Here is a 101,517-nt window from a genome sequence, read left to right as displayed (position 1 = left end):
GATATTCTTACTCTCTGCAGACCTGGAAAACTGGCAGAGCCATTCCAAGATGAAACATCTGTAGAGTCATAGGCCTTGTTAGTCTCATCTCCACGGGGACACATGTCCACACATCATCTTCATACTGTAAATACACAGGCGCTCCTCCAGACCTGTGGGATTTACAGGTGTTTATTAAACCAACTATAAATCAAAAATATTCAGAGAAAATATACAAAGTTTCAAAAGCAAAACTATGTTGAATGGACACAAATGGAGCAGTATGTATGCTGTGTCAGGAATTATAAATAATCTGGAGATGATTTCATGTATACATGAGGGGGTGTGCATGGGTTATATGCAATTGCTATGCCGTTTTTTTTTTTGTTTTGTTTTGTTTGTTTGTTCATTTTTCGGAGTCTCACTCTCTCACCCAGGCTGGAGTGCAGTGGTGCAATCTCAGCTCACTGCAACTTCCACCCCCCAGGTTCAAGTGATTCTCTTGCCTCAGCCTCCCTGGTAGCTAGGATTACAGGAACGTGCCACCATGCGCAGATAAATTTTTTTTCTTTGTATTTTTAGTAGAGACTGGGTTTCACTATGTTGAGCAAGCTGTTCTCGAACTCCTGACCGCATGATCCACCCAACTCAGCCTCCCAAAGTGTTGGGATTACAGGCGCAAGACACCGCGCCCAGCTTCACTGTGCCATTTCATGCAAGAGGCTTGAGCATCTGCAGATTTTGGCATCTGAATGGGGATCCTGGAACCAATCACCCAGGAATAGTGAAGGACGACTGTATATAATTTTTATTTGCCAATTTTAAAAATAAAGCATAAAAGACTGGATGTGGTGGCTCAAGCCTGTAATCCCAGCACTTTGGGAGGCCGAGACGGGCGGATCACAAGGTGAGGAGATCGAGACCATCCTGGCTAACATGGTGAAACCCCATCTCTACTAAAAAGAATTACAAAAAACTAGCTGGGTGTGGTGATGGGCGCCTGTAGTCTCAGCTACTCGGGAGGCTGAGGCAGGAGAATGGAGTAAACCCGGGAGGCGGAGCTTGCAGTGAGCTGAGATCCGGCCACTGCACTCCAGCCTGGGCAACAGAGCGAGACTCCGTCTCAAAAATAAATAAATAAATAAATAAAGCATAAAAAATGTATAACAAGATAAAAAATAAGAAGTGTTTTTATAATGTGAGGATAAGTTCAGATTTCTTTTTTCCTACTTGTAACCCTGTGGTCCTGTGTTATTTGTTGAGAAAATATTCTATTCCACCTTAAACCACATGGTAGCCTGTGTCAACTATAAATTTAGGAGCTGTATATCCACGGATGTATTTTAGACACAGTTTTCTGCCCAGTGGTTCTCTGTATCCCCTCTCATGAGGATGCTGTACTTTATATAACCTTAGAGAACCCCTTAAAATGTGGTAACCTGAGTCCTCTGTTTGTTGTTATAGGTTATTTAGTTTCCTTTTTTTTTTTTTTTTTTCCTTTCTTGAGACAGACTCTTCCTCTGTCACCCAAGTTGGATTTCAGTGGTACGAGCTCAGCTCACTGCAACCTCCACCTCCCAGATTCAAGCACTTCTCGTGCCACTGGTTTAGTACAAGAAACTCAAGTAGGAAAATTAGAATGACTTTTTGTCACAATTATTCTGATAATGTTAATAATACTTGTTAGATATTTTGCACATTACACATGAAGAAGAGTTTGAATCTCAGATAAAAACAACAAAAGTACATCAAAAGTCTTTAATATAACCCAGAATTCAATCATCTTGTGTTGGAAAGATTGGATCTGAGACGTGTTTTGAGCTGGTCATAGTGAATGAAGCAAAGTGGCAATTGTAGTCACAACAGTTTCCAGGAAGCCATTTTCTGCTCTTGGCTGGAGGCCCGCTGGGCACCATGCAAGGTAGAAAGAGCCTGCATACGTCACCCTCCCATGATGTGGTCAGCATGTCAACTGCATGGGCAGGGCGCCACATAACATGACAGATGGAGGCACCTGCAACAGGGGTTATGGGCACGGAAAAGAACACAGAGACACAGAGAGGGAGGAGAGAGACAGACCCGGGGAGGGGAAGCCTCACTGATTCCAGGTCCCATGGATGGGATGAAAAAGAGAGACGCCTTCTAAACTCACAACCTCTCTTTCTAGGAGTCCACAGAAAACCTTCCCTCCTGGCCCTCCCAGGTCCCCTGGTGAAATCAGGAGAGACGGTCGTCCTGTAATGTTGGTCAGATATCATGTTTGAGCACTTCCTTCTGCACAGAGAGGGGATCTCTGAGGACCTCTTATGCCTCATTGGAGAGCTCCATGATGGGGGCTCCAAGGCCAACATCTCCACAGGTCCCATGACGCCTGCCCTTGCAGTGACCTACCAATGCTATGGTTCTTTTACTCACTCCCCATATGAATGGTCAGCCCCCAGTGACCCCCTGGACATCGTGATCACAGGTGAGAGTGTTCGGACATTCTTCTCATTGTCACTGGGACACAGAGTGAATGATCCAGGACTTGGAAGCCCCAGGTGGTCATCAGGAAGATGAGTGTGGGATTCTTATGGAGAGAGACTGACTTGGTGAGGTCTGTACCAACAGAGACAGAGAAACAGGAGACACAAGTACAGACCAGGTGTCATAACAGAGGACAGACACAGGGGCCACACAGGGAATTAGAAAAGAGAGAAAGAAGTAAAGGAGACACTCAGACAGACATGTCCCAGACAGAGGTGCCCTTCTGTGCTGACTTTGTTCAGAGACCTGGCACAAGTAAGAAGCTTCATCTCTGTGTTACCTCCACAAAGTGATCTCTACCAGGAGAACCCAAGGACACCCTTATTTCTCACCTTAGCTGGGCTCTGGGACCTCAGGCCTTGTGGCACCTACAGATGCCGTGTTCATTCTGACACCTCTGCCTCGTGTTCAGGGGAGCCGTAACCTTCTCACGATATCATGGCCCCAGAACAACAACCCCTGTGTGCTGTGTACTTGGGGTCTCCAGACTGAATTCTGAGGCTCATATTCCAAACAACCGCACATATTATAGGATTACCGACAGACACAGAGAGAAATCAGGGACATTAAAAAGCAAAGGCATAAACACACACAGAATGAGCCAGAGGAAGGAAAGTGGCAAGCTCACAGCCACATAAAGACAGAGAAATGAGGATGATGGTTTCCAGCTTCATCCACGTCCCTGCAAAGGACGTGAACTCATCCTTCTTATGGCCGTATAGTATTCCATGGTGTATATGTGCCACATTTTCTTAATCCAGTCTCTCATTGATGAACATTTGGGTTGGTTCCAAGTCTTTGCTATTTTGAATAGTGCCGACATAAACATATGTGTGCATATGTCTTTATTGTAGAATGATTTATAATCCTTTAGGTATATCAGAAAACCAAACACCGCATGTTCTCACTCGTAGGTGGGACTTGAAGAATGAGAACACATGGACACAGGGAGGGGAACATCACATACCAGGGCCTGTCGGGGGGTGAGGGGCTAGGGGATGGATAACAGTAGGAGAAATACATAATGTAGGTGACGGTGACGGGTTGTTGGGTGAAGCAAACCACCAGTGCACGTGTATACCTATGTAACAAAACTGCACATTCTGCACATGTAACCCAGAACTTAAAGTATAATTTTTAAAAGGAGAGAGAGAGAAAAGAGGGCAGAGAGGTGGACAGAATGATGGAAAGGAGCTGAGAAAAGCCCTAAAATCAGAGTCCTGAGGGAGAGGCACAAGGAGAGAGAAAGATGGAGATGTGGGGGATGAATTGTATATATTCCAAAGACAACGAGACAGACCGAGAGGCAGAGAAAGACAAGGAGATGGAGACAGAGAGATGCGGATGGATAGATAGATGATAAATACGTAGATGATAGATAATAGATAGATTATAGATACATAGATGATGATTGATTGGCAGATGATACATAGAGATGATAATGATGATGATAGACAGACAGATAAAGAGATAGATACATGATAGATAGAGATATAGAGGCAGACAGATAGGTAATAGAGAGATAGATGATACACAGATATAGATAATAGGTGATTGATGGATACATAGATAGTCAATTGATAGAGAGAGAGATTATACGTAGATACAGATGATAGATAGATTATTAGTAGATACATACCGAACAGTTAAATAGATAGATAGATAGATAGACAGACAGATAGATAGATAGATAGATAGATAGATAATAGAAATATCCAGAAAATTTTGAACAAGACAGAAAGTGAGAGACTCAGAATTAAAGAAAAAGGAAGATTAAGTCAACCAATCTAAGGAGGGTCAGAGAGAATAAAATGGTACAAAGAAAAAAAACATAGCTAGGGATGGGGAAGTGAGGTCAGAGACCTAGAGACACGGAGAAAGTGGAAGGAGGAAATAAACATTAAGGGAGATGGGGTGAAGGGTGAGAGATAGAGAGAGTACTAGGTCATAGAGCAGGGGAGTGAGCTCTCAGCTCAGGTGTGAGGGGAACTGTGACAAGGAAGAACCTCCCTGAGGAAACTGTCTCTTCTCCTTCCAGGTCTATACAGGAAACCTTCTCTCTCAGTCCAGCCGGGCCCCACTGTTCACGCAGGAGAGAACTTGACCTTGTCCTGCAGCTCCCAGAGCTCCTTTGACATGTACCATCTATCCAGGGAAGGGGAGGCCCATGAACTGAGGCTCCCTGCAGTGCCGAGGGTCCATGGAACATTCCAGACCGACTTCCCTCTGGGGCCTGCCATCCACGGAGGGACGTACAGATGCTTCGGCTCTTTCCGTGACTCTCCCTACGAGTGGTCAGACCTGAGTGACCCACTGCCCATTTCTGTCACAAGTGAGGAAACCAATCTCTTCCCCAAACAGTGGGACTCAGACGGACGACAATGGCCACATTCAGGGGAGCCTCAGATGGCCATGGGGGTGTCAGCCAGAGATACTGGATAGAAAAGACACAGAGCAAACATACAGAAAGAGACAGACAGACAGAGCGAGGCAGACAGATCACATCAGGACTTGGGGTGGTAACTGCAACCCTACATGAATCAGCTTGCAGACAGAGCACAGGCCACAAAAAACACTTCCCAGTCTTTGTACAGAGGCCTACATGGGACACATCTAAGCAGCATCAGTGCTGACTCAGCAGCATGAAAGGCCAGGCTCAGATTGGAAAGACAAGAGGTGGCATTGGCCGCCCACCATTCCCCATTTCCAGAAGCCCCCACATCTCACCAAAGAGTGATTTCCACGTGGGGGGCACAGATGTGACCATCGTTGGGGGAACCTCCATGTCTCTTGATGGGAGGCATTTTCCACCCTGGATGTCTCCTGCTCCCTCCACACCTTGGAGCCTCAGTGGGGGAGTCTTCTCTGAGGACTCGGGGAGGGCCTCCTGGGACTCCCAGGATTTCCAAGCTAGATGACAACATGGCAGGTGGAAAGAGGTCCATTCCTCCATCCGGGGAGCCAAGCTCCATCCCAGGAGATGAGAAGAGGCTCTTCTCTTTGGTCAGTGGATCCCTGAGGGGACAGAGGCTCAGCACTGAAGACTGAGAAAGATGTGTCACTTCTCCACTCAGTGGCCTCAAGCCAGACATCTTCCCTGCAGACTTCCAGTGATTCTCCATCAGCTTTTAGGGCTGTGGCCACCAACCTGGGTGTTGGTCTGTAGGAACTTTTCATTTCTGACCTTCTCTTCCTAAATGTGGAATGCCTTGTACTCCATATTATTCTCTCCCCAGAACGAATGTGTGGCTTGTCTGCTCTCCAGCCCTGTCATGGAGATTGATAATCTTTAGGGAGCAAGAGGAGAAGGAAAGAACAAAGTATGGAACGATCTAGGTGCTGCTGGCTGAGGTTCCATTTGCCAGTGAAGGGACTGCACTCAGCCAAGGCGGCAACTCAGGGAAGTCAGCCGAGGGAGGGCATTAGATTAGACAGAACTGAGCTCACCCAGTAAATGACCTCTTCATTAACTCATTCATCTAATATTTATTTCACACCTACCATCAGTTATCTCTGTTGCATGGCCAGGAGTAAACAGTGTGGCCAAGTTGCTTGGTTCATGATGCTCACATTGCTGTGGGGTGGGAGAGAGAGGCAGAACATGAATGAATGAATGAGCAAATGAATGAATGAGTGAATGGATGAATGAGTAAATAAATGAATGAGTGAGTGAATAAATGAATGCGTGAATGGATGAATGAGTGAGTGAATGGATGAATGAGTGAGTGAATGGATAAATGAGTGAATGGATGAATGAGTGATAGATGAATGAATGAATGAGTTAATGGATGAATGAGCGAATGAACTTGTAGAATGGATGCATGAGTGAATGAATGAGTGAATCCTCAGCACTTGGTGAAAATGCCGTGCACAGAATGAAATGAAGGAACATGGAACGTCATCATTTGGAGTGTACAGGAGGGAACATCTCACTGAGAACTCACCAGGGAGATCACATTTAAACTCTGATCTTAGAGACAAGAGGGAATAGGCCCTGGGGAGTGTGTTGAAAGGAAGTTTCATGTACTTAGGACACTGGGGATGACCCTAATGTGAGAATGGGCTTGGTGTGCTCCAAGAAGTCCATGGACCTGCCGTATGGTAAGGGCTGCTCAGAATCCAGTGAGATTTCTAAGTGTCCTTGGGCTTGTAAGGAGTGTGAGTCCTGTGGTTGCAAGTGAACTTGTACCTGAAGTCAAGTCCAGCAATTCTCTTTCCAAATCCTCTCTAACTGCCTGAACCACTTCTATCAACAACTGAGAGAAGAGTGTTAAACACCCCACTGTGGCCGTGGATGTGCCTACCTCTCCATTTACTTCAGCGACACTTCCTCCATGTATATTTGCAGGAATATTACTGGGAGTGATTAAGTGTAAATTGATTATATATTCCTGGTAAATTAAAAATACTATAAATTTACCTGTTTTTTTCCTAAATTTTATGCTTAATGTTTTCCACTGATTTTTCCCAAAGGCTTATTTTGTCTAATTTTATTATAACTACACCACATTTCCAACAGTTAGTGATTGCTTGGTATATTTCTACATTGTTTAATTTCAAACCCTGTGAATTGTTAACACTGACTTGTGTCCTTTGTAAATTTCAACAACACACCTTAGAAAACAAGATTTGCTGACAATCTTTTGTTCATGTTTGAGCAGTTCTTCCAATCATATTTGTGTTATTATTATGTTGTGTTTTCCTGATTCCCTTTTTCCCATGGACTTCTTTGGTGGTTTTCTATTTCAAACATTCTATTTTTGATCTATGTCATTTAGGAATACATATATGGTGTACTCATCCTGAAGTTGTTACGTATTTTTAAAACTGAAATTCATCATTTCAGAGATTAAACTGCAAATATAAAAACATATTTCCACTCTTCCTGTGTAAGAACAGGATTTTAGAGTATATTTATTATATATGTTTGTATTTACTTGCATGATGTTTTGTGGTATATATAATTCCATCTTTTCCAGAAATTACACAGGGGCATGTTTTCATACACTACTGTATGGTCCGTATTCATTTTTGGCATAGCCATATTTTAAGTTCTTTTTCTGCTCTTAGTTATTGTCAGAATCTTTAACACCCCATCTGGTTTCACTTTCCTTCTCTTTGAGGCACAGTCATCAGAATTTCCTTTAGGGTCAGTGAGAAAAGCTTTCTTTGCCCTTTTATCTTTCAGTGCTGTTTCTTTCCCGTGTTGATCTCGGACAGTACTATGTAAGGAATTGTTGGTGGCTGGTGATGGTATCTTAGCTGGGTAAAGATGCTGTTCTACTGGCTTATGTTTTCCTTTTTTTCTGTGGGGAAGACAATGCTTGGCTCCCTATGAATCCTTACCAGCTGATCCTTTTCCTCCGGCTAAGTTTAAGGGTTGGTTCTGCTTTTATGCAGTTTTTCTGTAACGTTGAACGTGAGGTGTGTTTAATTCATTCTGCCTGGCATTCACTGCATTTCTCGAACCCATGGATTGATGGATGTGTCTATGTCCATCAAATAATCAACAATGGCCTCTTTAAAGATTGCTTCTGACCTGTTTTCTCATTCTTTCCTTTTGGAACTCAAGTTAGGAGCATTCTAAAACTGTTGTCAGTTTTTACCCTGTCACAAAACTGCTCTTTCTTTTTCAGTTATTTTCTTTTTCTGTGCCTTAATATTGACAGTTTCCTGTGGTGTAGATGATAAATACTCTCTTCACTGTTGTGTACACAATATTTTAACTAATTATTCTGCTTTAAATTTAATGTTGACTATATCTAGATATCACAATTGATTACTGTGTACAGACTTTCTTTTCTATTTGTATACATTTATGGGGTACACGTGTAACTTTGTGACATGAATATATTGCAGAGTGGTGAAGTCAGGACTTTGACTATATCCATCACCCAAATGCTGTACATTGTACTCGTTAAGCAATTTCTCATCACGCATCCAGGTCCCACCGCCCTCCAGCCTTCCAAGCCTCCACCGTCCGTCATTCCACACTCTACATCCAGGTGTGTGCACTACTCGCCTCCCGCATAGAGTGAGAAGATGTGGTGTTTGTCTTTCTGAGTTGTTTCACGTAAAATAATGGCCTCCAGTTCCATCCATGTTACTCCAAATGACAGGATTTTATATTTTATGGCCAAATACTATTTCATTGTTGATACACACCACACTTTATTAATCCAATCGTTCTCTCACAGTCACTTAGATTGATTCCATGTCTTTGCTGTTGTTGCAAACAGTGCTGCAATAAACATACAGGTGCAGGTATTTGTTTGACATAAGTGCTGCTTCTCCTTTGGGTAGACACCCCACAGTGGGAGCGCTAGGTCGAATGGTGTTTCTATTCTTGGTTCTCTGACAGATCTCCTCATGCTGTCTTCCACAGAGGCTATACTAATTTACATTCTGACCCACAGTGTATAAGAGTTTCCTTTTCTCTGCTTCCTTGCCAACATCTCTTACATTGGTTCGCATTTTCAGTAATAGCCATTCTGACTACTGTAAGATGATATCTCGTTGTGGTTTCAATTTGCATTTCTCTGATGAGTCGCGATGCTGAACACTTGTTCATATGCTGTTTGGCCATTCGTATGTCTTCTTTTGAAAAATCTGTGTAAACATCCCTTTGCCCACTTTTTAATGCTATTATCTGAGAGCTGTGATTAGTTGTTTGAGTTGCCTAGAAATTGTGGATGTTAGTCCCCTGTCGGATGCACAGTTTGCAAACATTTTCGTTCATTCTGCAGGTCGTCGGTTCACTCTGCTATTATTTCCTTTGCTGTTCAGAAGTTTTTTCGTTTACTAAGTCCCATTTGTCTAGTTTTATTTTTGTTGCCTGTGGTTTTGAGGTTTTACTGATGAATTCTTTGCCTAGACCAATGTCCAGGAGAGTTTCTCTTTGCATTTCCACCTGTGATTTTATAGTTCTGGGTTTACATTTAAGCCGTTAATTATCTTACATTAATTTTTGTGTATAATGACAGGTATGAGTCCAGTTTTATTCTTCTGCCTATGACTATTTAGATTTCTCAGCACTATTTATGGAAAAGCATATCTTTCCCCAGTGTATGTTTTGTTGACTTTGTCCATGATCATTCACTGTAGATACGAGGCTGTATTTTTGGGCTCTCTATTCTGGTCTATTGATCTCTGTTTCTGGGTCTATACCAGCACCGAGCTGTTTAAGTTACTATATCCTTAGAGCATAATTTGAAGTCAGAGAGCCTGATGACTCCAAGTTTCTACATTTGCCTAGAATTGCTTTGTCTATTAGGCTCTTTTTAGGTTTTGTATGGATTTTAGGATTGCTTTTTCTAATTCTGTGAGACCTGGTGTTACTATTTTCATTTAAGAATTGCACTGAATCTGTAGATTGCTTTAGGCAATATGATCATTTTAACAATATTAATTCCTATGATCCATGAGCATGGAATTTTTTTTCTTTTCTTGTATCATCTATAATTGCTTTCATGGGTGTCTTACACTCTTCCTGGTAGAGATCTTTCACTACCTTGGTTAAATGTATTCCTCAGTGTTTTACTTTTGTGTATCTATTGTAAATGGGTTGCCTTCTTGATTTGGTTCTCAGTTAAATCATTATTGGTGTAGAGAAATGCTACTGGGTTTTACACACTGATTTTGTATTCTGAAACTTCACTGAGTTCATATTTCAATCATAAGAATTTTTTCAGAGTCTTTAGGATTTTCTAGATTTAAGATCATAGCATCAGCAATAGAAATAATTGCACTTCCTCTTTTCTAACTTAGATATGTTTTATATCTTCCTGTGGCCTGATAGCTTTGACAGGGCTTCCAGTACTGTGTTGATAGGGAGTGGTGGATATCTGTGTCCTTGTCTTGTGCCAGTTCTCAGAGGAGTCAGTCATTTTAACTTTTCCCTACTCAGTATGATGTTGACTCTAGGTATGTCATCTACGGCTTTTATTACTTTGAGGTATATTCTTTCTATGCCTAATTTATTGAGGGTTTTCATCAGGTAAGGACGTTGAATTTTTTTAAAGATGCTTTCCTTTTTGTCTATTGAGATGATCACATGTTTTTGGTTCTGGATTCGGCTTATTCTTCCAGGTGGATGAGATATGCCAAAAAAGCATTTAGTCAGCCATCTTGGAAACAAGCATCTCAGATGTTTTCTTTCTCTACAGCTCATTCTTCCTTACCAGAGTTTTCAATTTTGTACTTAATTTTATAAAGAGAGTAAATAATATAATTTCCACGTATGTTTCCTCTGCCAAATCTGACTCACTGTGCTTTCTTTCCTTGTATGCATAACCTGCCCAGCAATACACACAAACATTTATTGCTTTGGAGAATGTTTGGGAACTATTTTGAAATGTAAAAAACAAAATGTGTATCTTCAAAAGAAATTTCTGTTTGTGGCAAAAGGCTTCTGTAGGTGCTCAGGATGATATAGGGAGAAGAGGGGTTCCGGACAGGAAGAATTTTGTGAAGGTGAGATGGGGAAATAGCTCCATTTCAGAGCTCCTGGGGAGGGAGGGGCCTAGCCCACATGGAAAAGTCTCTGATCTTACCCCCACCCTCCAGCCCCTATTCTCCAGGACTGTACTGTGGAGAATTCCATCAGAATGGCTGTGGCTGGTCTGGTCTTGCAGGCTCTTTTGGCAATGCTGGCTAAGACCTGGTTCAGCCATGCGGGGACACAGGTGGAAATGGAAGAAACGTGACTGAAGCTGGCTGGAGTGAACGGCGGACTCCTACTGAACGGATTCTGGTTGCAACCCCCACTGCAACCATTGCCAGCGTGGATCTGAGATGCATGGAGACCCAAGTCTTTGTGGGAGCTTTGCAAAATATACAAGGAATACCTTTCTTAAACATTCAGGGAACACTTTCTGAAGGTCAAAGAGGATAGGTGAAGGACACAAGGGAACTCTCAATGACACACTTGGACCCACTCACAGACAACCCACGTAAAATTCTTTCCAGGTCTCTGTGGGATCTTGGACTGTGTATCTTCTCCATTCTCATTATTACATCTCATGTTCCACCCTGTGTGTGGGGGTTTTTTTTCTGTTGTTGTTGTTGTTCTTATTCATGTTCCCTTGTCCTCCTCCTTCTTCTTTTTTATTCCTCTTCATTCTCCCCTTCTTCTCTTTCTTCCTCCTCTTCTCTTTCTTCTTCTCCTCTAACTTTTGACTTGTTTTCTCAGCTTCTTCTCTTGAACTGTTGGCTTTTCTTCCCACAGTTTGCCTTATGTTAATCTTTGTGATCTCATTTCTATATATATATGAACCCAAATGTCTAAAATAACCCAAATTTAAAATGTTACTTTCTGTAGCAATGACACGTATCACCACAGAGACAACCACAAAGTTAAAATATTTCAAGAAGTGTCAAAATTCTGTGTTACACGTTAAATCTTTTGAAACTCATATGTCCTTTAATGCACATATTCCAAATTTAGAAGAAATAATTTTGAAACACTATGAAATTAATAGATTATTATTTTTATTAATGAGTTGTTTAAATGCCATGTTATTGCAAACACAGCTTTGTTCTGAGGCCATGATTAAAATAGTGACTTTTGCCTTCTTGGTAGTCTCAAGGCTTCTTATTATACATTGACCTGTCACATCTCCAAACTACTCCAGTATAAATTACACTCTTGGTTGTTAATTTTAAATTTTGAACATAGTTTTGGAGTCTTAATACATTAAGAGAAAGAACTCAATTTTTGCCCCTGGAGAAAAGTTCAAATCAAATGTCAACAGCCAGAATGTTCATATGTTGGTCTTTTCCAAGTCTTTGGAATTCAAGTAGTGTAGGTACCTTCTTAGCCCATCTGCACAAAAATACTTTGTAGCCAGTACTGATTCACAGAAAACTAGGTAGTCAAATCTTCGAGATGTTTTACGCTGCAAATAATCTGACATAAAAATACTTGTAAATTAATGCATCAGAACAATTTCACCTGTTGTAAATAAGGTAATTACAACTCAGAAATGGCTGCAAAACTACATTAAGCAAGTCTCCTAAGAAACAATTTTCATAAAAGTGAAGAAACCTAGACATTCTGTCTGTGGGAGATTGGCCAGATGGGTTTCCAGTGTGTTGTATCAGCTGTGACTTTTTTTCATGTCCTTGCTACCACAATATCCACTAGTCCATCCCGAATAATTGTGAGGAAACTCTGTCCTTGGGAAAATATTAATTTGCTAAAGACAGAGATGATACCTCAAAGTCCCACTATATACATCAAGGGGATCTACAAAAGTCCATTCAGTAAAATGTAGTCGGCATTTTAAGGTAGGTTGATTTCACCTCTAAAAAAGTAGGTACAACATCGGGTTGATTCTTCCAAAGAAAAACGGTGATTGGCCATCTTTAATCTCAATGTAAACGGTAATACTGATGAATGTGGAAAAGGCAGGGAAGAGGATTGACAGTAAGTGACACTCATTGTTTTCATCTGAGCTTTGAGACTGAAAGAGGAACACAGGAGTGAGGTGTGTGGGAACAAATCCCTTCTTTTTCCACCTAAACAGAGTGGAAATTGGACACTGAGGTTTGGTGTGTAGCAAAACCCTAAGCCCATAGTTGGGTTAAACACGGTCATGTTGTACATCCTGGTTTCACAGCTGACACTGGAGGAAAACAGCCGGTATTCATAAGAGGCTGTCCCTTGGGTCATTGCCCAGAATATCCGGAGTTGGTGCTCACAGCGTTGGGAACTGTCCTGGACCAGACAGGCTCTGAATATGGGGGCACCAAACTCCCCAGGGCGACGCCTCCATGCACTCTTCTCACCTCAATTCTTGACCGTTTCCCAAACCTCTGACCTCACCTTCATTCTTCCATGGTGAACACACTAAATAAAGCTGGCCTTCAAAGCTTGAGACAGAGGAGAATTGGGCTTCATCTCTGGTAACTACAAGTAGGGAATGGAGACTCAGTTCTGGCCTGAGAGGAGGGAGAAGACCCTGGATCCCAGTGTGGATGGGAAGAAGTATGTGTTTGTTTTTTGTGCTTGGATTCTGTGTCCAAGCATGTCTGAGATATGATAAAGATGAATCTTCCTTTCCTTGTCCATTTTCTCATGCCAGAGAATTGGAATCTTATATTCCACTAACTCCTTTATTCTGTTCACCTAGACTCTGTGAAGGAGAAAGGAAAAGATATGATACTCTAATTTTGCTCCATTTGTCTAAAATGGGTAGGCTGCAGCTCCTCATGAAAAGATACCTTTTCTAGCTCTTATTGGAGGTGTCTCAGGACTCACTACTTCACGGGACCTGCAACTGTGTCAGTCTGGGGAAACTGCAAATATTCTTGTCTTACACTTGTCCCCAGTCAATTGTGATGGACGCTGGTGACCTGCAATAGATGTCATTGCAGGTAAAATGTACCTGAGTCATGCTGCAGTTCTCCTGGACTATAAACCCTTGGCCATGTTCCTGAGGCGATTCTGTTCGTCTCAATACGAATAATAATAACACACTAAAAATGGCAAGCCATTCTTAATTCCTGGAGTCTCACTTGTAAATTAGTAAATATCTCTTATTTTATGGAGTTTACATTATATGTAGACAGATAATAAACACACATACACACACACACACACACACACAGAAGAATGGATGGGTTCACCTAGAAACGTAAATAATTCAAGATGAGGAAATGAAATGTCACTGCATCTACTATTCCATTTTAGATGAAGAGTCTATGAAAAGGTTTGATTTCATTTTCACACAAACTATGTAAGTGAGGGAGTCGATTTGAAAGGGAGAAGAGCAAGTTCAAACACATTCAGGTGAGGTCATTCTTTAAACGTTTTAATTGAAATGATCCGTCTTGAGATTAGAACAATAACTGAGCTGGTGCCAGGAAAGTTAAAAAGTTTTTGCTAGTCCTAAATATTGACACCTAAAATTATTAAACTCTTAGAAGAAAACACAGGGGAAAAGCTTCACAAGACTGGATTTGGCAGTGATTCTTTGGATGTGACAACAATGGCACAGGCAACTACAGAAAAATTACACAAATTAGACTTTATGAAAATTTTGAAAAATTGTGCCTCAAAAGACATCATCAGTTACTTCATATGCCAAGGGAAAAAAAAAACATTTAAGACAATATTATCAAAGTAAAAAGACAACCCACAGAATGGGAGAAAATGTTTTCAAATCATATCACCTGTAAGGGATTAACACCCACAATATACACAGAACTCCTAAAACTTGACCACAATAAACTCAATTCAAAAATGGGCAAAGAACTTAAATAGACATTTCTCCAAAGAATATACACATGAAAAGATACTCGACATCATGAATCATTAGGAAAACACAAACCAAAGTTACACCAGATGCCACTTCATACCCCTTAGGATGGGTATCATCAAAAACAACAACAACAACAACAACAACAGAGTTTCCACACACTAACAACAAACTATCCAAAAAATTTCCCAAGAAAATAAGCCCATTTACAATAATTACAGAAAACAAAACATGCAGGAATAAATTCATCCACAGAGTACAAAGATCTGTATATAAAAAATTATAAAACATTGATGAAAAAACTCAAGAAAAAACAAATAAATCGAAAGATATTCCATGTTCACAGATTGGAAGAATTAATGCTGTTAAAATGTCCATTCTATCCAAAGTGATTCAATGCAACCATTATCAAAAATCCAATGACCTTTTTTTTACAGAAGTAGAAAAAACAATCCTAAAATTCATGTGGAACCAAAAAAACCCTCAAATAACCAAAGCCATCTAGAGGGAAAGGAACAAAGTTGGAAGCATCACATTACCTAAACACAAACTACAATACAAAGTTACAGTAATTAAAACAACATAGTACTTGCATAAAAACAGACACATAGACCAATGGAAGTGATTCATAGCACAGGAAAAAAAATGCATGCATTTAGGGTCAAACAATTTTGGGGATGTTGTCAAGAATACACAATGGCGAAGGAACAGCCTCTTTAATAAATAGGGTTAGGAGACTTCGTGTCCACATGAAGAAGAATGGAAGCAGATACTTTTCTCACAAAACATACAAAGTCAACTCAACATAGATTAATGACTTAAATGTAAGATGAAAGACCATAATCCCAGCAATTTGGGAGGCCAAGGTGGGTGGATCACCTAAGGTCAGGATTCCAAGACCAGCCCAGCCAACATGGTGAAATCCCGTCTCTACTAAAAATACAAAAAGTAGCTGGGTGTGGTTGTGGGTGCCTGTAATCTCAGCAACTCAGGAGGCTGAGACACGAGAATCACTTGAACCAAGGAGTTAGAGGTTTCAGTGAGCCGAGATCACACCACTGCACTCCAGCCTGGGCAACAGAGTAAGATTCCATCTAAAAAACAAAAAACTACTAAAAGAAATCAAGAGAAAACTCCACTAGCTTGGACAAAACCTATTTGGATATTATCCCAAAGGCCCAGGCAACACAAGCAAAAGTAGACAAATGAAATTATATCAAATTGAAAGTTTCTGCAAAGGAAAAAAAAAAAAACTCAACAAGTGAAAAGACAACCTATGGAATGTGAGAATATATTTGCATGCATACGTCTAATAAGGAATTAATATCCAAAATATATAAGAAACTCAAACAACTCAATGATAAGAAATCAAATAACCCAATTAAAAAATAGGCAAAGTATCTGAATAGACATTTCTAAGAATAAGACAAATCACCAAAAGCTATACAAAAAAATGATTAGCATCAGCTAAATAAAAATTAAAACTAGAATGAGATATCACCTCACACCTCTTAGAATGACCATTAATGGTCTGGGCACAGTGGCTCATGCCTGTAATTCAGGCACTTTGGGAGGCCGAGGCAGGGAGATTACCTGAGGTCAGCAGTTCGAAACCAGCCTGGCCAATATGACGAAATCCCATCTCTACTAAAAATACAAAAGTTAGCAGGGTTTGGTGGTGCACACCTGTAGTCACAGCTACTCTGGAGACTGAGGCAGGGGAATCCCTAGAACCCAGGAGGCAAAAGTTGCAGTGGGCCAAGATTCTGCCACTGCACTCCAGCCTGGGTGACAGAGTAAGACTGTGTCAAAAAAAAAAAAAGTCCGATATCAGAAACATAAAAAATAACAAGGGTTAATGAGGATGTGGAGAAAAGAGAACATTTGTATGCAGTTGATGGGAATGTAAATTAGTACAACCATTATGGAAAACAGTCTGGAAGTTCCTGAAAAAATTAAACATAGAATTCCCATGTTTCTGCAATCCCACTACCATCCATGTATCCAAAGGAAGTGGGATCAGTATATTGAAGAGATATCTGCATTCCCATGTTTACAGCGGCATTATTCATAACAGTCAAGATGTGGGATCAACCTTAATGTCCATCTATGGGGGCATGGACAAAGAAAATGTGGCATACAATAAGAGTGTAATGAAGTACTATACAACCTTTACAACAAAGAAGGAAGTCCTGCCATTTGTGACAATGTGAATAAACTTAGAGGACATTATGTCAAGGGAAACAAACCACACACAGAAAGACAAACGTCCCAAGATCTCATATGTGGAGGGCAAGAAGTGGAACCCAGAGAAACAGTAAAATGGTCGTCGAAAGAACCTGGGGAGGAGTTGGTCAAAGGATGCAAAATTTCAGTTAGAAGAAATCGGGTCAAGAGATCTATTGTATGTCTTGAGGACTCCAGTTAATCACAACATGTGGTGTATTGAACATTACTAAGAGATTAGATTTTAAGTGTTCTCACCACACACACAAAACATACAATAAGTATGTGAAAAAATAAATATGATAAAGAGGTTGTTTCATCCGTTCCACAATGTGTACCTATATAAAAACATCACGATGTACACCACAAATACCTTTCTCCTCACAGATCAAAATTTTTTTTTTTTTGAGATGGAGTTTCACTCTTATCGCCCAAGCTGGAGTGCAGTGGTGCAATCTCAGCTCACTGCAATCTCCTCCTTCCAGGTTCGAGCGGTTCTCCTGACTCAACCTCCCAAGTAGCTGGGACTACAGGTGCATGCCACCATGCCAAGCTAATTTTGGTATTTTTATTAGAGATGGGGTTTCTCCATGTTAGCCAGGCTGGTCTCGAACTCCTGATCTCAGGTGCTCCAACCTCTTCAGCCTCCCAAAGTGCTGGGATTATGTGGGGAAAAGAAAGAAAGATCAGACTGTTACTGTGTCTATATAGAAAGACGTAGACATAAGAGACTCCATTTTGTTCTGTATTTGAGATGCTGTTAATCTGTGACCCTACCCCCAACCTTGTCCTTGCAAGAGACATGTGCTGTGGTGACTCAAGGTTTAAAGGATTTTGGGCTGTGCAGGATGTACTTTGTTAAACAAGTGCCTGAAGGCAGCTTGCTGGTTAAAAGTCATCACCATTCTCTTAATCTCAAGTACCCAGGGACCCGCATACTGCCAAAGGTCGCAGGGACCTCTGCCTAGGAAAGCTAGGTATTGTCCAAGGTTTCTCCCCATGTGATAGTCAGAAATATGGCCTCGTGGGAAGGGAAAGACCTGATTGTCCCCCAGCCTGACACCCGTGAAGGGTCTGTGCTGAGGAGGACTAGTACAAGAGGAAAGAAGGCCTCTTGGCGGTTGTTGGCAGTTGAGATAGAGAAAAGCATCTGTCTCCTACCTGTCCCCGGCAATAGAACCTCTCGGTGTAAAACCCGATTGTATGTTCTGTTTACTAAGAAAGGAGAAAACCGCCTTAGGGCGAAAGGTGGACTTGCTAGGGCAATGCTGCTCTTTATGCACTAAAAAGGTTTATGGAGATGTTTACATATGCATATCAAGGCACAGCACTTTTCCTTAAACTTATTCATGTCACAGAGTTCTTTATTCATATGTCTTACTGCTGACCTTCTCCCTGCGATGATCCTATTATCCTGCCACTTCCCTTTTTTCTAAGATGGTGAGGATAATTATCAATAAATACTAAGGGAACTCAGAGACCGGTGCCGGCGCGGGTCCTCTGTATGCTGAGCGCCGGTCCCCTGGGCCCACTTTTTCTTTCTCTATACTTTGCCTCTGTGTCTCATCTGTTTTCTCAAGTCTCTCGTTCCACCTAACGAGAAACGCCCGCAGGTGTGGAGGGGCAGGCCACCCCTTCGGGATTACAGGCGTGAGCACCAGGCCTGTACACTGACTTTCTACCCTTAAACTGTGCTGAAGTTTGTTTCTCAGATGCAGGAGCCTTTGGCCACAGACTATGGGGTTTCTAGGTATAGAAATTATATCATCTTCAAACAGAGATAATTTGACTACCTCTCTCTACTACTGTCGTCTGACTTGGATGCCTTATTATTCTTTCTTTTTCCTCATTGCTCTGTCTAGGACTTCAAGTACTATGTTGAATAGGATGGTGACAGTGGGCATTCTTGTCTTGTTTCACTTATGAAGGGAACTCCTTCCAGCTTTTACTCATTCCGTGTGATGTTGGATGTGGGTTCGTCATAGGTGGCACATATTATATTGAAGTATGTTTCTTCAATGCTTAGCTTGTTCACGGCTTTCAACACGAAGAAATGCTGAATAAAAAGCATGCTCTACATGTATTGAGAAAATCATGTGGTTTTTGTCTTTAGTTTTGTTTAGGTGATGAGTCACATGTATTGATTTGTGTATGTTCAACCAACCTTGCATCCTAAGAATCAAGTCGACTTGATCATGGTGGATTAGCTTTCTGATGTGCTGCTAATTGCTGCAGGATTCAGTTTGTTCGTATTTTCTGCAGATTTTTGCACCTGCGTTCATCAGGAATATTGACCTGTAGTTTTCTTTTTTTAATGTTCTTTTCTGTCGTTAGTATCAGGATGATGTCAGCCTTACAAAATGAGTAAAGGCCACCCTGGGCAAAACAGAGAGGCCCATCGTTTTTTAAAAATTTGGAGTTTTACAAATTTAAAATACATAGTGAAAAAGTTCTCACAAAGTCCAGAAAGGCAGCTGTAAGTAAGAGATATTTGTAAGAATGACAGCACAGTAAATGAGTAGATTTGAACCTTCAGTTACTGCAGTGTTCCAGTATGAAGTTGGAGGATGTTATCACTCTGGTATTTTTTCTTCAAGTCAGAGAGAGAAAGAAAGACACACAAGCAATATAGAGAGCAGAAAAGCACAAAGCCAAAGAGAGAGAGAAAGAGAGACAGGAAACCGTGAGTTTAAAGTCTTGGGTCATAAAACAAACTCGAGATAAAACAACAAGATCCTCAATCGACATGCTGTGTTTTTGCTAATGAGATGGAAGTCTATGATGCTAAATAACTGCACAGTGTTTCTACTGAGATTTAAATCATTTTTTCTGTTTCTGGTTTAATAGTAGAAATACCAGCATGGAAAATTATGATGATTTATTTAATACAATTGCTCAATAATGATCATAAGACCTATTAGGTATTTTGCATATTGCACATGAAGGAGAGTTTCAATCGCAGAGAAACACAAACAAACAGAAAAAGATTACAACGAAAGTTCTTCATGTGAGTGCACAGTTCAATCGTCCTGGGCTGGGGTAAGTGGCTCTGAGATGTGTTTTGAGTCTGGCCGTCATGCATGACGGGAAGTGACAAGTCTAGTCTGCAGTTTTCAGAAAGCCACATTCCTCCCTTGACCGGACTCCCACTAGAACCTCATATGACGTAAAAGAAGCCTACCTGTGTCCCCTTCACATGTTGCGGTCGATGTGTCAACTTCATGATCCAGGCTCCTCACCACATCCTCTGCACTGGTCAGTCGAGTGGAGTCACTGCGTCCTGGCAGCAGAAGCTGCACCAAGTCCATGTCGCCCACGGTCGTCATCCTGGCCTGTCTTGGTGAGTCCTGGAAGGGAAGGAGCACCAGGGTTACACTGCGGGCCTGCAGATTCGGGGTCTCCCAGCAGAGAGCCGTGTTCTGGAGCAAGCAGGTGGTGAGGCTGAGTGAACGTTCAGCCCAGCGAGGCGCCCAATGGCTGGGAGGAAAGGGCAGGTTGGTGCAGACATGAATAGTTCATCATGTTCTTTCTTTGCAGGGTTCTTCTTGGACCACAGGGTGCGGGCACACGTGGGTGAGTCCTTCCCAAATGATGGGTTGCCATCTCCACCAATACAAGTGAATTTTCCTGAGAAGGGAGGCAGGCAGCACAGAGGGCGGCTGATGGACTGACCATGGGAAAGTCTGTGGGGAAATCTCTCGTGAACTAGGAAGAGGAGACCCTGGGATGCTCGGCCCTGAGTTCTGTCTTATCCCTCCCCAGCCATTCTTCCCCGTGGCTGAGTCTAGCTCTGTGTGGCCCAGGGGGAGACTCGGGCGCTCAAAGCTGGGGTGTGGGGGGAGGGGATATGGTGTCACTGGCAGAGGAGGGAAGGGAAGCAGCGCTAGGAACAGCAGGTCCTCTGAGGACAAGAGGGTAAATCACTCCCTCCAGTGTTTCCATGATGGTCGGGGCTGCAGTGTGGCTGCTGTCATTCTACCAGAAGAGGTGGGGGAACCACAGTCATGACCCTGACATTCTAATCCCTCTGATGGGGCTCAGTTGTTTATTATGGTTCAGGCATTAGCTGATATTCCATTCACAAAGGTCGTACCCTCTGCCGCGTGTCTACTTTGTGTTGTTTGGTGTAACCAATCTTGCAGTATTAAAATCTAGTAAGCGTTCCGTACTCAACACCTGCTCAGAGTTTTCAGCCCATACTTTTGTTGTAGGGAGACGCCATGTCCATGCTGGATAGGTTCTTCCTGTAGCCCTGGACACCCAGGTGTGGTAGGAGCCTTAGAAACATGGAAAGGGGAAGAATCTTCTGAGCACACGGAGGGAGGGGCGACTCCACATCCTCCTCTCTAAGGCGGCACCTCCTTCTCCCCCAGGTGGTCAGGACAAGCCCTTCTGCTCTGCCTGGCCCAGCCCTGTGGTGCCTCAGGGAGGACACGTGACTCTTTGGTGTCACTATCATCCTGGGTTTAACATCTTCACGCTGTACAAGGAAGACGGGGTGCCTGTCCCTGAGCTCTACAAAAGAATATTCTGGAACAGTTTCCTCATTAGCCCCGTGACTGCAGCACACGCAGGGACCTACAGATGTCGAGTTTTTCATCCGCACTCCCCCACTGAGTGGTCGGCACCCAGCAACCCCCTGGTGATCATGGTCACAGGTCAGAGGGCTCCTGTCTGGGCTTCTCCTTGTCCCACCTCCTGAATCCCAGAGCTTCTGCTGGGGGTGTCCGTCAGGGTCCCATCATCCAGGCCCTGACTGTATTTGGGGTAAAGGGGGATTTAATACAGGGGAATGGGTGCTGTGGTGGGAAGAATAACTGTCCCCACTGATGGCCACATTGTAATCCGTGGACCCTGTGACTCTTTATGTTATAGGGCAGGGGACTGAAGGGGAAGATAGAGCTCAGGTTGTTGATGAGTTGACCTTGAGATGGGGAGACGGCCTGGACTGTCCCGCTGGGCTCAGTGGAATCACAAGGGTCCTCATGACAGGAAGAGGAAGAGGGGAGTGGCGATTACAGCAGCGTCATGGGAGACTCCATCAGCCACTGTGGGCTTTTAAGGTGGAGGAAGGTCACGAGTCACAAAGGCAGGAGGCGTATAGGGGCTGGAGAAGTCAATGGAACTGATTCTCCCCTGAGTCTCCAGGGGGAACACAGCCCTGTAGATACCTTGATTTTAGCCCAGGAAGAACTGGATCCAATTTCTGTTCTCCAGAAGTGGAAGGGGTCAGTGTGTTCTCTCCTGCTGCCATGTTTGTGATAATTTTCTATAGCAGCAACAGGAAACCAACACAGGAACCCAGGTCAAGGACAAGTTTAAAAATCAAACAAGAGGGTTGGCTACCCTGAGATCAGCAAAGGTGCATTGCTGATGCCACCACCAGGCTGGAGCCACATAGGGAGGGAAGGACAGGGAGAGTCGGGGGTGGAGGGTGAGAGAGAGAGAGAGAGAGAGCATTAGGTCATAGAGCAGGGGAGTGAGTTCTCAGCTCAGATGTGAGGGGAGCTGTGACAAGGAAGAACCTCCCTGAGGAAACTGCCTCTTCTCCTTCCAGGTCTATATGAGAAACCTTCTCTCTCAGCCCAGCCGGGCCCCACGGTTCCCGCAGGAGAGAACATGACCTTGTCCTGCAGTTCCTGGCGCTCCTTTGACATGTACCATCTATCCAGGGAGGGGGAGGCCCATGAACTTAGGCTCCCTGCAGTGCCGAGCATCAATGGAACATTCCAGGCTGACTTCCCTCTGGGCCCTGCCACCCACGGAGGGAACTACAGATGCTTCGGCTCTCTCCATGACTCTCCCTATGAGTGGTCAGACCCGAGTGACCCACTGCCCGTTTCTGTCACAGGTGAGGAAACCCCATGTCTGTCCCATGTCTTATGATCCCAGAGCCATAGCTGGGGAGCTTCCTGCTGATGATGGAGAGAGGGATGGACAGATGCAGAGAGAAGACGAAGCCTCGGTGTGAGGTTGGGGTCAGGGCATAGGAGGACAGACACAGCACATCAAACCCTCCTGCATGGCCAGCGTGGTGGTCCGCAGTCAGGGCTCCAGGCACCCAGGCAGATGGAGAAACTGGTCAGGACAGACCCAGAGGAGGGAGACTGGGCTCAGTTTGGGGAGATCAGAGGTTCCCTCAGCCCCTCAACCTTACCCATTTCCCAGAAGCCCATCCTGGCCTCTCACCCACAGAGAGATGTCATCACCAGCAACCCTTACACCCTTTTCTTTTCATTTGAAAAAATGCTGATTGAGGTTACCTGTATAATTTACCAACGTTACCATTTTTAAGTGTAAAATCTAGGGGTCATAAATACCTATATAGGCCGGGTGCAGTGGCTCATGCTTGTAATCTCAGCAATTTGAGAGGCCAAGGCAGGTAGATCATTCAAAATCAGGGGCTGGAGACAAGCCTGGCCAACATGGGGGAAACCCATCTTTACTAAAAAGATGAAAAAAAATTAACCAGGCATAGTGCCACGTGCCTGTAATCCCAGCTACTTGGGAGGCTGAGGCAGCAGAACCGCTTAAGCCCAGGAGGCAGAGGTTGCAGTGAGCCGAGATCATGCCTCTGCACTGCAACCTGGTGACACACAGAGACTCTGTCTCTAAATAGATAAATAAATAAATTTGTATTCTTTTTTTTGTTACCCTCCATCCTTTCCTTCCTAACCTCTGGCATCCACCATTCTACTCTCTACCTTCATGAGCTTCACCTTTTATATCCTGCAGGTTAGTGAGAAATGGCAATCCTTGTAATGACCTCCAGTTCCACCCATGTGGTTGCAAATGTCAGGATGTTACTGTCTCTATGGATGAGTAGTCTCCACTGTGTGTATGTACTACATTCTCTCTATCCATTCACCCACTGATGGACAGGTAGGTTGACTCCACATCTTGGCTACTGTGAATGGTGCTAGAATAGTCATGGGAGTGCAGATGTCACTTTGATACATGAAGTCCTTTCCTTTGCATTTACACCCACTAGTGGAATTGCTAGATCCTCTGGAAGTTCATTTTTTAGGTTTTGGTTTATGCTTTTTGTTTTTTTGACATGAAGTTTCACTCTTGTTGCCCAGGCTGGGGTGTAATGGCACCATCTGGGCTCACTGCAACCTCTACCTCCAGGATTCAAGTGATTCTCCTGCCTCAGCCTCCTGAGTAGCTGGATTACTGGCACCTGCCACCACACCTGGCTAATTTTTCTATTTTTAGTAGATATGGATTTTCACCATGTTGGCCAGGCTGGTCTCGAACTCCTGGCCTCCAGTGATCTGCCCACTTCAGCCTCCCAAGGTGCTGGGATTACAAGGGTGAGCTGCAGCACCCAGCCTCTTTTTATTTTTTGAGGAACTTCCATATTCTTCTCCTCTGTGAAAGTTGTACTAATTTATATTCCTGTCAACAGTGTATCGGGGTTCTCGTTTCTTCACCACTTGTCAGCATTTGTTTTGTCTGTCTTTGAGATAAAAGCCATTGTAATGGGGTGCGATGATAGCTCATTGTGATTTCATTTGCATTTCTCTGATGATTAGTGATACTGAGCACTTTTCTTATACGCAATGTTCATTTGTATGTTTTGTTCATTGAGAAATGTCTGTTCAGGTCTTTTACTAATTTTATAATTAAATTATTAATTTTGTTGAGGTGTTTGAGCTTCTTTTATATTCTAGTTCTTAATCCCCTCTCAGATGCATAGTTTGCAAATATTTGCTCCCATTCCATGGGTTGTCTCTTCTTCACTTTGTTGGTTGGCTCCTTTGCAGTGCAGAAGCTGCTTAGTTTGATATAATCCCAATGGCCTAATTTTTTTGTGTTCTGATTACTTGTGTTTTTGAGGTTTAAACAAAATGTCTTCCCTCAGACAAATGTCCTGGAGCATTTCCCCAGTGTTTCCTTTTAGATGTTTAATGGGTTCAGGCCTTAAGTCGTTAATCCATTTTCATTTGATTTTTGTATATGGTGAGAGGTAGAGGTGCAGTTTCATCCCTCTGCATGTAGCTATCCAGTTTTCCCTGCATCATTTATTGAAACCACTGTTCTTTCCAGATTGTAGATTCTTGGAACCTTTCTCAAAGTCCATTGGATGTAAATAGGTGGATTACATCTGTGTTCTTCATTCTTCTCCATTGTTTTATGTGCTTTTCTTTATGCCAATGTCATACTGTTTTGTTTACTACAGCTCTGTAACATATTTTTAAGTCAGGTAGTGTGATACTCCTGTTTCCTCCTTATACCTTAAAGTCTCAAGATAGTGGGCATCACGTACAATGATTATGGAGAAGGGGATGCCAGGACTCCCAGGGCCCAATATTAGATAACAGAATGTTGGCCAGGAACCAACCTCAGAGATGTCCTTTGAGTAGAACACAGGCATCCTTATTTCCACACCTCTCTCCTGTCCCATGTTCTAGGAAACCCTTCAAGTAGTTGGCCTTCACCCACTGAACCAAGCTTCAAAACTGGTTAAGTGAAGGATCCCTCTTATCTCTGCTTTTGAAAACCCAGGGAGGTGGAAGCCTTGGATTCAAGCGTTGGCTCAGCACCTCCCAGCTCTGTGATTGTGGATCTGTCTTCCGCTGTCTCTGAACCCCAGACACTCCAACAGTGAAAGGGATCTGAGCCCAGCACAGGGCTCAGTGAAATCTCTTAACCTCTGATTTTCTGCTGCTGAGACCTCAGGGTAGAAGGATGAGTGCAAATCAGACGTTCTTCTCGGGATAAATGTGGTGTTTGTTCTGCCTGCATTCCTAACTGAAGGACAAATGCCTGGGGACTTGAGAGGGGGAAGGAAGGGGAACATTTTTCAGGGTGGGGTGTTTGTAAAGAAGTTCTGCTTGCCAAGGAATGAGCTCCTATCTGTCATGATCCAACCCTGGTTGACTTAGCAGAGCAAGAGCCCTGCAGTAAGAGGCAACGGAGTTCATCCACGCACATGACACTTCCACTTACTGGCTCAGCCACTGCTCCATGCTCAGGCTGTGCAGTGTGGACCCTTTTCCTATGTTGCCATAACAAATTTCCACAGGCTTCGTGGATGGAAGCCACATTTTAAAAAAATATCTCACGGTGCTGTAGCTCAGAATTATGAAATGCGTCATCTCACTGGGCTAAAATCAAGGTGACGTCAAGGCTGACTTCCCTCTGAAGGTTCCAGGCAAGAATCTGCTTCCTCACTTTTCCAAGCTCCTAGAGGCTCCCACATTCCTTGGCTTCTGGTCCCCATCTTCCTTCCTCGAAGCCCACAAAGGCTGGTCACATCTCTCATATAACATCAGTCAGATCCTTCTTCCTTACCACACCTCTTTCTCTGAATGTTGCTCTGCCTTCTTCCTCATCTTTTAAAGGCCTTGGGATTCTATTGGAATCTATGTTCATGGCATAAAACTTGCCCCCTCACCCAAATCCCCCACCTCACCTCTACTTCCTATCATATTAAGAGACACAGATAGACCATGGGAAGGTAAAAACTAATATTCTTTGGAGTTCAGACCTTGGACTCAGAGACCAGTGCCAGCACCATCTCCTGGTCACCTTTTATACGAATTCACAGAAGGACAGGTTGTACCGAAGCAATAGATGATGGAGGGGGTTGTCCTTCCTCTGGACTCTCAGGTAGAACGGCAGCCTAATATTGACTCCCGAGATCACAAAAAGGAGCACGTTCTTCACGAGCTTCATCATTATTTCCTGGCTGTTTGATATATGACAGTTCTACTTCACTGTTTTGATCTTGATTTCACGTTATTCCTTTTCTTGCCGAATGTAATGCGTTTGAGTCAAGTGGGTTGTGGCCGTAGAAATTGAAAAGCACATTCACTGTGTATCGATCCCAGTCCAGTCTTCCCAGAGAAGACTCTAAACACCTCCTGTACTGCACCTGGGGCTATGCCAGTTTCTATCCCTCACCGTCACTCCAGGGAGACAGAACACACAGAGAATACATTACATAGACAGGTTCACTACTAACAGATAACCAGCAAGTGACTACAGAAGCCTACATTTCAGTGTGAGCCAGTGCCCCAAGGCTCAGAAAAGCTGCCCGAGACATACGGAGTCACCGCATTTGCACTGCAGCTGAGGGAACCCAGAAAGCAACCCAGCCTGGGTTTTGTACCCTGGAGCTACAGGAAGCACTGAGCTAAAGCACTGCATGGTGTCCTCCTCTGGGAAGAACAGGAAGACAGCCCAGCTGTTCTGGGACTTTCCTCCTGATCTCAGGATGTTGCTGTCTTAGTCCATTTTTGAGGTTGTAAAAGAACACTTGAGCCTGGGTAACTTCTACAGAAAAGAGAATTGGTTGACTTACAGTTCTGCAAGCTGTACAAGAGGCAGGACACCAGCATCTATTTCTGGCTGCGGCCTCAGGCTGCTCCTACTCTGGTAGAAGAGAAGGGGGGCCTACATGTGCAGTGACCACCGAGATCACATGGCAAGACAGGGAGAAAGGGAGTGTGATGGAGCTTCCAAGCTCTTTTTAAGAACCAACTCTCCAGAGTACTAATAGAGGGAGAACGTGCTAACCCCGTCATGTGGGGCAGCATGATGGATCCACCCCCATCACCCAAATACCTCCTGATAAGACCAACTTCCCACACTCAGGGTTAAATTTCAAAGTGAAGTTTCTGGGGGTCAAATATCCATACGATAGCAGGTGTCTCAGCACATTCCGTGGTTATTATGAAAACTATAACTGAGAAAGCAGGAGAAAGCTGGGCCTCCCACCACGTGGGTGCTTGTCCTAAAGAGATGTTTTATGGGGTTGCCTGGCAACCAAGAAATGAGAGACAATCCACAAAGAGGAACTGCTATGGTGAGCTTCTCATTGGATTCCCATATTCCCCCAGGTATCACCAGACACCTGCCTGCTGTGATTAGGTACTCGGTGGCCACCGTCTTCCTCATCATCCTCCTCTTCTTTCTCCTTCATTGCTGGTGCTCCAACAAAAAGAGTAAGTCTCACAAAGCAGAGGTCAGAGACCTCAGAGCCGTGTGGGGAAGCGGGATGGGAGCACGCAGGTGTGTGTTCCTCACCGGCAGGATGGCCTCTGGCCCAAGGCAGGAGCCACAGAGGCAGAGCTTTCTAGAGAGAGCACCAGACACCCTGTCCCTGCCTTCAGCTCACAGACCATTGTCTGATTCTGAACTGTATCCTCACGTCCCCTGCAGCCACTGACATCCAGGAGAAGGTTCCATGACAGGCAGAAAGTGGGAGGCAGAATCAATGGGATGCAAATTGAGAGCTATTCATGGGATGGGTCCCTGAACTCAGAGAGACAGAATGTCTGAGCCTGGCTGTTGGCAGCTGAGGGACCTCAGGCACCTACAGTCTCCCGCTGTGTGTTGGTATCTCCTCATGAAATGAGGACCCAGAAGTGCCCTCCCAGCTGTTTTGATGACTTCCGTCTCCTACAGATGCTGCTGTAATGGACCAAGAGCCTGTGGGGGACAGAACAGTGAACAGGGAGGTAGGTCCTCCTAAGGCCAGCCTCATGGATATAGTCTTATTCCCTACTAGTCCTGAAGAATGTGAGCCCCTCCCTCACTCAACATTTCCCTCTCTCCAGGACTCTGATGAACCAGACCCTCAGGAGGTGACATACGCACAGTTGGATCACTGCGTTCTCACACAGGGAAAAATCACTCGCCCTTCTCAGAGGCCCAAGACACCCCCAACAGATACCAGCGTATACACAGAGCTTCCAAATACTGAGCCCAGATCGTTGTCTCCTGCCCACGAGCACCACAGACAGGCCTGGACGGGGTCTTCTAGGGAGACCACAGCCCTGTCTCAAAACCGGCTTGACAGCTCCAATGTACCAGCAGCTGGAATCTGAAATCTCGACTCTGCATCTTAGAGCATTGCTCTTCCTCACACCACAAATCTGCTGGCTCTGTCTTGCTTACCAATGTCTGTGGTTCCCACTGCCTGTTGGAGAGAAAACGCACTCCTTTGCTTAGCCCACAATTGTCCACTTCACTTGACCCCTGCCCACCTCTCCAACCTAACTCACTTGCTTCCTAGTCCTACTTGAGGCTGCAGTCACACTGAGGAACTCGCATTTCCAAACATACAAGAGGCTCCCTCTTAACACAGCACTTAGACGCGTGTTGTTCCACCTTCCCTCATGCTGTTCCACTTCCTCTCAGACTATTTTTCAGTCTTCTGTCATCAGTAAACCTTATAAAAATTTGTTGTGATTTCTATTTAGTTCTCTCCTCTTCAAATAAATATGTCTGCCCTCATTCTTTGGGTGACTCTTTTTTTGCTGAAAGTTTCCGGTGTTATCGTTACTATGTCCATATAACCCCATCTGTTCTCCACTGGGCTCTCACCCCTGGCATCTGAGCTTCTGGAAGCAGGTGGAGCCTGATTTGTCTCTGGGACTCCAATTTCCGTCCAAAGATGCAGCTCATGGGAGGATCCAAGGATCGTGAATCACATGAACAAGTGATATTCTTACTCACTGCAGACCTGGAAAGCTGGCAGAGTCATTCCAAGATGAAACATTTGTAGAGTCATAGGCCTTGTTAGTCTCCTCTCCACGGGGACACATGTCCACACATCATCTTCATACCATAAATACACAGTCGCTCCTCCGGATCTGTGGGGTTTACAGGTGTTTATTGAGCCAAATATAAATCAAAAATATTCAGAGAAAAAATCCGCAAAGTTTCAAAAAGCAAAACTGTGTTGAATGGACACAAATGGAATGGTGTGTAGGCTGTGCCAGGAATTATAAGTAATCTAGAGATGATTTCATGTAGACAGGAGGATGAGCTTGGATTATATGCAAACGCTGTAGCATTTTACGTAAAAGGCTTAAGCATCTGCAGATTGTGGCATCTGAGCCGAGATCCTGAAACCAATCACCCACGAATAGTGAAGCACGACTGTATCTAACTTTTATTTCTCAATTTTAAATATGAATCATAAAAAATTTACAACAACAAGATAAAAAAGAAGTGTTTTATAGTGTGAGAATACGTTTAGATTTATTTTTTTCTATGTGTAACCCTTGGGCCCATGTTATCTATGGAGAAGACATTCTATTCCTCCTTAAACCACACGGCAGCCTTTGTCAACTCTAACGGGACTGTGTGTACACGGATGTATTTTAGACACTGTTTTCCGATAAGGGGCTCTCTGTGTTCACTCTCTTGAGGATGCTGCACATTATGTAGGCTTACAGAACCCCTTAAAATTTGGTAGCTGGAGTCCTCTAGTTTCTTTTTTTTGTTTTTTGTTTTTTTTGAGACGGAGTCTGGCTCTGTCGCCCAGGCTGGAGTGCAGTGGCTGGATCTCAGCTCACTGCAAGCTCCGCCTCCCGGGTTTACGCCATTCTCCTGCCTCAGCCTCCGGAGTAGCTGGGACTACAGGCGCCTGCCAGCTCCCCCGGCTAGTTTTTTGTATTTTTTAGTAGAGATGGGTTTTCGCCGTGTTAGCCAGGATGGTCTTGATCTCCTGACCTCATGATCCACCCGTCTCGGCCTCCCAAAGTGCTGGGATTACAGGCTTGAGCCACCGCGCCCGGCCTCTAGTTTCTTATTATAGGCTATTTGCTACGCCTTTTTTATATTTCTTCAGGCAGAGTCTCACTCTGTCACCCAGGCTGGACTGCAGTGGCACAATCTCGGCTCACTGCAACTTCCGCCTCCCAGGTTCAAGCGATTCTCCTGCCTCAGCCTCTTGAGTAGCTGGCATTACAGGTGCCTGCCACCAGGCACAGCTAATTTTTGTATGTTTAGCAGAGACATGGTTTCACTAAGTTGGCCAGGGTGGTCTCGAACTCCCGACCTCAATTGATCCGCCCACCTCAGCTTCCCAAAGTACTGGGGGACACTTGATTTCCTATAGCATTGTGTTACTGGATATTTCCATAGAATTTAAAATGAGGGAGGCAGAGAGACAGAGAGAGTGAACCATGAGGTGGGACTCTGGACTCAAGGGACATGAGACAAATTGTAGATAAAACGACAAAAATCCAGAATTGACATGTTGTGGGTTTTGCTGATGAAGAACAGTTCTAAGATTGTAAATAATGGCATAATCCTTCCCTGGGTATTTAAATCATTTAAACTGGTTCTGCTGTCATACTAGAAATACAAGCATAAAACATCCTAATGGTTTATTCATCACAATTGCTCTGACAACGTTCATAATACCTATTAGATATTTTGCATATTACACACAAAGAAGAGTTTGAAACACAGATAAAAACAACAAAAATACATGAAAAGTCTTTCACGTCAGCACAGATTTTAGTCACCTCGTGTCCGGGAGGTTGGATTTGAGACGTGTTTTGAGCTGGTCATAGTGAAGGACACAAGGTGTCAGTTCTAGTGAGAACCATTTCTAGGAAGCCATTTTCCACTCTTGAGTGAGCACCCGCTGCACCTCATGCAAGGTAGGAAGAGCCTGCGTACGTCACCCTCCCATGATGTGGTCAGCACGTCAACTGCATGGGCAGGGCGCCAGATAACATCCTGTGCGCTGCTGAGCTGAGCTGGGGCGCAGCCGCCTGTCTGCACCGGCAGCACCATGTCGCTCATGGTCGTCAGCGTGGCATGTGTTGGTGAGTCCTGCAAGGGAATCGGCGGAGGAAGCACTGGGGTGGAGATCTGGGCCTGGAGGGGAGATCTGGACCTGGAGGTTGAGTTATGGGCCTGGAGTGGAGATCTGGGCCTGGAGTGGAGATATGATCCTGGAGTGGAGATCTGGGCCTGGAGTGGAGATCTGGGCCTGGAGTGGAGATCTGGGCCTGGAGTGGAGATATGATCCTGGAGTGGAGATATGGGCCTGGATGGAGATATGGGCCTGGAGGGGAGATATTGGTTTGGAGGGGAGATCTGGGCCTGGAGTAGAGATATCAGCATGGAGTGGACATATAGGCCTGTTGTGTAGATCTAGGCCTGGGGTGCAGATCTGGATCAGGAGGCTGGGTCTCTGCACAGCTGACATCCCTCCTGCGGGGGCAGGTGCGCAGCCAGGGTGAGTTTACCTTCAGCCCAGCAAGGGCCCGGCTGCCCAGACGCACAGCCCCGTGGGGGCCGCAGGGGAGGCCCTGTTTGCCTGCAGATGGATCATCCATCATGATCTTTCTTTCCAGGGTTCTTCTTGGTCCAGAGGGCCTGTCCATACACGGGTGAGTCTTCCCCAAACCTTAGGGTGTCATCTCCCCACCTAAGAGGATTTTCCTGAAACAGGAGGGAAGTCCTGTGGGAGAGTCTCTCATAAACTACGAAGGGGGGACCCTGGGGTGCTCGGCTCACACTTCTGACCTCGTCCTCTCTGGCCTTTCTTACCCTTGGCTGAGTCAAGCTCTGTGAAGACCGGGGTGAGCTTGGGGTGCTCCAAGCTGAGGAGTGCAGGGAAGAAGTGGTGTCAGTGACTGAGGAAGGGAGGGAAGCAGTGCTAGGAACAGCAGGTCCTCTGAAGACAAAGGTGTAACTCACACCCTCCAGTGTTTCCATGACGGTCAGGGCTGCAGTGTGGCTGCTGTCATTCTACCAGAAGAGGTGGGGAAACCACAGCCATGACCCTGACATTCCAAATCTTCTGATAGGGGCTCAGTTCATGCGCTGGCTGATATTCCATTCACAAAGGACATGCCCTCCATGCCATGTCTACTTTGTGTTGTTTTATGTGAGTCATCATGAAGTGTTAAAATGTAGTAAGAGTCCCTTATTCAGCACTTGTTCAAAGTTCTCAGCTGACATCTTTGTTGTAGGGAGACGCCATGTCCATGCTGGATAGGTTCTTCCTGTAGCCCTGGTCACCCAGGTGTGGTAGGAGCCTTAGAAACATGGAAAGGGGAAGAATCTTCTGAGCAAAGGGAGGGAGGGGCGGCTCCACATCCTCCTCTCTAAGGCGCCACCTCCTTCTCCCCCAGGTGGTCAGGACAAGACCTTCCTGTCTGCCCAGCCCAGCGATCTGGTGCCCCAGGGAGGACACGTGACTCTTCGGTGTCACTATCGTCGTGGGTTTAACAACTTTACCAACTTCACTCTGTACAAAGACAACAGAAGCCACGTTCCCATCTTCCACAGCACAATATTCCAGCAGAGCTTCCTCATGGGCCCTGTGACCCCGGCACACGCAGGGACCTACAGATGTCGGGGTTCATACCCGCACTCCCCCACTGAGTGGTCGGCACTCAGCGACCCCCTGGCGATCAGGGTCACAGGTCAGAGGGCTCCTGTCTGGGCTTCTCCTTGTCCCACCTCCTGAATCCCAGAGCTTCTGCTGGGAGTGTCCGTCAGGGTCCCATCACCCAGGACCTGACTGTCTCTGGGGTAAAGGGGGATTGAATACAGGGAAATGGGTGCTGTGATGGGAAGAATAACTGTCCCCAATATGGTTACATTCTAATCCCTGGAGCCTGTGACTCTTTATGCTATAGGGCAGGGGACTGAAGGGGAAGAGGGAGCTCAGGTTGTTGATGAGTTGACCTTGAGATGGGGAGACGGCCTGAACTGTCCCACTGGGCTCAGTGGAATCACAAGGCACCAAACGAGAGGAGGAGGAGGAGGACAGTGGGGATTAGAGCAGCGTCGTGGGAGAGTCCATCAGCCACTGTGGGCTTTGAAGGTGGAGGAAGGCCACGAGCCACAATGGCAGGTGGCCTCTACGGGCTGGAGAAGTCAAGAGAACCGCTCCGCTGAGTCTCCAGAGGGAACACAGTTCTGTAGACGCCTTGATTTTAGCCCAGGGAGAACTGGATCCAATTTCTGCCTCTAAAAGTGGAAGGGGTCACTGTATTCTCTCCTGTCACCATGTTTCTGATAATTTTCTGCAACAGCAACAGGAAAACAACACAGGAACCAGGTCAAGGACAAGTTAAGAAACCAAACGATAGCCGGGCGTGGTGGTGGGCGTGAGTAAACCAACGACTGGACTCAATCGCTTGAATCCAGGAGGCAGAAGTTGCAGTGAGCCAAGACCACACCACTACACTCCAGCCTGGGTGGAAAAGTGACACTCTGTCTCAAAAATCAATTAATTAATCAATTAATTAAAGAAACCAAACAAGGAGAAAGTTGGCAACTCCGAGATCAGGAAGGGCGGGACGCTGATGCCACCACCAGGCTCCATCCACATAGGGAGGGGTCGATGCTCCTCGAACCAGCACCAGGAACCACCCTGTGGACGCTGAGGCCATGGAGAAGGCACAGGCATGGCAGGAGAGGCTCCCAATCCCCACCAGGAACAGGGAGTGTGGACACTGGTGCCTGCCTTACTGATCAGTTCATACCTCCTGCCAGGGACTCCAGTTTGTCCAAAAGAGATTGAACCAGGCTGCTGAGAGCCTGGACATGCAGCCTGCCATGGTTCCTCTTCCACCCCCACATAGACAGCAGGAAACAGATTAGTAGGAAACAGATACAACAGCCTAAGGGATGAGGCTGAGCCCAGTACGAAGGGCGTCCGGAGCTACTAGAGACAGACGGACAGAGAAGAGGGAGGGACACCAATGGAGGGACCTGCACCAGGGGATAAAAGACAGGGAGACACAGAGAGGGAGGAGAGAGACAGACAGCCAGGAGGGGAACCCTCACTCATTCCAGGTGCTGTGGATATGATGACAAAGGGAGACGTCTTCTAACCTCACAACCTCTCTTTCTAGGAGTCCACAGAAAACCTTCCCTCCTGGCCCTCCCAGGTCCCCTGGTGAAATCAGGAGAGACGGTCATCCTACAATGTTCCTCAGATATCGTGTTTGGGCACTTCTTTCTGCACAGTGAGGTGACCTTTGAGGAGCCCTTGCACCTTGTTGCAGAGCTCCATGGTAGGGGTTCCCAGGTCAACTACTCCATCAATTCCACGACGTCTGACCTTGAAGAGACCTTCAGATGCTACGGTTCTCTCACTCACTCCCCCTATGTGTTTTCAGCTCCCAGTGACCCCCTGAACATCGTGATCACAGGTGAGAGTGTCCGGACATTCTTCTCATTGTCACTGGGACACAGAGTGAATGATCCAGGACTTGGAAGCCCCGGGTGGTCATGAGGAAGATGAGTGTGGGATTCTTATGGAAAGACACTCACTTGGGGAGATCTGTACCAACAGAGACAGAGAAACAGGAGACACAAGTACAGACCTGGTGTCATAACAGAGGACAGACACAGGGGCCATACAGGGAGGTAGAAAACAGAGAAAGAGTTAAAGGGGACACTCAGACAGACAGACATGTCCCAGAGAGAGGCGTTCTTCCATGCTGACTTTGCTCAGAGACTTCGCACAGGTTAGAAGCTTCATTTCTGTGTTACCTCCACAAAGCGTTTCTACCAGGAGAACCCAAGGACACGCATATTTCTGTCCTGAGTCAGCCCCTGTGGCCTCAGGCCTTGTGGCACCTACAGATTCCGTGTTTGTTCTAACACCTCTGCCTTCTGTGCAGTGAAGAGTCATCGTCCCAGGATATCATGGACCCAGAACGCCAACCCCTGTATGCTGTGTGTACTTGGGGTCCCCGCACTGGATTCTGAGGCTCATATTCCACATAACCCCACATATGATAGGATTCCTGAGAGACACAGACAGAAATCAGGAACATCAAAAAGCAAAGACATAAACACACAGAGAATGAGCCAGAGGAAGGAGATTGAGAGACTCACAGACACATAAAGAGAGAGGAAAGAGGGCAGAGGAGTGGAGAGAATGATGGAAGGGAGCAGAGAAAAGCTCCAAAATCAGAACCCTGAGGGAGGGGTACAAAGACATAGATAGATAAAGATGTGGGGATGGATTGCAGAGATTCCAAATAGAAGTACAAAGACTTAGAGGCAGAGAAAGACAAGGAGATGGAGAGAGACAGATGGTAGACGGATAGATAGATATAGATAGATGATAAATAGGTAGATGATAGATAGTGGATGGGTTATAGATACATAGATGGCGACTGATAGATAGATGATACATAGACATGATGATGATAGATAGATAGATAGACAGATAGATAGATAGATAGACACATAGATAGACACATAGATAGATACATAGATACGTAGATGATACATGGAGACAGAGAGGCAGACAGATAGAGAGGGAACAGACAGATGATACATAGATATAGATAATAGATAGATGGTGAATAGATAGAGAGACAGACAATTGATAGAGAGATAGATAAATGATACATAGATATAGATTACAGATAGATAATTGATAGATTGACAGGTAGTAGATAGATAGATCAATCGATAGATAATAGATAGAAATGTGCAGAAGGTTATCAACAAGACAGAAAGTGAGAAACTCCGAATTAAAGAAAAAGGAAGATCAAGTCAACAATCCAAGGAGGGTCAGAGAGAAGAAAACAATACAAAAAGGGAAAACACACCTCGGACTGGGGAAGTGAGGTCAGAGACCTAGAGAGACAGAGAAGGTGGAAGGAGGAAACAGACATGAAGAGAGATGGGGTGGAGAGTGAGAGACAGAGAGAGCATTAGGTCATAGATAAGAGGAGTGTGTTCTCAGCTCAGATGTGGGGGGAGCTGTGACAGGGAAGAACCTCCCTGAAGAAACTGCCTCTTCTCCTTCCAGGTCTATATGAGAAACCTTCTCTCTCAGCCCAGCCAGGCCCCACGGTTCAGGCAGGCGAGAACCTGACCTTGTCCTGCAGCTCCCAGACCTCCTTTGACATGTACCATCTATCCAGGGAGGGGGAGGCCCGTGAACTTAGTCTCTCTGCAGTGCCAAGCGTCAATGGAACATTCCAGGCCAACTTCCCTCTGGGCCCTGCCACCCACGGAGGAACCTACAGATGCTTCGGTTCTTTCCGTACCGCACCCTACAAGTGGTCAGACCCGAGTGACCCACTGCCCGTTTCTGTCACAGGTGAGGAAACCCCATGCCTGCTCCATGTCTTTTGATCCCAGAGCCATAGCTGAGGAGCTTCCTGCTGATGATGGAGAGAAGCATGGACAGGTTCAGAGAGAAGACCAAGCTTCGGTGTGAGGGTGGGATCAGGATGCAGGATGGCAGAGAGGGCACCTCCAAACCCTCCTGCATGGCCTGCGTGGTGGTCCGCGGTCAGGGCTCCAGGCACCCAGGCAGATGGAGAAACTGGTCAGGGCAGACCCAGAGGAGGGAGACGGGGCTCAATTTGGGGAGATCAGAGGTTCCCTCAGCCCCTCAACCTTACTCATTTCCCAGAAGCCCATCCCGGCCTCTCACCCACACAGACATATCACCAGGAACCCTTACACCCTTTCCTTTTCATTTGAAAAAATAATTGTTGAGGTTAAAAATACCTATAAAATTGACCACCTTTATTACCATTTTTAAGTGTAAAGTCTAGTGGTCATAAATACATTTATATTCTGTTCTGGTTTTTGTTTGTGTTGTTTTGACCCTCCACCGTTCCCTTCCTGGCCTCTGGTAGCCACCATTCTACTCTCTACCTTCTCGAGATCCACTTTCGAGCTCTTGCATAAGGGTAAGAATTGGGAATCTTTATAATGAGCTCCAGTTCCATCCATGTGCTGCAAATGTCAGGATGTTACTATCTCTATGGATGAGTAGTCTCCACTGTGTGTATGTACTACATTCTCTCTATCCGTTCACCCACTGATGGGCAGGTAGGTTGACTCCATATCTTGGCTACTGTGAACTGTGCTGGAACAGTCATGGGAGTGCAGATAGAACTTCCATACACTGAAGTCCTTTCCTTTGGATGTAAACCCAGTAGTGAATTTGTGAATACTATGAAAATTCTCTTTTTAGTCTTTTGTTTGGTTTTTGTTTTCTTTTTGTTTTTGAGGCAGAGCTTTCCTCTGTAGCCCAGGCTGGAGTGCAACTGACACAATCTAGACTCATTGCAACCTCCTGGGAGGCAGTGGCCTCCTGAAATCAAATGAATCTTTGCCTCAGCCTCCCTGGGAGCTGGGATTACAGGTGTACGCCACAATGCCTAGCTATGTTTCGTATTTTTTAGTACAGACAGGGTTTCCCCATGTTGATCAGGCTGCTCTCAAACTCCTGACCTCAAACGAGGTGCCCGCCTCGCTCTCCGAAACTGCTGGAATTACAGACATGAGCCACCATGCCCAGCCTCTTTTTAGTGTCTTAAAGGACTTCCATACTTTTCTGCATAATGGCTGTACTAATTTACTTTCCTACCAACAGGGTACCAGGGTTCTCCTTTCTCTACCATCTTGCCAGCATTTGTTTTGCCTGTCTTATGGATAAAAACCATTTTAATGGGGTGAGATGAAAATTCATTGTGATTTTTCATTTGTATTTCTCTGATGATGAGTGATACTGAACACTTTCATATACATCATGGCCATTTATATGTTTTGTTTGTGGAGAAATATCTGTTCATGTCTTTTGCTCATTTTTTAGTTAAATTCTTTGTTTTATTGAGTTATGTGAGCTTCTTATATTTCTAGTTATAAATCCCGTCTCAGATGCATAGTTTGCAATTATTGGCTCCCATTCTGTGGGTTGTCTCTTCACTTTGTTGGTTATTTGTTTTGCAGTGCAGAAGCTGCTTAGTTTGATATAATCCCTGTGGTCTGTTTTTTGCTTTGATTACTTGTGTTTTTGAAGTATTAAACAAAATGTCTTTTCTCAGACAAATGTCCTGAAGCATTTCCCTAATATTTCCTTCTACAAATTTCATAGGTTCAGGACTTAGACTCATGTATTTAATCCATTTGGATTTGACTTTTCTGAATGGTAAGAGGTAGAGGTGCAGTTTCATTCCCTGCAAGGAGATAACCCGTTTTCCCCGCATCGTTTATTGAAAAGACTGTCCTTTCCTGATTGTAGGTTCTTGACACTTTAGTCAAAATGCATTGGATTGGCTGGGCATGGTGGCTCACACCTGCAATCCCAGCACTTTCAGAGGCCAAGGTGGGTGGATCACCTGAGACCAGGAGTTCGAGGCCCGCCTGGCCAACATAGTAAAACCCTGTCTCCACTAAAAATGCAAAAATTAGCTGAGCATGGTGGTCAGCGCCTGTCATACCACTACTCGAGAGTGTGAAGCAAGAGAATTGCTTGAATTCAGGAGACAGAGGTTGCTGTGAGCTGAGATTGCACCTCTACACTCCAGCATGGGGGACAGAGCAAGATTCCATCTCAAAAAAAAGAAAAGCCATTGGATGTAGACGCATAGATTATATCTGTGTTCTTCATTTTACTCCGTTGTTCTATGCACTTTTCTTTATGCCAACGTCATGCTGTTTTGTTTACTACAGCTCTGCAACATATTTTTAAGTCAGGTAATGTGATGTTCCTGTTTTCTCTCTATATCTTAAAGTCTCGAGACATTGGGTAACACATACAAAAATTATGGAGAAGAGGATCCCAGGACTCCCAGAGCCAGTGTTGGATAACAGAGTGTTGTGCATGAACCAACCTCAAAGATTTCCCTTGAGTAGAGGACAGGCACCCTCATTTCCTCACCTCTCTCCTGTCTCTATTCTAGGAAACCCTTCACGTAGTTGGCCTTCACCCACTGAACCAAGCTCCAAAACCAGTGAGTAAAGAATCCCTCTTATCTCTGCTTTTGGAAACCTGGGGAGGTGGAAGCCTTGGAGTCAAGCCTTGGCTCAGCACCTCCCAGCGCTGGTTGTGGGCCTGTCTTCCACCATCTCTCTGAACTCCAGACACTCAACAGCAAAAGGGATCTTGGCCCAGCACAGGGCTCAGTGAAGTCTCTTAATCTCTAATTTTCTGTAGCTGAGACCTCCTACAAGCTGAAAGAATGATTGCAAATCTGACATCCTTCTCAGGAAAAATGCAGTGCTCTCCCTGCATTCCTAACTGGAGGATCAATTCCTGGGGGCTTGAAAGAGGGAAGGGAAGGGAACATCTAATGAGGGTGAGGTGTTTTACAAAAGTTCCACTTGCCAAGGAATGAACTCCTGTGGGTCATGAGGCAACCCTGGCTGACTCAGCAGAGCAAGAGCCTTGAGTAACAGAGAACAGAGCTCATGCACGCACACTCCGACTCACTGACTCATTCAGCCATGGCCCCATGCTCAGGCTGTGCAGATAGAATCCTTTTCTATTGTTGCCATAACAAATTTCCACAAAATTGGTGGATGAAAACAAAACGGCTTTTTAATTATCTTACAGTGCTGTAGCTCAAAGGATGAAATGCACCTCACTGGGCTAAAATCAAGGTGATAGCAAGGCTGCCTTCCCTCCGAAGGTTTCAGGCGAGAATCTGCTCTTCACATGTCCCAGTTTCTAGAGGCTCCCACGTTCCTTGGCTCCTGGTCCCCTTCCTCCTTCCTCAAAACAGAGCAGGAGGAAGCTGGGTCTCCCGCCATCAGGCCGCTTGTCCTAAGGAGACATTCCACATGGTTACCTGTCAATCAAGAAACGAGAGACAATCCATAAAAAGGAACTGCTATGATTAGCTTCTTATTGGAGTCTCTTCTTCCTCCAGGTAACTCCAGACACCTGCATGTTCTGATTGGGACCTCAGTGGTCATGATCCTCTTCACCATCTTCTTCTTTCTCCTGCATCGCGGGTGCTCCAACAAAAAGAGTAAGTCTCACGAAGCACAGGCCACAGACCTCAGGGTCGTGTGGGGAAGCGGATGGGAGCACGCAGGTGTGTGTTCCTCACCAGCAGGATGGTCTCTGGCCCAAGGCAGGAGCCACAGAGGCAGGGCTTTCTAGAGAGAGCACCAGACACCCTGTCCCTGCCTTCAGCTCACAGACAATTGCCTGATTCTGAACTGTATCCTCAAGTCCCTGCAGCCACTGACATCCAGGAGAAGGTTCCATGACAGGCAGAAAGTGGGAGGCAGAATCACTGGGATGGGAACTGACAGCTCTTCATGGGATGGGTCCTTCAGCTCAGAGAGACAGAATGTCTGAGTCTGGCTGTTGACAACTGAGGGACCTCAGGCACCTACGGCCTCCCCTGTGTGTTGGACTCTGCACATGAAATGAGGACCCAGACGTGACCTCCCAGCTCTTTTGATGACTTTTGTCTCCTACAGATGCTGCTGTAATGGACCAAGAGCCTGCAGGGGACAGAACAGTGAACAGGGAGGTAGGTCCTCCTCGGCACAGTCCCGTGGATACTGCCTTATTCCCTAATAGTCCTGAAGAATGTGAGCCCCTCCCTCACTCAACATTTCCCTCTCTCCAGGACCCGGATGAACAAGACCCTCAGGAGGTGACATACGCACAATTGAATCACTGTGTTCTCACACAGGGAAAAATCACTCGCCCTTCTCAGAGGCCCAAGACACGCCCAACAGATACCAGCGTATACACGGAACTTCCAAATGCTGAGCCCAGATCGAAAGTTGTCTTCTACCCATGAGCACCACCGTCAGGCCTTGAAGGGGTCTTCTAGGGAGACAACAGCCCTGTCTCAAAACTGGCTTGACAGCTCCAATGTACCAGCCGCAGGAATCTGAAGGTGTGAGTCTGCATCTTAGGGCATCGCTCTTCCTCACACCACGAATCTGAACGTGCCTCTCTCTCGCTTACAAATGTCTAAGGTCCCCACTGCCTGCTGCAGAGAAAACGCACTCCTTTGCTTAGCCCACAATTCTCCATTTCACTTGACCCCTGCCCACCTCTCCAACCTACTGGCTTACTTCCTAGTCCTACTGGAGGCTGCAGTCACACTGAGGAACTCACAATTCCAAACATACAAGAGGCTCCCTCTTAACACAGCACTTAGACATGTGCTGTTCCACCTTCCCTCACGCTGTTCCACCTCCCCTCAGACTACCTTTCAGCCTTCTGTCAGCAGTGAAACTTAAAAATTTTTTTTATCATTTCAATGTAGCTCTCTCCTCTTCAAATAAACACCTCTGCCCTCATCCTTTAGGTAATGTGACTCTTTATTCGCCGAAAGTTTCTGGTGTTATCGTTACTATGTCCATATAGCCCCGTATGTTCTCCACTGGGTTCTCACCCCTGGACTCTGAGCTTCTGGAAGCAGGTGGAGTCTGATTTCTGTCTGGAACTCCAATTTCCATCCGACGATGCAGCGCATAGGAGGTTGCAAGGATCATGAATCAGATGAACAAGTGATATTCTTACTCTCTGCAGACCTGGAAAGCTGGCAGAGCCATTCCAACATGAAACATCTGTAGAGTCATAGGCCTTGTTAGTCTCATCTCCACGGGGACACATGTCCACACATCATCTTCATACTATAAATACACAGTCGCTCCTCCAGACCTGTGGGGTTTACAGGTGTTTATTGAGCCAACTATAAATCAAAAATATTCAGAGAAAAATTCCACAAAATTTCAAAAAGCAAAACTATGTTGAATGGACACAAATGGAATGGTGTGTAGGCTGTGTCAGGAATTATCAGTAATCTAGAGATGATTTCATGTATACAGGAGGGTGAACCTGGGTTATATGCAAACGCTGTGCCATTTTATGTAAGAGGCTTGAGCACCTGCAGATTGTGGTATCTGAGTGGAGATCCTGAAACCAATCACCCACGAATAGTGAAGCACGACTGTATCTAACTTTTATTTCTCAATTTTAAATATGAATCATAAAAAATTTACAACAAGAAGATAAAAAACAAGAAGTGGTTTATAGTGTGAGAATACGTATAGATTTATTTTTTTCTATGCGTAACGCTTGGGCCCATGTTATCTATGGAGAAGACATTCTATTCCTCCTTAAACCACACGGCAGTCTTTGTCAACTCTAACGGGACTGTGTGTGCACGGATGTATTTTAGACACTGTTTTCTGATAAGGGGCTCTCTGTGTTCGCTCTTTTGAGGATGCTGCACATTATGTAGGCTTATACAAAGCCTTAAAATTTGGTAGCTGGAGTCCTTTAGTTTCTTATTATAGGCTATTTGCTACGCTTTTTTTATATTTCTTCAGGCAGAGTCTCGCTCTGTTACCCAGGCTGGACTGCAGTGGCACAATCTCGGCTCACTGCAACTTCCGCCTCCCAGGTTCAAGCGATTCTCCTGCCTCAGCCTCTTGAGTAGCTGGCATGACAGGTGCCCACTGCCAGGCATGGCTAATTTTTGTATGTTTAGCAGAGACATGGTTTCTCTAAGTTGGCCAGGGAGGTCTCGAACTCCCGACCTCCGTTGATCCACCCACCTCGGCTTCCCAAAGTGCTGGGGGACACTTGATTTCCTACAGTATTATGTTACTGGATATTTCCACACAATTTAAAATGAGGGAGGCAGAGAGACAGAGAGAGAGCGAACCATGTGCTGGGACTCTGGAATCTCAGGTCATGAGACAAATTGTAGATAAAATGACAAAAATCCAGAATTGACATGTTGTGGGTTTTGCTGATAAAGAACAGTTCTAAGACTGTAAATAATTGCATAATCCTTCCCTGGGTATTTAAATCATTTAAACTGGTTCTGCTGTCATACTAGAAATACAAGCATGAAACATCCTAATGGTTTATTCGTCACAATTTCTCTGACAACATTCATAATACCTATTAGATATTTTGCATATTACACACGAAGAAGAGTTTGAAACACAGATAAAAACAACAAAAATACATGAAAAGTCTTTCACGTCAGCACAGATTTTAGTCACCTCGTGTCCAGGAGGTTGGATCTGAGACGTGTTTTGAGCTGGTCATAGTGAAGGACACAAGGTGTCAGTTCTAGTGAGAACAATTTCCAGGAAGCCATTTTCCACTCTTGAGTGAGCACCCGCTGCACCTCATGCAAGGTAGGAAGAGTCAGCATACGTTACCCTCCCATGATGTGGTCAGCACGTCAACTGCATGGGCAGGGCGCCAGATAACATCCTGTGCGCTGCTGAGCTGAGCTGGGGCGCGGCCGCCTGTCTGCACCGGCAGCACCATGTCGCTCATGGTCGTCAGCGTGGCGTGTGTTGGTGAGTCCAGGAAGGGAATCGGCGGAGGAAGCGCTGGGGTGGAGATCTGGGCCTGGAGGGGAGATCTGGACCTGGAGGTTGAGTTATGGGCCTGGAGTGGAGATATGATCCTGGAGTGGAGATATGATCCTGGAGTGGAGATCTGGGCCTGGAGTGGAGATATGGGCCTGGAGTGGAGATCTGGGCCTGGAGTGGAGATATGGGCCTGGAGTGGAGATATGGACCTGGAATAGAGATAGGATCCTGGAGTAGAGACATGAGCATGGAGTGGAGATATGGGCCTGAAGTAAAGATATGGGTCTAGAGTGGAGATATGAGCCTGGAGTGGAGATATGGGCCTGGGCTGGAGATAGGAGCCTGGAGTGGAGATAGGAGCCTGGAGGGGAGATATGAGTCTGGAGGGGAGATATGAGGCTGGGGTGGAGATAGGATCCTGCAGTGGAGATATGAGCATGGAGTGGAGATATGGGCCTGGAGTGGAGATGTGGGCCTGGAGTGGAGATAGGAGCCTGGAGTGGAGATATGAGCCTGGAGGGGAGATATGGGCCTGGGGTGGAGATATGGGCCTGGAGTGGAGATGTGGGCCTGGAGTGGAGATAGGAGCCTGGAGGGGAGATATGGGCCTGGAGTGGAGATATGGGCCTGGGGTGGAGATAAGGGCCTGGAGGGGAGATATGAATCTGGAGGGGAGATATGGGTTTGGAGCGGAGATATGGGTCTGGAGTGGAGATACGGACCTGGAAGGGAGATATGGGCCTGGAGGGGAGATATGGGCCTGGAGGGGAGATATGGGATTGGAGCGGAGATATGGGCCTAGAGTAGAGATATCAGCATGGAGTGGACATGTGGGCCTGTTGTGTAGATCTAGGCCTGGGTGCAGATCTGGATCCGGAGACTGGGTCTCTGCGCAGCTGACTTCCCTGCTGAGGGGACAGGTGGGCAGCCAGGGTGAGTTTACCTTCAGCACAGCAAGGGCCCGGCTGCCCAGACGCACAGCCCTGTCGGGGCAGCAGGGGAGGCCCTGGTTTGCCTGCAGATGGATCAACCATCATGATCTTTCTTTCCAGGGTTCTTCTTGGTCCAGAGGGCCTGTCCACACACGGGTGAGTCCTTCCCCAAACCTTAGGGGTCATCTCCTCACCTAAGAGGATTTTCCTGAAACAGGAGGGAAGTCCTGTCAGACAGTGTCTCATAAACTAAGAAGGGGGGACCCTGGGGTGCTCGGCTCACACTTCTGACCTCGTCCTCTCTGGCATTTCTTACCCTTGGCTGAGTCAAGCTCTGTGAAGACCAGGGTGAGCTTGGGGTGCTCCAAGCTGAGGTGTGCAGGGAGGAAGTGGTGTCAGCGACTGAGGAAGGGAGGGAAGCAGTGCTAGGAACAGCAGGTCCTCTGAGGACAAAGGTGTAACTCACACCCTCCAGTGTTTCCATGACGGTCAGGGCTGCAGTGTGGCTGCTGTCATTCTACCAGAAGAGGTGGGGAAACCACAGCCATGACCCTGACATTCCAAATCTTCTGATGGGGGCTCAGTTGATGCACTGGCTGATATTCCATTCACAAAGGACATGCCCTCCATGCCATGTCTACTTTGTGTTGTTTTATGTGAGTCATCTTGAAGTGTTAAAATCTAGTAAGAGTCCCTTATTCAGCACTTGTTGAAAGTTCTCAGCTGACACTTTTGATGTAGGGAGGCGCAATGTCTATGTGGGATGGGTTCTTCCTGTAGCCCTGGACACCCAGGTGTGGTAGGAGCCTTAGAAACATGGAAAGGGGAAGAATCTTCTGAGCACACGGAGGGAGGGGCGGCTCCACATCCTCCTCTCTAAGGTGGCACCTCCTTCTCCCCCAGGTGGTCAGGACAAGACCTTCCTGTCTGCCCAGCCCAGTGCTCTGGTGCCTCAGGGAGGACACGTGACTCTTCGGTGTCACTATCGTCGTGGGTTTAACAACTTTACCAACTTCACTCTGTACAAAGATGACAGAAGCCACGTTCCCATCTTCCCCGGCAGAATATTCCAGCAGAGCTTCGTCATGGGCCCTGTGACCCCGGCACACGCAGGGACCTACAGATGTCGGGGTTCACACCCGCACTCCCCCACTGAGTGGTCGGCACTCAGTGAACCCCTGGCGATCATGGTCACAGGTCAGAGGGCTCCTGTCTGGGCTTCTCCTTGTCCCACCTCCTGAATCCCAGAGCTGCTGCTGGGGGTGTCCACGAGGGTCCCATCATCCAGGCCCTGACTGTCTTTGGGGTAAAGGGGGATTGAATACAGGGAAATGGGTGCTGTGATGGGAAGAATAACTGTCCCCAATATGGTTACATTCTAATCCCTGGAGCCTGTGACTCTTTATGCTATAGGGCAGGGGACTGAAGGGGAAGATGGAGCTCAGGTTGTTGATGAGTTGACCTTGAGATGGGGAGACGGCCTGGACTGTCCCACTGGGCTCAGTGGAATCACAAGGCACCAAACGAGAAGAGGAGGAGGAGGAGAGTGGGGATTAGAGCAGCGTTGTGGGAGAGTCCATCAGCCACTGTGGGCTTTGAAGGTGGAGGAAGGCCACGAGCCACAATGGCAGGTGGCCTCTACGGGCTGGAGAAGTCAAGAGAACCGCTCTGTTGAGTCTCCAGAGGGAACACAGTTCTGTAGATGACTTGATTTTAGCCCAGGAAGAACTGGATCCAATTTCTGTCTCCAGAAGTGGAAGGGGTCAGTGTGTTCTCTCCTGCTGCCATGTTTGTGATAATTTTCTGCCGCAGCAACAGGAAACCAACACAGGAATCAGGTCAAGGACAAGTTAAGAAACCAAACGATAGCCGGGCATGGTGGTGGGCGTGAGTAAACCAACGACTGGATTCAATCGCTTGAATCCGGGAGGCAGAAGTTGCAGTGAGCCAAGACCACACCACTATACTCCTGCCTGGGTGAAAAAGTGACACTCTGTCTCAAAAATCAATTAATTAATCAATTAATTAAAGAAATCAAACAAGGAGAAGGTTGGCAACTCCGAGATCAGGAAGGGCGGGACGCTGATGCCACCACCAGGCTCCATCCACATAGGGAGGGGTCGATGCTCCTAGAACCAGCACCAGGAGCCACCCTATGGAAGCTGAGGCCATGGAGAAGGCACAGGCATGGCAGGAGTGGCTCCCAATCCCCACCAGGAACAGGGAGTGTGGACACTGGTGCCTGCCTTACTGATCAGTTCATACCTCCTGCCAGGGACTCCAGTTTGTCCAAAAGAGATTGAACCAGGCTGCTAAGAGCCTGGACATGCAGCCTGCTGTGGTTCCTCTTCCACCCCCACACAGACAGCAGGAAAGAGATTAGTGGGAAACAGATACAACAGCCTAAGAGATGAGGCTGAGCCCAGTGGGAAGGGCGTCCGAGGCTACTAGAGACAGATGGACAGGGAAGAGGGAGGGACACAGATGAAGGGACCTGCACCAGGGGATAAAAAACAGGGAGACACAGAGAGGGAGGAGAGAGACAGACAGCTGGGAGGGGAAGCCTCACTCCTTCCAGGCGCCATGGATATGATGACAAAGGGAGACGCCTTCTAAACTCACAACCTCTCTTTCTAGGAGTCCACAGAAAACCTTCCCTCCTGGCCCTCCCAGGTCCCCTGGTGAAATCAGGAGAGACGGTCACCCTACAATGTTGGTCAGATATCGTGTTTGAGCACTTCTTTCTGCACAGTGAGGTGACCTTTGAGAAGCTCTTGCACCGCGTTGGAGAGTTCCATGGTGGGGGTTCCCAGGCCAACTATTCCATCCGTCCCACGACGTCTGGCCTTACAGGGACCTACAGATGCTACGGTTCTGTCACTCACTCCCCCTATGTGTTGTCAGCTCCCAGTGACCCCCTGGACATCGTGATCACAGGTGAGAGTGTCCGGACATTCTTCTCATTGTCACTGGGACACAGAGTGAATGATCCAGGACTTGGAAGCCCCGGGGTGTCATGAGGAAGATGAGTGTGGGATTCTTATGGAGAGAGACTGACTTGGCGAGGTCTGTACCAACAGAGACAGAGAAACAGGAGACACAAGCACAGACCAGGGGTCATAACAGAGGACAGACACAGGAGCCATACATGGAGGTAGAAAAGAGAGAAAGAGTTAAAGGGGACACTCAGACACAGACATGTCCCAGAGAGAGTGGTCCTTCGGTGCTGACATTGCTCAGATACCTGGCACAGGTTAGAAGCTTCATTTCTCTTTTACCTCCACAAAGGGTTTCTACCAAGAGAACCCAAGGACACCCATATTTCTGTCCTGAGTCAGCCCCTGTGGCCTCAGACCTTGTGGCACCTACAGATGCCGTGTTTGTTCTGACACCTCTGCCTTCCATGCAGTGGAGAGTCATTGTCCCAGGATATCGTGGCCCCAGAACACCAACCCCTGTATGCTGTGTGTACTTGGGGTCCCCACACTGGATTCTGAGGCTCATATTCCACATAACCCCACATATGATAGGATTCCTGAGAGACACAGAGAGAAATCAGGAACATCAGAAAGCAAAGACATAAACACACAGAGAATGAGCCAGAGGAAGGAGATTGAGAGACTCACAGACACATAAAGAGACAGAAAAGAGGGCAGAGGATTGGAGAGAATGATGGAAGGGAGCAGAGAAAAGCTCCAAAATCAGAACCCTGAGGGAGGGGCACAAAGACAGAGATAGATAAAGATGTGGGGATGGATTGCAGAGATTCCAAATAGAACTAGAAAAACTGAGAGGCAGAGAAAGACAAGGAAATGGAGAGAGACATATGATAGATGAATGGATAGATGTAGATAGATGATAAATAGGTAGATGATAGATAATGGATGGGTTATAGATACATAGATGATGATTGATAGATATATAGATACGTAGATGATACATAGAGACAGAGAGGCAGACAGATAGAGAGGGAACAGACAGATGATACACAGATATAGATAATAGATAGATGGTGGATAGATAGAGAGACAGAAAATTGATACAGAGATAGATACATGCAACATAGATACAGATTACAGATAGATAATTGATAGATTGATAGGTAGTAGATAGATAGATCGATCGATAGATAATAGATAGAAATGTGCAGAAGGTTATGAAGAAGACAGAAAGTTAGAAACTCAGAATTAAAGAAAAAGGAAGATCAAGTCAACAATCCAAGGAGGATCAGAGAGAAGAAAACAATACAAAAAGCGAAAACACACCTCGGGCTGGGGAAGTGAGGTCAGAGACCTAGAGAGACAGAGAAAGTGGAAGGAGGAAACAGACATGAAGAGAGATGGGGTGGAGGGTGACAGAGAGCATTAGGTCATAGAGCAGGGGAGTGAGTTCTCAGCTCAGGTGTGAAGGGACTGTGACAAGGAAGAACCTCCCTGAAGAAACTGCCTCTTCTCCTTCCAGGTCTATATGACAAACCTTCTCTCTCAGCCCAGCCAGGCCCCACAGTTCAGGCAGGAGAGAACGTGACCTTGTCCTGCAGCTCCCAGACCTTGTTTGACATGTACCATCTATCCAGGGAGGGGGAGGCCCGTGACCTTAGGCTCCCTGCAGTGCCAAACATCAATGGAACATTCCAGGCCGACTTCTCTCTGGGCCCTGCCACCAACGGAGGAACCTACAGATGCTTTGGTTCTTTCCATATCGCACCCTACGAGTGGTCAGACCCGAGTGACCCACTGCCCGTTTCTGTCACAGGTGAGGAAACGCCATGCCTGTCCCATGTCTTATGATCCCAGAGCCATAGTGAGGAACTTGCTGCTGATGATGGAGAGAAGCATGGACAGGTTCAGAGAGAAGACCAAGCCTCAGTGTGAGGGCAGGATCAGGACGCAGGATGGCAGAGAGGGCACCTCCAAACCCTCCTGCATGGCCTGTGTGGTGGTCCGCGGTCAGGGCTCCAGGCCCCCAGGCAGATGGAGAAACTGGTCAGGACAGACCCAGAGGAGGGAGACTGGGCTCAGTTTGGGGAGATCAGAGGTTCCCTCAGCCCCTCAACCTTACCCATTTCCCTGAAGCCCATCCTGGCCTCTCACCCACACAGACATATCATCACCAGCAACCCTTGCACCTTTTTCTTTTCATTTGAAAAAATATTTGTTGAGGTTAAATATACCTATAAAATTGAACACCTTTACTGTTTTTAAGTGTGAAGTCTAGTGATCATAAATACATTTATATTCAGTTTTGTTTTGTTTTGTTTTTACCCTCCACTGTTCCCTTCCTGGCCTCTGGTAGCCACCATTCTACTCTCTACCTTCTTGAGATCCACTTTAGATCTCCTGCATAAGGGTGAGAAATGGGAATCTTTGTAATGAGCTCCAGTTCCATCCATGTGGCTGAAAATGTCAGGATGTTACTATCTCTATGGATGAGTAGTCTCCACTGTGTGTATGTACTACATTCTCTCTATCCATTTACCCACTGAGGGGCAGGTAGGTTGACTACACATCTTTGCTACCGTGAACTGTGCTGGAACAGTCATGGGAGTATAGTTAGAACTTCAATATACTGAAGTCCTTTCCTTTGGATGTAAACCCAGTTTATTTAATCCATTTTGATTTGACTTTTGTGAATGGTGAGAGGTAGAGGTGCAATTTCATTCCCTGCATGTAGATAACCAGTTTTCCCCGCATCATTTTTTGAAAAGACTGTCCTTTCCTGATTGTAGGTTCTTGGCACCTTTGTCAAAATGCATTGGATTGGCTGGGCATGGTGGCTCACACCTGCAATCCCAGCACTGTCAGAGGCCAAGGTGGGTGGATCACCTGAGACCAGGAGTTCGAGGCCCGCCTGGCCAACATAGTAAAACCCTGTCTCCACTAAAAGTACAAAAATTAGCTGAGCATGGTGGTCAACTCCTGTAATACCACTACTCAAGAGTCTGAGGCAAGAGAATTGCTTGAATTCAGGAGACGGAGGTTGCTGTGAGTCAAGAATGTACCTCTGCACTCCAGCCTGGGTGACAGAGCAAGATTCCATCTCAAAAAAAAAAGCCGTTGAATGTAGACGAATAGATTATATCTGTGTTCTTCATTTTTCTCCATTGTTCTATGCACTTTTCTTTATGCCAACGTCATGCTGTTTTGTTTACTACAGCTCTGTAACATATTTTTAAGTCAGGTAATGTGATGTTCCTGTTTTCCCTCTATATCTTAAAGTCTTGAGACAATGGATAACACATACAAAAATTATGGAGAAGAGGATCCCAGGACTCCCAGAGCCCATCGTTGGATAGCACAGTGTTGGCCATGAACCAACCTTAAAGATTTCCCTTGAGTAGAGGACAGGCACCCTCATTTCCTCACCTCTGTCCTGTCTCTATTCTAGGAAACCCTTCACGTAGTTGGCCTTCGCCCACTGAACCAAACTCCAAAACCGGTGAGTAAAGAATCCCTCTTATCTCTGCTTTTGGAAACCTGGGGAGGTGGAAGCCTTGGATTCAAGCCTTGGCTCAGCACCTCCCAGCTCTGATTGTGGGCCTGTCTTCCACCATCTCTCTGAACTCCAGACACTCCAAAAGCAAAAGGGATCTTGGCCCAGCACAGGGCTCAGTGAAGTCTCTTAATCTCTAATTTTCTGCAGCTGAGACCTCCTACAAGCTGGAAGAATGATTGCAGATCTGACATCCTTCTCAGGAAAAATGCAGTGTTTGTTCTCCCTGCATTCCTAACGGGAGCATAAATTCCTGGGGCTTGAAAGAGGGAAGGGAAGGGAACATCTAATGAGGGTGAGGTGTTTTAAAGAAGTTTCACTTGCCAAGGAATGAACTCCTGTTGGTCATGAGGCAACCCTGGCTGACTCAGCAGAGCAAGAGCCTTGCAGTAAAGAGCCTTGAACACACACTTCGGCTCACTGACTCATTCAGCCATGGCCCCATGCTCAGGTTGGGCAGTTAGAATCCTTTCCTATTGTTGCCATAACAAATTTCCACAAAATTGGTGGATGAAAACAAAACGGCTTTTTAAGTATCTTACAGTGCTGTAGCTCAAAGGATGAAATGCATCTCACAGGGCTAAATCAAGGTGACAGCAAGGCTGCCTTCCCTCCGAAGGTTCCAGGCAAGAATCTGCTTTCCACATATCCCAGTTTCTAGAGATTCCCACGTTCCTTGGCTCCTGGTCCCCTTCCTCCTTCTTCAAAACCCACAAAGACTGGTCACGTCACACATGGCATCACTCAGACCCTTCTTCCTTGTCCACGCCTCTTTCTCTGAACGTTCCTCTGCCTTCTTCCTCATCTTTTAAGGACTTTGGGATTATATTGCGTTCAGCAAGATAATCCATCATCATCTCCCTAATATCATCCAGGATACCCTCCTTTTCAGTTCAGCTGATTAGCAACCATAATTCCATCTGCAATCTTCATTCCTCTTTTCCATGTAAAAATCACATATTCACAAGGTGTGAAGGCTAGGACAGGGACATTTTTGGGGTGGGGTGGATTCTCCTGCCTTCCACAAATAGTAAACAGGATGCATTTGGCCTGTGCTCTTGGGACACTGACGTTGCAGATGGGTAAACGAGAGGAAAGAAAACGAATGCACAAGTGGACCTATAAATGGCTGATCTATTGGGAAATATCTGTGCATAAAATCTATTTATTTGTTTATTTATTTATTTATTTATTTATTTTAATTAAGACAGAGTCTTACTCTATCCCCTACACTGGAGTGCAGTGTCACGATCTTGGTTCACTGCAACCTCCGCCTCCTGGGTTCAAGTGATTCTCCTGCCTCAGCCTCTTGAGTAGCTTGGATTACAGGCACCCGCCACCACACCTGGCTAATTCTTTTTGTAGATTTTTGGTAGAGATGATGTTTCACCATGTTGCCCAGTCTATCTCCAACTCCCAGTCTAAAGTAATCCGACCGCCTCAGCCTCCCAAAGTGCTGGGATTATAGGCATGAGCCACGGCACCCAGTCAGAATTTAAAATAAATAATAGATAATGTTGAGTGTATGATTTCAGGTGACAGAGAAGTTCTCACTAATCACATATTTGTGATGTTATTGAAAAAAATGGAAGACTGGCGGAAAGATTTTCCAAACACAGCTATCAGCCGTGAAGGCACGAAGGTGAAAACAATCTTATGTGGAAGGAAGAGGCTCTGCCTGAAATGCTGGGAATGAGATGGGGAGAATTACAAGACCACTGGAGAGAGAGAAGAGCACACTGGGCACACAGGAAACTAAGGAGGACAAGGAGTGTGTGTTTTATACTCACAGCCCTTGGATTCACCTCGGGCTAACTAGGAATCCCTACATGATTAATAGTGACTGACATGAACATAAGGGAGGCCCAGGTGTGTAACTGGAATCTAGGAGACCATGGAAAAGGCGATTCCCGCCCCACTGGTGAAACGTGGTGCTGATTTAGACACTGAGTGGATGAAGTGGATGGATACAGGATATGTTTGTGAGGTAGAATCATTTGCAGGGAGGGCTTGCTGGGTTTGATTTTCCTAGTTGTTTTTTCCTTGCTTCATTAATTTCTTTCTGAGATTTATTTCTCCTACATGTAAATCAATACCTGGTAGAGGAGTGATAGAAAGACGAGGCATGGTGCAAATGAAGGGACCTATTACAGCATAATATACAAGGCTGTGAATGGTGGTTCATGCCTCTAACCCAGCATTTTGGGAGGCTGATGTGGACACATCACTTGAGATCAGGAGTTTGAGACCAGCCTGGCCAACACGGTGAAACCCTGTCTCTACTAAAAATGCAGAAATTAGTCTGGCATGGTGGTGCATGCCTGTAATCGCAGCTACTCTGAAGGCTGAACCAGGAGAATGACTTCAACCCCGGAGGCAGAAGCAGTGAGCCGAGATCACCCACTGCATTCCAGCCTGAGTGACACAGGGAGACTCCATCTCAAAAAATAAAAACACAAAAATATAATACAACATACATGAATGACAAAGGTACCTCAATTCCAATCACCATTTTTCTAGATCTCTGGAATTACTTCCTTGATCCTTTATCTTATCCATTAGAAAATCAGCCTAGGCTGGGCGCGGTGGCTCAAGCCTGTAATCCCAGCGCTTTGGGAGGCTGAGACGGGCGGATCACGAGGTCAGGAGATCAAGACCATCCTGGCTAACCCGGTGAAACCCCGTCTCTAGTAAAAAATACAAAAAAATAGCTGGGCGAGGTGGCGAGCGTCTGTAGTCCCAGCTACTCGGGAGTCTCGAGGCAGGAGAATGGCGTGAACCCGGGAGGCGGAGCTTGCAGTGAGCTGAGATCCGGCCACTGCACTCCAGCCTGGGCGACAGAGCGAGACTCCATCTCAAAAAAAAAAAAAAAAAAGAAAATCAGCCTAAAACCTCTTCCCTATTTGACTTTCTGTGAACATGAGATCATACAGAAAATATGAAAGCCCCTGAATTCACCAGCACAGGTCCAGGAATAGAGAACGTGTGCTCTGTTCATTGCAAAACACTTTCCCCCTCACGCAAATCCCCCACCTCACCCCAACTTCCAATCACCTGTGGAGATTCAGATAGACCATGAGGAGGTAAACACTAGTACTCCTTAGAGTGAGTTCAGATCTTGGAATCAGAGATCAGCACCAGCACTAGCTCCTGCCCCTCCTTTCCTACTAATACACAGAAGGGCAACAGATGGTGGAGGTGAAGCAACAGATGGTGGAGGACCTTGTCCTTCCCCCAGACTCTCCGGCAGAACAGCAGCCTTATATGTGTCTCCCGAGATCACAAAGAGTAGCACATTTCACACGCGCTTCATCATTATTTCCTGGCTGTTTGACATAAGAGAATTTGCTTTTTTGATCTTGATTTCACTTTTGTTTCCTTTTGTTGGAGAATATTTGTTGCTTGAGTCAAGAATGTTGTGAATGTAGAAACTGTAAGGCACATTCACTGTGTATCAATCCCAGTCCAGTCTTCCCAGAGAAGACTCTAAACACCTCCTGTACTGCACCTGGGGCTATGCCAGTTTCTGTCACTCACCATCACTCCAGGGAGACAGAACACACAGAGAATACATGACATAGGCAGGTTCATTCCTAACAGATAACCAGCAAGTGACTACAGAAACCTACATTTCTATGTGAGCCAGTCCTTCCAGGAAGAACAGGAAGAGAGCCCAGCCCGTTCGGGCACGTTCCTCCTGCTCTCAGGATGTTGCTGTCTTAGTCCATTTTTGTGGCTCTGAAAGAACACTTGAGCCTGGGTAACTTCTAAAGAAAAGAGATTTGTTTGGCTCACAGTTCTGCACACTGTACTGGAAGCATGGAACCAGCATCTATTTCCTGTGACGGCCTAAGGCTGCTCCCACTCTGGCAGAAGGGAAGGAGGGTCTGTACGTGCAGAGAACACCGAGATCACACGGCAAGGGAGGGAGCAAGGGGTAGGGGGAGAGATGGAGCTTCCAACCTCTTTTTAATAATCAGCTCTCCAGAATCTAATAGAGGGACAACTTGCTAACCCCATCATGTGGGGACAGCATTGATCTATTCATGATGGATCCACCTCCATGACCCAAACACCTCCCAAGAGGCCCAACCTCCCACACTGGGGGTTAAATTTCAATGTGAGGTTTCAAGGGGTCAAACATCTAAACTAAAGCAGTTGTATATTCAGCACGTTCCATGGTGACCGTGAGAGCTGTAACCGAGAGAGCAGGAGAAAGCTGGGTCTCCCGCCGTCGGGCCGCTTGTCCTAAGCAGACATTCCACATGGTTACCTGTCAATCAAGAAATGCGAGACAATCCATAAGAAGGAACTGCTATGATTAGCTTCTTATTGGAGTCTCTTCTTCCTCCAGGTAACCCCAGACACCTGCATGTTCTGATTGGGACCTCAGTGGTCATGATCCTCTTCACCATCTTCTTCATTCTCCTGCATCGCTGGTGCTCCAACAAAAAGAGTAAGTCTCACGAAGCAGAGGCCACAGACCTAAGGGTCGTGTGGGGAGGAAGGATGAGGAGGATGGGAGCACGCAGGTGTGTGTTCCTCACCGGCAGCATGGTTCCCGGCCCAAGACAGGAGCCACAGAGGCAGGGCTTTCTAGAGAGAGCACCAGACACCCTGTCCCTGCCTTCAGCTCACAGACCATTGCCCGATTCTCAACTGTATCCTCATGTCCCTGCAGCCACTGACATCCAGGAGAAGGTTCCATGACAGGCAGAAAGTGGGAGGCAGAATCACTGGGATGCCAATTGAGAGCCATTCATGGGAAGGGGTCTTGAACTCAGAGAGACAGAATGTCTGAGTCTGGCTGTTGGCAGCTGAGGGACCTCAGGCAGCTACGGCCTCCCCTGTGTGTTGGACTCTGCACATGAAATGAGGACCCAGACGTGCCCTCCCAGCTCTTTTGATGACTTTTGTCTCCTACAGATGCTGCTGTAATGGACCAAGAGCCTGCTGGGGACAGAACAGTGAACAGGGAGGTAGGTCCTCCTCCGCCCAACCTTGTGGATACTGCCTTATTCCCTAATAGTCCTGAAGAATGTGAGCCCCTCCCTCACTCAACATTTCCCTCTCTCCAGGACCCTGATGAACACGACCCTCAGGAGGTGACATACGCACAGTTGGATCACTGCGTTCTCACACAGGGAAAAATCACTCGCCCTTCTCAGAGGCCCAAGACACCCCCAACAGATACCAGCGTGTACACGGAACTTCCAAATGCAGAATCCAGATCGAAAATTGTCTTCTACCCATGAGCACCACCATCAGGCCTTGCAGGGGTCTTCTAGGGAGACAACAGCCCTGTCTCAAAACCGGCTTGACAGCTCCAATGTACCAGCAGCAGGAATCCGAAGGTGTGAGTCTGCATCTTAGGGCATCGCTCTTCCTCACACCACAAATCTGAACGTGCCTCTCTCTTGCTTACAAATGTCTAAGATCCCCACTGCCTGCTGCAGAGAAAACGCACTCCTTTGCTTAGCCCACAATTCTCCACTTCACTTGACCCCTGCCCACCTCTCCAACCTACTGGCTTACTTCCTAGTCCTACTGGAGGCTGTGATCACACAGAGGAACTCACAATTCCAAACATACAAGAGGCTCCCTCTTAACACAGCACTTAGACATGTGCTGTTCCACCTTCCCTCATGTTGTTCCACCTCCCCTCAGATTATCTTTCAGCCTTCTGTCAACAGTGAAACTTATAAATTTTTTTAACATTTCAACGTAGCTCTCTCCTCTTCAAATAAACACATCTGCCCTCATCCTTTAGGTAATGTGACTCTTTATTCACCAAAAGTTTCCGGTGTTATCATTACTATGTCCATATAACCCCATATGTTCTCCAATGGGTTCTCACTCCTGGACTCTGAGCTTCTGGAAGCAGGTGGAGCCTGGTTTCTGTCTGGAACTCCAATTTCCATCCAACGATGCAGCGCATAGGAGGTTGCAAGGATCGTGAATCAGATGAACAAGTGATATTCTTACTCTCTGCAGACCTGGAAAGCTGGCAGAGCCATTCCAAGATGAAACATTTGTAGAGTCATAGGCCTTGTTAGTCTCAACTCCACGGGGACACATGTCCACACGTCATCTTCATACCATAAATACACAGTCGCTCCTCCAGACCTGTGGGGTTTACAGGTGTTTATTGAACCAACTATAAATCAAAAATATTCAGGGAAAAAATCCACAAAGTTCCAAAAAGCAAAACTGTGTTGAATGGACACAAATGGAATGGTGTGTAGGCTGAGTCAGGAATTATAAGTAATCTAGAGATGATTTCATGTACACAGAAGGATGAGCATGGATTATATGCCAACGCTCTGCCATTTTATGTAAGAGGCTTGAGCACCTGCAGATTGTGGTATCTGAGCCGAGATCCTGAAACCAATCATTCATGAATAGTGAAGGTCGACTGTATCTAACTTTTATTTCTCAATTTTAAATATGAATCATAAAAAATTTACAATAACAAGATTAAAAACAAGAAGTGCTTTATAGTGTGAGAATATGTTTAGATTTATTTTTTTTCTATGTGTACCCCTTGGGCCCATGTTATCTATTGAGAAGACATTCTATTCTTCCTTAAACCAACCAGCAGCCTTTGTCAACTCTAACGGGACTGTGTGTGCACGGATGTATTTTAGACACTGTTTTCTGATAAGGGGCTCTCTGTACTCACACTCTTGAGGATGCTGCACATTATGTAGGCATACACAACCCCTTAAAATTTGGTAGCTGGAGTCCTCTACTTTTTTATTATAGGCTATTTGCTAGGCTTTTAAAAATATTTCTTGAGGCGGAGTCTCACTCTGTCGCCCAGGCTGGACTGCAATGGCACGATCTTAGCTCACTGCAACTTCCGCCTCCCAGTTTCAAGAGATTCTCCTGCCTCAGCCTCTTGAGTAGCTGACATTAGCTCACCACCAGGCACAGCTAATTTTTGTATTTTTAGCAGAGACATGGCTTCACTAAGTTGGCCAGGGAGGTCTCGAACTCCCGACCTCCGTTGATCCACAAACTTCGGCTTCCCAAAGTCTTGGGGGACACTTGATTTTCTATAGCATTATGTTACTGGATATTTCCATACAATTTAAATGAGGGAGGCAGAGAGACAGAGAGAGAGCGAACCATGAGTTGGGGCTGTGGACTCTTGGGTTATGAGACAAATTGTAGATAAAATGACCAAAATCCAGAATTGACATGTTGTGGGTTTTGCTGATAAAGAACAGTTCTAAGATTGTAAATAATTGCATAATCCTTCCCTGGGTATTTAAATCATTTAAACTGGTTCTGCTGTCATACTAGAAATACAAGCATGAAACATCCTAATGGTTTATTCGTCACAATTGCTCTGACAACGTTCATAATACCTATTAGATATTTTGCATATTACACACAGAGAAGAGTTTGAAACACAGATAAAAACAATAAAAATACGTAAAAAGTCTTTCACGTCAGCACAGATTTTAGTCACCTCGTGTCCGGGAGGTTGGATTTGAGACGTGTTTTGAGCTGGTCAGAGTGAAGGACGCAAGGTGTCAGTTCTAGTGAGAACCATTTCCAGGAAGCCATTTTCCCCTCTTGAGTGAGCACCCGCTGCGCCTCATGCAAGGTAGGAAGAGCCTGCGTACGTCACCCTCCCATGATGTGGTCAGCACGTCTACTGCATGGGCAGGGCGCCAGATAACATCCTGTGCGCTGCTGAGCTGAGCTGGGGCGCGGCCGCCTGTCTGCACCGGCAGCACCATGTCGCTCATGGTCGTCAGCATGGCGTGTGTTGGTGAGTCCTGGAAGGGAATCGACAGAGGAAGCGCTGGGGTGGAGATCTGGGCCTGGGTGGAGATCTGGGCCTGGAGGGGAGATATGGGCCTGGGGTGGAGATCTGGGCCTGGCATAGAAATTTTGGCTTGGAGGTGAGATTTGGGCCTAGAGTAGAGATACGAACTTGAAATAGAGATAGGATCCTGGAGTAGAGACATGAGCGTGGAGTGGAGATACGGGTCTAGAGTGGAGATATGGGCCTGGAGTGGAGATATGGGTTTGGTGTGGAGATATGGGCCTAGGGTTGAGATATGGGCCTGGAGTGGAGATATTAGCCTGGATTGGAGATAAGGGTTTGGAGTGGAGATATGAGCCTGGAGTACAGATATGAGCCTGGAGTGGAGATATCAGCATGGAGCGGACATGTGGGCCTGTTGTGTAGATCTAGGCCTCGGTGCAGATCTGGATCCGGAGGCTGGGTCTCTGCACAGCTGACATCCCTGCTGCGGGGGCAGGTAGGCAGCCAGGGTGAGTTTACTTTCAGCCCAAAAAGGGCCTGGCTGCCCAGACGCACAGCCCCGTGGGGGCAGCAGGGGAGGCCCTGGTTTGCCTGCAGATGGATCATCCATCATGATCTTTCTTTCCAGGGTTCTTCTTGGTCCAGAGGATCTGTCCACACACGGGTGAGTCCTTCCCCAAACCTTAGGGGGTCATCTCCCCACCTAAGAGGATTTTCCTGAAACAGGAGGGAAGTCCTGTCAGAGAGTCTCTCATACAATAAGAAGGGGGGACCCTGGGGTGCTCGGCTCACACTTCCGACCTCGTCCTCTCTGGCCTTTCTTACCCTTGGCTGAGTCAAGCTCTGTGAAGACCGGGGTGAGCTTGGGGTGCTCCAAGCTGAGGTGTGCAGGGAGGAAGTGGTGTCAGCGACTGAGGAAGGGAGGGAAGCAGTGCTAGGAACAGCAGGTCCTCTGAGGACAAAGGTGTAACTCACACCCTCCAGTGTTTGCATGACGGTCAGGGCTGCAATGTGGCTGCTGTCATTCTACCAGAAGAGGTGGGGAAACCACAGCCATGACCCTGACATTCCAAATCTTCTGATGGGGGCTCAGTTCATGCACTGGCTGATATTCCATTCACAAAGGACATGCCCTCCATGCCGTGTCTACTTTGTGGTGTTTTACGTGAGTCATCCTGCAGTATTAAAATCTAGTAAGAGTCCCTTATTCAGCACTTGTTCAAAGTTCTCAGCTGACACCTTTGTTGTAGGAAGATGCGGTGTCTATGTGGGATGGGTCCCTCCTGTAGCCCCGGACACCCAGGTGTGGTAGGAGCCTTAGAAACATGGAAAGGGGAAGAATCTTCTGAGCACATGGAGGGAGGGGCGGCTCCACATCCTCCTCTCTAAGGCGGCACCTCCTTCTCCCCCAGGTGATCAGGACAAGCCCTTCCTGTCTGCCCAGCCCAGCGCTGTGGTGCCTCAGGGAGGACACGTGACTCTTCGGTGTCACTATCGTCGTGGGTTTAACAACTTTACCAACTTCACTCTGTACAAAGATGACAGAAGCCACGTTCCCATCTTCCACAGCAGAATATTCCAGAAGAGCTTCCTCATGGGCCCTGTGACCCCAGCACACGCAGGGACCTACAGATGTCGGGGTTCACACCCGCACTCCCCGACTGAGTGGTCGGCACTCAGTGACCCCCTGGCGATAAGGGTCACAGGTCAGAGGGCTCCTGTCAGGACTTCTCCTTGTCCCACCTCCTGAATCCCAGAGCTTCTGCTGAGGGTGTCCACAAGGGTCCCATCACCCAGGACCTGACTGTCTTTGGGGTAAAGGGGGATTGAATACAGGGAAATGGGTGCTGTGATGGGAGGAATAACTGTCCCCAGTTATGGCTACATTCTAATCCCTGGAGCCTGTGACTCTTTATGCTATAGGGCAGGGGACTGAAGGGGAAGACGGAGCTCAGGTTGTTGATGAGTTGACCTTGAGATGGGGAGACAGCCTGGACTGTCCCACTGGGCTCAGTGGAATCACAAGGCACCAAACGAGAGGAGGAGGAGGAGGACAGTGGGGATTAGAGCAGCGTCCTGGGAGACTCCATCAGCCACTGTGAGCTTTGAAGGTGGAGGAAGGCCATGAGCCACAATGGCAGGTGGACTCTACGGGATGGAGAAGTCAAGAGAATTGCTCCGCTGAGTCTCCAGAGGGAACACAGTTCTGTAGACGACTTGATTTTAGCCCAGGAAGAACTGGATCCAATTTCTGCCTCTAAAAGTGGAAGGGGTCAGTGTATTCTCTCCTGCCACCATGTTAGGGATAATTTTCTGCCTCAGAAACAGGAAACCAACACAGGAACCAGGTCAAGGACAAGTTAAGAAACCAAACAAGGATAGCCGGGCATGGTGGTGGGCATGAGTAAACCAACGACTGGATTCAATCGCTTGAATCCGGGAGGCAGAAGTTGCAGTGAGCCAAGACGACACCACTACACTCCAGCCTGGGTGAAAAAGTGACACTCTGTCTCAAAAATCAATTAATTAATCAATTAATTAAAGAAACCAAACAAGGAGAAGGTTGGCAACCCCGAGATCAGGAAGGGCGGGATGCTGATGCCACCACCAGGCTCCATCCACATAGGGAGGGGTCGATGCTCCTGGAACCAGCACCAGGAGCCACCCTGTGGAAGCTGAGGCCATGGAGAAGGCACAGGCGTGGCAGGAGAGGCTCCCAGGAACAGGGAGTGTGGACACTGGTGCCTGCCTTACTGATCAGTTCATACCTCCTGCCAGGGACTCCAGTTTGTCCAAAAGAGATTGAACCAGGCTGCTAAGAGCCTGGATATGCAGCCTGCCTGGATCCTCTTCCACCCCCACATAGATAGCGGGAAAGAGATTAGTGGGAAACAGATACAACAGCCTAAGAGATGAGGCTGAACCCAGTGGGAAAGGCGTCTGAGGATACTAGAGACAGACGGACAGAGAAGAGGGAGGGACACAGATGGAGGGACCTGCACCAGGGGATAAAAGACAGGGAGACACAGAGAGGAAGGAGAGAGACAGACAGCCGGGAGGGGAACCCTCACTCGTTCCAGGTGCCATGGATATGATGACAAAGGGAGACGCCTTCTAAACTCACAACCTCTCTTTCTAGGAGTCCACAGAAAACCTTCCCTCCTGGCCCTCCCAGGTCCCCTGGTGAAATCAGGAGAGACAGTCATCCTACAATGTTCGTCAGATACCGTGTTTGGGCACTTCTTTCTGCAAAGTGAGGTGACCTTTGAGGAGCCCTTGCACCTTGTTGGAGAGCTCCGTGGTGGGGGTTCCCAGGCCAACTATTCCATCCGTCCCACGATGTCTGCCCTTCCAGGGACCTACAGATGCTACGGTTCTGTCACTCACTCCCCCTATGTGTTGTCAGCTCCCAGTGACCCCCTGGACATCATGATCACAGGTGAGAGTGTCCGGACATTCTTCTCATTGTCACTGGGACACAGAGTGAATGATCCAGAACTTGGAAGCCCCAGGTGGTCATGAGGAAGATGAGTGTGGGATTCTTATGGAGACAGACTGACTTGGCGAGGTCTGTACCAACAGAGACAGAGAAACAGGAGACACAAGTACAGACCAGGTGTCATAACAGAGGACAGACACAGGGGCCAGACAGGGAGGTAGAAAAGAGAGAAAGAGTTAAAGGGGACACTCAGACAGACAGACATATCCCAGAGAGAGGCGTCCTTCCATGCTGACCTTGCTCAGAGACTTGGCACAGGTTAGAAATTTCATTTCTGTTTTACCTCCACAAAGTGTTTCTACCAAGAGAACCCAAGGACGCACATATTTCTGTCCTGAGTCAGCCCCTGTGGCCTCAGGCCTTGTGGTACCTACAGATGCCGTGTTTGTTCTGACACCTCTGCCTTCCGTGCAGTGGAGAGTCATCGTCCCAGGATATCGTGGCTCCAGAACACCAACCCCTGTATGCTGCGTGTACTTGGGGTCCCCAGATTGGATTCTGAGGTTCATATTCCACATAACCCCACATATGATAGGATTCCTGAGAGACACAGAGAGAAATCAGGAACATCAAAAAGCAAAGACATAAACACAAAGAGAATGAGCCAGAGGAAGGGGACTGAGAGACTCACAGACACATAAAGAGAGAGGAAAGTGGGCAGAGGAGTGGAGAGAATGATGGAAGGGAGCAGAGAAAAGCTCCAAAATCAGAACCCTGAGGGAGGGGCACAAAGACAGAGATAGATAAAGATGTGGGGATGGATTGCAGAGATTCCAAATAGAAGTAGAGAGACTGAGAGGCAGAGAAAGACAAGGAAATGGAGAGAGACAGATGATAGATGGATAGATAGATATAGATAGATGATAAATAGGTAGGTGATAGATAATGGATGGGTTATAGCTACATAGATGATGATTTATAGATAGATAGATATGTAGATGATACATAGAGACAGAGAGGCAGACAGAGAGAGAGGGAATAGACAGAGGATACATAGATATAGATAATAGATAGATTGTGGATATATAGAGAGACAGACAATTGATACCGAGATAGATACATGATACATAGATACAGATTACAGATAGATAATTGATAGATTGACAGGTAGTAGATAGATTGATCAATTGATAGATAATAGATAGAAATGTGCAGAAGGTTATGAAGAAGACAGAAAGTGAGAAACTCAGAATTAAAGAAAAAGGAAGATCAAGTCAACAATCCAAGAGGGTCAGAGAGAAGAAAACAATACAAAAAGGGAAAACACACCTCGGGCTGGGGAAGTGAGGTCAGAGACCTAGAGAGACAGAGAAAGTGGAAGGAGGAAACAGACATGAAGAGAGACAGGGTGGAGGGTGAGAGAGCATTAGGTCATAGAGCAGGGGAGTGAGTTCTCAGCTCAGATGTGAAGGGAGCTGTGACAGGGAAGAACCTCCCTGAAGAAACTGCCTCTTCTCCTTTCAGGTCTATATGACAAACCTTCTCTCTCAGCCCAGCCAGGCCCCACGGTTCAGGCAGGAGAGAACGTGACCTTGTCCTGCAGCTCCCAGAACTCGTTTGACGTGTACCATCTATCCAGAGAGGGGGAGGCCCGTGAACTTAGGCTTCCTGCAGTGCCAAGCGTCAATAGAACATTCCAGGCCGACTTCCCTCTGGGCCCTTCCACCCACGGAGGAACCTACAGATGCTTCGGTTCTTTCCATATCGCACCCTACGAGTGGTCAGACCCGAGTGACCCACTGTCCGTTTCTGTCACAGGTGAGGAAACTCCATGCCTGTCCCATGTCTTATGATCCCAGAGCCATAGCTGAGGAACTTGCTGCTGATGATGGAGAGAAGCACGGACAGGTTCAGAGAGAAGACCAAGCCTCGGTGTGAGGGCGGGATCAGGATGCAGGATGGCAGAGAGGGCACCTCCAAACCCTCCTGCATGGCCTGCATGGTGGTCCGCGGTCAGGGCTCCAGGCACCCAGGCAGATGGAGAAACTGGTCAGGACAGACCCAGAGGAGGGAGACTGGGCTCACTTTAGGGTGATCAGAGGTTCCCTCAGCCCCTCAACCTTACCCATTTCCCTGAAGCCCATCCTGGCCTCTCACCCACACAGACATATCATCACCAGCAACCCTTGCACCTTTTTCTTTTCATTTGAAAAAATATTTGTTGAGGTTAAATATACCTATAAAATTGACCATCTTTACCGTTCTTAAGTGTAAAGTCTAGTGGTCATAAATACATTTATGTTCTGTTTTGTTTTGTTTTGTTTTTACCCTCCACCATTCCCTTCCTGGCCTCTGGTTGCCACCATTCTACTCTCTACCTTCTTGAGATCCACTTTAGAGCTCCTGCATAAAGGTGAGAAATGGGAATCTTTGTAACGAGCTCCAGTTCCATCCATGTGGCTGCAAATGTCAGGATGTTACTGTCTCTATGGATGACTAGTCTCCACTGTGTGTATGTACTACATTCTCTCTATCCATTCACCCACTGAGGGGCAGGTAGGTTGACTCCACATCTTAGCTACCGTGAACTGTGCTGGAACAGTCATGGGAGTGCAGATAGAACTTCAATACACTGAAGTCCTTTCCTTTGGATGTAAACCCATTTTATTTAATCCATTTTGATTTCACTTTTTGTGAATGGTGAGAGGTAGAGGTGCAATTTCATTCCCTGCATGTAGGTAACCAGTTTTCCCCACATCGTTTATTGAAAAGTCTGTCCTTTCCTGATTGTACGTTCTTGGCACCTTTGTCAAAATGCATTGGATTGGCTGGGCATGGTGGCTCACACCTGCAATCCCAGCACATTCAGAGGCCAAGGTGGGTAGATCACCTGAGACCAGGAGTTCGAGGCCCGCCTGGCCAACATAGTAAAACCCTGTCTCCACTAAAAGTACAAAAATTAGCTGAGCATGGTGGTCAGCTCCTGTAATATCACTACTCAAGAGTCTGAGGCAAGAGAATTGCTTGAATTCAGGAGGCGGAGGTTGCAGTGAGTCAAGAATGCACCTCTGCACTCCAGTCTGGGTGACAGAGCAAGATTCCATCTCAAAACAAAACAAAAAAAAAAAAGCCGTTGAATGTAGACGAATAGATTATATCTGTGTTCTTCATTTTTCTCCGTTGTTCTGTGCACTTTTCTTTATGCCAATGTCATGCTGTTTTGTTTACTACACCTCTGTAACATATTTTTAAGTCAGGTAATGTGATGTTGCTGTTTTCCCTCTATATCTTAAAGTCTCGAGACAATGGGTAACACATACAAAAATTATGGAGAAGAGGATCCCAGGACTCCCAGATCCCAGTGTTGGATAACAGAGTGTTGGCCGTGAACCAACCTCAAAGATTTCCCTTGAGTAGAGGACAGGCACCCTCATTTCCTCACCTCTGTCCTGCCTCTATTCTAGGAAACCCTTCAAGTACTTGGCCTTCACCCTCTGAACCAAGCTGCAAAACTGGTGAGTAAAGAATCCCTCTTATCTCTGCTTTTGGAAACCTGGGGAGGTGGAAGCCTTGGATTCAAGCCTTGGCTCAGCACCTCCCAGCTCTGACTGTGAGCCTGTCTTCCAACATCTCTCTGAACTCCAGACACTCCAACAGCAAAAGGAATCTGAGCCCGGCACACAGCTCAGTGAAGTCTCTTAATCTCTAATCTTCTGCAGCTGAGACCTCCTACAAGCTGGAAGAATGATTGCAAATCTGACATCCTTCTCAGGAAAAAGCAGTGTTTGTTCTCCCTGCATTCCTTACTGGAGGATAAATTCCTGGGGGCTTGAAAGAGGGAAGGGAAGGGAACATCTAATGAGGGTGAGGTGTTTCAGAGAATTTCCACTTGCCAAGGAATGAGCTCCTGTTGGTCATGAGGCAACCCTGGCTGACTCACCAGAGTAAGAGCCTTGCAGTAACAGAGAACAGAGCTCATGCACGCACACTTTGACTCACTGACTCATTCAGCCATGGCCCCTTGCTCAGGCTGTGCAGTTAGAATCCTTTTCTATTGTTGCCATAACAAATTTCCACAAAATTGGTGGATGAAAACAAAACAGCTTTTTAATTACCTTACAGTGCTGTAGCTCAAAGGATGAAATGCATCTCACAGAGCTAAAATCAAGGTGACAGCAAGGCTGCCTTCCCTCTGAAGGTTCCAGGCGAGAATCTGCTTTCTACATGTCCCAGTTTCTAGAGGCTCCCACGTTCCTTGGCTCCTGGTCCCCTTCCTCCTTCCACAAAACCCACAAAGACTGGTCACGTCTCACATGGCATCACTCAGACCCTTCTTCCTTGTCCACACCTCTTTCTCTGAATGTTCCTCTGCTTTCTTCCTCATTTCTTAAGGGCTTTGGGATTTTATTGGGTTCACCAAGATAATCTATCATCATCTCCCTAAAATCATCCAGGATACCCTCCTTTCCAGTTCAGCTGATTAGTAACCGTAATTCCATCTGCAATCTTCGTTCTTCCTCTCCACGTAAAATCACATATTCACAAGGTGTGAAGGCTAGGACAGGGACATTTTGGGGGTGGGGTGGATTCTCCTGCCTTCCACAAATAGTAAACAGGATGCATTTGGCCTGTGCTCTTGGGACACTGACGTTGCAGATGGGTAAACGGGAGGAAAGAAAATGAATGCACAAGTGGACCTATAAATGGTTGATCCACTGGGAAACATCGGTGCATGAAATTGATTTATTTATGTATGTATTAATTATGTATTTATTAAGATGGAGTCTCGCTCTATCCCCTAGGCTGCAGTGCAGTGTCACGATCTTGGCTCACTGTAACCTCCGCCTCCTGGGTTCAAGTGATTCTTCTGCCTCAGCCTCTCAAGCAGCTTGGATACAGGCACCCGCCACCACACCTGGCTAATTCTTTTTGTAGATTGTTGTTAGAGACCATGTTTCACCATGTGGCCCAGTCTATCTCCAACTCCCTATCTAAAGTAATCCGACCGCCTCAGCCTCCCAAAGTGCTCGGATTATAGGCGTGAACCCCGGCACCCAGCCAGAATTTAAAATAAATAACAGATAATACTGAGTGTATGATTTCAGGTCACAGAGAAGTTCTCACTGATCAAATAATACTTGTGATCTTAATGAAAAAAATAGATCAACCCCTGGAAGACTGGCGGAAGGATTTTCCACACACAGCAGTCAGCTGTGAAGGCACAAAGGTGACAACAATCTTATGTGGAAGGAAGAGGCTCTGCCTGAAACACTGGGAATGAGATGGGGAGAATTACAAGACCACTGGAGAGAGAGAAGAGCACACTGGGCACACAGGAAACTAAGGAGGACAAGGAGTGTGTGTTTTATACTCACAGCCCTTGGATTCACCTCGGGCTAACTAGGAATCCCTACGTGATTTATAGTGACTGACATGAAAATAAGGGAGGCCCAGGTGCGTAACTGGAATCTAGGAGACTGTGGAAAAGGCAATTCCCACCTCACTGGTGAAATATGTTGCGTATTTAAACACTAAATGAATGAAGTGGATGGATACAAGATGTGTATGTGAGGTAGAATAATTCACAGGGAGGGCTTGCCTGGTTTGATTTTTCCTAATTGTTCAATCTTCACTTCATTAATTTCTTTCTGAGATTTATTTTTCCTACATGTAAATCAATACCTGGCAGAGGACTGATTGATACATGAGGCGTGGTGCAAAGGAAGAGACTTATTATAATATAACACGCAAGGTTGTGAACGGTGGCTCACACCTGTAACCCAACATTTTGGGAGGCTGAGGCGGATGGATCCATTGAGGTCAGGAGTTCAAGAATAGCCTGGACACTATGCTCAAACCCAAGTCTACTAAATAAACAAAAACTAGCTGGGTGTGGTGGCGCATGCCTGTAATACCAGCTATTCGGGAGGCTGAAGCAGGAGAATGGCTTCCACCCGCGAGGCAGAGGTTTCAGTGAGCCGAGATCGCTCATTGGACTACACCCTGGGTGACAGAGTGAGACTCTATCTCAAAAAATAAAAATACAAAACACATAAATCTAATATAGCATACAGGAATGACAAAGGCACTTCAATCCCAATTATCATTTTTCTGTTTCTCTATAACGACTTCTTTGATCCTTTATCTTATTCATTAGAAAATCAGCCAAAAACGTCTTCCCTATTTGCTTTCTGTGAGCCTGAGATCATATGGGAAATATGAAAGGCCCCTGAACCCACCAGCACAGGCCCTGGAATAGAGAAAGTTCTCTGTTCATGGCATAAAACTTGCCCCCTCAGCCAAATCCCCCACCTCACGCCTACTTCCTATCACATTAAGAGACACAGATAGACCGTGGGAAGATAAAAACTAACATTCTTTGGAGGTCAGACCTTGGACTCAGAGACCAGTGCCAGCACCATCTCCTGGTCACCTTTTGTACGAATTCACAGAAGGACAGGTTGTACCGAAGCAATAGATGATGGAGGGGGTTGTCCTTGCCCCCGGACTCTCAGGTAGAACAGCAGCCTAATATATGACTCCCGAGATCACAAAAGTAGCACGTTCTTCACAAGCTTCATCATTATTTCCTGGCTGTTTGATATATGACAGTTCTACTTCACTGTTTTGATCTTGATTTCACGTTATTCCTTTTCTTGCTGAATGTAATGCGTTTGAGTCAAGTGGGTTGTGGCTGTAGAAATTGTAAGGCACATTCACTGTGTATCAATCCCAGTCCAGTCTTCCCAGAGAAGACTCTAAACACCTCCTGTACTGCACCTGGGGCTATGCCAGCTTCTATCCCTCACCGTCACTCCAGGGAGACAGAACACACAGAGAATACATCACGTAAGGTGGGTTCGTTACTAACAGATAACCAGTAAGTGACAACAGAAGCCTGCATTTCAGTGTGAGCCAGTCCCCCAAGGCTCAGAAAAGCTGCTCGGGACATATGGAGTCACTCCATTTGCACTGCAGCTGAGGGAACCCAGAAAGCAGCCCAGCCTGGGTTTTGTACCCTGGAGCCACAGGAAGCACTGAGCTAAAGCACTGCATGACGTCCTCCTCTGGGACGAACAGGAAGACAGCCCAGCTGTTCTGGGACTTTCCTCCTGATCTCAGGATGTTGCTGTCTTAGTCCATTTTTGTGGCTGTAAAAGAACACTTGAGCCTGGGTAACTTCTACAGAAAAGAGAATTGGTCGACTCACGGTTCTGCAAGCTGTACTAGAGGCAGGACATCAGCATCTATTTCTGGCTGCGGCCTCAGGCTGCTCCTACTCTGGTAGAAGAGAAGGGGGCCTACATGTGCAGAGACCACCGAGATCACACGGCAAGACAGGGAGAAACGGGGTGTGATGGAGCTTCCAAGCTCTTTTTAAGAACCAACTCTCCAGAGTACTAATAGAGGGAGAACGTGCTAACCCTGTCGTGTGGGGCAGCATTAATCTATTCATGATGGATCCACCCCCATCACCCAAATACCTCCTGATAAGACCAACTTCCCACACTCAGGGTTAAATTTCAAAGTGAAACTTCGGGGGGTCAAATATCCATACGATAGCAGGTGTCTCATCGGCACATTCTGTGGTTATTATGAAAACTATAACTGAGAAACCAGGAGAAAGCTGGGTCTCCCACCACGTGGGTGCTTGTCCTAAAGAGATGTTTTATGGGGTTGCCTGGCAACCAAGAAATGAGAGACAATCCACAAAGAGGAACTGCTATGGTGAGCTTCTCATTGGATTTCCATCTTCCTCCAGGTATCACCAGACACCTGCCTATTGTGATTAGGTACACGGTGGCCACCATCATCTTCACCATCCTCCTCTTCTTTCTCCTTCATCGCTGGTGCTCCAACAAAAAGAGTAAGTCTCACGAAGCAGAGGCCAGAGACCTCAGAGCTGTGTGGGGAGGACGGATGAGGAGGGATGGGAGCACGCAGGTGTGTGTTTCTCACTGGCAGGATGGTCCCTGGCCCAAGGCAGGAGCCACAGAGACAGAGCTTTCTACAGAGATCACCAGACACCCTGTCCCTGCCTTCAGCTCACAGACCATTGCTTGATTCTGAACTGTATCCTCATGTCCCTGCAGCCACTGACATCCAGGAGAAGGTTCCATGACAGGCAGAAAGTGGGAAGCAGAATCACTGGGATGGGAACTGACAGCTCTTCATGGGATGGGCCTTGCACTCAGACAGACAGAATGTCTGAGTCTGGCTGTTGGCAGCTGAGGGACCTCAGGCACCTACAGTCTCCCCCTGTGTGTTGGTATCTGCACATGAAATGAGGACCCAGAAGTGCCCTCCCAGCTCTTTTGATGACTTCCGTCTCCTACAGATGCTGCTGTAATGGACCAAGAGCCTGCGGGGGACAGAACAGTGAACAGGGAGATAGGTCCTCCTGAGGCCAGCCTCATGGATATAGCCTTATTCCCTACTAGTCCTGAAGAATGTGAGCCCCTCCCTCACTCAACATTTCCCTCTCTGCAGGACTCTGATGAACAAGACCCCCAGGAGGTGACATACGCACAGTTGGATCACTGCGTTTTTACACATGGAAAAATCACTCGCCCTTTTCAGAGGCCCAAGGCACCCCCAACAGATACCAGCGTGTACATAGAGCTTCCAGATGCTGAGCCCAGATCACTGTCTCTTGCCCACGACCACCACAGACAGGCCTGGAGGGGGTCTTCTAGGGAGACAACAGCCCTGTCTCAAAACCAGATTACCAGCTCCAATGTACCAGCAGCTGGAATCTGAAATCTCGACTCTGCATCTTAGAGCATTGCTCTTCCTCACACCACGAATCTGAACATGCCTCTTTCTTGCTTACCAATGTCTGTGGTTCCCACTGCCTGCTGGAGAGAAAACGCACTCCTTTGCTTAGCCCACAATTCTCCACTTCACTTCACCCCTGCCCACCTCTCCAATCTAACTGGCTTACTTCCTAGTCCTACTGGAGGCTGCAGTCACACTGAGGAACCCACAATTCCAAACATACAAGAGGCTCCCTCTTAACACAACACTTAGACATGTGCCGTTCCACCTTCCCTCATGCTGTTCCACCTCCCCTCGGATGATTTTTCAGTCTTCTGATCAGTAAACCATGTAAAAATTTGTTGTGATTTCTATGTAGCGCTGTCGTCTTCAAATAAACGTGACTGCCCTCATTCTCTAGGTGACTCTTTTTTTGCTGAAAGTTTCCGGTGTTATATTACTATGTCCATATAACCCCATCTGTTCTCCGCTGGGTTCTCATCCCTGGCATCTGAGCTTCTGGTAGCAGGGTGGAGCCTGATTTGTCTCTGCGACTCTAATTTCCGTCCAAAGATGCAGCTCATGGGAGGATCCAAGGATCGTGAATCAGATGAACAGGCGATATTCTTACTCTCTGCAGACCCGGAAAGCTGGCAGAGCCATTCCAAGATGAAACATTTGTAGAGTCATCGGACTTGTTAGTCTCATCTCCACGGGGACACATGTCCACACGTCATCTTCATACCATAAATACACAGTCGCTCCTCCGTATCTGTGGGGTTTACAGGTGTTTATTGAAAAACTATAAATCAAAAATATTCAGAGAAAAAATCTGCAAAGTTTCAAAAAGCAAAACTATGTTGAATGGACACAAATGAAATGGTATGTAGGTTGTGTCGGGAATTATAAGTAATCTAGAGATGATTTCATGTATACAGGAGGATAAGCATGGATTATATGCAAACGCTCTGCCATTTTATGTAAGAGGCTTGAACATCTGCAAATTGTGGTACCTGAGAGGAGATCCTGAAACCAATCACCCACGAATAGTGAAGCACGACTGTATCTAACTTTTATTTCTCAATTTTAAATATAAATCATAAAAAATTTACAATAACAAGATAAAAAACAAGAAGTGTTTTATAGTGTGAGAATAGGTTTAGATTTATTTTTTTCTATGCGTAACCGTTGGGCCCATGTTATCTATGGAGAAGACATTCTATTCCTCCTTAAACCACACGGCAGCCTTTGTCAACTCTAACGGGACTGTGTGTGCACGGATGTATTTTAGACACTGTTTTCCGATAAGGGGCTCTCTGTGTTCACTCTCTTGAGGATGCTGCACATTATGTAGGCTTACACAACCCCTTAAAATTTGGTAGCTGGAGTCCTCTAGTTTCTTATTATAGGCTATTTGCTATGCTTTTTCTATATTTCTTCAGGCAGAGTCTCGCTCTGTCACCCAGGCTGGACTGCAGTGGCACAACATCGGCTCACTGCAACTTCCGCCTCCCAGATTCAAGCGATTCTCCTGCCTCAGCCTTTTGAGTAGCTGGCATTACAGGTGCCTGCCACAAGGCACAGCTAATTTTTGTACTTTTAGCAGAGACATGGTTTCACTAAGTTGGCCAGGGTGGTCTCGAACTCCCGATCTCAGTTGATCTGCCCACATCGGCTTCCCAAAGTGCTGGGGGACACTTGATTTCCTATAGCATTATGTTACTGGATATTTCCACACAATTTAAAATGAGGGAGGCAGAGAGACAGAGAGAGAGCGAACCAGGAGTTGGGACTCTGGACTCTCAGGTCATGAGACAAATTGTAGATAAAACGACAAAAATCCAGAATTGACATGTTGTGGGTTTTGCTGATAAAGAACAGTTCTAAGATTGTAAATAATTGCATAATCCTTCCCTGGGTATTTAAATCATTTAAACTGGTTCTGCTGTCATACTAGAAATACAAGCATGAAACATCCTAATGGTTTATTCGTCACAATTGCTCTGACAACTTTCATAATACCTATTAGATATTTTACATATTACACACTAAGAAGAGTTTGAAACACAGATAAAAACAACAAAAATACGTGAAAAGTCTTTCTCGTCAGCACAGATTTTAGTCACCTCGTGTCTGGGAGGTTGGATCTGAGACGTGTTTTGAGCTGGTCATAGTGAAGGACGCAAGGTGTCAGTTCTAGTGAGAACAATTTCCAGGAAGCCATTTTCCCCTCTTGAGTGAGCACCCGCTGCACCTCATGCAAGGTAGGAAGAGCCTGCGTACGTCACCCTCCCATGATGTGGTCAGCACGTCAACTGCATGGGCAGGGCGCCAGATAACATCCTGTGCACTGCTGAGCTGAGCTGGGGCGCGGCCACCTGTCTGCACCGGCAGCACCATGTCGCTCATGGTCGTCAGCGTGGCGTGTGTTGGTGAGTCCCGGAAGGGAATCGGCGGAGGAATCGCTGGGGTGGAGATCTGAGCCTGGAGGGGAGATCTGGACCTGGAGGTTGAGTTATGGGCCTGGAGTGGAGATCTGGGCCTGGAGGGGAGATATGGTCCTGGGGTGGAGATATGGGCTTGGAGTGGAGATATGGGCCTAGAGTGTAGATATGGGCCTGGAACTGTAGATATGGGCCTGGAGTGAAGATATGAGCCTGGAACTGTAGATATGGGCCTAGAGTGGAGATATGGGCCTGGGGTGGAGATATGGGCCTGGAGGTAGAGATATGGGCCTGGAGGTGGAGATATGGGCCTAGAGTATAGATACGGGACTGGAGTGGAGATATGGGTCTGGAGTGGAGATCTGGGCCTGGGGTGGAGATATGGGCCTGGAGTGGAGATATGGGCCTGGGGTGGAGATATGGGCCTGGGGTGGAGATATGGGCCTGGAACTGTAGATATGGGCCTGGAGTGAAGATATGAGCCTGGAACTGTAGATATGGGCCTGGAGTGGAGATATGGGTGTGGAGGTGGAGATATGGGCCTAGAGTGTAGATATGGGCCTGGAACTGTAGATATGGGCCTGGAGTGAAGATATGAGCCTGGAGGTGGAGATATGGGCTTGAGTGTAGATATGGGCCTGGAACTGTAGATATGGGCCTGCGGTGAAGATATGAGCCTGGAACTGTAGATATGGGCCTGGAACTGTAGATATGGGCCTGGGGTGAAGATATGAGCCTGAAACTGTAGATATGGGCCTGGGGTGGAGATATGGGCCTGGAGGTGGAGATATGGGCCTGGAGGTGGAGATATGGGCCTAGAGTATAGATATGGGACTGGAGTGGAGATACGGGTCTGGAGTGGATATCTGGGCCTGGGGTGGAGATATGGGCCTGGGGTCGAGATATGGGCCTGGAACTGTAGATATGGGCCTGGAGTGAAGATATGGGCCTGGAACTGTAGATATGGGCCTCGAGTGAAGATATGAGCCTGGAACTGTAGATATGGGCCTGGAGTGGAGATATGGGTGTGGAGGTGGAGATATGGGCCTAGAGTGTAGATATGGGCCTGGAACTGTAGATATGGGCCTGGAGTGAAGATATGAGCCTGGAGGTGGAGATATGGGCCTAGAGTTTAGATATGGGCCTGGAACTGTAGATATGGGCCTGGGGTGAAGATATGAGCCTGGAACTGTAGATATGGGCCTGGAGTGGAGATATGGGTCTGGAGTGTAGATATAGGCCTGGAACTGTAGATATGGGCCTGGGGTGAAGATATGAGCCTGGAACTGTAGATATGGGTCTGGAGTGGAGATATGGGCCTGGAGGTGATGTACAGATGGATCATCCATCATGATCTTTCTTTCTAGGGTTCTTCTTGCTGCAGAGGGCCTGGCCACATGTGGGTGAGTCCTTCCCCAAACCTTAGGTTGTCATCTCCCCACATAAGATGATTTTCTTGAAACACGAGGCAGGCAGCACAAGGGGTTGACTGATGGGATGACGATGGGAAGCCATGTGGGAATCTCTCATGAACTAGGAAAAGGAAGCCATGGGAAGTTTGGCCCACAGTTCTGTCCTAGCCCTCCCTGTTCTTTCTTTCCCTTGGCTGAGTCTGTGGGGACCCTGGGGGAGACTGGAGTGCTCAAAGCAGCGGTGTGCGGGGAAGAAGTGGTGTCACCGGCAGAGGAAGGGAGGGAAGCAGTGCAAGAACAGCAGGCCTCTGAGGACAAGAGCGTAACTCACACCCTCCAGCGTTTCCATGATGGTCGGGGCTGCAGTGTTGCCGCTGTCATTCTACCAGAAGCGGGGTGGGGAACCACAGTCATGACCCTGACATTTCAGATCTTCTAATGAGGGCTCAGTTGTTTATTATGGTTCGTGCATTAGCTGATATTCCATTCACAAAGGTCATGCCCTCCATCCTGTGTCTACTTTGTGTTGTTTTATGTGAGTAATCTTGCAGTATTAAAATCTAGTAAGAGTGGCTTATTTAGCACTTGCTCAAAGTTCTCAGCTGACACTTTTCTTATAGGGAGACGCCATGTCTATGTGGGATGGGTTCTTCCTGTAGCCCTGGGCACCCAGGTGTGGTAGGAGCCTTAGAAATGTGGAAAGTGGGGAGAATCTTCTGAGCACAGGGAAGGAGGGGTTGCTCCACATCCTCCTCTCTAAAGGCGGTGACTCCTTCTCCCCCAGATGGTCAGGACAAGCCCTTCCTCTCTGCCTGGCCCAGCGCTGTGGTGCCTCAAGGAGAACACGTGAGTCTTCAATGTCACTCTCATCTTGGGTTTACCATCTTCAGTCTGTACAAGGAAGATGGGGTGCCTGCCCCTGAGCTCTACAACAGAAGATTCTGGAAGGACATCCTCCTGGGCCCTGTGACCCCGGCACACGCAGGGACCTACAGATGTCGGGGTTCACACCTGAACTCCCCCACTGAGTGGTCGGCTCCCAGCAACCCCCTGGTGATCACGGTCACAGGTCAGAGGGCTCCTGTCTGGGCTTCTCCTTGTCCCATCTCCTGAATCCCAGAGCTTCTGCTGGGGGTGTCCACCAGGGTCCCATCACCCAGGACCTGACTGTATTTGGGGTAAAGGGGGATTCAGTACAGAGAAATAGGTACTGTGGCGGGAAGAATAATTGTCCCCCGTTATGGCTACATGGTAATCCGTGGACCCTGTGACTCTTTATGTTATAGGGCAGGGGACTGAAGGGGAAGATGGAGCTCAGGTTGTTGATGAGTTGACCTTCAGATGAGGAGACGGCCTGGACTGTTCCACTGGGCTCAGTGTAATCACAAGGGACCACATGAGAGGAGGAGGATGAGGAAAGTGGGGATTAGAGCAGCACAGTGGGAGGGAGACTCACTACAGGCTTTGAAGGTGAAGGAAGGCCACGAGCCATGAAAGCAGGTGGCCTCTAAGGGCTAGATAATTCAAGGGGACTGATTCTCCCTGAGTCTCCAGTAGAAGCACAGCCCTGCAGATGCCTTGATTTTAGCCCAGAGAGAACTGGGTCAGATTTCTGTTCTCCATTAGTGGAAGGGGTTATTGTATTCTCTCCTGCCACCATGTTTGTGATAATTTTCTACAGCAGCAACAGGAAACCAACACAGGAACTCAGGTCAAGGGCAAGTTAAGAAACCAAACAAGGAGAAGGTTGGCTACACTGATTTCAGCACAGGCAGAATACTGATGCTACCACCAGGCTCGATCCACACAGGGAGGGGTTGATTCTCCTGGAACCAGCACCAGGGGCCACCCTATGGCAGCTGGGACCATGGAAAAGGCACAGACATGGCAGGAGAGGATCCCAACCCCCATCAGGAACAGGGACATTGATGCCTGCCTTACTGATGAGTTCACACCTCCCGCCAGCCATTCCAATTTGTCCAAAAGAGATTGAGTCAGGCTGCTGAGAGCCTGGACGTGCAGCCTGTCATGATTCCTCTTCCAGCCCCACATAAACACCAGCAAACAGATTAGTGGGAAACAGATACCACAGCCTAAGAGATGACACTGAGCCCAGTGGGAAGGGAATCAGGGATCCTAGAGACAGAGAGACAGGGAAGAGGGAGGGAGACAGACGGAGGGACCTGCACCAGGGGTTATGGGCACAGAAAAGAACACGGAGACACAGACAGGGAGGAGAGAGATAGACACCATGGAGGGGAAGCCTCACTTATTCCAGGTCCCATGAATGGGATAAGAAAGGGAGACGCCATCTGAACTCACAACCTCTCTTCTTAGGAGTCTACAGAAAGCCTTCCCTCCTGGCCCACCCAGGTCCCCTGGTGAAATCAGGAGAGACGGTCGTCCTGCAATGTTGGTCAGATATGAGGTTTGAGCGTTTCCTTCTGCACAGAGAGGGGATCACTGAGCACCCCTTGCACCTCGTTGGACAGCTCCATGATGGGGTTTCCCAGGCCAACTATTCCGTGGGTCCCATGATGCCTGCCCTTGCAGGGACCTACAGATGTTTCGGTTCTGTTGCTCACTCCCCCTATGAATGGTCGGCTCCCAGTGACCCTCTGGACATCGTGATCATAGGTGAGAGAATCCAGACCTGCCTCTCACCTTGCAGGGACAGGGAGTGAATGATCTAGGACTGGAAGCCCCAGGTGGTCATGAGGAAGATGAGTGTGAGATTCTCATGAAGAGAAAGTGACTTCATGAGGTCTGTACCAACAGAGGTAGAGAAACAGGAGACACAGGTACAGACTGCACGTCATAACATAGAAGGCAGACACAGGGACCATACAGCGTGTTAGGGAAAGAGATAAAGAGGTAAAGAAGACACACAGAGAGACAGACATGTCCCAGAGAGAGATGTCCTTCCATGCTGACTTTGTTCAGAGACCAGGCACAGGTTAGAAGGTTCCATTCTGTTTTACTTCCACAAAGTGTTCTCTACCAGAAGAACCCAAAGAGACACGTCTATCTGGCCTGAGTTGGGCCCTGTGGCCCCAGGCTTGTGGCACCTACAGATGCCGTGTTTATTCCTAAACCTCTGCCTTCCATGCAGTGGAGCTGTCATCGTCCCAGGACACCATGGCCCCAGGTGAGGGAGCGGAACACCAACCCCTGTACGCTGTGAGTTCCTGGAGTCCCCAGACTGGATTCTGAGGCTCATATTCAAATAACACCACACGTGATAGGATTACTGAGAACAAAAGCCCCCAGAGAGACACGGAGTGAAATCAGGGAAACCAAAAAGCAAAAACATGAACACACACACAGAATGAGCCAGAAGAAGGGAACTGAGAGACTCACAGACATATAAAGAGATAGAAAAAGAGGGCAGAGCAGTGAGCATATGACGGAAGGGAGCAGAGAAATGCCCTAAAATCAGACCCCTGAGGGAGAGGCACGAAAACAGGGAAAGAGAAAGATGTGGGGATGGATTGCAGAGATCCCGAAAGAGAACTAGAGAGACTGAGAGGCAGAGAAAAGGAGATGGAGAAAGACAGATGATAGATAGATATAAACAGATGAAAGATAAGAGATAGAAGATAGATAACAGAGAGATAGGTGATAGATAAATAGATGATGAATGACTGATAGATGATATAGATAGAGAAGTAGATAGATAGACAGATGATACATAAATAGACATAGACAGAAAGACAGACAGACAAGTGATGATAGATAGATGGATAGATACATACATTGATTGATAGATGAGAGGTAACAGAGAGATAGGTCATAGATACACAGATGACGATAGATGATAGATACATACATACATAGATAATTGATAGATCGATCAATAGATAATGAGAGACTCAGAATTAAAGAAAGAGGAAGATCAAATCAACCAATCCAAGGAGAGTCAGAGATAATAAAATGGTACAAAAAAGAAAACAGATCTCGGGCTGAGGAAGTGCGGTCAGAGACCTAGAGACACAGAGAAGGTGGAAGGAGAAAATAGACATGAAGAGAGACGGGATGGAAGATGAGAGAGAGAGAGAGCATTAGGTCATAGAGCAGGTGCAGGGAGTTCTCAGCTCAGGTGTGAGGGGAGCTGTGACAAGGCAGAACCTCTCTAAGGAAACTCCCTCTTCTCCTTCCAGGTCCATATGAGAAACCTTCTCTCTCAGCGCAGCCGGGCCCCACAGTTCAGGCAGGAGAGAACGTGACCTTGTCCTGCAGCTCCCAGACCTCGTTTGACATGTACCATCTGTCCAGGGAGGGGGAGGCCCATGAACTTAGTCTCTCTGCAGTGCCAAGCATCAAAGGAACATTCCAGGCTGGCTTCTCTCTGGGCCCTGCCACCCATGGAGGGACCTACAGATGCTTCGGTTCTTTCCGTATCACACCCTACAAGTGGTCACACCCGAGTGACCCACTGTCCGTTTCTGTCACAGGTGAGGAAAACCCATGCCTGTCCCATGTCTTATGATCCCAGAGCCATAGCTGAGGAGCGTCCTGCTGATGATGGAGAGAAGCATGGACAGGTTCAGAGAGAAGACCAAGCTTCGGTGTGAGGACGGGATCAGGACGCAGGATGGCAGAGAGGGCACCTCCAAACCCTCCTGCATGGCCTGTGTGGTGGTCCGCGGTCATGGCTTCAGGCACCCAGAGAAAGCTGTCAGGACAGACCCAGAGGAGGGGAGACTGGGCTCACTTTGGGGAGATCACAGGTTCCCTCAGCCCCTCAACCTTATCCATTTCCCAGAAGCCCATCCTGGCCTCTCACCCACACAGACATATCATCACCAGCAACCCTTACACCCTTTTCTTTTCATTTGAAAAAATATTTGTTGAGGTTAGATATACCTATAAAATTGACCACCTTTACCGTTCTTAAGTGTAAAGTCTAGTGGTCATAAACATATTTATATTCTGTTTTGTTTTGTTTTTTGTTTTGTTTTGTTTTGTTTTTACCCTCCACCGTTCCCTTCCCGGCCTCTGGTAGCCACCATTCTACTCTCTACCTTCTTGAGATCCACTTTAGAGCTCCTGCATAAGGGTGAGAAATGGGAATCTTTGTAATGAGCTCCAGTTCCATCCATGTGGCTGCAAATGTCAAGATGTTACTGTCTCTATGGATGAGTAGTCTCCACTGTGTGTATGTACTACATTCTCTCTATCCGTTTACCCACTGATGGGCAGGTAGGTTGACTCCACATCTTAGCTACTGTGAACTGTGCTGGAACAGTCATGGGAGTGCAGATAGAACTTCGATACACTGATGTCCTTTCCTTTGGATGTAAACCCAATAGTGAATTTGTGAATACTATGAAAATTCTCTTTTTAGTCTTTTGTTTGGTTTTTGTTTTCTTTTTGTTTTTGAGGCAGAGCTTTCCTCTGTAGCCTAGGCAGGAGTGCAAGTGACACAATCCAGGCTCATTGCAACCTCCTGGGAGGCAGTGGCCTCCTGGAATCAAATGATTCTTCTGCCTCAGCCTCCCTGGGAGCTGGGATTACAGGTGTACGCCACAACGCCTGGCTACGTTTTGTATTTTTTAGTACAGACAGGGTTTCCCCATGTTGATCAGGCTGCTCTCAAACTCCTGACCACAAGTGAGGTACCCGCCTTGGTATCCCAAAGTGCTGGGATTACAGGCATGAGCCACCATGCCCAGCCTCTTTTTAGTTTCTTAAAGAACTTCCATACTTTTCTGCATAATGGCTGTACTAATTTACCTTCCTACCAACAGGGTTGATAGGGTTCTCCTTTCTCTACCATCTTGCCAGCATTTGTTTTGCCTGTCTTATGGATAAAAACCATTTTAATGGGGTGAGATGAAAACTCATTGTGATTTTTCATTTGTATTTCTCTGATGATGAGTGATACTGAACACTTTCATACACATCATGGTCATTTATATGTTTTGTTTGTGGAGAAATATCTGTTCATGTCTTTTGCTCATTTTTTAGTTAAATTCTTTGTTTTATTGAGTTATGTGAGCTTCTTATATTTCTAGTTATAAATCCCGTCTCAGATGCATAGTTTGCAATTATTGGCTCCCATTCCGTGGGTTGTCTCTTCACTTTGTTGGTTATTTGTTTTGCAATGCAGAAGCTGCTTAGTTTGATATAATCCCTGTGGTCTGTTTTCTGCTTTGACTACTTGTGTTTTTGAGGTTTTAAACAAAATGTCTTTTCTCAGACAAATGTCGTGAAGCATTTCCCTAATATTTCCTTCTACATGTTTCATAGGTTCAGGACTTAGACTCATGTATTTAATCCATTTGGATTTGACTTTTCTGAATGGTGAGAGGTAGAGGTGCAGTTTCATTCCCTGCATGGAGATAACCCGTTTTCCCCACGTCGTTTATTGAAAAGACTGTCCTTTCCTGATTGTAGGTTCTTGGTACCTTTGTCAAAATGCATTGCATTGGCTGGGCATGGTGGCTCACACCTGCAATCCCAGCACTGTCAGAGGCCAAGGTGGGTGGATCACCTGAGACCAGGAGTTCGAGGCCCGCCTGGCCAACATAGTAAAACCCTGTCTCCACTAAAAGTACAAAAATTAGCTGAGCATGGTGGTCAGCTCCTGTCATACCACTACTCAAGAGTCTGAGGCAAGAGAATTGCTTGAATTCAGGAGACGGAGGTTGCTGTGAGCCGAGATTGCACCTCTACACTCCAGCCTGGGTGACAGAGCAAGATTCCATCTCAAAAAAAAAAAAAAAAAAAAAAAGCCGTTGAATGTAGACGCATAGATTATATCTGTGTCCTTCATTTTACTCCATTGTTCTATGCACTTTTCTTTATGCCAACATCATGCTGTTTTGTTTACTGCAACTCTGTAACATATTTTTAAGTCAGGTAATGTGATGTTCCTGTTTTCTCTCTATATCTTAAAGTCTCGAGACAATGGGTAACACATACAAAAATTATGGAGAAGAGTATCCCAGGACTCCCAGAGCCCAGTGTTGGATAACAGAGTGTTGGCCGTGAACCAACCTCAGAGATTTCCCTGGAGTAGAGGACAGGCACCCTCATTTCCTCACCTCTCTCTGGTCTCTATTCTAGGAAACGCTTCACGTAGTTGGCCTTCACCCACTGAACCAAACTCCAAAACCGGTGAGTAAAGAATCCCTCTTATCTCTGCTTTTGGAAACCTGGGGAGGTGGAAGCCTTGGATTCAAGCCTTGGCTCAGCACCTCCCAGCTCTGACTGTGGGCCTGTCTTCCAACATCTCTCTGAACTCCAGACACTCCAAAAGCAAAAGGGATCTTGGCCCAGCACAGGGCTCCGTGAAGTCTCTTAATCTCTAATTTTCTGTAGCTGAGACCTCCTACAAGCTGAAAGAATGATTGCAAATCTGACATCCTTCTCAGGAAAAATGCAGTGTTCTCCCTGCATTCCTAACTGGAGGATAAATTCCTGGGGGCTTGAAAGAGGGAAGGGAAGGGAACATCTAATGAGGGTGAGGTGTTTCAGAGAAGTTCCACTTGCCAAGGAATGAGCTCCTGTTGGTCATGAGGCAACCCTGGCTGACTCAGCAGAGCAAAAGCCTTGAGTAACAGAGAACAGAGCTCATGCACGCAAACTTCGACTCACCGACTCTTTCAGCCATGGCCCCATGCTCAGGCTGTGCAATTAGAATCCTTTCCTATTGTTGCCATAACAAATTTCCACAAAATTGGTGGATGAAAACAAAACGGCTTTTTAATTATCTTACAGTGCTGTAGCTCAAAGGATGAAATGCATCTCACTGGGCTAACATCAAGGTGACAGCAAGGCTGCCTTCCCTCCGAAGGTTCCAGGCGAAAATCTGCTCTTCACATGTCCCAGTTTCTAGAGGCTCCCACGTTCCTTGGCTCCTGGTCCCCTTCCTCCTTCCTCAAAACAGAGCAGGAGAAAGCTGGGTCTCCCGCCATCAGGCCGCTTGTCCTAAGGAGACATTCACATGGTTACCTGTCAATCAAGAATTGAGAGACAATCCATGAAAAGGAACTGCTATGATTAGCTTCTTATTGGAGTCTCTTCTTCATCCAGGTAACCCCAGACACCTGCATGTTGTGATTGGGACCTCAGTGGTCATGATCCTCTTCACCATCTTCTTCTTTCTCCTGCATCGCTGGTGCTCCCACAAAAAGAGTAAGTCTCACGAAGCAAAGGCCACAGACCTCAGGGTCGTGTGGGGAAGCGGGATGGGAGCACGCAGGTGTGTGTTCCTCACCGGCAGGATGGTCTCTGGCCCAAGGCAGGAGCCACAGATGCAGGGCTTTCTAGAGAGAGCACCAGACACCCTGTCCCTGCCTTCAGCTCACAGACCATTGCCTGATTCTGAACTGTATCCTCATGTCCCTGCAGCCACTGACATCCAGGAGAAGGTTCCATGACAGGCAGAAAGTAGGAAGCAGAATCACTGGGATGCCAATTGAGAGCCATTTATGGGAAGGGGTCTTGAACTCAGAGAGACAGAATGTCTGAGTCTGGCTGTTGGCAGCTGAGGGACCTCAGGCACCTACGGCCTCCCCTGTGTGTTGGACTCTGCACATGAAATGAGGACCCAGACGTGCCCTCCCAGCTCCTTTGATGACTTTTGTCTCCTCCAGATGCTGCTGTAATGGACCAAGAGCCTGCGGGGGACAGAACAGTGAACAGGGAGGTAGGTCCTCCTTGGCCCAACCTCGTGGATACTGCTTTATTCCCTAATAGTCCTGAAGAATGTGAGCCCCTCCCTCACTCAACATTTCCCTCTCTCCAGGACTCTGATGAACCAGACCCTCAGGAGGTGACATACGCACAGTTGGATCACTGCGTTCTCACACAGGGAAAAATCACTCGCCCTTCTCAGAGGCCCAAGACACCCCCAACAGATACCAGCGTGTACACGGAACTTCCAAATGCAGAATCCAGATCGAAAGTTGTCTTCTATCCATGAGCACCACCATCAGGCCTTGCAGGGGTCTTCTATGGAGACAACAGCCCTGTCTCAAAACCGGCTTGACAGCTCCAATGTACCAGCAGCAGGAATCCGAAGGTGTGAGTCTGCATCTTAGGGCATCGCTCTTCCTCACACCACGAATCTGAACGTGCCTCTCTCTTGCTTACAAATGTCTAACGTCCCCACTGCCTGCTGCAGAGAAAACCCACTCCTTTGCTTAGCCCACAATTCTCCACTTCACTTGACCCCTGCCCACCTCTCCAACCTACTGGCTTACTTCCTAGTCCTGCTGGAGGCTGCAGTCACACTGAGGAACTCAGAATTCCAAACATACAAGAGGCTCCCTCTTAACAGAGCACTTAGACACGTGCTGTTCCACCTTCCCTCATGTTGTTCCACCTCCCCTCAGACTATCTTTCAGCCCTTGTCAGCAGTGAAACTTATAAATTTTTTTATCATTTCAACGTAGCTCTCTCCTCTTCAAATAAACACATCTGCCCTCATCCTTTAGGTAATGTGACTCTTTATTCGCCGAAAGTTTCCGGTGTTATCATTACTATGTCCGTATAGCCCCATATGCTCTCCACTGGGTTCTCACCCCTGGACTCTGAGCTTCTGGAAGCAGGTGGAGCCTGATTTGTCTCTGGGACTCCAATTTCCATCCAACGATGCAGCACATAGGAGGTTGCAAGGATCGTGAATGAGATGAACAAGTGATATTCTTACTCTCTGCAGACCTGGAAAGCTGGCAGAGCCCTTCCAAGATGAAACATCTGTAGAGTCATAGGCCTTGTTAGTCTCATCTCCACGGGGACACATGTCCACACATCATCTTCATACCATAAATACACAGTCGCTCCTCCAGACCTGTGGGGTTTACAGGTGTTTATTGAACCAACTATAAACCAAAAATATTCAGGGAAAAAATCCACAAAGTTCCAAAAAGCAAAACTACGTTGAATGGACACAAATGGAATGGTATGTAGGCTGTGTCAGGAATTATAAGTAATCTAGAGATGATTTCATGTAGACAGGAGGATGAGGATGGATTATATGCAAACGCTGTGCCATTTTATGTAAGAGGCTTGAGCATCTGCAGATTGTGGTATCTGAGCGGAGATCCTGAAACCAATCACCCACGAATAGTGAAGTACGACTGTATCTCACTTTTATTTCTCAATTTTAAATATAAATCAAAAAAAATTTACAACAACAAGATAAAAAACAAGAAGTGTTTTATAGTGTGAGAATACGTATAGATTTATTTTTTTCTATGCGTAACACTTGGGCCCATGTTATCTATGGAGAAGACATTCTATTCCTCCTTAAACCACACGGCAGCCTTTGTCAACTCTAACGGGACTGTGTGTGCACGGATGTATTTTAGACACTGTTTTCCGATAAGGGGCTCTCTGTGTTCACTCTCTTGAGGATGCTGCACATTACGTAGGCTTACACAACCCCTTAAAATTTGGTAGCTGGAGTCCTCTAGTTTCTTATTATAGGCTATTTGCTACGCTTTTTTATATATTTCTTCAGGCAGAGTCTCGCTCTGTCACCCAGGCTGGACTGCAGTGGCACAATCTCGGTTCACTGCAACTTCCGCCTCTCAGGTTCAAGCGATTCTCCTGCCTCAGCCTCTTGAGTAGCTGGCATTACAGGTGCCCGCCACCAGGCATGGCTAATTTTTGTATGTTTAGCAGAGACATGGCTTCACTAGGTTGGCCAGGGAGGTCTCGAACTCCCGACCTCTATTGATCCGTCCACCTCAGCTTCCCAAAGTGCTGGGGGACACTTGATTTTCTATAGCATTGTGTTACTGGATATTTCCATACAATTTAAAATGAGGGAGGCAGAGAGACAGAGAGAGAGAGCGAACCATGAGTTGGGGCTCTGGACTCTCAAGTCATGAGACAAATTGTAGATAAAACGACAAAAATCCAGAATTGACATGTTGTGGGTTTTGCTGATAAAGAACAGTTCTAAGATTGTAAATAATTGCATAATCCTTCCCTGGGTATTTAAATCATTTAAACTGGTTCTGCTGTCATACTAGAAATACAAGCATGAAACATCCTAATGGTTTATTCATCACAATTGCCCTGACAACGTTCATAATACCTATTAGATATTTTGCATATTACACACGAAGAAGAGTTTGAAACACAGATAAAAACGACAAAAATACATGAAAAGTCTTTCACGTCAGCACAGACTTTAGTCACCTCGTGTCCGGGAGGTTGGATCTGAGATGTGTTTTGAGCTGGTCATAGTGAAGGACGCAAGGTGTCAGTTCTAGTGAGAACAATTTCCAGGAAGCCATTTTCCCCTCTTGAGTGAGCACCCGCTGCACCTCATGCAAGGTAGGAAGAGCCAGCGTACGTCACCCTCCCATGATGTGGTCAGCACGTCAACTGCATGGGCAGGGCGCCAGATAACATCCTGTGCGCTGCTGAGCTGAGCTGGGGCGCGGCCGCCTGTCTGCACTGGCAGCACCATGTCGCTCATGGTCGTCAGCGTGGCGTGTGTTGGTGAGTCCCGGAAGGGAATTGGCGGAGGAAGCGCTGGGGTGGAGATCTGGGCCTGGAGTGGGGATATGGGCCTGGGGTGGAGATATGGGCCTGACATGGAAGGATGGGCCTGTAATGGAGATATCAGCCTGGAGTAGAGATATGAAGCTGGAATAGAGATAGGATCCTGGAGTAGAGACATGAGCGTGGAGTGGAGATACGGGTCTAGAGTGGAGATATGGGCCTGGGCTGGAGATCTGGGCCTGGAGTGGAGATAGGATCCTGGAGTGGAGATCTGTTCCTGGAGTAGAGATATGGGCCTGGAGTGGAGATATGGGTCTGGAGTGGAGACATGGGTCTGGAGTGGAGATATGGTTCTGGAGAGGAGATATGAGCCTGGAGAGGAGATATGAGCCTGGGGTGGAGATATGGGTCTGGAGTGCAGATATGGGCCTGGAGTGGAGATATGGGTCTGGAGAAGAGATATGAGCCTGGAGAGGAGATATGGGCCTGGGGTTGAGATATGGGTCTGGAGTGGAGATATGGGCCTGGAGTGGAGATATGGGTCTGGAGAGGAGATATGAGCCTGGAGAGGAGATATGGGCCTGGGGTGGAGATAGAGGCCTGGAGTGGAGATAGGATCCTGCAGTGGAGATATGAGCATGGAGAGGAGATGGGAGCCTGGAGTGGACATATGGGACTGGGGTGGAGATATGAACCTGGAGTGCAGATATTAGCCTGGAGGGGAGATATGAGCCTGGAGTGGAGATATGGGCCTGGAGGGCAGATAGGAGCCTGGAGGGGAGATATGGGCCTGGAGTAGAGATATCAGCGTGGAGTGGACATGTGGGCCTGTTGTGTAGATCTAGGCCTGGGTGCAGATCTGGATCCGGAGGCTGGGTCTCTGCACAGCTGACATCCCTGCTGCGGGGGCAGGTGGGCAGCCAGGGTGAGTTTACCTTCAGCCCAGCAAGGGCCTGGCTGCCCAGACGCACAGCCCCGTGGGGGCAGCAGGGGAGGCCCTGGTTTGCCTGCAGATGGATCATCCATCATGATCTTTCTTTCCAGGGTTCTTCTTGGTCCAGAGGGCCTGTCCACACACGGGTGAGTCCTTCCCCAAACCTTAGGGTGTCATCTCCCCACCTAAGAGGATTTTCCTGAAACAGGAGGGAAGTCCTGTCAGAGAGTCTCTCATAAACTAAGAAGGGGGGACCCTGGGGTGCTCGGCTCACACTTCTGACCTCGTCCTCTCTGGCCTTTCTTACCCTTGGCTGAGTCAAGCTCTGTGAAGACCGGGGTGAGCTTGGGGTGCTCCAAGCTGAGGTGTGCAGGGAGGAAGTGGTGTCAGCAACTGAGGAAGGGAGGGAAGCAGTGCTAGGAACAGCAGGTCCTCTGAAGACAAAGGTGTAACTCACACCCTCCAGTGTTTCCATGACGGTCAGGGCTGCAGTGTGGCTGCTGTCATTCTACCAGAAGAGGTGGGGAAACCACAGCCATGACCCTGACATTCCAAATCTCATGTTGGGGGCTCAGTTCATGCACTGGCTGATATTCCATTCACAAGGGACATGCCCTCCATGCCGTGTCTACTTTGTGTTGTTTTATGTGAGTCATCTTGAAGTGTTAAAATCTAGTAAGAGTCCCTTATTCAGCACTTGTTCAAAGCTCTCAGCTGACACCTTTGTTGTAGGGAGACGCCATGTCTATGTGGGATGGGTTCTTCCTGTAGCCCTGGACACCCAGGTGTGGTAGGAGCCTTAGAAACATGGAAAGGGGAAGAATCTTCTGAGCACAGGGAGGGAGGGGTGGCTCCACATCCTCCTCTCTAAGGCGGCACCTCCTTCTCCCCCAGGTGGTCAGGACAAGACCTTCCTGTCTGCCCGGCCCAGCGATCTGGTGCCTCAGGGAGGACACGTGACTCTTCGGTGTCACTATCCTCGTGGGTTTAACAACTTTACCAACTTCACTCTGTACAAAGATGACAGAAGCCACGTTCCCATCTTCCACAGCAGAATATTCCAGCAGAGCTTCCTCATGGGCCCTGTGACCCCGGCACACGCAGGGACCTACAGATGTCGGGGTTCACACCCGCACTCCCCCACTGAGTGGTCGGCACACAGTGATCCCCTGGTGATCAGGGTCACAGGTCAGCGGGCTCCTGTCTGGGCTTCTCCTTGTCCCAACTCCTGAATCCCAGAGCTTCTGCTGGGGGTGTCCGTCAGGGTCCCATCACCCAGGACCTGACTGTCTTTGGGGTAAAGGGGGATTTAATACAGGGAAATGGGTGCTGTGATTAGAAGAATAACTGTCCCCAATATGGTTACATTCTAATCCCTGGAGCCTGTGACTCTTTATGCTATAGGGCAGGGGACTGAAGGGGAAGAGGGAGCTCAGGTTGTTGATGAGTTGACCTTGAGATGGGGAGACGGCCTGGACTGTCCCACTGGGCTCAGTGGAATCACAAGGCACCAAACGAGAGGAGGATGACAAGAGTGGGGATTAGAGCAGCGTCGTGGGAGAGTCCATCAGCCACTGTGGGCTTTGAAGGTGGAGGAAGCCACGAGCCACAATGAAAGGTGGCCTCTACGGGCTGGAGAAGTCAAGAGAATTGCTCCGCTGAGTCTCCAGAGGGAACACAGTTCTGTAGACGCCTTGATTTTAGCCCAGGGAGAACTGGATCCAATTTCTGCCTCTAAAAGTGGAAGGGGTCACTGTATTCTCTCCTGGCACCATGTTTCTGATAATTTTCTGCCACAGCAACAGGAAACCAAGACAGGAACATGGTCAAGGACAAGTTAAGAAACCAAACGATAGCCGGGCATGGTGGTGGGCACGAGTAAACCAATGACTGGATTCAATCGCTTGAATCCGGGAGGCAGAAATTGCAGTGAGCCAAGACCACACCACTATACTCCAGCCTGGGTGAAAAAGTGACACTCTGTCTCAAAAATCAATTAATTAATCAATGAATTAAAGAAACCAAACAAGGAGAAGGTTGGCAACCCCGAGATCAGGAAGGGCTAGACGTTGATGCCACCACCAGGCTCCATCCACATAGGGAGGGGTCGATGCTCCTAGAACCAGCACCAGGAGCCACCCTGTGGAAGCTGAGGCCATGGAGAAGGCACAGGCATGGCAGGAGAGGCTCCCAATCCCCACCAGGAACAGGGAGTGTGGACACTGGTGCCTGCCTTACTGATCAGTCCATACCTCCTGCCAGGGACTCTAGTTTGTCCAAAAGAGATTGAACCAGGCTGCTAAGAGCCTGGAAATGCAGCCTGCCGTGGTTCCTCTTCCAGCCCCACACAGACAGCAGGAAACAGATTAGTGGGAAACAGATACAACAGCCTAAGAGATGAGGCTGAGCCCAGTGGGAAGGGCATCCGAGGCTACTAGAGACAGACGGACAAAGAGGGAGGGACACAGATGAAGGGAACTGCACCAGGGGATAAAAGACAGGGAGACACAGAGAGGGAGGAGAGAGACAGAGAGCCGGGAGGGGAACCCTCACTCATTCCAGGTGCCATGGATATGATGACAAAGGGAGACGTCTTCTAAACTCACAACTTCTCTTTCTAGGAGTCCACAGAAAACCTTCCCTCCTGGCCCTCCCAGGTCCCCTGGTGAAATCAGGAGAGACGGTCACCCTACAATGTTCGTCAGATATCGTGTTTGAGCACTTCTTTCTGCACAGTGAGGTGAACTTTGAGAAGCCCTTGCACCTTGTTGGAGAGCTCCATGGTGGGGGTTCCCAGGCCAACTATTCCATCAATTCCACGACGTCTGACCTTGCAGGGACCTACAGATGCTACGGTTCTGTCACTCAATCCCACTATGTGTTGTCAGCTCCCAGTGACCCCCTGGACATCGTGATCACAGGTGAGAGTGTCCGGACATTCTTCTCATTGTCACTGGGACACAGAGTGAATGATCCAGTACCTGGAAGCCCCAGGTTGTCATGAGGAAGATGAGTGTGGGATTCTTATGGAGAGAGACTGACTTGGCGAGGTCTGTACCAACAGAGACAGAGAAATAGGAGACACAAGTACAGACCAGGTGTCATAACAGAGGACAGACACAGGGGCCATACAGGGAGGTAGAAAAGAGAGAAAGAGTTAAAGGGGACACCCAGACAGACAGACATGTCCCAGAGACAGTCGTCCTTCTGTGCTGACTTTGCTCAGAGACTCGGCACAGGTTAGAAACTTCATTTCTGTGTTACCTCCACAAAGCGTTTCTACCAGAAGAACCCAAGGACACCCATATTTCTGTCCTGAGTCAGCCCCTGTGGCCTCAGGCCTTGTGGCACCTACAGATGCCGTGTTTGTTCTGACACCTCTGCCTTCCGTACAGTGGAGAGTCATCGTCCAAGGATATCGTGGCCCCAGAATACCAACCCCTGTATGCTGTGTGTACTTGGGGTTCCCAGACTGGATTCTGAGGCTAATATTCCACAGAACCCCACATATGACAGGATTCCTGAGAGACACAGAGAGAAATCAGGAACATCAAAAAGCAAAGACATGGCCGGGCGCGGTGGCTCAAGCCTGTAATCCCAGCACTTTGGGAGGCCGAGACGGGCGGATCACGAGGTCAGGAGATCGAGACCATCCTGGCTAACACAGTGAAACCCCGTCTCTACTAAAAAATACAAAAAACTAGCCGGGCGAGGTGGCGGGCGCCTGTAGTCCCAGCTACTCAGGAGGCTGAGGCAGGAGAATGGCAGGAACCCGGGAGGCGGAGCTTGCAGTGAGCCGAGATCCGGCCACTGCACTCCAGCCTGGGCGACAGAGCGAGACTCTGCCTCAAAAAAAAAAAAAAAAAAAAAAGCAAAGACATAAACACACAGAGAAATGAGCCAGAGGAAGGGGACTGAGACTCACAGACACATAAAGAGAAAAGAGGGCAGGGAAGTGGAGAGAATGATGGAAGGGAGCAGAGAAAAGCTCCAAAATCAGAACCCTGAGGGCGCAGGGCACAAAGACAGAGATAGATAAAGCTGTGGGGATGGATTGCAGAGATTCCAAATAGAACTAGAGAGACTGAGAGGCAGAGAAAGACAAGGAGATGGAGAGAGACAGATGGTAGATGGATAGATAGATAGAGATAGATGATAAATAGGTAGATGATAGATAATGGATGGGTTATAGATACATAGATGGCAATTGATAGATAGATGATACATAGAGATGATTATGACTGATAGATAGATAGATCAATAGATAGATAGATAGACACATGGATAGGTACATAGATACGTAGATGACACATAGAGACAGAGAGGCAGACAGATAGGGAATAGACAGATGATACACAGATATAGATAATAGATAGATGGTGGATAGATAGAGAGACAGACAATTGATAGAGAGATAGATACATGATACATAGATATAGATTACAGATAGATAATTGATAGATTGACAGGTAGTAGATAGATCGATCAATCGATAGATAATAGATAGAAATGTGCAGAAGGTTATGAACAAAACAGAAAGTGAGAAACTCAGAATTAAAGAAAAAGGAAGATCAAGTCAACAATCCAAGGAGGGTCAGAGAGAAGAAAACAATACAAAAAGGGAAAACACACCTCGGGCTGGGGAAGTGAGGTCAGAGACCTAGAGACACAGAGAAAGTGGAAGGAGGAAACAGACAAGAAGAGAGACGGGGTGGAGGGTGACAGAGAGCATTAGACCATAGAGCAGGGCAGGGAGTTCTCAGCTCAGATGTGAGGGGAGCTGTGACAAGGAAGAACCTCCCTAAGGAAACTGCCTCTTCTCCTTCCAGGTATATATAAGAAACCTTCTATCTCAGCCCAGCCAGGCCCCACGGTGCAAGCAGGAGAGAACCTAACCTTGTCCTGCAGCTCCCAACGCCGCTTTGACATGTACCATCTATCCAGGGAGGGGGAGACCCATGAACTTAGGCTTCCTGCAGTGCCAAACATCAATGGAACATTCCAGGCCAACTTCCCTCTGGGCCCTGTGACCCACGGAGGAACCTACAGATGCTTCGGTTCTTTCCATACCACACCCTACCAGTGGTCAGTCCCAAGTGACCCACTGCATGTTTCTGTCACAGGTGAGGAAACTCCATGCCTGTCCCATGTCTTATGATCCCAGAGCCATAGCTGAGGAACTTCCTGCTGATGATGGAGAGAAGCATGGACAGGTTCAGAGAGAAGACCAAGCTTCGGTGTGAGGGCGGGATCAGGACGCAGGATGGCAGAGAGGGCACCTCCAAACCCTCCTGCATGGCCTGCGTGGTGGTCCGCAGTCAGGGCTCCAGGCACCCAGGCAGATGGAGAAACTGGTCAGGACAGACCCAGAGGAGGGAGACTGGGCTCAGTTTGGGGAGATCAGAGATTCCCTCAGCCCCTCAACCTTACCCATTTCCCAGAAACCCATCCCGGCCTCTCACCCACACAGACATATCATCACCAGCAACCCTTACACCCTTTGCTTTTCATTTGAAAAAATATTTGTTGAGGTTAAAAATACCTATAAAATTGACCACCTTTACCATTTTTAAGTGTAAAGTCTAGTGGTCATAAATACATTTATATTCTGTTTGGTTTTTGTTTTTTTTTTTGTTTTTACCCTCCACCATTCCCTTCCTGGCCTCTGGTAGCCACCATTCTACTCTCTACCTTCTTGAGATCCACTTTAGAGCTCCTGCATAAGGGTGAGAATTGGGAATCTTTGTAATGAGCTCCAGTTCCATCCATTGGGCTGCAAATGTCAGGATATTACTGTCTCTATGGATGAGTAGTCTCCACTGTGTGTATGTACTACATTCTCTCTATCCGTTCACCCAACGATGGGCAGGTAGGTGGACTCCACATCTTAGCTACTGTGAACTGTGCTGGAACAGTCATGGGAGTGCAGATAGAACTTCCATACACTGAAGTCCTTTCCTTTGGATGTAAACCCAGTAGTGAATTTGTGAATACTATGAAAATTCTCTTTTTAGTCGTTTGTTTGGTTTTTGTTTTCTTTTTGTTTTTGAGGCTGAGCTTTCCTCTGTAGCCCAGGCTGGAGTGCAACTGACACAATCTAGGCTCATTGCAACCTCCTGGGAGGCAGTGGCCTCCTGGAATCAAATGATTCTTCTGCCTCAGCCTCCCTGGGAGCTGGGATTACAGGTGCACGCCACAACGCCTGGCTACGTTTTGTAGTTTTTAGTACAGACAGGGTTTCCCCATGTTGATCAGGCTGCTCTCAAACTCCTGACCTCAAATGAGGTGCCCGCCTTGGTATCCCAAAGTGCTGGATTACAGGCATGAGCCACCATGCCCAGCCTCTTTTTAGTTTCTTAAAGGACTTCCATATTTTTCTGCATAACGGCTGTATGAATTTACTTTCTTACCAACAGGGTACCAGGGTTCTCCTTTCTCTACCATCTTGCCAGTATTTGTTTTGCCTGTCTTATGGATAAAAACTATTTTAATGGGGTGAGATGAAAATTCATTGTGATTTTTCATTTGTATTTCTCTGATGATGAGTGATACTGAACACTTTCATACACATGATGGCCATTTATATGTTTTGTTTGTGGAGAAATGTCTGTTCAAGTCTTTTGCTCATTTTTTAGTTAAATTGTTTGTTTTATTGAGTTATGTGAGCTTCTTATATTTCTAGTTATAATCCCGTCTCAGATGCATAGTTTGCAAATATTGGCTCCCATTCTGTGGGTTGTCTCTTCACTTTGTTGGTTGCTTATTTTGCAGTGCAGAAGCTGCTTAGTTTGATGTAATCCCCTACGGTCCGTTTTTTGCTTTGATTACTCGTGTTTTTGAGGTTTTAAACAAAATGTCTTTTCTCAGACCGATGTCCTGAAGCATTTCCCCAATATTTTCTTCTACATGTTTCATAGGTTCAGGGCTTAGACTCATGTATTTAATCCATTTGGATTTGACTTTTCTGAATGGTGAGAGGTAGAGGTGCAGTTTCATTCCCTGCATGGAGATAACCCGTTTTCCCTGCATCGTTTATTGAAAAGACTGTCCTTTCCTGATTGTAGGTTCTTGACACTTTTGTCAAAATGCATTGGATTGGCTGGGCATGGTGGCTCACACCTGCAATCCCAGGACTTTCAGAGGCCAAGGTGGGTGGATCACCTGAGACCAGGAGTTCGAGGCCCGCTTGGCCAACATAGTAAAACCCTGTCTCCACTAAAAGTACAAAAATTAGCTGAGCATGGTGGTCACCACCTGTAATACCACTACTCAAGAGTCTGAGGCAAGAGAATTGCTTGAATTCAGGAGACGGAGGTTGCTGTGAGACGAGATTGCACCTCTGCACTCCAGCTTGGGTGACAGAGCAAGATTCCATCTCAAAAAAAAAAAAAAAAAAAAAAAAAAAAAGCCGTTGAATGTAGACGTATAGATTATATCTGTGTTCTTCATTTTTCTCCATTGTTCTATGCATTTTTCTTTATGCCAACATCATGCTGTTTTGCTTACTACAGCTCTGTAACATATTTTTAAGTCAGGTAATGTGATATTCCTGTTTTCTTTCTATATCTTAAAGTCTCAAGACAAGGGGCAAAACATACAAAAATTATGGAGAAGAGGATCCCAGGACTCCCAGAGCCCAGTGTTGGATAACAGAGTGTTGGCCATGAACCAACCTCAAAGATTTCCCTTGAGTAGAGGACAGGCACCCTCATTTCCTCACCTCTCTCCGGTCTCTATTCTAGGAAACCCTTCACGTAGTTGGCCTTCACCCACTGAACCAAACTCCAAAACCGGTGAGTAAAAATCCCTTTTATCTCTGCTTTTGGAAACCTGGGGAGATGGAAGCCTTGGATTCAAGCCTTGGCTCAGCACCTCCCAGCTCTGATTATGGGCCTGTCTTCCACCATCTCTCTGAACTCCAGACACTCCAATAGCAAAAGGGATCTTGGCCCAGCGCAGAGCTCCGTGAAGTCTCTTAATCTCTAATCTTCTGCAGCTGAGACCTCCTACAAGCTGGAAGAATGATTGCAAATCTGACATCCTTCTCAGGAAAAATGCAGTGTTTGTTCTCCCTGCATTCCTAACTAGAGGATAAATTCCTGGGGGCTTGAAAGAGGGAAGGGAAGGGAACATCTAATGAGGCCAAGGTGTTTTAGAGAAGATCCACTTGCCAAGGAATGAACTCCTGTGGGTCATGAGGCAACCCTGGCTGACTCAGCAGAGCAAGAGCCTTGCAGTAAAGAGCCTTGCACGCACACTCCGACTCTCTGACTCATTCATCCATGGCCCCATGCTCAGGCTGTGCAGTTAGAATCCTTTCCTATTGTTGCCATAACACATTTCCACAAAATTGGTGGATGAAAACAAAGCAGCTTTTTAATTATCTTACAGTGCTGTAGCTCAAAGGATGAAATGCACCTCACTGGGCTAAAATCAAGGTGACAGCAAGGCTGCCTTCCCTCCGAAGGTTCCAGGCGAGAATCTGCTCTTCACATGTCCCAGTTTCTAGAGGCTCCCACGTTCCTTGGCTCCTGGTCCCCTTCCTCCTTCCTCAAAACAGAGCAGGAGAAAGCTGGGTCTCCCGCCATCAGGCCGCTTGTCCTGAGGAGACATTCACATGGTTACCTGTCAATCAAGAAACGAGAGACAATCCATAAAAAGGAACTGCTATGATTAGCTTCTTATTGGAGTCTCTTCTTCCTCCAGGTAACCCCAGACACCTGCCTGTTCTGATTGGGACCTCAGTGGTCATGATCCTCTTCACCATCTTCTTCTTTCTCCTGCATCGCTGGTGCTCCAACAAAAAGAGTAAGTGTCATGAAGCAAAGGCCACAGATCTCAGGGCCGTGTGGGGAAGCGGGATGGGAGCACGCAGGTGTGTGTTCCTCACCAGCAGGATGGTCTCTGGCCCAAGGCAGGAGCCACAGAGGCAGGGATTTCGAGAGAGAGCACCAGACACCCTGTCCCTGCCTTCAGCTCACAGACCATTGCCTGATTCTGAACTGTATCCTCACATCCCTGCAGCCACTGACATCCAGGAGAAGGTTCCATGACAGGCAGAAAGTGGGAGACAGAATCAATGGGATGGAAATTGAGAGCTATTCATGGGAAGGGGTCTTGAACTAGAGAGACAGAATGTCTGAGCCTGGCTGTTGGCAGCTGAGGGACCTCGGGCACCTACGGCCTCCCCCTGTGTGTTGGGCTCTGCACATGAAATGAGGACCCAGACGTGCCCTCCCAGCTGCTTTGATGCCTTTTGTCTCCTACAGATGCTGCTGTAATGGACCAAGAGCCTACGGGGGACAGAACAGTGAACAGGGAGGTAGGTCCTCCTTGGCCCAACCTCATGGATACTGCCTTATTCCCTAATAGTCCTGAGGAATGTGAGCCCCTCCCTCACTCAACATTTCCCTCTCTCCAGGACTCTGATGAACCAGAGCCTCAGGAGGTGACATACGCACAGTTGGATCACTGTGTTCTCACACAGGGAAAAATCACTCACCCTTCTCAGAGGCCCAAGAGACCCCCAACAGATACCAGCATGTACATAGAACTTCCAAATGCTGAGCCCAGATCGAAAGTTGTCTTCTATCCACGAGCACCACCGTCAGGCCTTGAAGGGGTCTTCTAGGGAGACAACAGCCCTGTCTCAAAACCAGCTTCACAGCTCCAATGTACCAGCAGCAGGAATCTGAAGGTGTGAGTCTGCATCTTAGAGCATCGCTCTTCCTCACACCACGAATCTGAACGTGCCTCTCTCTCGCTTACAAATGTCTAAGGTCCCCACTGCCTGCTGCAGAGAAAACACACTCCTTTGCTTAGCCCACAATTCTCCATTTCACTTGACCCCAGCCCACCTCTCCAACCTTACTGGCTTACTTCGTAGTCCTACTGGAGGCTGCAGTCACACTGAGGAGCTCACAATTCCAAACATACAAGAGGCTCCCTTTTAACACGGCACTTAGACTCATGCTGTTCCACCTTCCCTCATGCTGTTCCACCTCCCCCCAGACTATCTTTCAGCCTTCTGTCAACAGTGAAACTGAAAAATTTTTTTATCATTTCAATATAGCTCTCTCCTCTTCAAATAAACACGTCTGCCCTCATCCTTTAGGTAATGTGACTCTTTATTCGCCGAAAGTTTCTGGTGTTATCGTTACTATGTCCGTATATGTTCTCCACTGGGTTCTCACCCCTGGACTCTGAGCTTCTGGAAGCAGGTGGAGCCTGATTTCTGTCTGGAACTCCAATTTCCATCCAACGATGCAGCGCATAGGAGGTTGCAAGGATCGTGAATCAGATGAACAAGTGATATTCTTACTCTCTGCAGACCTGGAAAGCTGGCAGAGCCATTCCAAGATGAAACATCTGTAGAGTCATAGGCCTTGTTAGTCTCATCTCCACGGGGACACATGTCCACACATCATCTTCATACTATAAATACACAGTCGCTCCTCCAGACCTGTGGGGTTTACAGGTGTTTGTTGAGCCAACTATAAATCAAAAATATTCAGAGAAAAAATCCACAAAGTTTCAAAAAGCAAAACTATGTTGAATGGACACAAATGAAGTGGTATGTAGGCTGTGTCAGGAATTATAAGTAATCTAGAGATGATTTCATGGACACAGGAGGATGAGCACAGGTCATATGCAAACGCTGTGCCATTTCATGTAAGAGGCTTGAGCACCTGCAGGTTTTGGTGTCTGAGCAGAGATCCTGAAACCAATCACTCACGAATAGTGAAGGATGACGGTATATAATTTTTATTCATGAATTTTAGAAATAAATCCTCAAAATGCACAATAATAAGCAGTGTTTTTACAGTGTGAAATAAGCTTAGATTTATTTTTTCCTACGTGTAACCCTCTGGTCCAATGTTATTTATGGAGAAGACATTCTTTTCCACCTTAACCCACACGGCAGCCTCTGTCAACTATAAAGGGATTGTGCATACACGGATGTATTTTACACTCTTTCCTGCTTAGTGGCTCTCTGTGTCCACTCTCACGAGGATCCTGTACCTTAGGTAGCCTTAGAGAACCCCTTAACATTCGGTAGCCTGAATCCTCTAATTTCTCCTTCCTCTTTAAGATGGCCATTATTATTATTATAGGCTATTTGCTTTTCCATGTGAATTTGTAATCATTTTTCTCATTTCCACCAAAACAATGCTTGTAATTTTGTTGTGACTCCCTTAAATCTACAGAAAAAGTTCTGTCCTGTAGAAACATCATGCAAACCACATACATTCTTTTAAATTCGCTAGTATCCAAAATAAAAAGCTAACAAGAAACAGATAAAATTAATTTAAGTTAATCCCATAGACCCATAATATCCTTAACCCAATAGACCCAAAATATTAACCTAGTAGACCCAAAATATTATTTTATAATCCAAATAGACTCAAAATATTATCATTTCAACATGTAATCATGTGTCCTCTTGGAAAATATCAGATCCCTGTCTAGGTGGGCAAAGGTTTTTCTTTGTAATATCTCATTTCCACATTTCCACTGGGCACAGAAACTGCCCCCAAGGTTCAGGATAATAAGAGGCAGTAGGAAGGGGTAGATGTATCTGCAGGAAAATGACTAAATAAAATTGAGACACCAGAGTTTGGGGAACTCACTAGAACTACAGGGTCAGTGTAGGGGAGGGAATTGGGAGACGTTGATCAAAAGATGCGAAGTTTCAGGTATTCAGGAGGAATCGGTCTGAAGGTCTCTTACACAGCTTGGCCACTATAGTTGACAATACTGTACTCTATACTTGAAATCTACCAGGAGAGGAGATTTTTTTTTTAATATGGAACACTTCACGAATTTGCATGTCATCCTTGCACAGGGGCCATGCTAATCTTCTCTGTATCGTTCCAAGTTTAGTATATGTGCTGCGGAGGCGAGCATGGGAGAGTCCATCTTAAGGGTCCTGAAAGAAAGAAGAAAGAAAAGAAAAGAAAAGAAAGGAAAAGAAAAGAAAGAAGGAAGGAAGGAAGGAAGGAAGGAAGGAAGGAAGGAAGGAAGGAAGGAAGGAAGGGGGAAAGAAGGAAAGAAGGAAAGGAAGGAAGGAAGGGAAAGAAAGAGAGAGAGAAAGAAAGAAAAAGAAAAAGAAGGAAAGAAAGAAAGAGAAAGAAAGAAGGAAAGAAAGAAAAAGAAAGAAAAAGAAAGAAAGAAAGAAAGAAAGAAAGAAAGAAAGAAAGAAAGAAAGAAAGAAAGAAAGAAAGAAGAAAGAAAGAAGGAAAGAAAGAGAAAGAAAGAAAGAAGATAAAGAAAAGAAAGAAACAATAGGCTGGACACAGTGTCTCATGCCTGTAACTCCAGCACTTTGGGAGGCCAAGACAGGCACATCACTTGAGATCGGAAGTTCAAGACCAGCCTGGCCAACATGGTGAAACCCTGTCTCTACTAAAAATACAAAAATTAGTCAGGCATGGTGACACGAGCCTGTGATCCCAGCTACTCAGGAGGCTGAATCAGGAGAATCACTTAAACCCAGGAGGCGGAGGTTGCAGTGAGCCAAGATCCCGCCACTGCTCTCCAGCCTGGGGGACAGAGTGAGACTCCCTCTCAAAAAAAAAAAAAAAGAAATGAAACAATAACCCTGCCAGATGATGGATATGTTAACTAGCTTGACTGTGGCGATCAAGTCACCAGATGATGGATATGTTAACTAGCTTGACTGTGGTGATCATGTCACCAGATGATGGATATGTTAACTAGCTTGACTGTGATGATCATGTCACCAGATGATGGATATGTTAACTAGCTTGACTGTGATGATCATGTCACCATGTATACATACATCAAAACATTAAGTGTAATACACCTTAAATATATACAATTTCCATTTGTCAATCATGTCGCAATAAAGCTGAAAGAAACCTCTAAGTTTCAACTTTATTTTCAGAAAGCTGTGCCATGCTTACCTCAGTACCAAAGTATACTCGAATTCATGGAAATTGCCTTTAAAACTGCAGAGTGGCTGGACGCAGCGGCTCACACCTATAATCCCAGCACTTTGGGAGGTGGAGGTGAAGGCGGGCGGATCATGAGGTCAGGAGTTCGAGATCAGCCTGGCCAACATGGTGAAACTCTGTCTCTACTAAAAATACAAAAAAATAGCTGTGCGTGGTGGCGGGCACCTGTAATCTGAGATACTCAGGAGGCTGAGGCAGGAGAATCGTTTGAACCTTGGAGGCAGAGGTTGCAGTGAGCCGAGATTGTGCCATTGCACTCCAGCCTGGGCGACAGTGAGACTCCACGGCAAAAAAAAAAAAAAAAACTGCAGAGAGTTAAGGCCCTCACTGGCCGCTCTCCGGTACCTCTGAGGTCAGTGGATAGAGAAGCAGCTCCCCTTCTTCTTCCTCAAAACAGAAGCCTCCTCCTTTCTTAGGCGTTTGGGACAAATTCTCCACACAGGTGCAGCTAAGCACTGTAAAGTCCCATCGAGGGTCGAGGGTCTCCATTGAGGGTTGAGGGTCTCCATTGCCAGTCCCAGTTTGGGCTTGTTAGAGTTATGCTGTACAAGGAGAGTGGAACTTATCAATCAACTCTTACTGACCAGTTAGACAGATTCAAGGCAAATTTCCCTACTGGGAAATCCTAAATCCCAAAATATGCAGAGACCAATAGACGCCTCAATTCCTCTGTGTCTCCGTCTAAATCCTTGGATCACTGTGATTCACGTAATTATGTGGCTTGTAATTCCTCGGGCTGCAGAATGGCTACGACAGACTCTGTGCTAAGGGGATTGGTGACAGTTGAGACAGGAACATGGAAGCTATAGCAGTCAGGGTTCTCCAGAAAAAAATAATCAATACTAATAATGATAGATATATAGGTAATGATTGATAGTCAAATAATGATAGATGGATAATGATAATGATATCACAAATAATGATAGATAGATGGATAATGATAGATTTATAGTGATATCACAAATAGCGATAGACAGATAGGTGGATAATGTCAGGTATATAATGATTGATACACGGATAGGGTATTTATATATTGG

The 101,517-nt window shown here is 46.8% G+C and overlaps 4 protein-coding genes, 1 long non-coding RNA gene, 1 other non-coding gene and 3 pseudogenes across 7 annotated transcripts; 7 read left to right on the top strand and 2 right to left on the bottom strand.

Moving 5' to 3' along the window:
* The first annotated feature begins 1,893 nt into the window (after window positions 1–1,893).
* On the top strand, window positions 1,894–5,185 carry LOC119621786 (killer cell immunoglobulin-like receptor 2DS2; annotated as a pseudogene).
* Window positions 5,186–20,297: 15,112 nt separating this feature from the next.
* Window positions 20,298–29,240, top strand: LOC103235281 (killer cell immunoglobulin-like receptor 2DL4). The gene is made up of 8 exons (XM_037992048.2): window positions 20,298–20,331; window positions 20,529–20,564; window positions 21,365–21,649; window positions 22,549–22,842; window positions 25,409–25,459; window positions 27,842–27,946; window positions 28,410–28,462; window positions 28,562–29,240. Exons 1-8 carry the CDS (start codon window positions 20,298–20,300, stop codon window positions 28,829–28,831), a joined length of 1,128 nt encoding a protein of 375 aa, XP_037847976.2. The 3' UTR covers window positions 28,832–29,240.
* A 2,296-nt stretch (window positions 29,241–31,536) lies between these two features.
* Window positions 31,537–41,782, top strand: LOC119621728 (killer cell immunoglobulin-like receptor 3DL1; annotated as a pseudogene).
* A 1,991-nt stretch (window positions 41,783–43,773) lies between these two features.
* Window positions 43,774–57,026, top strand: LOC103235279 (killer cell immunoglobulin-like receptor 3DL1). The gene is given in 10 exon segments (XM_073015937.1): window positions 43,774–43,826; window positions 44,894–44,929; window positions 45,677–45,970; window positions 47,411–47,710; window positions 49,235–49,528; window positions 51,161–51,211; window positions 55,620–55,721; window positions 56,192–56,244; window positions 56,344–56,502; window positions 56,504–57,026. Coding segments are annotated over 10 exon segments (1,458 nt in total). The 5' UTR covers window positions 43,774–43,792; the 3' UTR covers window positions 56,639–57,026.
* Window positions 57,027–58,398: 1,372 nt separating this feature from the next.
* Window positions 58,399–60,463, bottom strand: LOC140711804 (uncharacterized). Its single transcript, XR_012093087.1, has 3 exons — window positions 59,850–60,463; window positions 59,568–59,765; window positions 58,399–59,055 (listed from the first exon to the last, which is right to left on the bottom strand). It is a non-coding gene; the product is annotated as an uncharacterized lncRNA (long non-coding RNA).
* Window positions 59,015–71,191, top strand: LOC119621729 (killer cell immunoglobulin-like receptor 3DS1). Of its 2 annotated transcripts, XM_073015936.1 has the most exons (9): window positions 59,015–59,048; window positions 59,677–59,712; window positions 60,461–60,754; window positions 62,188–62,487; window positions 64,012–64,305; window positions 65,952–66,002; window positions 70,250–70,354; window positions 70,425–70,433; window positions 70,687–70,816. In XM_073015936.1, the coding sequence occupies exons 1-9, from the start codon at window positions 59,015–59,017 to the stop codon at window positions 70,773–70,775; spliced, it is 1,212 nt and encodes a 403-aa protein (XP_072872037.1). In that variant the 3' UTR covers window positions 70,776–70,816. The 2 variants fall into 2 exon arrangements, with proteins under 2 accessions (XP_072872037.1, XP_072872036.1); XM_073015935.1 differs by lacking the exons at window positions 70,425–70,433; window positions 70,687–70,816 and adding an exon at window positions 70,978–71,191.
* Window positions 71,192–73,642: 2,451 nt separating this feature from the next.
* On the top strand, window positions 73,643–84,408 carry LOC119627138 (killer cell immunoglobulin-like receptor 3DL3). The gene is given in 10 exon segments (XM_073015934.1): window positions 73,643–73,676; window positions 75,056–75,091; window positions 75,885–76,169; window positions 77,438–77,737; window positions 79,261–79,554; window positions 82,172–82,222; window positions 83,141–83,242; window positions 83,704–83,756; window positions 83,856–84,014; window positions 84,016–84,408. Coding segments are annotated over 10 exon segments (1,449 nt in total). The 3' UTR covers window positions 84,151–84,408.
* A 2,085-nt stretch (window positions 84,409–86,493) lies between these two features.
* LOC103235278 (killer cell immunoglobulin-like receptor 3DL1) lies at window positions 86,494–97,570 on the top strand (annotated as a pseudogene).
* A 1,733-nt stretch (window positions 97,571–99,303) lies between these two features.
* On the bottom strand, window positions 99,304–99,410 carry LOC119627494 (U6 spliceosomal RNA). Its single transcript, XR_005243680.2, has one exon. It is a non-coding gene; the product is annotated as a U6 spliceosomal RNA (small nuclear RNA).
* Between the last annotated feature and the right edge of the window lie 2,107 nt (window positions 99,411–101,517).

This window comes from Chlorocebus sabaeus, chromosome 6 (genome assembly GCF_047675955.1).
Source record: "Chlorocebus sabaeus isolate Y175 chromosome 6, mChlSab1.0.hap1, whole genome shotgun sequence".
NCBI classification, from domain to species: Eukaryota; Metazoa; Chordata; class Mammalia; order Primates; family Cercopithecidae; genus Chlorocebus; species Chlorocebus sabaeus.
Note: the sequence above shows the minus strand (reverse complement) of the source record. Positions and strands in the feature narration are given on the sequence as shown.

Bases quoted from the DNA above. Each gene is read 5' to 3' on its own strand.
- LOC103235281 (XM_037992048.2), top strand. From the start codon at position 20,298: ATGTCGCCCACGGTCGTCATCCTGGCCTGTCTTG. The intron at 20,332-20,528 runs GTGAGTCCTGGA...CTTTCTTTGCAG, and splicing joins CGTCATCCTGGCCTGTCTTG to GGTTCTTCTTGGACCACAGG. The intron at 21,650-22,548 runs GTCAGAGGGCTC...TTCTCCTTCCAG, and splicing joins CCTGGTGATCATGGTCACAG to GTCTATATGAGAAACCTTCT.
- LOC119621729 (XM_073015936.1), top strand. From the start codon at position 59,015: ATGTCGCTCATGGTCGTCAGCATGGCGTGTGTTG. The intron at 62,488-64,011 runs GTGAGAGTGTCC...TTCTCCTTTCAG, and splicing joins CCTGGACATCATGATCACAG to GTCTATATGACAAACCTTCT. The intron at 66,003-70,249 runs GTGAGTAAAGAA...ATCTTCCTCCAG, and splicing joins TGAACCAAGCTGCAAAACTG to GTATCACCAGACACCTGCCT.